At 55.4% G+C, this 140501-nt stretch overlaps 5 protein-coding genes across 5 annotated transcripts; 2 read left to right on the top strand and 3 right to left on the bottom strand.

Moving 5' to 3' along the window:
- The first annotated feature begins 3466 nt into the window (after positions 1-3466).
- On the top strand, positions 3467-31089 carry LOC116880852 (granulocyte-macrophage colony-stimulating factor receptor subunit alpha-like). Its single transcript, XM_032880273.1, is given in 15 exon segments — positions 3467-3509; positions 3734-3895; positions 7933-8025; positions 8678-8775; positions 11745-11930; positions 20090-20216; positions 20342-20471; positions 20968-21152; positions 23021-23154; positions 25231-25254; positions 27294-27429; positions 28771-28864; positions 29232-29298; positions 30630-31037; positions 31039-31089. Coding segments are annotated over 15 exon segments (1938 nt in total).
- Positions 31090-37762: 6673 nt separating this feature from the next.
- On the top strand, positions 37763-58337 carry IL3RA (interleukin 3 receptor subunit alpha). The gene is made up of 12 exons (XM_032880254.1): positions 37763-37891; positions 40585-40678; positions 44704-44822; positions 47752-47872; positions 48259-48391; positions 48477-48652; positions 52201-52316; positions 54139-54165; positions 55213-55324; positions 56790-56895; positions 57829-57910; positions 58221-58337. Exons 2-12 carry the CDS (start codon positions 40615-40617, stop codon positions 58293-58295), a joined length of 1131 nt encoding a protein of 376 aa, XP_032736145.1. The 5' UTR covers positions 37763-37891; positions 40585-40614; the 3' UTR covers positions 58296-58337.
- Positions 58338-59945: 1608 nt separating this feature from the next.
- SLC25A6 (solute carrier family 25 member 6) lies at positions 59946-63209 on the bottom strand. The gene is made up of 4 exons (XM_032880253.1): positions 62991-63209; positions 62022-62508; positions 61071-61211; positions 59946-60523 (listed from the first exon to the last, which is right to left on the bottom strand). The coding sequence occupies exons 1-4, from the start codon at positions 63099-63101 to the stop codon at positions 60366-60368; spliced, it is 897 nt and encodes a 298-aa protein (XP_032736144.1). The 5' UTR covers positions 63102-63209; the 3' UTR covers positions 59946-60365.
- Positions 63210-69456: 6247 nt separating this feature from the next.
- On the bottom strand, positions 69457-89720 carry ASMTL (acetylserotonin O-methyltransferase like). Its single transcript, XM_032880251.1, has 13 exons — positions 89574-89720; positions 87674-87805; positions 86187-86234; positions 85994-86058; positions 85169-85230; positions 84078-84186; positions 82714-83110; positions 80322-80484; positions 78222-78397; positions 76312-76429; positions 75319-75462; positions 74103-74225; positions 69457-69720 (listed from the first exon to the last, which is right to left on the bottom strand). The coding sequence occupies exons 1-13, from the start codon at positions 89664-89666 to the stop codon at positions 69500-69502; spliced, it is 1851 nt and encodes a 616-aa protein (XP_032736142.1). The 5' UTR covers positions 89667-89720; the 3' UTR covers positions 69457-69499.
- Positions 89721-97453: 7733 nt separating this feature from the next.
- On the bottom strand, positions 97454-98757 carry P2RY8 (P2Y receptor family member 8). Its single transcript, XM_032880252.1, has one exon. The coding sequence runs from the start codon at positions 98618-98620 to the stop codon at positions 97544-97546; it is 1077 nt and encodes a 358-aa protein (XP_032736143.1). The 5' UTR covers positions 98621-98757; the 3' UTR covers positions 97454-97543.
- Between the last annotated feature and the right edge of the window lie 41744 nt (positions 98758-140501).

Below are 140501 nucleotides of genomic sequence, written 5' to 3'. Positions count from 1 at the left end.
TGTAGGGCAGGTGGGTGACCTGGAGATGCAGGCGGCAGGTGATAGATAGTACACACCTGAGGCAGAATTACTTCTCTGAGAAACCGTGCTGTTTGCTTTTAAAACCATCACCTGATTGGACGAGGCCCACCACCCTTGAAGTAGACTCTGTTCAATTTAGTGGCTTGTGGATTTTTTTCTTTTTTTTTCTCTTTTTCTTCTTTTATTTCCTTTTTTCTTTTTTTGCTAGTGGATTTTTTTCTTGTCCCACCTGCAAAACAGCTCTAGGCAAGTGTCTGATTGCATAACAGGGGGCTTGTCCCCTGTGTGAACACACGAACGGATCATCCTGGAACCCTTTAAAATGGGAATGCTTGTGATGGGACTTGCAGTGGGTGCCCTGGGCATGTCCCAGGTGAAACCTGCCATGGGGATGGACCCCTGCTCCCAGTGCCAGCTGTGCCTTCCCACGGACTCCTGTGGGATCAGGCAGGTCTGCCCAGGGTGGGGGCTCCTAGCCTGGGAGCTTTGCTGTGTGATTTGCTCCTGACAAAGTTTCAGGTAACAAAATCATATGCTTGGGGCCTGAAGGGATCCCCCAGCTGTTAAACCTGACTTCAGAGGTGTTGGGGCTCCTCTCACTCAGCTCCCCAGGAAATGAAAAGCAAAACAAAACAAAACCAAAAAAAAAAAAAAAAGTTGATTTATACCGTTTGCTGTTTTTGCGGTAGATCGTCTGGCCCAGCCTCCTTGGAGTTACCAGAGGCTTGACATCAACACTAACGACTCTCAGATAGTCAACGTGGCCCCCCAGGGTGTGTACGAGGTGGCCCCCACTTGTCCCTGCCTCGCGGATTCCAACAAGCACTTCATGTGAGTCCTGTCCATCTGTCCGTCCGTAAGATGATGCCCAGGATGCCGGAAACCTGCCTCCCTCCCTTCATCTCTAAGAAACACCATCACCCTCCAATGACGACTCCTGGCGCCTGACGTCCTGCCATAGGTGGGGGCGTCCCTTCAGACCAAGACTTATCCTTGGAAAGTAAATGCTGCTCAGAGTCCCGAGGGGCCAAACTGGCCTCCAGGATGACAGATGCTCGCTCAGTGGAGGCCGTCAGCCGAGGACAGGGCCTCTGTGTTCCAGGAGTGTGACTGGTAGCCCCAGACGCCCACGCAAGAGTGTCAGGAATAAGAGCATGGCCGGCACCAAAGGCATGCCCCTTGCACTTTGAAATTTTGCTCTGCACTAGCCCAGACGGGACCAAAATAGTCTATGCACAGAAAAGAACAACAACAAAAAGAGCAGGTCTCTGTGAACAACTACCTTTGGCAAAATATGGATATAGGAAAATCTAAATCATGTTGTAAAAGAGATATTTTACATTTAGGCTTTCCACTTGCTGTTCCTGCTTGCCCTCTCCATTCGGCCTCCCATGACGCCCTCCCCACTCACCTGTCACTTCTGTAAAAGGCTGAGTTCCTGCACATGTAGGCGGAGGTGATATCAGTCATTATCACTTTAGTATGAATTTGCAATCCCCCTCCCAGGCTGGTTCCATTTCATTTTCAGGTGTAAGCGTTGATGGTTTGGTGAGGTTTAACGGAATTTAAACTCAGGGGGAAGGGGTGCTGCAGACACTTCTTTTGTTCAGTAGACATTTTCAGTGGCCCTGGAAGAACCCCGTAGGAAAGATGCCCTGGGGAAGCCGTCCACTACAAGACAAGGACAGTGTTGGGACAGGTTGAAGCACCAGGAGAAGCAATTCCAGGTGCAGAGGGACCCCAGGACCTCACGCCACGCTGGGTCCTGGAAATGCCTCTCCATCTGGATGCTGAGGGAGTCTCACCCCAGCTCAGGGACTGACCCCAGAGGGCGCCCAAGAGGACTGGGGTCAGCACACCCCCTGGGTAGGAGTTCTGTCTCCAGGGTTAGGGTTAGGGTTAGGTCATGCCCCACACCTGGCAGGGGCAGCTGGTTGTGAGGACCGGTGGCAACCTGGGGGTCAGATGGAACAGAATGGGGGCAGCGACCAGGACCCAGACATTGGGGTTCATCCTTGGAGCCCTTTCTTCTCACAAGGAGGCCAGCTTCTGGGGAAAAAGCCTCCCTGAAGCATGTGTTACTGAGATGAATAGTCTGGGGTCACACTTGGCTTCCCCGTACTCACGCTGTCAAGAACATTAGGGGAAGGGACACAACAGGGTGGAGAGCTCACAGTTCGGGGGAATGGAGTCGGGCTGGGCCCCGTATTCTTGCAGACATATGAGAAAATGCCCCCACGGTGGGAGGAGCTCTCCTCCAGGAAACCAGACAACTGGGCAGGCCCTGGGGTTCTCAGGAGGCCGGGAGGCGAGTACGGCTGCTTCCACTGCACAGGCATGGGGCGCGGGGTCCAGGAGAGCTGGGGCAGTGCTGGCCATGTGTAGGGGACACGGGGACCCTATGGAAGATAATCTCAGTCTAGATACGCAGGCAGGGCAGCCGGGGGTCGGGCAGGAGTGTTTGGACGAGTTTCCAGGGTGCTCACAACAAAGCAACACCATCCAGGGGGTGGCAGGACTCCACCGTTGCCACATAAACCCTCCCCAACGCTGGAGGCCAGATCCGTGTGGATACGTCTTCCGTATTTCTGGGATTCATAAAACAGCAGGTTGGCCGAGGCATCCAGAGCCCCATGCTTCCCACCCCATGTAGTTCCCGACGGCCCATTCAGGTTTGTGGCTGCGGGCGTGGGGTCTTGCTTCCCAACCAGCAGGAACCGCGCCAAAAACGGTGCCATATTGAATCCAGCCCTGAGGCGCGTCCCCTTCCAAGTCAAAGCAAAGAGACGCCCTTCCTGCCAGCACTGCCGAGGCTCTTCTAGAAACTTCCCACTGGCTTCTGGGTTTGAGAGGGAGAGATTCCCCGGCTCCTGAAATAAACAGCAGGAGCCTAAGTACTGCCTCATGCCTGGGAAACGTGTCCCCCATCAAACGGTAACCCATTCTCTACCCAGGGCATAGTTTGGGGTTTGGAGACCCAACGGGGGCAAGGAGTTCTCCAGAGGATACGCATCCCGAGAGCTGTATTTCCACGCGTGCACCCCCTTCACGGGGCGCCTGGGATTCGTCTTGTCTACACTGCAGGGTAGAATAGTCTTTGAGAAGAGCAAACAAGGGGATACGGTCCATCTCATGAGAAAAGCCTTCGAAGGACACCATTTCTGTGGGAGGAGACAGGCCGGCAATGGTCGTCCCCACTCTGGAGAGTGCTGGGCACGTAATTACCCCGCTGGGACGCGGGAGCGAGTCCTTTCTGAGCTCCCCCACCGGATCCGTCCATCCAGGCATCATGGAGTGGGGTCGTTGTGGAAGAGGGAAGACACAGGCTCCCACAGCGACGAGGATCCGTCCCATCGTGGGGAAGCGCTGGGGAGATGGAGAAGCCTCGAGGACCTAAGCCAGGACGGGAATCCTGCCCATCTCGGAGAGCTGAGCTCGAGGAAGCATGACACAGAGCACCGAAACCCCGAGCACCCCAGAGGGACCAGGTGGGTGATGGGCCAGAGGGATTCTGCTGCACAAAAAAAGAGGAACTCGGAGATGCTGATAAAAGCAAGGGGCCAGCTTCAAGCTTGCATCAGACGCTGGCTGGGCTGGAAAGCTTCCTGTCCCGTGGGGAGATAACGGGGACCCCGCCGCCCACCGAGAAGGAGGACCCCGCGGAGGGCAGACAGGACATTCCTCCAGACGCTGACCTGAGCGTGAATCGCAGGCGGGCGTCTGCACAGAAGGCTGTTGACCCGCGTTCTGCTCGTGCCCTCGGGCACCGCCGGTCTCCATCGCCCCGTGGACCACGGCCTCACGGGCGGCCCATCAAACGGGCAGGACAGCGCTTTCCAAACGGGCGAGAACATTCCGGAAAGCTCGCGGACGAGTAAGTCTGAGGCTTCTCGCATCTGTAGGGCCCAGTGGCTTTGGCGTGATTCTACGGCCGGGCAGGCTGGGAATGGTAGAGAAACCCGGTGCGAGCTCCGGGCGCCCTCTCGGGTCGGCTGGGGAGTGGACCGGCGGGCTGAGCACCCCCGCGGCTCGGAGACCAGAGCCACTGTCTCGGGGAAGCCGCCGCGGGAGCGTGGTTTTCCCAGACGGGGTGCGCGAACGGGTCGCGGCATCGGCCCGTGTGCACAAGGCCTCGATGTCCCTCTTTGGGGCGTTTTTAAGGTTATTAAAGTCACCGAGGGTCGGGCTTCGCATGTTGATAGCTCAGGTCTCTCCACTTGGAAGCAGAAACCACTGAACCCAAGAGCAAAGTTGAGACTCAGGCAAAGTTGTGGGGTGGTGGGTGGGGGTGTCTACAGCCTGAGGCAAAGCAGCGTCTCCGGGAAGAGGCTGGGTACCCCGATAAGGCCCGGCCGGAGGTCGGGCGATCTCGCCGGAATGCCAGAAAGAAAGCAGACCAGTGCCCAATTCAGGACTAAACGCATCGAACCCCTTTGAATTACGTTTGCGTGTTTTCGGTGTGATAAGGACCCCCGGGTTAATTTTGGAAACGCCCCACTGGTAGGAACACACGGCGAGATATTTTTCATTGAGACGGGAGCTGAGATTTTGGCCTCAAGAATGCCACGGGAGGGAGGAAAGCGGGCAGGAAAGCCCAGAGGACAAATGAGGGGCACATTGACAAGTGTCAGAGAGAATAGAGGGTCCCGCCTGCCCTTGCACCGCCCCCCCCCCCCCAACGAAAGGTCAGGGAAGCCAGCGGGGACATGTCTTCCAGCTCCCGCGGTTGGCACAAGGTTCAGGGAGAAGAGTCGTCTTATCAAGGACGGTCGTGGGCGTGCACACCCGAGGAAGAAGGAATCCTGTTTGTTCATAAAAGGTGCCGAAGAAACGGGGCGTCCAGAAGGCTTAACGGGCAGTCGTTGGGTCGACGCCAAGAGAAGGGCAAAGGGAGACTCTGTGAAAAATGCAGAAGTCCCAGGCCTGGCGCTCAGCCCCTCATCGCTCCTGCGTGGGCGCCTTCACATCCCCCGGCCTAGACACCGCCATGTCCCTCCGCGGGATGCCAAGCCCCGTGCGAAATGCAGAAACACCCACGTTTTCTTTCCGCGCCTCGGTGACACAGCCTGTACGTCGTGGCTCCTGTCGGTCTCTTGTGAGAAGAGGTTTGAAGAGGATAAATGCAGCAGTTTCAGGACAAATTGGGAGTTTGTGGAGGGGACAGCTCATTCCCAGGAGGTGCCTGGGGTCCTGGATTCTGATTCTGTCCACACTGCTGGATGCTCCGAGATGACAGGACTGCATGTCCGCAGGCTGACCTGTTCCGAGGAGGGTTGGTTCCGAGAGACACACACCTGCCCCCAGCTCCCACCTCCGGAGTCATCAGGAATCCGTGCCTGTCTGGACCCCACTCTTGAGCCCTGAATGCAACACACACAGACCCCTATCCTCTGTCCCTAAGACTCATAATGCAGACACCGTGGATGGTGGGGACAGCCTTAAACACTCAGCATCACCACGCCTTGTTTTCCTGGAGATTCTGCCGTGGGATCTTTTCCCTCTAACCTCTTAGATTCTGTCCCTGACCCGGCAAATTAAGCAGATAAAGGATTAACAGGGAAACCTGCCTTAACTACATATATAGGCACTGGGGTTCACACAGAAAAATGCGGCTCAGGGAAACAGCCAGATGACCAGGGTGGCTGTTACAAATAGCCCAGATATGCCGATTTCAACAACAGATGTTTATTGATCCCAGACCTGGAGGCTGAGAGTCCAAGATCCAGGCAGGGCTGAGTCTGGTTCCTCCTAAGGCCTCTCTCTTTGGTGTGTTGACCCCGTGCCCTCCCTGTGTCCTCCCATGGTCATCTCTGTGCATGTCTGTGTCCTCATCCCCTCTTCCTATAAGAACCCCCGTTCTATGGAATCAGGGTCCATTCAATGGCCTCATTTTACCTTAATCTCTTTAAAGACTCCATCTCCAAATATAGCCTCATCCTGAGGTCCTGGGAGCAAGGGCTTCTACATGTGAATTTTAGGGGGACACAAGTCAGCCCCCAGGACTCCCCTTTCTTGGAGAAGGGACACGTCCACCTCACTGCTCACAAGCCCCCTTAGGCCAGCACCACAGCTCCTGATGCTGAAGATGACTCTTTTCCCTCAAAGCATTTTCTCCTCTATGGGCTTCACACATTCCTCTGGAACTTTATCGCTGGGGCCTTTCTCTGTCCCCTCTGAGTTTCTCCGCAGCCGACCCTGAGGTTCTGCTGGCCCTTCTGTGGTCTGTGTTCACACGGCTCCTGACCCAGCACAGGCCCTTCCCCAAAGGGTTCACTTCCCCTGGCCCAGCCACGTCGGTCCTTCCTGTCCTGAATGTGCACCTCCAAACAGACCTCGAACTTCCCTTTGTGGCCCGCGTATGTCACTGTGTTTCCTTCCTTGTGGGGAACATTTCAGCAATGATCCCGGAGTGGCCGATGGACATCAGTGGCGTGGCGGGGCCGCCCCACCCCCACCCCCCTGCCTCAGGGGAAGGTGGGAAGCTGTGAGCCAGGAGGTGCCTGAGCCCTGCCACCAGCAGGCACAGGCAGGTCAGCCCCTGCTTTAGGGCTGACCCACAGCAGGTGCACAGAGAACGCCTTCCAGGAGGGCTGGTCTTTGCTGGACTGGTCCAGAGCACCTACCTCCCACCCATTGCTCTGGTATATGGAGCCCTGCACCCCAAGCTGAGGGGCCAAGGTCAGTCTTGAAAGGCACCACGCCACACTGCCCTACAATGTACCTCTTGGGCATATGGAAGATTTTGTGCAACAGGCCACGGAGAACCAGCAGAAGCAGGAAAAGCTCTATATGACTCCCTAATGACCAGAAGACAGAGGACATAAAGTTCCCCATCATGAAGGAAAATTTCATTTGTAAATAAAGTTTCTAATGCTTTAAAGGTTTCTATACCAGGAAGATGACTACACCCACAGATTTCTTATCATCTGAGAGATTCTTATGAACAAGAGCCTGTATTTATCACTCATTTCCTGCTTTCCCTTTCCCCATAATTGCCTTTCCCCATTCAAAACACAGAAACCCCCTTTCCAATGTTGAATTGATGACGGTTTATAAGCCCGATCATCTGACTGTCTCCCTGAGCCGCATTTTCCTTCGAGAACCCCCCATGCTTATATATTGTAGTTCAGGCTGGTTTTCCTGTTAATCTTTTATCTGCTTAATTTGCGGGTGTCGTGAACCGAAACTAAGAGGTTAGAGGGAATCGATTTTTTCCTCCCCTACAACCTCTACTCTCTGACTCTCTCATTTCCTCGCCTCCGTCCTAGGTCTGTCCTATGTAGGAAGACTTCTCACTCACTAATGAGACACAGAGCAGAAAGGAGTAGACCTGCTTCCTCCAGGTAGGGAGATAAACATCTCTCATCCCTGGAGGTTGGAAAGAGGCTAAAAACACTGTGACAGCCTGAGGGGTTTGTGCACTCCGAGTCTCTGGTGGCCTCCAGGCTCATATTGGCTCTTTCTACAAAGACATTTCATCCTTGGAGCCCTTGGGCAGCTCAGTTGATTAAACGTCCTACTCCTGATTTCAGCTCAGGTCGTGATCTGAGGGTCATGAGACGAGCCCTTCACTGGGCTCTGTGCTCAGCAGAGAGTCTGCTTGGAATTCTTTCTCTCTCTCTGCTTCTCCCCCTGCCCTTCTCTCTAAATAGTAACAATGATAATGACGATTTTTTAAAAAAAGGTTTTCCATCCCGGTCAGGTGACCTGTGGCCTCACTCCGGGTGGTGTCCATTCAGCTACTGAGGCCATCCCCTGTCTGTCTTTGTGTCCAGCCCTTGTTGATCTGCACTGATGCAGAACTATTAGAAAAGAAAATCACTCAAAGATACAAAACCCTGCCCCGGCAATCACCAGACACAGAAAGACCTTCCATCAGAAAATTCCATTTTTTTGGCCTCTGCAACACAGACAGCTCCCAGGTCCCTGCCCACGTCCAAACGGCTTTTAAAGCCAGTACTCATCACATGGACTCCAAGGCAGGTGACCTCCCTGTGGACCATGGTCTGTCCCTAACGATGATGCCAGGAGTGTTCCTGCCTGCTGGGACCTTTGTTGTATAGGAAAATGGTAGCCCCAGGGGCTTGGCTCAGGATGAGACAGAGTTGCCTCACACCCCAAAGTGGCTGCTGGGGACCAGTATCCTCACCATATTCCTTCTTCTTTACTGCAGGCCTCACTTCTGCCCTCAGCCACCCTGCACAAGAGAAGCAGCCTAAAATAATCCCGATAGTAGCTCTGGGGTTTGGAATGGTTCCCCACACAAGCATCTCAGCAGCACGAATGTGGGTGGGACCAGCAATGGCCAGTGACAGTGGGGTGGGGAAAATCACGCCTGGTGGGGAAAGTTGGTTCACTACCAGCTTGCAGAAAGTGGTCATCAAGGAAGCATGTTGAACGTACTGGTGCTCTGGGGGGAGTTCCAGCAGAGTTTCAGAGGTACTGTGATTTTGCAGGGAACCAGGGGTGTGGGAATAGGATGGTGGCCCCACACAGTACTGGGATGGGGCACTGCTGGCCAAATAAGGTGACGGGATGCACCCCAAGAGCTCCTGCATATTCTGTAAAGGCTCATTACTGCTGACTCTCCTAAGGACGATAAGGGAGGGTCCACTTTGGGAATCTGACCTCTGACCTGGGTTCTCCTCCTGTGTAGGTGCAGCACTGGGGCTGGTGCATGGCGACCATGCTGGGTCTTGTGAGCTTTCTGGTGCTCCTGAATTCGGCGTGCTGCGGACGAGCACAGCTGGGTAGGTACAGGCAGGGGCTCCAACGCCAGGGTCTGGGTGGGGTGAAACTGCCATACCCCCACGCCAGAAGGGGACAAACATCCCTCCCCCAGACCCGAGGTATCTCCCCCCACAACCCCCCACCCTGGTAGAGGAAGGGGTCCTTTTGCAAATCAACCTATAAGTGGATGTTTAACCTCTGGCAGAATCAGGGACTGAAAGGTCAGTCAAACCTAGCTCAGGTGTCAGACTTTCTGCCTATCCTGGGAAAAAAAACTTATTAAAATGCAAAAATTTTGGATGCCTGGGTGGCTCAGTCAGTGAAGCATCCAACTTTTGATTTTGGCTCAGGTCATGATCCCAGGGTCGTGGGATGGAGTCCCACATGGGTCTCCTTGCTCAGCGGGGAGCCGGCTTCTCCCTCTGCCTCTGCCTCTGCCTCTGCCTGTGCTGGTCCCCCTGCTTGTGCTCTCTCGCTCTCTTTCTCTATGACAAATAAATAAAATACTAAAAAGAAAAGAAAGAAAGAAAGAAAATCTTTAAAAGTATATATTTTGAAAACAAAAAAATCTGCCAATCCACAAAACCTGTCCACAAAGGTGCAAGAAAATGTAGAAATCGTAGGCAGGTGGCCCAGTAAAGATGGCTCAGAGACAGGGAGAAAAACATCCCCTGGTTTGGAGCTAGGGTCCTGGGGACGTTGGGGCATCTCTCTTCCCCCGAGGCTGAGGACGGGCATTCACCTCTCTGACGACCACATTTCACAGAAGCTCCAGATCTGGGCCCAGACATTCTGGAATTTTGATGCTTGCAAAGCCCCTCTGGGAATGGCCATGTTCTACTTTGTACTTTTGTTGCCTTTGCTTTTGGGGTCAAGTCAAAAAAAAAAAAAAATCATTGCTTAGACCGACGTCAAGGAAGTTACCAACTTGGCTTTATGTTTTTATGTTTTTCTTGCCTAGGAGTTTTGTGGTTTCAGGTTACACGTTCAAGTCTTTAATCCAGTTTGAGTTAATTTTTTTTGTGAATCTGGTTAGTGGTGTGGTTTCACTCTTTGGCAAGTGACTGACTGCTTTTCCCAGCAGTCAGACTGCTTTTCCCACCATTTTTTGGAGAGACTCTGCATCCCCCCATTCTATATTCTTGGCTCTGATGTTGCAAATTGGTTCTTTGTGCTTCCCCCCCCCCCCAACAGGGAGAATTAAAGTCCTCATGGTTAGTTTCTACTTGTCCTCCCCTGTGGCAGGTTCCTTCCTGGTCCAGGTGATGCATCAGGTCCCCCACTCCCTGCCCCACCCCAAGAGTCAAAGCCCACCCAGAAGGCACAGGACAGAAGCTCCTCAATTAGATTGACACAGGAAGGCCCACTTTCCATTCCCTCCCAGAAGGTTTAGAGGGTCCTAATGTCTCCACAACCTGCCCTTTGACTTTAAATAGTTTCTGTAACTTTTTTCTGTATTAAATTTTTTTTTTCCTGTATTTAAACATTTTTCTGTATTTAAGATTTTTTTATTTTTATTACTCTATATTTTAAGAATCAGTTTCTGTATTTTTCAAATATTATTACTATAGCTAATGTGTCTGTATTTTTCAAATTATTTTCTGTACTTTTCAAATTATTGCTACTGTAGCTAAGTTGTCTGTATTTTTTCTTTTTTCTTTTTTTTTAAGATTTTATTTATTTATTGGACACAGAGAGAAAGATCACCAGTAGGCAGAGAGGCAGGCAGAGAGAGGGGGAAGCAGGCTCCCCGCTGAGCAGAGAGCCCGAAGTGGGGCTCGATCCCAGGATGCTGAGATCATGACCTGAGCTGAAGGCAGAGGCTTAACCCACTGAGCCACCCAGATGCCCCATGTCTGTATTTTTTCAAAATTATTATTGCGATACCTAAGTTGTCTGTGTTGTTCAAGTTATTTTCTATATTTTTCAAGTTATTTTCTGTATTTTTCAGATTTTACTACTATAGCTAAGTTGTCTGTATTTTTCAAATTATTATTGCTATAGCTAACCTGTCTGTATTTTTCAAATTATTTTCTGTATTTTTCAAATTATTATTGCTATAGCTAACCTGTCTGTATTTTTCAAATTATTTTCTGTATTTTTCAAGCTATTTTCTTTTTCACATTGTTACTTAGCTAACTTGTACTTTTTGAACTATTTTCTGTATTTTTCAAATTACTGTTGCTATAGCTAACTTGTCCATATTTTTCAAATTATTTTCTGTATCATCTGTGTTTTTCAAAATATTACTATAGTTAACTTTTGTGTATTTTTCAAATTATTTTTGTTTTTCAAATTATTGTTGCTATAGCTAAGTTTTCCATGCTTTTCAAATTATTTTCTGTACTTTTCACATTATTATTATAGCTAACTTGTACTTTTCAAATTATTTTGCATATTTTTCTAATCATCACTATACTTAACTTGTGTATTTTTCAAATTGTTTTCTTTATTTTTCAAATCATAACAATAGCTGGCTTGTATTTTCCTTTATTTTTTAGAAATATTTTATTCATTTATTTTAGAGAGGGAGCGAGAGAGAGAGAGAGAGAGCGAGCACAGGCCAGTGGGGAGAGGCAGAGGGAAAGGAAGATTCCCCACTGAGCAGGGAGCCCAATGTGGGACTCGATATCTGGACCCTGGGATCATGACCTGAGCCGAAGGCAGACGCTTAACCACTGAGCCACCCAGGCAAACTAACTCGTATTTTTCAAATTATTTTCTGTATTTTTCAAATTATTATTACAAAAGCTAAGTTTACGGGAATGAAGTGACTTCTCATTACGGTTTTGTTACCCATTCCCCTGATAACTAATGGTTCTTTTCATGGGCTCATAAATGTCCCTGAATTGTTCACTTAGAAATGGTTTATTTTGGGCATGAATTCGGCCTCAGTAAACAAATGTAACAATCCATGCCTGATGTTTGCAGATTATCTCCCCTGACTTGTAACTGTAACATCACCTGGGGAGGGGGTTCTAATTCCTACTAAGTTTGTTTATTTGTTTCTAATTACAGCAGGCGAGAATAGATCTCCTATTACAAACATGCAGCTAGATTCAAGGAAAAGAATGTTAACCTGGAATTACATAAGAAATGTGAGTGAGCAAGAGTGCATGATATCTACCCCTCCCAACTCTCCCACCGTGCCCAGCTTTCCCACCATACAAGCCCCAGAGGTGAGTGCTCTTGGCTCATGCCTTACGGCTTTGCTCCTTGTACATCTTGAATTTTCCTGTGAAACGACTCTTGAGTCCCCTGCCTTGATTTCCACTCCTATTGCTCTTGTCAGCAAAGAAAAACATTTCCTCTATCCTCTTATATTCTGGGATAGGGACATGCAAATTAAAGTGACCAATGCCAGATTTTTCAGGGGGAAAAGACGTACAGATTTGTTCTTAGTGCAACTTTTTACATACATGAAGAGTCACAGAAGCAAAGTAAACACCCCAAGAAGGGGTCAGACTAGGAAGATTTCCTGCTGTTTTTTTAAAGGAGTGAAAAATTGAGGAGATATCATGATGAAGGAATAGGGATTTTTGGCTTCTACGGCCACTACATTGTTTGGAAGTGATTAGGGAATCAGTGGGTGAACTAGTGGCTGGTACATGTTATTTTAGTAACGTCTGTCTGTGCAGTGTCTTCTCAGCGCTGGTGGTCCTTGTCCAGTAATAAGGATCACTCTTCACCTTCCTGTCACAGGAGAAGGTGGGAAAACCCTTTGTGAAAGGGTCTTTTGTGTCCTGCTTTTATGTAGATAAGGAGGCAGAGAAGCCCTCTTTTATCTGTCCATTTGTCAGGTACCCCCTGCTCAAAATGATTTGTATGCCCAAGTGGTCTATTTGGGACTGGGGCAAATCCCATACATAGGATGACCGCTTTCACTCTGCTTCTATACGGTGGGAATAAAACTTACACACTACATCTCACATATGAGGGAGAATATAATCGCTGTGTTTTTGGTGCATGCCTTCATTTGATTTCTCCCCTTAATGAGGGAGGAGGGGGAGAGATGTGGATTTGCCCATTAAATGGGTTCCATTCCCTTCATGTTAAAACAGCCCCCCTGGATTCAGTTTGTGTTTTGGGGCTGTTCATTTATTCATCACCTAGTTCACACACTCCCTTAGTTTGATTCTAAGGATGTCAGGAAGGAAAAAACCTTGTCATCCACCCTCTTAGGTTCTGTCCCCAGAGGCCTGTGAATTAACATGTTGAAAGATAGATAAAGAAGAGGGAGAAAAATATATTCCCATGCATATGGAGCTTATAAAAAACAGAGCTCAATAAATAGCTAAAGTGGAGGATTTATGTACCTAACCAGTACGATAAAGGAAGGAGACAATAAAGCTCTCTACGGTTAGAACAAGGAGTTTTCCAGAAAACAAAAAAACAAAAAACAAAAAAACAAAAAAACCAGGAGATAAAGTTTGGAATCATGCTTGTTCATGTAAGTTTGAGAAGTTTTTCTGACTTTTTAGTGGCCCTAAAGCTTTGCCCAAAGAGGGCATTCATGGTAGGTTTACCCTTGATGTCCTTCCTGGAAGTTAAATTCACTCCAAAGAGGGAATTTATGGTAGCCTCATTTTCCAGAACTTTCTACTTTTAGTCAGATAAAAAAAAAACTCTCCGCAAAAATATTTCTTTTGGCATCTTTTGAATCCAAACGTCTTCAGCTTAAAATGATCTTCATAATAATTTGGGGCTTCCTCGGGATGGAGTGGGGGTTCCCCACAATGGGTGGGGATGTGCCCCAGACAGGAGGCTAAAAGGGATCCATGTCCTCTGCCCCAAACCCTGCCCCTGGGATGCTTCCAGCCCTGACATTCCATCCCTCCATGGGACGACCGTACCTTGAGACAACCCCTGGGATCACCCCATAAACCGATTCTAGAATGAAATGAGAATCCAGGCTGCCCAGGGAAAAGCCGAAACCCAGAATGAGCAGGTGGGCTGTGCTCCCGTACCCCTTTCCATGCAGACTGTGGCAAGGAGGACCCCTGTATCGTTATGGCTGTTTTTAGCAGGAAATTTTTTTTTTTTTTTAAGATTTATGTATTTATTTGGGGGATGGGAAGATGCAGAGAGAGAGGGAGAGAATTCCAAGCAGATTTGGTGCTGACCGTGGGGCCCAACGCAGGGCTGTATCTCCTGACCCTGAGATCAGGACCTGAGCTGAGAGCAAGACCCAGGGTCAGCCCACTGTCCACCGGCTCCCCATTAGGATTTTTTATATGGGTTCCTCTGGCACCATCTGCAGGCTGAGGAGGGTCTTGCATTGTCTCCGGAAATTAAAGTCCCGGGGAGCAAAGGACACCTTCCCAGGTATGTCCTGCTTTCAGGCAAGTGATCTGCATGGGGGTGTCTTCTGTCTGGTCTTTGCAATTGCCTTCAGCTCAAAATAATCCTTGTGCTGAGATGGTTTATTGGGAGGTGATATAGTCTGCTACGGTCACCCCTTAGGAGCAGGGATTTATGGCCCCCCGGGGTGGGGGCAGGAGGATGGAGCAAGGAGGGTTTCCCCGTAGGGGGTCGCAGAGACCCAGCTGTGGGCATCATTATGTACCTGTGCTTTTAAAAGGTAATGAAATTAAATTTTAACATAATGAAACAGATGGAAATGGGTCGCTGACCTTCCTTTATGAGTGGGTCATTTCTAAGCATTGTATCTCTTTCTGTGGCTTGATTGAATTTTTTTTTTTCCCCGATTTTAAGTGTTGGCTGTTGGTGCACGGAAGGCATTAATTTAATGGCTTTCCTGTCCAGGGTTATTTGTTTTGTTTTATTATTATTACTGTTATTTTTTTTTTTTTTTTACAAATTCAATATGTTTGGCGGAAGCATCTGGTTTTCTGAATGTCGTCCAGTAATTTAGGAACAATGTGAGTGTCCCCCTCCCCTCTGTAATGGTCTTGGCTTTCTGTTTCATCTCATTTTTCCTTGCAAATTCAAGAAAACTACATTTAGTGTTTCCATATGAATTACAACACGGCCTGTTGGTGAAAAACAACGGATATCAACAACAACAAAACCCCAAAGCAAAAAAACCATCTTTGTCCTCTCATTTAAGTGCCTGCTGTGCTAAGTGTTGTTTTTCTCTAGCACAGATCTGGCAAATTCTTGAAAATGTGTTTTTGGACCTCTGTCGAGATTATCCCTTTGCTTCCCCTCCTGTATGGACCTCATGAAAACAGATCGTGCACAATCTTGATGGGATTTTTTTAAAAAAATAATGTTGAATTTAGTGCATGAGCATGACATTTTGGGATTTTTTTTATAGCTTTACATTTCTTTAAAAAAAAAGGATTTTATTTTATTAAGTAAGTAATTAAGTAAGATTTATTAAGTAAGTCTGCACCCAGTGTGGGGCTCGGACTCACGACCCCATGATCAAGAGTGGCACTGTCCACCGACTGAGCCAGCCTGGTACACCCTTTTTTTTTTAATTTTAATTTTTAAATGAAACTGGTTCTTATTTTTATTTATTTATTTTTTAATATCCTGTGAGGGACACCTGGGGGGCTCACTCAGTAAAGCAACTGCCTTTGGCTCAGGTCATGGTTTCAGGGTCCTGGAATCGAGTCCCGCATCAGGCTCTCTGCTCAGCGGGGATCTGCATCACCCTCTGCCTCTCCCCCTGCTTGTGTGCATTCACACACACTCTCTCTCTCTCTCAAATAAATAAATAAAATCTTCTAAAAATATAAAATAAAATATCCTCCAGATGGTCTTAGATTCCAGCTCTGCCACGAACATAAAACCGAGTCCCTCTACATGTTCTTCAAGGCCGTCTGTTTTTTGCCTATGTGTGTTTTCTGTGTTACTAATCTCTGGTTCATTTCCTTCCGCCTGCTCTGAGCAGATTTGTTTTGAGGGTTTTTGCAGGAAAGGGGAAAAAAAAGAATGCTAGCTCTTTTGCAGAGAAGGGTTCTAATGTCTTAGATTAACTGAGTGGCAGGCCAACTCCTTCCTGCTGGTTGGAAAGTGAAGGTGCTGGAACCGGGGCCCTCGAGGGCTACCTTCTGGGGTCACTTTTGTTTTAAACGGCCTGCGTGGTGCTTCTAATTCCCTGCTGTCTCAAGACTTCCTTTGGGAAAACATAATTTTGTTTTTTAAATAGTCAGAGCCCCCCCCCCCCCCGCCCCTTCTTCTTCTTTAGTTGGGAGTTGACTGGGTTATGGTGTTTTGTTTTGTTTTGTTTTGTTTTGTTTGCAGACTCAGAAAACGTGACTGCACTGTCACTGGGATTTTGAGTTTTCTGTGAGGCTGCCCAAAGATGCTTGCAGGGAAGACGGGATAGATGCGGGTTCAGTCAACCCTTGAAGGCATCTCTGGACTGTGGGTTTTATCCCCTCTTTAGCAGGCCCCGCTGAGGGAGACCCAGCTCCGGGTCAGGACGGGGGTCTCTCTGCAGCGGGAGGACCTCCCAGGAACCCCCGGGGGTCTGCCTCTGGCTTTCAGCACGAGATCGGGCACAGACAAACAGATGTCAGTGATGCTCTCAGTCTGTTTTCCTACGTTCTGAACTTGAGGAAATCGGAGTGTATGTAAGACATACTCCTGGTCGGACCCCACCCAACCAGCCCCGTGACCAGTGAATGCCCAGGATTCCTTGTCGGCCAGGCCACCCTGCACCCACGGAATCCGGGATTTCACAAACAGGATGCTGCTGTACTCACTTTTTTTTCTCTTTTTTTCCACGTGCTCTGTTTTTCCTTTCAAGTTCTTTTTAAATCTCGTGACCTCATGGGTCACCATGCTTAGGCTCCATATTTAGCACGAGACGCCATGTGGGGCTGTTTGCCATCACAGCCCCGGCGAACGCTGCTTTGCCCATTTTTTCCAGTTCCTCATTTTGCCCCCATAGGAGTGTTCAGCGGTGATGCCACGGTAAGGGGAAAAGGATTAAAAATACATATGCCCATGCAGTTGTGAAAGGGAACCAGCTCGACCCTTGCTACAATGTATACGACCCTTGCTACAACATATACAAACCTTGATACAATGTATATGACCCGTGCTACAATGTGTACAGACCTTGCTACAATGTATACAAACCTTGCAACTGTGTCTGGGAATGCAGACCCAAAAGGCTCCATCAGCCCAGCTCTGTGAAGCTGCACAAATAGACAAATCCTGGTAAAAGAAAGTACATTAGTGTTTGCCAGGGGCTGGGGAAAGGGGGTGAATGAGGCCCAGTTAGGGGGGCATGGGGGGGTGATGATATTCTGGAACTAGACGTAATGTTTCCACCACATAGCAAAGGTGCCCCACGCCACTGACGTGCACGCCTAAGAGGGAAGGACACGGTCCATTTTGTGGTTATGCCTACTTGTCCACGATAAAAAATTAAAATTTAAAAAAATGGTCAAAAGCTAAAGTGCAGAGCAAAACAGAAATACATGTATGAATATGTAAATGGGTCAGACAAAATCCCCTGCCCGGCTAGAAGGCCAGCACGGGTTGAGGAGCGAAAACACCGCCTATGGTTGAAATCAGCAGGAAACCGGGATGCAAGGGGTTCCCGGGCATCCTGCTCGGTCATGGCAGAGACGGGAGGGACCTCGCCTTTTCTGCCAGACACAACCCGTGAGGCACCTGTTCTCTGTCCTGATCCAAAGGAAGCATCCAAATCCCACATTCTATTTCTGTTTTTTTATTATTGTTATGATTTTCATTGTATTAAAAGTCCCATCTTTTCAACAAGTGGGAAATTGTATGTTGGAGCAAATTTCTTGCCGAGACAGGAGGCAGGAGCCCCTTACGGACACTCCAGATGCAGAGGCTTCCGGGCCCCTGACAGACACCGCTGGGACCCAGAACCCCAGAACCCGGCTGCATCCCCTTCAGCTGTAAAAGAGATTCACACACGTGTCCAGGAGACCCCGTGCTGTTGCCCGTTTTCTAATGGATGCTAACAAAGAGGCAGGAGGTGTATTTTATCCTTTTTGGAACTAGAAAAAAAAATATATATATATATATTTTAAGATTTGCATTCGGCCTCAGGATGGGTGATGACTGGGACAGTTTTGTGAGCCCTTGATGATTGAAGAAGGTGCTTTTCTCCTCATCTTGCTCACAAACAGGCCCCGATGTATTAAAACTTCTTTTCAAACATTTTCCCCCCCAAAAAACCTCTGAATGGGTCCCCTGCTGGTGGCCTCCTGGTTGGCGTTTTAAGGCCGTCAATCACCCGATTTTTATGTAAATCTGAGATTTTCCTGCCTGGATGTTTTAAAGGGGCTCTTTGTTCTTTGTATAATTCCTAGGCTGTTCCCCTTACGAAGAGCTTGGGGGGAACCCTCCCCCTCTCCCCAGCCCCAGGTCGTCCTCGCTGATCATCCTTTTTCAAAATGCGTATTTGTTTTAGGGTTCCCGAGCAACCGTTTCTGTTTGTTTGTTTGTTTCGTGCAGGAAAATCTTTTCGCGATAAAGGGTTTCTGTAGACTCGGAAATGGCACGTGTCCTAATGTCATTTCTAGGAAAAAAAATAAATCATCCTTTTATTTCCTATGGCAGAATCATTTCGCGATTTGAGTCCTCATTGATTTTCTTTACACAAGAGCAACCCCCTCCCTGCCCCAGGCCTGGTGGGCCTGGTAAGTGCCAGGTCACCCAAGTGTCTCCAGGACCCCTGACCCCTCCCCCATTGTCACCTGGCCTTGCTTCCAGAATCGTGGATGCTTCCTGAATCCCCTTCCAGAAGCTGTGCTGGAGGGCAGACCTGGCTGGATTCTCAGGGATATCCACGCATCTGATCTCCCCCCACCATCCCTCCCTGACCCCCAGGGCACTGTGGCCACTCACCCCCCTGCATCCCCAGTAACACTTCTTGGGGAACTTAATCAAACACAGATTAAGTGTTAAGAAAGCCTCCCGCACAAAGACAAAACAGCCGTATTACTACAGGAGCATTAATAAAATGCGTTCACAATTGATCACATCAACCAAGACCCCCCAAATGAGGACAAAGGAGGCTCCGGCCAGGATGTTGGCCACCAGCTCTGACCTTGGGCAGAGCCTCAGAGTCACGCAGAGGACTGGGAAAACTGTATCGTGGTGCAGGCACGCAACACCACTTTTGTCCACCCTCTTAAGTTCTGTCCGCGAGGCTCTGCAAATTAAAATGACAAAAGACAGACAAACTGAGAAAAGGCATGCACATTCTGTGTGCTGTTAAACATTTTAGGTGGCATGATGTGGATGTCTTGATAGAAAGAAGAAAATGCCCCCAAAGGAGTGGTTAGACCTGAGAGTTTGTATATGGTTTTTCACGAAGAGCAGATATATCGCACAGATGTGACAAGCGGCAGGAAGAGTGTTGGAGGCTGCTAAGGGCAGCAAATTGCGGGGGAAGATAGATATTTGAAGGACACTCTTGGAAGACATGGTTCATGTCAGTAGGGTGGTTTGTATGGCTCCGTCTTGGTGCTGACTTTCTGCCTTCTTCATGGTCCTAAAACTTCCCCCAGAGAGAGAGAGCGGGAATCCGTGTCATGTGTGTTTCTACAGGTTTCTGCTGTTAGTCTGATCAGGGAAGCTCCAGGAAGGTTTCTTTCTGTATCTGCTGGTTCTCGGTTGCTTCTGGGTCAGAATAATCCTTACGCAGCACTGGAAGCAAGGGCAGAATCAGGGACACTGTTGGTATCCCTCAGATCCTGGCCATTCTGGGCCAGGTGTGAGCTCATTGCATTAGTGCAGGGCGAGTGGTTTCCCAGGCCTCTCACTCAGCAGGACCTGTGGGCTGGTTATTATAGGCAAGGGTAGGTTTTCTGCAGGTCTTGGGGCAGGTGATCATTTGGGGGAACCAGGGGAAGCATTGGGTGAAGTTTGTCTTGCAGATTGGGGTCGATTTCCAGGTTGCTGGGTGTCTGCAATTGTCTCTGCCAGCGGGATTCACTCTGCCTTTCTTGGTCAGACCCACGGGGTGGGGACGCCTTCTGAAAAGGAAACGTGTGCCTGGGTTTTAGGCACAAAGGAGGGCAGTGAGTTTGTGTGTGTGTGTGTGTGTGTGTGTGTGTGTGTGTGTGCACCTTGCTTTCAGCTCAAAACAATCGTTGCACCCAAGTGGCCTCTTTGGGGTGACCTGTTCCCAGCATCAGAGGATCAGAGTCGGGGGAGGGATTCTCAATAATCATTTGAGTGGGATTCTTTGCCAAAACCGGGCTCAGTAGGTCAGGCATGAGACCTAGCGTGCAACAGGCTTGGAAAGGGGTCCGAGGGGTACTCGATCCAGGACGGGGACGCCCAGCCGTGGACCTCTCCCGGGGCGGAGTCAGGTTCAGGGGAGCCCAGAGTGCATGTGTGATGTGTGGGTTCTCCATGGCTCCCTTTCCAGGTCAGAGAGGACAGCACGTACTTCTGCATCTTCCGAAACCGCGTGCTGCATAGGGGAGCCAACCTGACCGTGAGGGTCACCTGTGACGGGGCCAAATTCCAGGAAGTCTTGCCTTTTGCGAACCCAGGTGAGGTCCCCTGAGCAGCTGGGCGCCCGGCTTCCGCCCGGCGCCGTGGGCACCCACTCGCGTCACCACTCGGGGGCTGCTTGTGGCGATGCCGCCTCTGAGAGCGTCGCTGGGTGTCTTCCCAGGCAGGGAAGGTTCCGGCGCCATGAACTTCTCCTGCTTCATCTACAACGTCTGTCTCATGAACTGCAGCTGGGCGCCCGGCCCCCGAGCCCCCGCCGACGTCTGCTACCGGCTCTTCTGGTGGGCCTCCCTGTAAGCCGGACGCCGTCCCTGCACCACCGGGGATCTATGTGGGGATCATAGCGGGAGAAGCCCAGCAAGTCGGGGGACCCCAGGGGGCTCCTCCCGAAAATGTCACAAAATCACAGAACCCTGGGAGGGGAGATGTGGCGTCTTTGCGGCCGCCTAGCTCTGAGTTGCAAACCGTCCTCCCGTCCTAAAGAGAGGACGAAAGCCACAATTTTGTGATGTTTATTGTGCACGGAATGGTTGTGATGGCTTTGCCCTGCAAAGGGCGGGATCCGCCCCTGTCTGTGCCACGTCTTGGCCGATTCCCTACGACGCATATCCCGTTCTGGTTTTGTGCTTATTTGCGGACGGATTTGTATCAGTTTGCGGTTTTTTGTTTTTTGTTTTTTGGGTTTTTTGGGAGGCTTTTCTGGGTTGGGGAGGAGGTCTCCTTGCTGATAATGTCTGCCCAGAAGGATACACAGTCAGGCTTTTCCCGCATCCCTTTTGCAAACGACAGGCACGAGGACGAGGCGGAGTGCGTGCATTACATCACAGACCCCACGGGGACACGCGTGGGCTGCCATTTCGATGAACTTGGTGAACCCCAGGGTATGGATAATTACTTCTTCCTACTGAATGGGACCAGCAGTGAGACCGCAATCCCGTTTTTGGACTTTGTTCCATTTGAAGCCCGTAAGATTGGTAAGACGCTCCCGAGACCTGTGTCCTCCCCCACCTGCCCCCTAGCCAGGAGAGCGGGCTTCACGCATCTGGGCTCACATCCTTGCCCTGTGGGACGTAGTCCTGGGTTCAGGACCAGCCTGAGCAAGGTCCAACGTCGGCACTCGAGGTCTGGGGAACAGAGAGAGAGAGACGGGCATGGCGGCCCTGACTGTCCCCTTGCGGTGGGATGCAGGAAAGGCATGTGTTCATGTCACGTACCCATTTTTGTTAATTTCTGCAAATTCCCTGCAAATCCTGAATTTGCAAAACCCAACTTATCATGGCTGCCGGGGTGGAAATACAGGGTCTGTCGTGTTATAACCGTGTTTCTGTTTAAAGACTTCTTACATAATGTACATTGCTGATGAATTAATGGCTCACCTAACGCCCACAGCCTATACCTCAAGACTGAACAATGCTTATCGCATGTGTGTATTTTCTCCAACAGTCACATCATGACCTTCGTGTGTGTAGGGATGCAAAAGAAGAAAAAAGTTTTCCTCTACGCTCTTAGGTTCTGTAGGCAGGGCTTGCAAATTAAACTGACAGACGCTCTATTAACAGGAGAAAAGCATGCAAATGTCATTTTAATTTTTAAGTTTGATATGCATGGGGGAGGGCTTCACAGAAAATAAAGGAAAATGTCCCAAGGAAGTGGTTAGATTCAGGGACTTATAAACAACTTTTTAAAATTTTTTACTTAGATACCATTTTAATAAAAATCAATTAACTGTGGAGTTAAATGAAAATGGATTTGTGCTTTTAGAAGTGGTAAATATATACGGAAAATAATAGGAGAGAGGGTTGTATTAGTGAGGGGTTTTTTGGTGCAGATACGATTTCGTGCTGACTTTCACGGACAGAAAACTTCCCCAGAGACGGGATTTGTGGCAATCTTAATTTCTCAGAAGTTTCTGGTTTTAGTCCGATAAGGAAAGCTCCAGAAAGTCTTCTTTCTGTATCCACGACTCTCGGTTGCCGGCGGTTCCAAATAACCCTTGTGCCAAAGTGTCCTGTTTTGGAGACGACGTGCCAGTCCCCTTCGTGCAAATCAGACAACACCCCAACTGCACGCTTGGGGGCCGTTTCACACGGTGATGTCGCCAACCCAAAGCGCAAAAGCGGGAATGACAGCGCACTCCACAGGCCACAGAACAGGCGCTGGTTTGCAATCCGGGAGCAGAAACCAGAAAACAGAGCTTTGCTGTGCACCGCATCATACGGGTGTATGCCCGTGGGGTGACCCCCATTTGTATTTTAATTTTTGCCCACTCTGCGGATTTCTGCAAATAACCTGGAGCATCATCTGTATCTTGCGTCGAAGGAAGGGGTCCTCAAGCCATGTCCTTACGGCGTCTGGCTCTAGACAAACCGTCTGGTGGATTGGTTGGCATTTTTGACTCAGCCGAGCGCTTGGAGGCTTTTAAGACGACAAACGGTCAACCTGCTTTGGTGTGTGCACACAGATCCTGGGTGACTTAGGTCCCCAGAGTTGTAGGGTGTCCCGGAGATGAGGCACAGAGAAGGAGGACATGCGTGTCTGCTGGCGTCCTTACCTGGGGTCCCGGCAATCTGCAGCAGGGACACGGAGGGTGGGTACTCGACCAGAAGGGGTGGCCAGCACCACGGAGGGGACAGTCCTCTTCATGCACCGTCAGCTGGCTTGAGCCCTCCCGTTCCAAGCCCAGTTTGCCTTCTGTGTTTTGTTTTGTTTTGTTTTTTTCCTGCAGAAGAAGAAATATAGGACAATTTCCTACAGAGGTGCAAACCGCCAGGAGCCCCCTCCATAACTGACCCCTGGGCGTTTGGGAGGGTTTTTGCTGTTGTTTCTGTGTTATTTCCCATAGAAAAGTACGACCCCCCAACAAACATCACGATCGCCCGCAACACATCACATCACATTATCCGGTGGGAGAACCCCGAGATGAGATACGAGATTTCGACTCAAGTCTTGTATTATGAGCTGGACATCCAAAGACCGGTAAGAGCCCCCGACCTCGGCGAGGGAACTACAAGCCGTGCTCGGTCCCGTCTGCTCATGCAGAGCTCAATCCTGGCTCACAGACCAGAGACTCTGCTCCCGAAATTTGTTCTCTGGGAACTCCTGTGCCCTATACCCCACACCCGTGGTTCATTCCTTTTTTTTCCCTCCATGAAATCTGCTTCTTTATTTTTAGTTTTTAAAACTAATCTCTATGCAAAACGTGGGATCCCAAGACCGAGGGTTGCACGGACCTCTGCCTGAGGCAGCCCGGGAGCCCTGAAATAGTTTATTTATTTATTTTTTTGAGTCACTTTAAGTTTGTAACAGAATTGAGGGGAAGGTCAAGGGGCATGCCCCACACTTCTCGTGGTCCACACATGCACACTCTGCCCATCACCGTTCCCATTAGCTGCCTTTTCTAGAACATCAGAGTTGAGACCCTAACAGGACGCAGCCCCTTTCTTAGCCTTTTTGGAAACAAAACGTGAAAATGGGCTGGGAATGGGCGGCTCACGACAGGTGCCCTGGGAGCAACCCTGAATCTTCAGCTCGCCCACCTGCTCCCCGTCTCCTCAGCACACCCGTGCCGAGAGAGCTTCTGCAACCTGAGATCTGGTTGCGTCCCCGAGTCCTGGAAATTGGGGACTTCCCACAGGACACTCAGCATCTCTGTTTCCCCATGGCCTGGGGCCTCACCATGCACCCCAAACCCAGAGCCAGGGACGGAAGGTGACTCCGGGATTCAGCCCCGAGCACCCCAGACCTCAGGGCCTTTGCACATACCTCACAGACGCAGCTTCCTGAGCACAAGGATGCTTTCGTTATGCGTATGGCAATGGCAGAGCTGGATGCTCTGGGCACACAGTAGGTGCTCAGTAAATGTTGCCGGCCCCGTCCCACACCCGCATGGTCCTTGACATCACAGTTTCCACATACTTCAGGGCTCTGCAGGTGACCCCCAGGCCCCGCCCAGGTGTGAACTACTCATGGCGGGTGTCTTTCAAACCAGAAATGAGGTCGTGTCCCTTCTGTCCTTACAACCCTTGCGAGGTTGGGTGTGGGTCTTGGGTTAGAGTCAGAGCCCTGGAGACGACCCCCGGGAGTCTGTGGCATCCAGCCCTGCCTGCCCACATCCTCCTCCCCGGGGCTCCTGTGACTGACATCACATGAGGGACCTCCCATAAGTGACCTGTCACAGATGACCGTACACAGGGAACTATGCCCAGCTGACCTCACACGGGTTCCAGGCAAGTGATCTCAGGCAGGTGGTAACACAGGTGACCTCACACCGCTGTGCAGGCCTGAGCGTCCCGTGCGTGTGAAGCCCTAGGTGGGCCGCGAGCTCCGCTCCGGCTTTCTGCCCAGAGCCTGGCGGGCGCACTCAGAAGGTCTCTGAAGGTCTCTGAGAGGGTCAGTCCTCACTAGACATTTGAACATCTAGTGATGCAGGAAAAAGCTACTCTGGGCGTTGCCTTCTCCTTCCTTGCTAATATCCCCGGAGCAAACTCAGCAGCCAGAGACAAATTCACAATAAGGAAACTTTGTGATGAGGAGGAAAAGCTGTTCCTCCACCCTCTTAGGTCCGGAACCTGAGGGCAGTAAATTAAATAAAGGAGGGAGGGCAAAGACATTCATATGCATATAAGAGCTTACAAAAGATGTGGCTCTTGAATAGCTCAAGTAAGGAGCTTACTACCTACCTAACCAGGGGACAGGGAGAGGGAAAGAAAAAACTTCCAGAAGAGGGACAAATGGGTTTCTAGAAGAAACAGGGGATAAGAACAATAGTGTTGATGCTTGTTGAGGCAGGTACCAGTAGTCTTGTTTGTCTTCTTCTGGGCGTGAAAGTCCCCTGGAGATGGAATTTATGACACATTCCCCGTCCATCCTGGAAGGGACGTCTCCCCAAAGGGGGAACTGATGGCATGCCTCATTCCCGGTTGTCTGCTCTTTGGCAGATAAGGGAAGCTCTGAGAAGGGTTCTTCATACCAGTTCTGGGGGTCCAGGCGGGTTCCCACATTTGCATGTAATGCTGAAACCCCAGATGCTAACAATCCTCCCTTTTGTTACAGGATAGCGCTTCCAAGACAAACCCCGTAAGTATCTCTTCTTTCTCTATGCCTCCTTTGCGTGGACCCGGAGTCACATCAAGCATCAGTGTTCACAGATCACCTCGCGGTGGGGCCCCCATTAGCCCCTTCGTGGCCATCAGGCTGTTAGTTTCAGATTGAGAAGCTGTGTTTTCTGGAAAGCCTCTGACTCAGCTCAAGTCACGGGTCACTGTCTACCCCGTGGACAGAGCAACGGTGTTCTTCCAGACGCGACGCCTTGGACCTTTCCAGTTCAAAGTTCATCGTGCGTTAAACACCGTCCTGCAAAAACTCATGTTGCCCAGATGCTCAGAACAGAGTCTGGTTTAGAAACAGCGTCTTTGCAAATAAAAGGGAAGGATCTTAGATGAGGGCGGCCCTAAATCCAAGACAAGTGTCCTTGTAAGAGACAGAAGAGGAGACACAGACACAGAGGAGAAGCCACGGGAAGATGGAGGCAGGGATGGGAGGGACGCGGCCACCAGCCCAGGGACGCCTGGAGCCCCAGAAGCTGGAAGCGACAGGAAAGACCCTCCCCTGGAGCCTCAGGAGGGAGCACAGCTCTGTCCTGCTTGCATCTCAATGGCCCTGCTCTGCCTGGATCTCAGTGGGGCTTCTGGACTCCAGAGCTGGGGGAGGATAGTTTTCCGTGGTTTTGAGCTGTGGTGTATGTGGTCATTGTCCCTGTCACCCCAGGGCACTCACACAGAGACGAGTATCCCCGTGTACCCTCTCAAGGGCAGCAGGAACCCCCCACCTCTCAGAATCTGTCTCATCCTTCACCTGGGTTCCTGCAGGCATCACCTGCTCCTACGCGATGCCGGTGCCACCGGCAGGATGCTGCCCGTGGGCCACACTGGCAGCGGCCGGGACAAGTGCAAAGAGGGTTGGTGGCAGTCTGAAGGTGTCCCTGGAGGCTGGCCTTGGGGAGACAGGTGTCCTGTCTGGGCCCCATCGGCGACTCGGACGACATATGAGACCTGGTGCACCACGGACATTGGACAAGCAACATGTACAGCTTCTCGCTGCCTCGGGGGCTCTCCTTGGGGAACTGGGGGAATCCCTGTTGTTGCCCTCAGCTTTTCTCTGCATGGGCTGGCCTGGAAGCTCCCTCGATCCATGCTGGGGCCCGTCCAGTACCTGCCCCAGGGCTGTTGTGGCTGAGGGGCGAGTAGCATGGGATCCTCAGGGTCCAAAAGGAGCCGCACAGCTGATAAAGGCAAGATACTTCATCACGGGCGGGTGAGAAGAAACTAGGTTCTTCCAGGCAGGAGGAACAGCGAACAACATGTCCTGGGGCTTCTGGGTTGTGCAAACTTGGGTCACTGTCCATTCTCCTATCTACGCTGCAAAGAAACACCAGGGCCCCTGGAGCAAGCAGGGGGGTAGGGGGCTCTGTGCCTCCCACTCCGCCCCCAGGACGCGGTTGGATGAGACGGGGATTTGCTGGGGGTCATGGCGCGTGAGGAAATGCATCCCTGCCCCCGTGGACCTGCAGGCTGGGCCTCCTTCTCCTCGCTGACCGCTTAGTGTTCCCGTCAGTCTTACTCCGCTGGTCTCTGGAGACCGGCACATGCTCTGTGCCGTGGACGCAGAGGTGGTCCTCATCCAGAGGGACACGTGAGGCCTGTCTCAGAACTGGCCTCATTTTGGCCCCAGGAGGGGATGGCAGACCCCTGGAGCCCGGCCAGCTCTGTCGCATTCAGAGTCCAGCTGTGCCCCCAGAAACCGCGAGGCCAGGTGGGGCTCCTGTCCACGCACCCACCCTCGGCTGTCAGTGTATAGATTTGCAATAACCGCAGGTCGGGCCCTGAGGGCGTGGGGACTCTGCGCTAGCGGTCGGCGCAGCTCGGGAAGCCGTGCGCCAGGGCGTGGAGTCCACCTTCCCACGGGAGAGCCCCTTAGGGTCCCTGCTTGGGGCCAGAGAGATGCGCGGATGTCCTGGGCCTCAGGTGTCGTCCCTGCACGGACCCCAGTCCTCAGACTCCAGGGGACCCTCCCGCGTCACCAACGCTGGTCCCAGACGGTGCCCTCTTCTCTTCAAGGTTTTCCAGAGGGGACAAGACGCGAATGTGTACGTGGTGCCGCGTTCTGCTGTCAGGCCGGACACCACGCTCCGGGTGAGGGTGCGCTATCTGTATAACGAGCTCTGGAGCGAGTGGAGCCCGACACTGCGTCTTGGTGAGCGCCCGACTCCCCGTGCGCCGCGGATGGATATTGGACGGGGTCCCCCTGCGCGGCTCCTCTTCCGGGTCTTACCAGGACAGCTGCCGTTGCGTCCAGGGCGAACTCATCTGGAACCCCTCACTTCATCACACCTGAGATGGTCCTGTTCCCATAAGGGCCCGTTGCCAGGTTTTGGGGTTAGGGCGCACGTATCTTTTGGGGGATCCTTTGAGCGCACAAGCACCCCACCCAGCGGAGGTGGCTCGGGACAGGCCTTAAGGCTCTCTGCCGAAACACACCACCTTTAGTGTGTCCTGCTGCTGTGCGCCCCCTCCCGCGCTCCTGGGATCACCGTAGGAGGACGACCCCAAGAAGGAGCCACAGGGCACAAGCCCCCGTGGGCTACTGTTTCCTTAGCCCTGCTCAGGTGGTCTGGAAAGCCCCAGATGATGGCCACACCCCAACCGAGCGGTGTCCCTTTCCCCAGAAGGGTCAGCCAGGGCCCAGGGGAGCTCCACCCGTCCCCTTGGATGCCCAAACACCCCCTCTCCTTTATGGGGTCAGCGAGGGATATCCCAGAGCTTGTGGTTTGCAACGTGACAGCTCTCACCATGCGGTAGCGCTGGCGGCAGGAAACGGAAATGGAGGGTTTTATGGCGCTCTGGGGGCCTGAGGGCGGGGGGTGTCCCTCACCGGGCCTCTCAGCGTACTTCCTTGCAGGGGTGGCAGAAACCCCATAAGACAGGAGTCCCACACATCCGTTCTGGGGAGCAACAGGGCAGGAGCTCCGAGTATGCCCCAGCTGGATGCCCTCTCCCAGAGGACCCCCGAATGCAAGTGTGGGGCTCCTTCTTTCCAGAGAACAGGTTCACGGCTCTCCAGAAGTTGCACAGACCGCCCAGGTCACATCAGGGTTCCCCAAGGAAAGTCTCCAGGGCAATATAGAATACACCCCTGTCCCACCCTGGAGTTTCACAGTTACGCATTCATTCCTTTGGCTACGTAGCACCGTGTTGAAAGTGAACGTCCATGAGAAGGAATGCGTTGCGTGGTACTAGTTGTGTCCTTGCGCAAATGTCTATGGTGGATGGTCTCTCGGGCGTAGGGCATGGAGGAGACGGGCTGGGGACCTCCGGGGGGGCGGCGTGGGCACAGGACCCGAGGGAGGGTCCATACTCCCCCGCCGGCCTTCCGCCTCCTCTGGAAGGCTGGTCTTCCTCCGCTGTAGCCCTGCTTCTGCCAGCATGCCCCTAATCCTCCAGTAACGGGGTCGAGGGTGGGGGGGCGCATGTGCGCAAAGCTGACGCCCCACTCCCGCGCTCGCGCTCCTGACCCTCTGCCTCTGTCCCCGACCAGGCCTCCCGGAGCAGGATTTCCACGGCGCCCTGGTCGGGGTGCTGGTGGTGGCCACGGCGGTGCCCACGCTGGTCCTCGTGTGCTTCTGCAAATGGTGAGCCCCCAGCCCTGGACCCAGGACCGCCTGCCCCCGCCCTTCCCACCGCAGTGCAGGACCCCAGAGCGCGCAGGATGGCCAGGGGAGGGCGAATGCAGAGTCCAGGCTCGGATTGCAGGTTGCTGAGGGCTGGCGAGGAAGGCGGAGTGACTGTCCAAGCGGTGCGGGTCGGGGCGTCTCCCGCTGCGCCAGCCGCGTCTGTCCGGGGCCACATGGCCACAGCGGCGAGGTCGGTCTGGACGGTGCGAACCGGGTCTGGCCGCTGCAGTGCGCGCGGGGTTTCTGTAGGAGGGGTAGGGGGCCGGGGCTCCAGGGTGCGCCCCCCGGCTTGCTGGGCCCTAAATGGTATCCCCCTCCACGGCAGGTACAGTCTGTTCCCCCGCATCCCGCAGGTGAAGAAAGAACTCACCGGGACCCTCTTCTCCCCGGAGGTGGGTGCGCCTGTTCCCGGTTCCCAGTCCGGAGGCCGGGGCTGCTCCGAGGGTTACGGCGTGGTTGGGCAGGGGTGTCCTGAGCTCGCCAATGCTGGCGTGCAATTCCGAGGGAGGGGAGAGGCATGGGGGTCCAGCTGCCTTCAGCACAAAAGTCCATCCTCCTGGGAAGGGGACCTCACCACAAAACTCACAACTTGGGGCTTAAGACAGAAGCAGCCCCTGGAGCAGGGGAAGGGGGGTGACCCTATTTCCCTGCCAGAAATGCCAGTCCAGTCCTCAGGCACCGGGAGTGCTGGTCTCCCTCTCCCCAGTCAGACAGCCCTCATCAGGAGACCCCGAACCTATTACATGGGTACAGACCCTGTTTCCACACAGAGCTATCTCTCGTGGTTCTGGCTGGACGTGGAGTCTGCGGACCACCACTCAACCCCTGACCATGGTTCCCTGGGGTTGCCGCTGGCTCTCGGGTGAGGGCCCCTCCCCAGGATGGCACCACTGCTCCTTCTGACCCTCCTCGTGCATCAGCCCCACATTCTGCCCGATGATGAGCAGAGGGACGCCCCCAGCACAGGGGCTCTAGTTCAGGCTGGAGGCTGTTTCCTTGGGAAGCCCACCCCCTTGGGCTCCCCCTGGGGCTTCCACGAGGCCCGGGTGTCCTCCCAGCGGGGTTGAGGGTTCATGGAAAAAATTGGGGTGAGGTTGGGGCTTTTGCAAGGGGCTTTGCCGTGGGTCTCAATGTTCCAGTGGGAAGGCCTTGTTGAGTTAGGGGACCAGCCCGACTTCTCGGGGTTCCGTCCACAGCCCACACTGTGGCTGGCACAGGTGGTCCCCAGACCCCTTGCAGGACCCCCTCCTGTAACACAGTCCAGGAAATGCTGCTCGTCTGAGAGCCCAGAGCAGCCGGCAGGTGGCTGTCAGGACCCCTACTTCACAGTCGGCACAAAGGGACCCCCCCCATAAGGTCCGGGATAGAAACAAGATTTTCAGGCTCAGGCTGGCTGGGGTCACCCCCTCTTATACAGGGGGGCCTCCCTGAGTCCTGAAGCAGTCATCCCCTGGGTCCCCCATGGCCGCCACCGTCCAGGCTGGAAGGATCTGTGTCCTCCAAGAGGGACTCTGACACCCCCTCTGTCTGGTCCCCGGAGCCTTTGCACCCCCCAGAGGAGAAGCCGTCCCCGTGATGGGTCCGTTCCATCCCCTCCCCAGCTCCCGACGACACGCGTCCACATTCTGTGTGTGGATTTGCCTGTCCCGGACATTTTGGATCTGGGGGTCCCATGCTACGAGGTCTTACCTGTCTGTTCTCCCCCAGAGCATCGTGCTTTCAGGGTCCGTCCACGGGGCAGCAGGTGGCAGAGCTCTGCTCCGTTCGTGGCTTAGTGACTTTCCCCCGCGTGCACTAGAGGGAGGGCGTGTCCACCCTTTGGCCACGGGGAACCACGCAGATCCGCACAGGCACTTTCTCGGTGGCACAACGAGGAGCTCGCGTGTGGGTGCCCTCAACGCTGCCCGTCTTCTGTCTCCCAGGTCTCCTGGGACGAGGGCCGCCCTCCGCCAGGCTCCCAGGAGCCCGAGGACGTCCTCATCGTGGAGGACCTGTCGTGACGGGCGTGGCTTCGGCCTCTCCCCGTGCCCCCCGCCTCCCCGGAAAATGTCGCGCAGGAGCATCGCACGCTCACGTCTGGGGACGATGTCTCCCCCGACCCCCACCACCGCCACCCAGACCCCGGCCGCACGGCTTTCTGGCTTCGTGCTGGCGTCCACGCCGGGGGCGCTGTATGCGTCTGACGGGCGTTTCCTTCCTGATTTCTGTATTTTTGACTCCGGGAGAAATAAAATAGTTCTACGGTGGGACACGAGTGGGCACATTTGGGGGGACAAAGTCGCGTGTCGGGAGCGGGTTTTGAGGGGAGAAGTCCGTGTCCTGGCCGGGCTGCTCTGATTCTGCAAATGGCCGGGAAGGAGCCGGTGTTGCCCCCTACGCTGTGGGGTTTGGTATGAATCCCGTCGCCGGTGAATAAAGGTTCTTCCCAAGACTCCCCGTCCTTAAACAGACTCTGCACAGCCCGGCCGTCTACACAGGACGCTGGGGTCGAGAGCACGAGGTCGTCTGGGGAAGCGGGAAGCGAAACCGAAAGTGGGGCAGGTGGGCGTCCTCGGAATATAGGACTCCTGCCGGGTGGGCCCCGGGGCACGGACAGGCTGTGGTTCTCCGTGGGACAGACGCCCACGGCACCACGTTGCAGGTGGGGGAGGTCCGTCTCCAGAGACGTGGGCAGACCCGACCCAGCCCCCCCAGAGAAGCAGGTGTCTCTGTCCTCGAGTCATGGACGGACGCCTGAGGTTCTGCCCTGTCGAGGGCTTTGCTCAGATCTTGCGAGGGGCACGTGGCCGGGCCGGGGAGGAGAGTGGCTTATGCCGGACATGCCCCCTCGGGCCCATCTCTGTTCGGGGTCGGGCTCAGGAGGGGCTGCACTCGCAGAGGAGGGTTCAGCGTCCTGTGGACACTCAGCTCTCCCAGCAGGTGCCTGGAAGCCTCCCATCGAGCTCCCCCAGCCCCCCGCTCCTTCCTCGCATCCCTCCTGGTGTCTACACTGGCCGCCTGCACGGTCGAGCCCCGCTGCCCCGAGGGATCCAGCCTCCGACCCCCAGGCCGCCTCTGACCCAGGGGGGCATTTGGAGAGGACCTGACTCCCTGGACAGGGTCCTCTGGACCCCGACCGCCACACAGCCTCCGAGCGGCACTGATGACACGACATTTGGTGACAACCCCAGGAACACTGACTCAGCTGCTAAAAAATTAAAATAAAATAAAAAACCAAGCAGGCTGGGGGGCCAGTGGGTGGGTGATGGCGGCAGCCTGGGATTCCAGCAGTGGCTGTGGACAGACCCTGGACCTCCCAGGATGGGTTCCTGGGACGGCGGCTGCCTCGGGACGGCCCCGCAGCGTCTCAGCCGTTAACAGAAAGTCTCCGAGGATCCCACCAGCGATGCCTTCCGGACGCTGGGCAGACGCGTTGCCCATTTGGAAACTCTGCGGAGTGGGGACATGGAAACGCGTGTCCACAGTTATGGGAACGCAGTCGGGGGGGAAGGGATGGGGAAAGACGGCCACCGGATGTCCCCCCCGAGGGGCAGACACCAGGCAGCCAGGACTGGGATGAGGGACCTGGGGGTGGCTCTTCCTGTCACCTTTGAGCTCGGGGCTCACGGGCGCAGAGGAGGGGGAAGGCGCTTGGTGAGCTTGGCCCAGCGCCCCTCTGTCACCGTTCTGCATGACCATATACCAAACATCGGGCTTTGGCTGTGACCATTTAAGGAGGAAAATGCTGTTCTGGGCTGTGTGTGCTCATTCGAGGACGAGGGAAGCCCATGGACACCCGGGTCGGGAGATGCTCGCTGTGATTACACGGGACAGCCCGATCCACTCACGGTCTACACTGTGGGGCGTCTGCGGGGCTCCGTCGGGGAAGCGTCTGCCTTCGGCTCAGGTCACGATCGCCGGGTCCTGGGATCGAGTCCTGCATCGGGCTCTCTGCTCAGCGGGGAGCCTGCTTCCCCTCTGCCTCTCCCCCTTCCCCTGCTCATGCTCTCTCTGTGTCTCTCCTGCAATAAATAAAAACCTTAAAAAAAGAAAAAAAAAAAAAACTGCACCGTGAAGAAACGTGTTTCACAAGAGGCACTGATGGCTGATAACGAAGGTTTGGTTGAAAAACATCCATGGTTTGTGTCGGGGCTTAAATACGCAGAAGAGGAGTCAGCGTCTTTCGAAACACGTCCACGCACCAAGAAAGAAAACCGAGTCCTCCCAGCAGAGGAAGCGGCCGCTTGCTATCGGCCGTCACGCCGGCCGAGATACCCGTGGGGCCACGTCAAGGAGCCGCTCCGTCAAGGTGTCGAGCGCGATAAGCAGACGGCGCCCCGAGATTACAGGAAGGACCCTGCAACCAGGGGGGCGCGGGCATGCGAGCCAAGGAGAGAAGTTTCCGTCGTAAACACCTGCTCTGCTTCCGCCGATGACCGCGACCCTCGAGCCGGGAGCCTCCAGTTTCGTGCACGGATTTGAGTTAAAACCGGAACCTGAGAATCCAGCCCTCACCGGGCCGGGCACCTGCAGGTTCTGGAATGGATGGGTCCTCTGTGCAACCTCTGTGGGTTTGGGACCCCATGGGGTGGCCAGGCAAGGCTTCCTGGGACTCAGGGCCAGAGTGAGGAGCCAGGGGTGACTGTTTAGGGTCGAGAGAAGAATAAGGAAGAACATTATTATGATGGGACCTTCAAGCCACGGGGTTCATCCTCCCCCCACTCCGGAGACCAGAGTCTGAGATCCAGGCGGGGCAGGGCTGTGCTCCCTCCTGAGGCTCTAGGGAAGGGTCCTTCCTCCTCTTCTAGCTTCTGGGGCTCCAGGTGTCCCTGGGCTGGTGGCTACACCCCTCCCATCTCTGCCTCCGTCCTCACATGGCTTCTCCTCTGTGTCTGTGTCTCCTCTTCTGTGTCTTAACAAGGACACATGCCATTGGATTCAGGGCCACCGTGGTCCAAGACAAGCTCACATCAGGTCCTTTATCATATCCGCAAAGACCCTATTTCCAAACAAGGGCCCCTTCGTAGCCTCCAACGGTCATACCTTTGGGGAGGCACCATTTGACCCAGCACGGTGACTGCAACTGCTTATTGTCAGGGGTGCCTGGGTGGTCAGTCAGTTAATCTTCCGCCTCTTGATTCTGGCTCAGGTCATGATCTAAGGTCGTGAGATCGAGCCTCATATCTCACACCGGGGGCGTGGAGCCTGCTTGAGATTCTCTCCCTCCCTCTCCTTCTGCCCCACAATGTGTAAGACAAAAATACAGGTAAATGAAAAGAAAATAGACAGAGTTTCTTTTGCTTGGTGAGCCAATTGCAGAAGACATTTGCGTCTCCTCGGGACAGCGTGCTGGTGGAGGGTACGCCCACGGCCTCTGGAGGAGAACTAGCCTCTGCACGGAGCAGAGGGCAAGCCTCAAGGACGTGGGCAAGGTTGTCCCAGAGCAGCTGCCCAGACACCTCAGAGCAAGGAGCACCTTCCCCTTCGGGGTGAGGGGGCAGAGCGTCTGGCGGTTCTGTTTTCAGCCGGAAAAGTGCACCAGCGGAGCCTCTTATCTTGGGGGAACCCCCTGGATGAGGACTTGGATCCTGCAGCCAGGCCCACCGGGTCCCAGGGCAAGGCCAACCTTAAAGCAGAAAGTGGCCCTGAAGCTCCCCACAGACGCTTAGGGGTCCTCGCGACTGGGTGTCTGCGTGACTCAGAGCTGACAAGGTGTCTCGGGTGAACATTTAGCCTCTGCTCGCGCCCTGGGCTCTTGGAGAAGCAGGACTGGGGGTCTTCCCCAGACCCCAGCACCGGGCGTGGAAAGGACGCCTCCATGCTGGGTCCCGGGTCCTGCTGCAGCTCCGAGGCACCCGGACCACCTGCTTCGCTCCGAGCTGCACACCGTGACCCACGGGGGCACATTGAAGGGTGCATCGCAGGGGTGGGGCAGCCAGGAGTCCGAGACAACCCCCCAGGCCGAGTCCTCCCTCCTTAAGAAGCCCTCACGGTGCCCCCTTACATCCCGAATCGGGCTTCACAACGGTTCTGCCCAGACCAGATGGCCGACCCCCCACATAATGGGACTTTTTAATTCGGAGGTAGGCGGTGCAGACGCAGGAGGCATTGTCCTCCCCTAATCTGCAGGGAAGACGGGGTAGAATTCTCCTGCTCCCTCCAAGGATGAGGCTCCGGAAACGCTCCTGAACACCGGGGGCGGGTGCTGTTTCTGTAACAGAGTCCGTGCGAACAGGGTCTGGGGTTGCCTGAGAAGGGTTCAACTCCCGCCCCCCGGACGGAGCAAATGAACTCAGAGGCGTCCACGCAGCTGGGCTACGGAGACGCTCCGACTATCCTACTCCTGCCGGTTCCCCCGGCCCCCCGGGAGCACGTGCCTGGCCCCAGCACCGCCGGGCGGGAAGACAAAGCCTTTCCGCCTAAATGAACGCGTCGACCGTATTCACGGGCGTACATACACCCGGTCCATGCGTGTGAATGAATAACATTAAAGAAACATATTAAAATACAGTGCTAGCGTTTATAGATGTCATCTCAACGTTAATGTGTCTACATCATGTACTACATGTAATACATGGTGGACGTTATCTAGAATACAGTTTAACATAATGCAATCATATATAATGTAACAATACGGTCTAATAATATACAAGGTAATACAATAATATATAACATGGTAATGTAGAATAATATAGTATAATGCAATGTAATGTAATGTCATACTGGCGCGCCTGCCGCCTGTATGGGCCCCTCAGAGGCCCCCATCTGCCCATCGATAAGGACCTGTGCGTCGTGCTGGGTGGAGGGACTATTCTGGACTCCTGGGTGCATCTTGCTGGGTGGAGAAGGTCTATTCTGGGTCTGCCCCAGCAGGCATCGGTACCTCCTGCCTCACCACTTTCCCTTCCCGCTTCCCGTCTTCTGTTCCTCTCTTTCCCCAGGTGCAGACCCTGCCCTTGGAGGGGTGCCGTCTGTGCTCACGATGGAAGCGCTCCCTAACCCCACCCCGCACCCCCATTGCTTGCTTTTGTCCTGCTTTTGCACTTCCTGAAATCGGGAATTTTTTGTTGTCTGGCCGTACGCCCGCCTGGGATGGGGGACAGGAGAGGTGTCTGGGAAGCGTAGAGCAGGCAGGTGGCGCAGAAGCCGGTTCCCGAGAGCCACGCTAACGACGGTCTAGAATCCGGAGGAAAGAGGTCTTGCGTTCACGTGGACAGATGCCTTCCCGGCTGGTTTCTGGAAGGGACCACCGTCCTCAGCCCTGCCAGGATCCCCGGTCCAGGGAGCCTAAACGTGCAGTTTGTTCCAGGTTAGGGCTGACACTAGCCTGGCCGCCGGCCGTGGGGAGGGCAGGAGGGAAGGAGAAGCAAACCGAGAAATGGACCCAAAGCCCTGCTCCGATTGTGGGAGGTGACGTCTGGCCCCTGTGGAGGGATCGGAGTCCGTCCCTGGTTCCTGCAGCATGCCGATCAGAGTCCTGATCCGCAAGGAGTCAGTGCGTTGTGACCCAGGGTGCAAACTCCTGATGTCGCCTTTGCCTCTTTAATAACCCTGGGCTGCGTCCCACTTCTGCCCACGGAGAACGCTTCTTCCCACAACACTCTCAGGTCCCCACTGACGTGGACGTCCCCCATCCCAGCCCTGTCTTTCTCTGGCCGCTCTCTGCCACTGGCCCTGGGCCTCTCTGCTCCTCTTCTCCATGCCCTAGACAGCTGCCCAGCACATGCTGTGTGGGGCATCCTTGGGAGCAGGCTTGAAATGCCCCCGCCCAGACCTCTGCATCTTTTTAAATATATATATATATATTTTTTTTTTTTTTATTTCACAGAGAGAGAGCACAAGCAGGAGCAGCAGGCAGAGGGAAAAGCAGGCTCCTCGCCGAACAACGAGCCTGATGGGGGACTCGATCCCAGGACTCTGGAATCATGACCCGAGCCGAAGGCAGAGGCTTAGTGGACCAAGCCTCCCAGGTGCCCGTCCAGACCGGTGCATCTTAGCTCCGTGCCCAGGACATCTGCCCTGAAAGGGGTCCACCCTGGGGCTCAGCGGGGTGAAGGCGGCTGCCCTGTCTTCTGCGTCTGTGTGTCTCTTCTGTCTCCTGTAAGCACACCAGTCGTTGCATTTAGGTCCCCACCCCCGGATCCAGGATGAGCTCATCTCACATCCTTCATTTCCTGAGACCTACAAAGACCCTTTTCCGATGTCAAGTCCACGTCAGGGATCAGAGTGGGGTCGCGCCAGCCACAGCTCCCTTATCTCGGACTCCTGCGCCGTGAGGGAGCTGGCGTGCTGTCACAGCTGTGAGTGGGGTGACGCCAACGGGTCAGTCCCTGTCCCTGAGCGGGGTCCTTCCAGCTGGGGCTGAGCCCAGGTCCACTGCAGCGGGAGACGAAGGCGGACGCCACGTGCTCCGCTGGAGGGCTGTGTTTGACCCTGGGCGGAGTCCTCCGTGGGGACGCAGGGTCCTCACCAGGGTCTGTGCCCCGGGGGCACGGAGGAGACCGTGTCCCTGGGACCCGGCGGGGAGACGGTTCCGAGAGCCACATGATACGCTGCGCGCGGCGTATCATCAACGGTGCCAGGAAGTTGCCCAAGCCCGCCCTGGATGGCGAGCCGCAATCAGGGTTCTAACAAAGAGGAACACGCGAGGAGAAATGACAACAGGAAAAGAGCAATTTTGAAAGAAAGGGGACTCATTCCAGGGAAAGTACGGGGTGGCTGACCCCGGCTTCGAGGGAAGACACCAGGCAGACACGGGGATGGGGTTCTCGCCTGGGTCGCTGACCTCTCCCTCCCGGCCCCCGAGCCTCATTGGGTCTGGGTTTTAGGGGCGGGGCCCCTGGCCGTGGCCATAAAAATCCTGAGAGGGGAGCCGCAGCTTTGGTTTCTCTTTGGGGACACTTCCTGGAGCACAGCTGGGAACAGGACTCGGAGAGAGGAGTCTGGGGTCCTGATCCCTCCGAGGGCCGGGTGCCTCTCCCAGGTGGGACCTTCATCGACACCCAGGTAAGACCTCTGACCCCCGGGAGGGACGAGGGGCATGGGAGTGGGGCTCGTTCCAGGCGTGGTGCTTCTGCCTTGGGCATGGCACTGGGATCCGGAGGGTTTAGGGCTTGTGAAAGATGCTGGGGACGGCACCGAGAGCCGGCAGGGACCGTGAGACCAGGCTTGCACACTGACGGGCTGGACAGGCTGAGCGGCACGGGACAGAAGATGTGAGTGGCCTTCTACCACGCTGACCCCATTATTTTGGAAAAGCGTGAGCACACGCATGAGGCTGCCGTGCCGGGTCTTGCCGAGAAGCTCGGGTCCGAGGTGGGCACGGCGGTTGGTTCCCGACGTCCAGCGCGGCCTGGCGGGGAGCTGCCGGGGGCTCGGACGGACCATGAAGCACTAACCCCTTGGAGGTGCCTGATGCACATGGGCCTGGATGTGCACAAAACGTGGTCCGTCCACGCAGGGGGTCGGACTCAGCCCCGTAAATGAGCTCGAGGACACGATGCGCGGGGACACAAGCAGACACACGAGGACTCATGGTGCGTGATTGCATTTCTGGAAAAACGGGCACAACGGGGAAATGCATGGACAGAACGTGGGTTAGGGGCTGCCCGGTGGCGGGGAGGGGACGGGGAGTAAGAGCTCATGCGGATGGGGTTTCCTTTCGCTGGATGGAATGTTCTGGAGCCAGAGAGCGGCAGAGAATGTCTCAGATGGTCCCTGAGTTACGTTTTATTTTATTTTAAGATTCTATTTATTTATCTGAGAGAGAGACAGAGCGAGTACGACCAGGGCCGGGGGGAGAGGGGGAAGCAGGCTCCCGGCGGAGCAGGGAGCCCGACGCGGGGCTTGATCCCAGGACCCCGGCATCGTGACCTGAATCAAAAGCAGACGCCCGACCGACTGAGCCACCCAGGCACCCCTCAGTTACGTTTTTAAAAAGTAATTTTTTTAAAAAAGATTTTGTTACTTTAATTCTCAGAGAGAGACAGAGCATGAGGGAGGACAAGGGCAGAGGGAGAAGGAGGTTCCCCGCTGAGCACGGAGCGAGAAGCGCGACTTTGATGGAACGTGCATTTCGTCTCCACACAGAATTAATGAACCGATACGTTATATGTTTATAAAACATAAAATTAAAAAATGCAGATGCCTGAGAGCTTCCCCAGGACCCCCTCTGGGCAGGTCCTGTGGGGACCAAGGTCTTATAGGGGATGACGCCAGGCAGGACCCACGCCTCGCCCCCTCCTCTGGGCTAGCTGTGGGCTTCAGCCGAATGGGGGCTCCAGACCCCTAGACATTCACGTCCACGTTGGCGCCCACCGCGTCTGACCGCCTGCAGTCCCATACCAGCTGTCCTCAGTGACTAGCGGCAAGTCCCACTCCGCTCTGTTTAACACGCGGATGCTTTCCGCACCGTGGATTTCCCGCTCTGACCTCTGGGGCGCACGGAGTGTGGTGAATACGGGTTGGGGGGACCCCCAGCAAAGCTTGAGCCTCCCGCCTCCCTGTCCTCCCCAGCGTCCCTGCATTACGACGACGAGAACCCTGTCCCGGGCGCCTCCCACCCAAAGGCGATCCTGGATCTTTCCATCCCCCTGTCCTGGGGAAGGGCTCTCTCGGGCGTGTTCCCCGATGTTGGCAAGAGCCACTTTCACTGTCCGATTGTGTCCAAGTGCACACTTGCTGGAAATCGCCCTCAGCCCTGTTGTGGAGACGGCAAATCTGTTCGGAGCCCCACGGCTTAACCAGGGGAGCAGGTGAGACCCCTGGTGGAGTCCTCATTGGGTCCTGTGCTGGGGGCTGTGAATGCCCAGGACAAGACGGGGGAAATCTGAGGTCCCACTCCTCAATCCCGGCTGAGATTTTCCAGACGGGATGGTGCGAAGGGGGCACGTTTTCTGGACAGTTCTGAGGGGCACAGAGTGCTGGCCCCAGACCGCGAATGCTGTTTGCCAACAGTGACACGGTGGGGAGGATGGGGGCTCGTCAGGAGACCGAGTTGCTGACGGTCCCGGTGGGGGAAGGAGGCTGGCCACCGAGGCGAGGGTCCTGGAGAACCAGCCTGAAGACGGGGCTTCCTGGAGACCCTGAGAAGGTCCTGGCTGGGGCGCTGGGACCACGCAGGGCTCAGTTACCGTAACTCTGCCCGTTCAGGAAATTTGATGTCTGTCGGCTTCATAGTTTTAATTACACTTCCTTCCCACGCTTTGTCATGGCTGCCTTTCCCGGCACCGTGTGTGGCGTGTGCTTTCCCGACTTCTGCCTCCGGCTGGAGCCAAGAGCACGCTCTGACCCGAGGGTGCGAGTGTCTCAAGCCGACTGGCGTACACACGGGGACGCCCACACAAGCACACACACATGGGACATGCATAGGACACGCATGGACACGCAGTTGTGCACACGCACACTCACATGAGTGTGCAGCCATGTGCACACACGGCAGTGCGTGCACCGTATGCACACGTGTGCGCCGCGGGAGCCTGTGCTCACATGCACACGCGTGCACATGCACACACACGTGCACGAACGCACACACGTACACATACAGATGCAAATGTGTGCACACGCACCGGGCATACGCAAATGCACACACTTGCACATACCCAGACCCTTTCCTCCTGCAAAAGGCCCCGTGCTCATGAGCAGGAGCTTCCCCAAGTCACCTCCTCCGTCCCACACGCTAAGCGTCCCTTCTTTCCCAGCGCACAGCCTGACGTGGGAGCTGCCTCGCTATGGCCTTGCTGTGGCTCGCCGTGCTTCTGACGTCTGCGTCCAGCCTGCCGCAATCACAGGAAGGTAGGACCGAACCCCAGGTGCGTTCTGAGGGTGTGTCCGGCGTTCTGCTGTTTCCGTTCAGCTCGACGTCCAGATCGTTACGGATCCAGCGGCAGCGGTGAGCGGGGATACGGAGACGGCCCGTGTGCCCCCCATCCCGATGCCGCCCGTGGGATCGTCTGGCAGCCCTGTCACGGCGCAACCTCACGGCCAGGACACGGGGTGCGGGAGGGCCGAGGTGCTGAGCATTTCGATGGCGCTGGAATGCAAGGACCCATCACGTACTTGGGTTCTGAGTCATTTTTCCAGGGAAAAACTGTGTGGACCTGTATGTCCCTTTCCTGGGTAGGGTCGTGGGCAAGGCGATGGTTATGGGCTGACTTGTGTCCCCACTAAAGTTCTCCCTGGAAACCCTCGCACCCAGACCCTATAAATGTGACTGTGTTTGCAGACAGAGTTTGGTGAGATGAGCCCATCTGGGTTGGCTCCTAACACAACAGGACTGGCGTTCTTATAGGGAGGGGACGCGTGGCCACGGATGTGAGCCCGCGGGGAAGGCCACGTGCGGCGAGTGCGGTCTCCGTGCCCTCCGCGTGGCTCGTACGATCTTGCGTCACGACGCTGGGGAATGAGATCCCATAGGAACCAGAATCGATGAGAGAGGAGGCTGATGACGATCCCCGAGCCTTCTGTGCCAACTTCTGTCACCAGCCGGTCCGCCTCAGGGGTCAGGGGCGGCCAATGGGCGTGCAGCAGGGAACGTCCGGAGGAACCCGTCGGCTGCTGGAGAGGGCGTGACCGCCAGAGACGCCCACGCCTCCGGCTCTGCTACAGGGCACCGTGCATTAACAGCCCGGGTGCGGCCCCAAGTGCCCCAGGAAGAGGGGGCTGGTAATGTCTCTGCAGGCGCGTCTGCACAAAGCCACTCGCTGTCAGGAAGTTTCTGAGTAATCAGCGGACCCCCAAGAGGGCCATCTGCATGTTTCCACGTCGGGTTCCCTTGGTACAGGGTCGTGGGGCGAAGGCCAGGCATGGCAGGTCCTGCGGGAGCGCCAGAGCCTACGCACCTGGGGCGGCATCAGTCCGATGTCAGCTGCGGTGACGCCCACAAGATTTCACAAACCACTAGATGTTGATTCCTTCCTCAAATAGGGGCAGAATTCAGATGTTTTTGTGGGGGAGAGAGAGGAAGGTTTTGGTCTTCTGAAGGGTGTTGCTTGAGTCTGCGTGGGCAGACAGAACAAAATACTGTCGCCTGGGGGCTCAGTCTATCTCTCCCAGCTCTGGGGATCCGGGGGGGCAAGGATGCTGTTCCACGTAGGGCAGGGATGCTGAGACCCAGGTGGGGCAGGGATGCTGAGATCCAGGCAGGGCTGGACCTCTGAGATCCAGGAGGGTCATGGCCGTGCTCCCTCCTGAGGCTCCAGGAGAACGTCCTTCCTGGTTCTTCCAGCTTCTGCGGCTCCAGACATCCCTGGGCTTGTGGCTACGTCCTCCCATCCCTGCCTCTGGCCTCACCTATAGCCTTTTCTGTGTCTCTTCGTGTCCAAATGTCCTCTCCTAATAAGGACACCAGCCACATCGTGTTTGGGTCCGCACTATTCAAGGATGACCCCGTCTCAATTAACATCTGCCATGACCCCAATATCAGGTCCCATTGCGAGGTCCTGGGAGTTGGGACTCCAGCATGAATTTTCATGGGACAGTGTGGGGCTCATGACAGGTGGTTCTGCCCCAAATATTTATCCCGAGATCCAGGGTCCTTCGGCTCCCCCAGGAGCGTTTATGGGTGAGAACTGGAAGTACCGCCACGTGTCGTGTTGAATTTCATGGACTAGAACCCAGTCATGTGGCCACACCCCTCCCATCCAGGGGACTGGGAGATGGCGGGATGTCAGGAAAGGGAAGGTGCCTCGTCTACGTCAGCCTGCCTGAGCACGATCTGGGTTCTTCTCCCAGTTCCCGCCCTTGGTTTGTCCGTCTCAGCCGGGGACAAAGGCCAGTGCTGCCTTTGTGGTCACTTCAGGCCTGAGGATGCTCTAGGATGGCTGACCACAGGTTGGAAGTGAGCTGCGTTCTAGGAGCAGAAGTCTCCTAGAAGGGGGCAGCTGACGCAATCCGAAATGTTCACATCTTCCCTCGTAAGCGGGACGCCCCCTAAGACTCCAGCGTTGGCCAGACTGCGTTAAGAGGGGCCATTGGTACAGCACTCGGTGGAATAGAAGTGTTGAAACCAGACGCCTTGCCTTGTTCTGGTATTAAGAAGGAGTGGTTAGTCTTTCACCATTGAGTCTGAATTAGCGCAAAGATTTTCATAGATTTATCGGGGTAAGGAAGATCTCTTCCTTTCCTCGTTTATTAAGATTTTTTTTTTTACTTACAAATGGGTGTAAGTTGGTCAGTTTCTTTTTTCCTCCTTCTAGAGAGATCATTAGTTTCTTGTTAATGGGGGTGAATTACATCGACAGTTAAAGAAAACTTGCATTCCCAGAGTAAATTTCTTGGGTCATGAGATATTACCAGGTTTATGTGTATTCCTGGATTTTGTTGACTAATATTTTCTGAAGGGATTTTGCATCTATGTTTATAAGGGATGTTGGCCTCGAGTTTACTTTTAATATCTTTGATTTTGATATTGGGATAATGCTGGCCTCCTAAAGGGAAACAGGAAATATTTCCCATCGGCCCCTCACCCCACATTCTTTTTTTGAACGTTTGTGCCCATGATACTATTTCCTCCTTAAATATCTGATAATTTATATATATTATTAGTTATAAAAATAAAATATGATAAATAACATTAGTATTTCCTACTTCATCTTTCATATCTGCTTTAATGATATTTAATGTTGTGTTCGCAGAACTGAGTGTAGGTTTTCAGGCATAAGAATTTGTTAAGAGAGGGACATCTGGGTGGCTCAGTCAGTTAAGCCTCTGCCTTCAGCTCAGGTGCTGGGATCGAGTCCCGCATCGGGCTCCGTGCTCAGTGCGGAGCCTGCTTCTCCTTCTCTCTCTGCTACTCTCCCTGCTTGAGCTCTCTCTCTCTCTCTCCGGCAAATAAATGAATATAATCTTAAAAAAAAGAATTTATTAAGAGAATGTCCGTAAACTATTGAACAGTACATCTGAAACTAACGATGTACTACATGTTAGCTAATTAAATTTAAATTTAAAAAACTCTTAAGAATTACATGTTCAATGTATAAGAAATTTGCCTCAATGAATTTTTTGTTGTTGTTGTTGTTACCATAAAGGAATACATTGTCCTTATAAGGTAGAAGAAAATAATGGCAGAAACCGAGGTGTTGATACGGTTTGGTCTTGGTTATGAAACTAAGGCTGTTGATCTTGATATGTAATCACGATACTGACAGCTTATCAACTCGGTGAACGTTTATTAAAGTCACATCCTGTAAGTCCTTGAAAGGGGTCACAGATGAAATCTCACCGGGTGTCTGTTGTAGCTTTACAGACGGGTGTTATTGGAAAACGTGACTCGGTAGCACCTTGTACCTGGGCAAGCAAGTCTTGGATGAGATATGCTGAACCCTGTGGTCTGCCGCTGGAGACCCCCTTTCCCAGCAACTTGTAGCAGGAATGTGTGAGCTTTGATTCCATCTCAAAACAGAACCTGATGTACTTGGGGAGGTTCTCCAGTAATGTCAGACCTGCTCCAACAGCCTATGAGCCATGAAAGGCCATGCATATTATTCTAATGACCATGCCTTGTATTTTCAAAATAAAGCAAAAAAAAAAAAAAAGCAAGTTTGATGGCCATTGACAACCAGTCCCAGAAACGCAGACCTTGAGAGACGTATGCAAGCCAGATCTGTTCTCGGTTTCTCCATCACGGGGATGGCAGGCTAAGGAGAGGAACAGGGCGTTGTTGACGGAAGCTTTCTTCCAGCTCTCAACAATTCCTCACCCGTGTACAATTCTGCTTCCCGAGGTCGTCGGTGAACTCGGTGGGAAGAGGAAGTCCCCTCGGTGATAAGGGTTCAAGCTTCTGCAGTACTTCTCCTAACTGTGACCTCTACCCATTTCAGATCACTATTCACCGATTAAAAACCTAAGGATAGAGCCGGTGGAAAGGAGATTGACCTGGGACCTCCATGGAAATGTTTCTGAAATTATGTGTTTCATAAATTCAAAATTTATCACTAAGGTAAACCATCTTCCCTGTATTTGGCATAGTCGAGGTTTTCCTGACATTCGGGGACTTAAGAGCCAGCAGAGCCCAAAGGCCAAGACGGGTTCTGGCATCACAGAAGCGGGAATTCTACTCTGGGGTTGGCTATGGAAGGGGTTGAAGACTATTGCAGACACCACAGTTCAGGGTTCACCTTCTGTACGATGTCCAAGATGGTGCCCCTGGAGAACCTTGGTGAGAACATGTTCTCAGGGATCTGGGTGGAGAGCCAAGCCCAGCTGAAAATGAGCGCTTGCTTTCCCACCATCGCCCGCCTCTCACCCAAATCCTATACTGTGTCATCTTCCGAGCTTGAGAGGTCTTGAGAACTGTGACAGACCCCATGGGTGGGCCTTGATGAGAATATAACATATTCACAGCTCATAGTGTCTCATGAGGAACAGGCACCTATCAACTTCCTTGACGATAAATTTGGTGTTTTAAGATTATTCTTGATTTAATACAATACAGGTCACAACCTGGGCCCCCATTACAAATATTCCTCCCAGTGCTGGAGGCTGGGAGTCTGAGATCCAGGCGGGGCTGAGGGTGGGACTGTGAGATCCAGGTGGGGCTGTGGCTGGTTCTCCTAAGCCCTCTCTCTTGGGCGTGAAGACACTCTATTCTTCCTCTGTCCTCATGTGGTCATCCCTTGATGTGTGTCTGTGTCCTGATGTCCTCTTTTTCTAAGGACCCCAGTCCTATGGGATCAGGCCCCACCCTACTGACCTCATTTTACCTTAATCCCCTCTTTAAAGACCCAATGTCCAAATACAACCACTTTCTGAGGTTCTGGGGCTGAGGGTTTCACCATACGAATTTGGGGGGGACACAGTCCAGTTCATGATAAGCCTAGGTGGGATTTCACTGGGACCTGTCCAGTTGACTCTAAACTCTATCTGGAACATGGCAGGCTACAAAAACAACCAAGAAATGTTGATAAAGAACACTAGTGATCAGGAATTTGCCTTTCCATGATGTCTCCAAATGTACCAAGAAGCTATGATTATCCAGGGTTAGGTTGATGGAATGCGTGGATAGATTAAAGAAATGGAACAATCCAGAAACAGAAGCATGCCTTGGTGGCACGTTGGGTAGGGTGGGTTTCCGATACCATTAAGGTGCTATTTCAGATTGGTGAAGAAGGATGGTTGTATGCATGGAGTCAGCACCATTTCCAAAATGCACTAAAGTTAAGTTGGATTCCTACTTCCCAATGTCCATGCACATAAATCGCAATTAGGAGCAATCTAGAGATTTTTCTGGATCCTGAAGATGTAGAAGGAATTGCTAAAAGGTCTATTTCAAGATATTGGACCCTGATGTCATTCCCTCATCCGCTGTTGGTTTTCCCTAAATTGAATTCATTTCCATTTTGTTCATGGTCTTTGCGTGTATGTCCCGTTTTCCCATGTATCTACGCTACTTCAACATTATGCTCTTGGCCAAATGGGTAAATATGGGGTTGAACCATCCGGTTTGGTGTGTTTGTCCTCAGCGGAGACGGGTTCTCCTTCTCAGTGGGTGAGTCTCTCCCTCTCCTTGTTTCCCTGGTCTGCCTACATGAGGACCCCCAACCTTGGGCTGCCTGTGGTGTTCAGAGGCAGCGCTCAGCACAGCGATGGCTGGTTTGGGAAAACACCCACCAACCCCGCATTCTGTTGTTCTTTTAGAACTTCCTTTTAGAGGCATTTATGGAACTCAAGTTCCTCGAACAAGAGACAGTGACCAAGTTTACGAGACTCACCTGAATCACTCAAGGAAGCTTTAGATGAGTGCCCAAAAAATGCCCAAAGATGCACATTTTCCCAGATCCTCGAGATTTGTTGTGTTAACATGTATTTAACAACTAGTCTGCTTGAATCTGTTATAGATATGATTAATTAGGTAGAGGTCTTCTTCCTTTATTAATTACAATTTCCACCAACTGGGGGTGCTGGCTGGTTCAGCTGGTACAGAGCGAGAAAATTTTGACATTAGGGTGTCATGACTTTGAGCTCCATGTTGGGCATGGAGAGGACTTAAAACCTTAAAAAAAAAAATAACCTTCTCCTTATTAAACCATTGGGGGCTCCACATTGTTAACTTATTATATAATGCAGGTAAAAAGCCAAAATTCATCATGAGCTGGATAAATATCTTCCTTTCGTGTGTGACTTTGCATTTTTATTTCCCCATTTTCCTAACTTTTCTGTCCCAATTTCTTTTATCTCTCGATCCTCAGAAAAGGATTGATTTATTCATAATGGAATTTATAAATGGAATATTTGTTTATTTATAAGCTGGTTATTTATTTATTCATACATGGAATTATTTTACATAAATTCTTGTATGGTTTTTAAAAAATGAATAAATTTCACTTTTTTCCTGGAGCAGTGTGGGGTTCACAGCAAAATTGAGAGGAAGGTATAGGGATTTCCTGTATGGCCCGCAGTCCCCTGCCCATGCACACGCACGGCCTTTCTGCTAGGAGCCTCCCGACCAGAGGGCACAGGCCGTACCACGGATGAATGTGTTTGAACACGTCATCCTCACCCAGAGTGCACGGATGACCAGACGGGTCACTCTCGGTGTGTGTATTTGGGGACTTTCGACAAACAGAGAATGGTAAATGTAGTACACAGGACAAAGTCACTGCCCTAAAAAAAAAAAAAAAAAAAATGCTGTGTTTCATCTGTTCCCCTCTCCCTCCCTCTCCACCAACCAGTAATTTATACACCATCTCCAGTCTGTCGATTGCCACAAAATAAGGTGTTGGGGTTTTGTTGAAGATTGAACGGACTCTATAGAGACTTACGTTTTTTTTGCCGTTATTATGGTTATCGTTGTTATTCAATCTGGGTATCATCACCATGACACTACGTGTGTTCTCTCAACAATGACTAAATGGTTCTTTCCCTCTCAGGCCATCAACAACAACCGTTACTGCCAGTTCCACATCCTTCCCTCATGTGAAGTGAAAAACTTCAGCGTCTCCTTGACCAAAGGCCCGCCGTTTTTGATGAGGATTCAGTATCCTCTGCAAGGTCAAGGGAACATGTTCCTCTTTGGGTTTTGTTTGCTCTCGGTCGCTGGCTGGTCGTAGGGATACAAAAACCATGACTTTTAGCTTGGGTGGGCCTGCAGGGAGTGGGGGGAAAAAAAGCGTAGGACCGTAGGACATGGCGGAGGATGTCATTGGTAAGACTTTCTTGGGTTGATGACGTGTGCAAATGCAGAACAGATTAGTGCTTGGCAGGGGTGAGGAGAGAAAAGGAGCATCGGGAGAGCTCTTGGGGGATGAGACCGCGCTGTACCCTGACATTATGGGCGTTGACATCTGCAACTATGTGTGAACCCACAAGGACCTGGAAATCCTAACGTCCCTCTTAAAGGTGACTTGTTTTTCTTCTCATCTCCTTTGCAAACACAGAAGGAAACCCTGAGGCGGCCGCACGAGGTCTGGACTGCCGGGTACACGACGTGGACTTCCTGACGTGCAGCTGGGAGGTGGGCAGGGAGGCCCCCCGGGACATCCAGTATCACCTGTACTGGCAGGAGCTGAGGTAGGTGTGGCTGCGGGCACAGCCGGGCTCTCCCCAGGCACATGGGGCCACTGGGTCATTGCTGGGTGCCCCCTCCTTGCCGCAGGACCCAGAGGGAGTACGAGTGCCCAAATTACGAAATGGATAATCGGGGAAAACTCGTCCGGTGTCATTTCAATGATGTCTCCAGATTGCCGAAACACCTCCAGATCCTGGTGAGGGGCACAAGCCAAGGTGCCAGGATCCCCTGCTCCGACCGTACTGTCGAATTATCAGAAATTGGTGAGTACAGGTCGAGGACACGGCTCTCAGGCTGCAGCCTGGGCTCTGGGATGCTGGTGTCTCAGGGCAGGGGACCATAAGAAAATAACCCCAAGCGGTCGGCTGAAATGACACACTGATTTCTCGTGGTTCTGGAGGCGGGAAGCCCAACCTCAAGGGGCCGGCAGATGGGGTTCCTGGTGAGCGTCCCTCTTCCTAGCTTGCACATGGCAGACTTCTCACTGTGACCTCACCCAGGGGGCGAGGGAGAGAAAGAGCGCTCCATTCTCTTCTCCTGGTGCCGTCCAAATCCCATCATGGGGCCCCACGTAATTACCTCCCACCTTCGAACGCCATCCCACTGGGGGTCAGGGTGTGTGCGTTTGGGGACGACGCGTTCAGCTCCAAGCAGCGGCTGTGAGTTCACGGCAGCTAAGGAAGTAACCCGCTTGCTTCTGGAGCATTCCGGCAACACACGGGGCACGGGGCTCCCTCACGAGTCTCGGGGAGGGGGTGAGAGTCGTGCCCGCAGCCCCTGTCAAGGCCCTGTGTTCTTATGCTAACGGGTTTCTGGAACACAGACCCCATTGTAGCAACGCTCTGTTGCCGTCCGTTTTCTTCGACCGGACCCCTCCCCAGACTGTGACAGCTTTCGGCCTCCGGAAGCCTGGGCCTGCCCCGGCGGGTCCTCGTGGGGTAAGGAAGCACGGGCCGGCGACATGAATTGACATGTGGTGCAGAGGGGAAGAATGCAAGGCCTCTTGCTTGAAAAGCGGGGGGCCTCTTCCTTCGTCTGCGGCTTCCCCCTCCTGAGCTGACATGCTGTGTTTTATGGGCACTGGTTTGCTGCTGCCTCAGACACGGGGCGCTCACCGGTACGTCCAGACCATGTCTCAGGCTGCTGCAACTCCGTGCACGATCCCCCTGGACCCCTATGTCCTCAGCCCCAGTCCCAGCAGGGGTGGAAGGACACAGTGGTCAGGACAGTGGGGTGGTGGGTGTTAGAAAGCCCGGTGGGGATGCATGGAGGGTTCAAATGGGAACCGGGGGCTCTGTGCCCCCAGTGCATGCTTCATTATCCTGTCAGGAACACAAATTCAAAAACGCCTGCTGTGCCCCAAAGATCTGTCCGCGTCTTGCATCTGTGAATGCCCCCTTGTGTGGAAACAGGATCTTTGCACTTGTTATAGGGAGGGCCTAATCCAATGTGGTGGTTCCCTTAGAAGAAACGGAGGAGATGCAGAGGCCAACCCAAAGACAGACGGGAAGGCCATGGTAGGGTGTACAGCCCAGGAACGCCAGGGATGGCCGGCAGCCACCCGGAGTGGGAAATGAATTCGATGGCGTTACTGGCCATTTCAGCGTGGCGCCGGGAGAGCAGGGACCCAAGCCTGGGGCCATGTGCAAGGACATCAGTCCCACACAGCTCTGCGCTGGGACGGGCCAGGTTGAGGCGTGCAGGGAGGCTGCTGGAGAGTGTCACGATGACATGCCCCATGACTCCAAGAGAGTCGGGGGGTTTATTATTAGTTCCCAATTGCTGTCTTAATAAATGATCCTGAGCTGTGAGGCGTTAAGCACAGGAATTAATCGTCCAGCCCTGGAGAGCAATCTGAGATCAGGCAGGGCAGGACCAGGGGCCCAGGTGGGGCAGGGATGCTGAGATCCAGGCGGGGCAGAGTCAAGGTCCTTCCTGAGCCTCCAGGGAGGGTCCTTCCTGCCTCTTCCAGCTTCTGGGGCTCCAAGCGTCCCTGGGCTTATGGCCGTGTCCCTCCTATCTCTGCCTGCATTTTTGCGTGGCTTGTCTTCTATCTCTTACAAGGACACCTGTCATTGGATTTAGGGCCCCCCTGCGGTCGGAGGACATCATCTCAGGATCCTTTACGTATTACACCTGCAAAAACCCTGTTTTTAGAAAAGAGATCTTATTTATTTATTTGGAAGAGAGAGACACAGCCGGGAGAGGGAACACAAGCAGGGGGAGCGGGAGAGGGAGAAGCAGGCTTCCCGCTGATGCGGGGCTCCATCCCAGGACCCTGGGATCATGGCCTGAGCCAAAGGCATACGCTTAAGGACTGAGCCACCCAGACTCCCGTAAAGACCCTATTTTTAAACGAGATTCCATTCCCCTGTTTTAGAGATTTGACAGGGAGGGATGATTTGGGGGTGACCATTCCCCTCACTGGAGCTCTTTAGAAAGTGGCTCACGTTTCACACTGGCCCTGGCCCTTCCTCCCAGGAGGAGCGTCTCCAAGGGAAGCCTGCCTGTGGGTGTTACACTGTAACGGGGCCTTTCCCACAGGCAGGCAGGACACAGGCTCTGCCCCAAGCTGGAGGGGCTGGTGGTAACCCTGTGTCCTCACCTAGGCAGGGTGGCTCCTAGCAGGTGGGTTCTGGGCTGTCTCCAGGGTTGTTGCCCAGCAGGACTGACCCACTTGCCCCTTGGGGTGCCCCTGCCTTCCTGGCCTCACTCTCCAGCCCTGCCAATGGACATATCCTCCCAAGCAGGCTTCTTGCCCTGTCTCCTGCCCCTGAGGGGAGAAGGCCATTTGTGGGGTGCGCGTCCCGTGGCAGCAGATGGGCAGGGTCTGTGTGGCTGCAGGGAGGAGGGAGCGGGGCTGGTTTTGAGCCTATTTCTCAGGATGGCATTGTAGGTGGAGGTAGAGGCAGGGACAGAGTGAGCCTGGGGGCGGGGTGACGTCACTGATGGGGGAGGGGGAGCAGGAGGGAGCAGGAGAAGAGGAGGGATAGGAGGGGAAGGACTGGGAGGAGGAGGGGACCCAGACAGAGCTGAGGACTGCCAGCCAGGGGTCCCGGTGGAACACAGGTGCAGACAGGTGAGGAGGACCCAGGGCTGGGCTCCCAGCGGAGGTCAGACCTGCGTGTCTGTTCAGATGTGCTCACATGCAAAGCTGGAGAAGCCACGGAGTCAGGGGAAGCTGCATGCCCAGAGCAAGGGCAGAGGGCAGAGCACAGCCAGGAGGGTCCCAGCACCCAGAAGGGAGGACAGGACGTCCGGGGAGGAGCTGGCTGCAGCAGGCGGGGTCTGGGGGAGGCGAGGAGGCAGGGGCAGATGTTTCCGGGAGTACGGCTGGCCTGCGGAGGGCACTGGCGTTGGGACGGACCCTGTGCGGGGCGGGGGAGCGGGCCCGGCTGCGAGGCACCGAGACGGGCCGGTGGGCAGGAGGCAGTCCACGGGCGCAGGACGCTGTCCTCCCTCTGCTGGAGGACGGTGGAACTAGGGCCAAGGGAAAACAGCAGGTGTCGTCCTGGGGACGTCGTTGGCACAGACCTTGCTCTCCAGGAGGATCTCGGGGTGGGCGGGGGTCTGTCACCGGCTGGTGTCTGCGTAGCTAGACCTATGGCTAATCCAAACCGACAGACATCGCAACACATCTTGTCATTCATCCGAATGGATGCTTTGCCCATTCTCTAACCTTGGAATGACGTGCTCCTCTGCTCTTTACCACCTTAAATCTCCATGAAGCCTGTTTTGAAGTATATTCTGGGGGGCGGGGGTGTGGATTGGTTTTACTCATAAAAGCTTTTTTTTTTTTTCCCTGTCGTAGAGATATTAAATCCACCCAATATCACTGCAACGTGTAATAAATCCTATTTGATGATGGAGTGGGAAACGTGCAGCCACTTTAATAACAGATTTGAGTATGAACTTCAGCTACAAAAGGTACATGCTTGTCCTTGCTGGCACTTCCAAATTCTGGAGAATCTGTACCCCCAAGGCTTTGGAGGCAGATAAAACACACACACACACACACACAAATATGAATCAAAAAAAATTTTTTTTTACTCTTTTAAAAATAAACATCAGGGGTGCCTGGGTGGCTCAGTGGGTTAAGCCTCTGCCTTCAGCTCAGGTCATGATCTCAGGGTCCTGGGATCGAGCCCCACATCGGGCTCTCTGCTCAGTGGGGAGTCTGCTTCTCCCCCTCTCTCTGCCTGCCTCTCTGCCTACTTGTGATCTCTCTCTGTCTGTGTCAAATAAATAAATAAAAATCTTTAAAAAAAAATAAAAATAAACATCAATACAGTAAAAAAAAAAACTAAAGTAAATTTTAAAATAAAAACATGAACTAAACTCTACCTAAAAATGAAGAATGTTAAGACACAAAAAAAGCTGAAAAAAATGAACGATCATTTAGCCTCTCGTGTGTGAAAACTGTCAAGAGAAAATATACAAACCCTAAAAAAAAAAATTTAACCTCAAGCAAAGTAACAGTGTTGGCTGTTCGAAAGCGAAGAGGTAAAATTGAAAAGGCAGGCCACCGAGGGAAGAAACCAGGTGCCTCTTTGTCCGTCAAAGGACTCGTATTTGGGCTGGATGAGAAAGGTTTGCAAGTCAATAACAAGAAGACCAATAACTGTATGAAAAAAAACAAAGGGCAAGAAGTTGAAACAGCCATTTCCCCAGGGAAGACGTACTCATGCCCCGTAAGCACATGGAAACGTGTCACCGACCTGCAAACCACAGGGAGAGGCCACTCCGCACCCCTGACACTGGCTAAGGTGACAGTCTGGGCAAACCGAGGGGAGGGCAGGCTGCCACCCAGCTGACTGCAACAGTTGCTTGCGACTCAACTGGTGGCCATTCAAAATGATACACGTGGCTCCTTCCTCTCTCAGATGTCCCTTGTGCATGAACCTTCTCCCGATGGTTAAGACCCAGGGTAAAAATCATATCTTTTTAAGGAAAAACATGGCACAGGCACTTTGGAACGGGCTTTGGTAGTATCTCGTGGAGGCAGCCACGCCCGTGCTGGTCTGGCTCCGAGAATGATGAAAACCTAAGTCCCACCAGCGTGGGGACCTGCGTGTTCATGGCAGCTGAGTTTGGGAACAGCCCAAGACAAGGCACCAACAAAACATATCCACGCTGTGGAATCGGGCCCCCGGGGAAGGTCAGCCACACTCAAGGTCTGCCTTGGACCCCACTTATGCACAGAAGCGTAGAACATGCAGCACGATCTCTAGTGGGTGACACGCGTGGGCCCTGGGTGTGTGCGGGAAGGGAAGCGTGGCGGAGGGGCACAAGGAGTGTGCTTTCGAGGTGTGGTTTGCTCAAGCAAATTACGCCTGAATCCAGTTACCTTAGAAAATGATCAAGTGGGGGGGTGCCTGGTGGGCTCGGTCAGAGCACGCGACTCTTAATCTCAGGGTTGGGAGTTCAAGGCCTACGCTGGGCACAGAGACTAAACAAATAGACTTAAAAAAAAAAAAAACTGTAAGTCTACAAATTAAAAGAAAATGACCAAATGTTTTGAGCTGAGATAACGGTTATTAATTCTATCCCCCCCCCAAAACAAGACCAGGTGTTTTTTAGTTAATACCTCCTTCATACGCAGGTTATTTATATATGATATGACTCATTTAGGCTCAACCCCTGATTATTTTGTACTCAGTTTCTGTTATAAACCTAAAAAGGGCTTCAATAAGGGCGTCTGTCGGGGGACAGCAGCAGATACCCACAGCTTTCCCCTCTTGTTTTGTAGGGCAGTGATCCCGCCTACACGGAGAAGGTGAGCGTCCCCCACCCTCCCTGAACTGGGCATCACAGACCCGTTTCCTTACTGTCCAGCCACTCTGTGGTGCCCGACGCTGCTCGTGGGCCCCGCTCACCCATCCGGCGATCTCCAGGAGTCCGTGCTGAGGGGAAACAGCTCGGAGATGATGCTCTGTCCTCCTGAGGCTTCTCCTCTGTGTGTGTGTCTCCTCTTCTGTCCCTTGTTAGGCCCCTGTCACTGGACGTAGGGCGACCCCAATCCAGGATGAATTCATCCTGACATCTTTCAAGTAAGCACATCGGCAAAGACCCTACTTTCAAAGAAGGTCCGGACCACAGACTCCAAGGGGGAGGGTGATGACATATCTTTCTTGGGGAAGCAGAGGTCACAGTCAAGAGTGTGTAGGGCCCCATGCCGTGCACAACACCCACACACGGCACCATGGGCTTGGCCTCTTTGGGGACGGCCGTGGCTTCTTTTCCTCCCAGTGCTTGGTGTCTTGGACACCAAGAACCTGGGCTGACAAGGGTAGGGGGCTCCAGGATTCGGGCCCCTCTGAACAGGCATCTTCCCCGCTGGAGGCTGGTTCGGTTCACATTCTTGGGGGGGCTTGTAGATAATGAGTGTCCCAGGTTGAGGGCTTTAAAACACAGCTCTATTCTCTTGGGGTCCTGGAGACCAGATGTCCAAGATACAGATGGGGGAGGATCTCATTCCCTTTGGAGGCTCCAGGGAACATCTGTCCCAGCTACTGGGGCTCCTTGGCGTGTGGCTGTCTCCCTCTGTCATGCACATGGTCTTCCCCATGTGTGTGTGTTCCCAAACTCCCCATTTTGTAAGCTCAGCAGTGGTAATGGATCACAGACCCCTAACCCAAGCTGCCCTCTGCTTCACTGACTGCATCTGCTCCAACCTCGTTTCCAGACGAGGTCCGCTTCCGAAGCGCCGCGGGGCGAGGACGCTCACACACGAGTTTGGGGGAGGGCCCACGCCCCACGACAGGGCCCCACTGTCTCCCCGCCAACTGGGAACAGCCTTTCCTTCTTTCCTTGTCAACCACAGCTCCAGGAAAAGTTCTTTGAGCTTCACAATCCCAGAAACTACGTGGCGAGACTAAGGGCCAAAGGTTTCTACCGCAAAAGCTGGAGCGAGTGGAGTGCCCCCCAACGCTTTGGTGAGTGAGGCGCCCTTTTACCTGTCCTCTGTGTGCGCTGGACGCTGCGGGCAGCACCCCTGCTCGGGGAAGCACGGACCCCTCGCGCTCGGACGGGCTCTCCACCCCTGCCCTTCGATGCTCTGCCACGCACAGGCTTCTGCGTCCCCAGAGAGGGCTCTGAGACAACATCTGACCCGGCACCTTGTGCTCACCCCAAGGGGGCGCAGAGAGGAAGAGGAACAAGACCCCCAGTTCGAGCCTCCATGGCTTGTCAGTTAGGCACACGGGTTCCTTTCACCCGACATGGTCCCTGGCATGGCTGCTGGGCCGGATTAGAAGCATTTGCCCAAAATAAGACCCACTGTTTCTCCCTGACCTGTTCGGAAACCGGACCCTCCTCCCAGGCTCTCCTAGAATGTCCCCTTTCAGCGGTGGCACGTAGGAAGCCTTGGTCACGAGGGTCCTGGGGCTGCTGCAATAAATGACCACACGTGGTGGGGGAGGGGGCCTACACCCACAGGAATCCAGCCTCTCCCAGCTCTGGAGACCAGAGTCTGAGATCCAGGCGGGGCAGGGCTCCCTCCTGGGGCTGCAGGGCAGGGTCCTTCTTGCCTCTTCAAGCTTCTGGGGCTCCAGGCGTCCCTGAGCTTCAGGCCATGTCTCTCTCATGTCTGCCTCCATCTCCATGTGGCTTCTCCTGTGGGTGTCTGTGTCCAAATTCCTTCTTTGTATACAGACACTAGTCATTGGGTTAGGGCCCATCCTATTGCACTGGGACCTCACGTTTACCTAATTAGTTCTGCAAAGACCCTCTGCTGTGGGCTCAAATGTGTCCCCCCAAATTCACATATTGAAGTCCTCACCCCCAGGACCTCAGAATGGGACTATATTTGGAGATGGGGTCGTTAAAGAGGGGATTCAGGTGAAATGAGGTCATTATGGCGGTCTTGATCCCATTAGAAGAGGGGCTGAGGACACGGACAGGCACAGAAGGACAAACATGTGGGGACAAGAGAACACAGCGTCAGCATGCGGAGGGGAGAGGCCTCCTGTGGAACCGGCCTCAGCCCCATGTGGATCCCGGACTTCCAGCCTCTAGGACCGTGAAGCCAGTATCTGCTGTTTCAGCCTCCCCGTCTGTGGGCCTTGGTTGTGGCAGCCCCAGCAGACTCACGCACTCCGCACAGGGCCCCGCTGTCCCGAGGGGAGGCGGAGGTCTTCGCAGAGCAGCGTGCCCGGTGCTCCCCCTACCGGCCAGCTGCAGGGGAATGCCCGCCGTCTAGGACCGCCCCCACATGGGCTCCAAGAGGTGTTGAGCGTGCAGTGGGGGCCTCCGTCTTCTGGCCGGGCGGCTGCCCACTGTCCCCTCCGGGACGTGCCCGAGTGCCCGCTGCCTCTCTGGGTCCCCTGGGGAAGCACTCGGGGCTGGGTGCCACCACCCCCCCGGGACCTGCTGATGTGCCCTGCCCGCCCTCTTCCGCAGCGTGCGATGTGGGGGAGGACTCGCAGCGGCCCGCCTGGCTGCTGTCCGCGCTGGCCTTGCTGGCCACCCTGCTGGTGCTGGGGCTCGTGATCGCGCTGTGTGGAAGGTAAGTGCCACCCCTGCCCCCGCTGGCCTCCTCCCTGCAGGGTGCTCCTCCTGTCCCCACCCTCCCGCCACCGCTTGCGGGACACCTCCAGGGATCCGCCGGTTGCCTCACGTGTCCCCAGGGTCCTTCTGAGACTTGACCTTGCTCTGCTGTCTGCCGCCCTGAAAATCCAGAAGGTCCCTCCCTCTTAGCTCGAGCCCGGGGTGCAGCCAGGCTCGCCTGCGTGTCCCCACGTGTCCCTGCTGCTCAGCCACTCACCCTCGTGCAGACTCCCCAAGTCTCCACATCCTTGGGCCGGGGTCACTGGGAGTTGCCCTCCCCCTCCTCCTTCCCCTCCCCCTTCCCCTCTCTGTCCTCCTCCCTCTCTCCAGTAGGCAACAGGACAGCGACAGGGTCATGCTGACCTTGCCCATCTGATAGCAAGTCCTGCCCTTGGGGTGTCTCCCAAATGCCTCAGTGCAGAGCCCAGCCAGGTCCTGCCCAGCCAGGTCCTGCCCAGTGGGCCTTGGGGTCTGTCCCTGCGGGCTCAGGCCTCTATCTGGCTGCACCCACGCCCCTCCCAGCGCCTTCAGGCTGAGCCACCCTGCCCAGGAGCTCGGCCTTGGGCATGCTTGGGCCTGTGGCTCAGGTAGGGGACCCTGGTCTGTAAGCCGTGGGGAGCGGCAGGGTCCGCGGTGGGTGCCAGGAGCCTGGGGGCCGCCTCCAGCCTGGCTGGGGCCTGTGGCAGGAGCCCGGGTGGGGTGCACGGGTCCCAGCAGCAGATGCCGGGCTCTGCCCCTGCCTGCCAGGATTGCTTGGGGCTGTAGGGCTGGGCGCCAGGGGCCAGCCGAGGAGACCGGCTCCCCACCCCCACCCGGGGAGTGAGCTGGAGCTGTAATTCCATTCCGGCGTCCCCAAGTTCTGGATCCAGAGCCTGTGTCTCTGTCCTCCGAGGTACTCAGTGTTGCAGAAGCTCTTTCCTCCCATCCCGCACATGAAAGACCCCATCACTGACAACCTTCAGAGCAGCAAGCTGGTACGTCCGGGCCCTTGCTGGGGGTGGGGCTGGGATGGGGCGGTCTGGGCTCTTGCTAGGGGGTGGGGCTGGGACGCCGAGGCCACAGCCCCGCCGGGGGAGCAGGATGCTTGTGTGTGGGTCCTGGCGGGAGGCAGGGGAAGCTGCGGGGTGACGTCATGTCAGGAGCTGCAGGGTCACCCCCAAGTGGTCCTCCAGGCGCGCAAGGCCTGGAGCCTCTGTGACCCAGGCGCCCAAGACTAGCCACGCCCTTGCACTCTCCCGCAAGTGTGCAGCTCTGCGCTCAGCCTGACCCCCTTGTCGCCTGCAGGTGGCCTGGGAGGGCAGCAGAGCAAGCCGGGAGGACTGCCCGGTGGCGGAGGTGCAGGTTTTGGGGGAGACATGACGAGGGACCTAAGACCTTCTCGGCCTGCCCAGATGCCCACACAGCCTGGCCGCAGTTGGGCCGAGGGCCGACCGGATGGGATGGGGGTAGGGACACCTCGGAGCGTGCTCCATGGAGAGGCCACCAGCAAGGAAGCAGGGCTGTGTCGGGCTCATTCAATAAATCAACGCTGTTTCCACCCAGTGCTTGTACACGGGTGGGGGGGGGATGCCTACGGCCCATCACACCGGACCCTGGGGCCCCGCTCTGGCCTCCCACAACGCCCCCGCCCCACGCCAGGATGCTGCTAACACGTTGGCCAGACAGGCTGGTCCCTGCGGCAGCCGTGCCCGGTTCTTGGAGTTGTCCATGCGTTCCTTCAGGCGGCATCTGGGAAACCCCGGGTCCCCCGCAGGGCGGCGTGAGGGGGGCTGCCCACGGCGTGGACTTCCGACACGGAGCCCCGGACAAGGACGCAGATCCGGACACAGCCTGCCCCCCAGGGGCCAGGGCCTCCCAGGGGTTAGGGCTCCCGGGAAACACCGGCTTGGCCCGCCCATTCACAAGGGGACCTCTAGCCATTTAGAACATTCCATGCACGGCAGCAAGCCAGCACCCCCATCGCCGAACGGGCCGTGCTGAAAACCAGCCCAGCGCCAGTGCAGAAACACTGTACTCACAATCCCTACGGGGCCACCAGCAATGCCAATACTCGGGGACCTGCCAGCTAACAAGGGCACAGCTGCGTAAGTGACCGCACCGTTCTGAACCAGCGAGGATGAACAGGGGACGGAAGGTCTCCAAACCCAGCCATCGACACGGCTGCAGGCGGGAGGCCGCGCCCACACGCTCATTCCCTCAGAACACCAGGGCTCCCATGGGCTGAAGTGGAGGTTCCCAGGGAGACTCCTCTGGAGTTGGGCAGGGTTAACACGGTGCAAGGACGCATGTTTCCCTCCCCTCCCCTCCTAACCTGCCTGGGAGCCCTGGGCAGAGTAGACGACTCCAAGCTCTGAGTCGACCCCGCATAGGGGCAGAAATGTGCGTTTACACCTGCCCATCCTTGAAGAGAAAACCTGCCGTCCATGTGCAGGATGTCCCAGCCCCATAAGGTTCTAGAACCCCCAGTTGGCCTTCCTAGCCCAGGTCACCCAGAACAGGTCAACGCAGAGCCAGGACCCAACATTCAGCCCAGAGTCTCTCCTGCACGGTGCTGCCGTTTGTGCAGAGGCAGCTGCAGAGGACGTGGACCTGTCCCGGGGCCTGCTCCTGTGGATTCTTGCGTAAGAGAGCAGGGCTGATGTTGGTCACAGGATGTGGCTGGGTGGTCTTTCTCCAACAGGAAAGCTAGCTGCGCTGTACTGCTCAGATGGAGGGATGGGGGCCTCAGAAGCTCACAGCAGTTTAAGGAAGGCCTCTTGAAAGACCCACCCCCCCAGAGCAGGGACACTCAGACGCCCCAGGGCTCGCTGCAGTTGGGTTCTCTTTCCCACCCAAGGGTGGTCTCTCCAAGCAGCAAACGAGCCGCCAGTGGGCTGGTCTGAACTTGCCTCCCTACCCTGCAGGGCCTCTGGAGGACATGCCCTGTAGCCTCCCTGGCCGCTCGCGTCTCCCACCCCGCTGCCCACCAGCCCCACCCACAACGCCGCTCAGCTGAAAACAAACCAGCAGTCTGTGTCCCGTTTTTTTATGGTTTTGCAGCAGAATGCCCGACATGAAACATAATTGCAAATATTCGGCTGTGCAAAAGAGAATAGTGCTTAAGTACAAATGTAGACATGATTTTTTTTTCTTAAATAAATACTTAAACACACCTTGGGTCCCACAAGCACCTGCACTCTAAGGTCTGTGCCAGGGAGCTGCTGGCCTGTGGACCCACAAAACCTCGTGATTCCCCTCCCCCCCATAATCAGTACATGGAATCTGGTGCCAATGGTAGATCACAATGAGCCCCCTTTGGAACCTTCCCCAAGCCACTACGTGTGATCTGGCCGGGACAAGGACACTGGAATTTCTCGAAGATCAATGGTCCATAACAGTTAAAAGTATTCTACAAGATTCCCTTGGTCCCCGTGTCTGGAGGAGGAACGTCTAGATGACCTTCTTCAGCTCGTCATACAGGACCAGCACAAACGCGCCCCCCATACCCCTCAGGACGTTGGACCACGCGCCCTTGAAGAAGGCCTTGCCCCCTTCGTCTTTGAAGATCTTCCGCCAGCAATCGACAGTCCCCTTGTACATGATGTCCGCTGCAAGAGAGACAGGAGAGCTCACTGGGAGGTTTTTCTGGGAAGGGGCACAAAGGGAACCCCGAAAAACAGAGCACACGGACACTGCACCGTACTCTCCGGAGGAGCTGTGCTTCTGACCACAGGCACACCAAGAGTCCTGGCTCATGGCCCTTGCCCAGCCCACTGATGTGGGTAGGGGGCGGACAGGGACCATACATGCAGAAACTCACACCCCCCCCTCAGTCACCAAAGAGCACCATCTCCACCCCTGGGATCAAGGCAAGGCCCCTGGCCGTGCTAGAAGACAAGAGCCAAGAAAGGGCAAGACCAAGGGCTTGGGCAGGTACCTGGCCAAGCTGTGGGGGTCTAGAGCAGCCTTGAGAATGTGAACACACTCGTTGACCTGGACGTCCCCCACCCTGTGAAGCCAGCCCACAAAGCCTTGCGCCTAAGCTCGCTAAGTATGTCATCTGCTGGCTCACAGCTCCCGAAGCTGAGGCCAGAGAACCACCCCACTCAGGGAGATCTAGAGCGAGCCACTGTCACCAGGACTGAGACACGATACCTCCTTTGCGCCCCGACTGCATCATCATGCGCCGTCGCACTGTGTCAAAGGGGTAGGAGACCACGCCCGCCACAGCCGTCACGGTCTGCGCGATCATCCAACTCACCACGATGTGGGTGTTCTTGGGGTCCGGGAGCATACCTGCGGGGCCACCGGCCAGTGTTAGGACCTAGCGCTGCACACAGCAGTACAGGAACAGCCCTGCCCACCCCGACTCCACGTGGAGCTCCCCACGCCCAGTACCAGTGGGCCGGCAGACAGACCACCTGCTGGCCAGAGGCCCCGGCTCAGGGCCTGGGAATGGTCTCTCCGTACAGCAGGGGTCAGACCAGCCCTGACAAGTGGGCACACCATACACGAGCACATTCTGCTGCAGACAACCCAACCCCGACGCTAGCAGGCATAGAGCTGCTTCCAGGGTGTGAACAGTGCAAACTAAAGTTCCCGTGAGAGCCCCACCTCCGGCATCTAACCAGAAGACTCTTTTAAAAGAGAACAAGTTAAAATGAGCTCACCTGGCTGCCACCTAAGCCAACACCAACAATACCCTTTAAAAAATAAAGACCCAGGGCGCCTGGGTGGCTCAGTGGGTTAAAGGCTCTGCCTTGACTGGAGTCATGATCCCAGGGTCCTGGGATGGAGCTGCGCAGGCTCTCTGCCCGGTGGGGACCCTGCTCCCCCCCCCCCCCCCCCCATTTTGTGATCTGTCAAATGAATAAATTAAAAAAAAAAAGAATCTTGGAAAAAAAGGACCCAGGCACACAGAAGACAGCCACATGAAAACGGCTGCCCACGGCCCAAGGACACCTCAAGAACGGCAGCAACCCTGTGCACAGCTGGATCTCGCACTCGCGAGCGCCGGGAACCGTGGAACCCCCCGAGGTCCGTGACTGAACCCGCAGCCGTGCGCAGCCCCCCCGCTCGGCAGCCCCAGCGCAAGAACACACTCACCCTTGGCAGTGTCGTACACGCCGAAGTAGGCCGCGCGGTAGATGATGATGCCCTGCACGGACACGTTGAAGCCCTGGTACAGACCCCGGATGCCGTCGGACTTGGTGATCTTCACCAGACAGTCTCCCAGGCCCTTGAACTCCCGCTCGGTGCCGGACTTGCCCACATCGGCAGCCAGACGGGTTCTGGCGAAATCCAGCGGGTAGACGAAGCAGAGCGAGGTGGCTCCAGCAGCGCCGCCCGAGGCCAGGTTCCCGGCGAAGTACCTCCAGAACTGCGTGTGCTTGTCCACGCCGCCCAGGAAGATCTGCTTGTACTTATCCTTGAAGGCGAAGTTGAGAGCTTGCGTGGGGAAGTAGCGGATGACGTTGGCCAAGTTGCCCCTCCAGAAGGACAGCACGCCCTGCTCCTTGGGGATCCGCACGATGCAGTCCACGATGCCCTTGTACTGCTTGTCCGCGGCGATCTGCTTGCTGGCGTGCTGCACCTGCAGGACGGACGGACGGACAGGCTCGCAAGACGGGCTGGGAAAGCGGTTGCAACAATGTTGCTACTGGAAGTTGCAACAATGTTGCCGACGCCGCAAGGGGCCTGCAAGCACGTCCTGGGGGAGCGCGGCGCCGTCTGGTCTGCAGCCGCACGGAACAGAGACAAGACCGGCCGCGGCCACCGGGGAACCCGCGGTCCGTTCGCCGCCCCCACCCCGGGAGGGAGTTTGGGGGCTTCCGACCCGGGCGCACGCGCCCAGGCTCCCTGCTAGCACGAACGGCGCATGCGCACCCGCGGCCCCACCCACGTGATGCGCGGCCGGCCCCGGATCCCGGCGGCGCGCGGACAAAGCGGCGCGGTCCCGCGCTTCCGGTGCACGCGGCCGGCCCGGCCCGCTCAGCCCCCAGCGCCCCTGCAGCTCCCCTCGGCGACCCCGGGCGCCCCCTCCCCGCCCCCGAGCACGCGCGGCCCGCCCCGCACCTGCAGCAGCAGCTTGACACGCTCGATCGGGGCCACGGCCGTCTTGGAGATGGCGGCGGCGATGCCCCCGGCTAGGAAGTCCTTGGCGAAGGAGATGGCCTGCTCCGTCATGGTGGCGGCGCGGCGGGCGGACGGCGCGGTGCGGGCGCGGGGAGCCGGAGGGTGGGCGCCGAGGGCTCAGCGCTGCCGCCGCCGGGACCGAAAAGACGGGGCGGCCAGCGCGCAGCCGCTAAGGGCCCCACGCCCCGCCCCGCGCCCCCGCCCGCCGCGCCCATTGGCTGCGCCGCGCCCCCGCGGGCTGCCGGGAGCCGCGCCGCGCCCCGCCCCGCGTCCGCCAGCGCCGCGCCCATTGGCCGCGTCCCCGCTGTGGCCCCGCCCCTTCCCGCGCGCCGCACCCCAGGGCATGGCGGGAGCGAAGCCCCGCCCCTGCGCCGTGCAGGCCGCAGGGGGTGGGGGGGGTCTCGGCGGCTGCCGTGACCTTGTCAAGGTCACCGTGGGGCCCGGGCGCTCGCTGCGGACCGGCAAGGGCGCGCGTCGTCGGGTCCCTGCGCCCGGGCTCCTTCCAGACTGCGGGAAGGGCTCACCCTCTGCCTTCCTAGGCCTGGCTGTCACGGCTGGGCCCGCCCCGCAGACCCCCGACCCCAGCCCCGGGCCCTTCTGTCTGACCGACGCCCGATCGCGACCCCTGAGCTCGTCCCGGAGACCCCCGACCCCAGCCCCTGGCCCTTCTGCCTGACCGACGCCCGATCGCGATCCCTGGGTTCGACCCGGAGATCGCCGACCCCCGACGCCCGACCCCTGAACTTTCTGCCTGACCGACGCCCGATCGCGGCTCCCGGGCCCGCCCCGGAGACCCCTGACCCCAGCCCCTGGCCCTTCTGCCTGACCGACGCCCGACCGCGACCCCCGGGCCCGCCCCGATGACCCCCGACCCCTGACCCCTGGCCCGTCTGTCCACCGACACCTGACTACGACCCCCAGGCCCCTGGCCCGTCTGCCTGACTGACTCCTGACTACGACCCCCAGGCTCGCCCCAATGACCCCCAGCCCCCAGCCCTTGGCCCTTGTGGCTGACCGACGCCCGACCGCGACCTCTGGACTTGCCCCGAACTCCACCCTCCACCTTCTCCCCGATTACCGACTACGACCACTTAACTCTCCCTGCTGACCCCCTGGCTCGCCCCGAAGACCCCTACCCCTGTCCCGTGACCCCTCGGCTGCCCCTACTGAACCCTGAGTTCACGTCGGCCTCGCCCCGAAGACCCCCAAACCCCAGTCCCTGGCGCATCGCGGTGACTAGCGCCCGACCGTGACTCCCTAGCTCGCCCCGATCACCCTCACCCCCTGCCGTCCCCAGCCGAGACCCTTTGGCTTTCCCTGCTGACTTTCGAGGTCAGGTCGCAACTTTCAGGCTCGCCCTGAAGACGCCCGAGGTTAGGTCACCACTCACCCCCGCGCTCACCCAAAGACCCCCCCGGACCAGTCCTTCACCCGGACCTCCAGAGTGATGAGAGCCCGCCCCCGCCCCCCCCCCAAACTGGCACATCTCGAGACACGCCCCCTGCCCCAGAGACTCATTCCATCCCAGGTCTGGTCGCGCTGGGCCCCGGTGGAGGACTCCACCCCGACATGGGGTCCCAGAATCCATATGGGTTGGTGATCCATGGTGGCCCTCAGCGCACAGGGCCTGTGTTCACCCAGCTGCTCACGTGTGCACATTTACATACGTGCACTTGCACGCACAGGTGAAAACCCACTTCTTACACGTGTGCACTTGCACACACGTGCATACCCACTCCTTCCATGCATGCATTTGCACATACCTGCATACCCACTCCTTATACACAAGCACTTGCACACATGTGCATACCCACTTCTTCCATGCATGCCTTTGTACACACGTGCATACCCACTCCTTACCCGCATGTGTTTGTACACACGTGCACACACACTCCTTACACGCAAGTACTTGCACACACACGTGCATACCCACTCCATGCACCCCCAGAACTCATGAAACTCACCAAGCCTGGAGGTTTGCATCCTGAACCTTTTACTGAGTTGTAACCAAATTGCAGGAGTAGTAAGTGTATCATTAGCTGCATTTTACAGCGGTGTAAACACCGAGCTCAGAGCACCATCTTTAAGAGCAATCCTCAGCCAAGGCTTCTTGGGGTTTCTCCCTCCCTGTCTCTTCTCCTCTTCCTTCCTTTTTTCCTCTGCGCTTGCCGCACTTCTGTGTGGTTTCCTGCGTCCACAGTAGCAGGTAGAAAACCCTTGTGCTGGATGGATGCCGGCAAAGCATCCAGGAGAGCCCCGAGCACCCCGAATCTATGATTTTGCCAGTCCCGGGTGTCCTTGCAAATGCCTGCCTCCATCCTGTCCTGACCTCCAGGAGAGGCAGGTAAGGCTCCTGGCGCGTGAGGCCGGCAGGGCACAGAGGCTGATCAAGCTGGGGGGGGCGGGCATTCAGAAGTCACTTAAATGCTTAGAGGGTCTGGGCTTACGAGGAGGGCTGTGGGGCGGGCAGTGGAGGTTCTGGCACATTCCTGAGGCTTCACTGGGACGGGAAGTGGAGAAGGTCCCTGGAGGGTCCAGTCGCACTCTGGCCGGAGCAGCCATGGGCTCTGCAGGAGAGGACAGAGGGCCGCTCTGGGTGCTGGGTGGGGATGAGGAGCTCGCTCAGACGCCCACGTCTGGGCACTCCCAGGTGAGAACTGGATCAGCCTGTCTGGGCTGGAAGGGGCCCTCGAAATGATGATCACCGCCCTGGGGTGGGGTGGGGGGACCCTCAGGGCCCAACCAGCTGCTCACCCAGGATGAAGCTGGTTGGGGTGTGCTCAGACTGGGACTCCAGGCCTAGGACTTGGAATGAGGGGCTTCCGCAGAGTGACCGCTTCTGTAGGTGGGGACGGTTAACCTGGGAGTGGTCTGCTCCCCTTCCTATGCTCCGAATTCCCAGTGGCCACCCCAGCAGCGGTCAGCATGACACCCCAGGGGCCCTGGAGAACGATTCTGAAAGGAAGGAAGAAAGGGAGGGAGGAAGGAAGTAACCCGTGTTAAGAACACATTTTTCCATGGATGTTAGACTGAGGCACCCACCTGTTCGTCCTTGGTGTGTGTGTGTGTGTGTGTGTGTGTGTGTGTGTGTTGAGGGGGGTGGGGGACATGGCCCCTGTGCTCCGTAGGGGCTTACCAAGAGGGCAGCGGGGTCTCTCCAACCCAGAAACCGAGAACCTCATGTACCTAGGAAAGGATGGCCCAGGCAGAGGGCCCCCACCCGGAGACAGGAAAGGAGGAGAGGATGTCTGAAGGGGGATGGCGGGGGTGGGGTGGTAGGAGAGAAGGTGGATGGGATCCTCCAAAGGGTCAAGTTTCCAGCGCCCACGGGGACCATGAGAAGGATCCCACGTTCCTAAGACCTAAGACAGCAACTTGGGTGCCGCTAGAGGTCAGCTGCTACCTGGCCAGCAGGTGCTTAAATACGCATCCCCCGAATTTCTGAGAAATGGGGGTGTGAACTAAAAAAGAGGTTGTTGTAAGAATCCGTTTTAAAACCCTGTGCATTTTAGCTAATAGCTGAGAACAGGGCCGTGCAGTGAGGGGGCTGGGCCACGGGGTGGGGTTGCATGTTGTGAGCCGGCGGGTGGGTGACTCCGTCCCTGGGGTGGGGGTGGCGGCCTTCACGGAGGCCCTGCCTTTGAGCAACCCCGTCTGATGAGTGCTGAGGAGGCTGGCCAGGAATGGCGCCAGATACTCCCACACGCGACCTTGGGAGGGAACCAGAGGAGGGAGCCTGGGATGTCTTCTTGGGTGTTCTCTTGACGACTTCCTGTCCAACCCCCACCCTCGAATGTCTGGAGGACAGATTTCATCTAGCAATGCGGTCAGACAGGGCAGACACCTGCAGAAGGAGAGCATGTGTGCATTGGGGAATGACTAACCTTATATATATATATTTAAATATTTTACATATTTATTTGACAGAGAGCACAAGCAGGGGAGAAGCAGAGAGAGAAGCAGGCTGCCCAGCGAGCAGGGAGCCCAGTGTGGGGCTCGAACCCAATCATGACCAGCAACAGGTAACGACTGAGCCACCCAGGCGCCCTGAGTAAAAACCCTTTATAGACATATACCTGCGTGTGCACGCACACCCTCTCCGTTCTTTCTCAGACTCCCCTAAAGACAGCTTGAGCAGCGTTCCTAATAAATGAAAAGTCAGGTCTTAATAGTATAGAAATCGCATTTTCTCATTTTTCTTAGGTTTGGCTATGAAAAGTTCCTGTGGACAGAAATGGGCCAGCGAGGGGTATAAGGAACCCGCAGAACCTTTGTGGGATTCTCCAGTGGTATCTGGCTGCTGCTCTCCACCCCGGGTCTCCCTCAGGTGGGTCTGGGGTTTCAGGGCACAGTTGTGGGTGTGCAAACTCAGGGTCAGCCCCTCCTGGGGTCCTGGGGCCAGGTCCCTGTGTGCAGCCGGGATCCACAGGGGTTTGGGTGTTCCAAGTCACGCCAGCAGGCACCAGCAGTGGTGAGACGCACGGTGGGTTCTAACAAAACCCATGTCCTTGAGACAGCTCACGGGCCAGCCCAGAGGGCCGGACAACAGGTGTACGGGGAACACCCACTGCTGAGGCCACAGCTTTCCACCTATACAAAAGGTCCTGCAGGAAACGCCCTGTTCTCCCAGGTGAGGAAGGACGTGACCAATGTGGCCCAAGGTGACCGTGTCAGTGTCACCCAGCTCCCCCCAACTGGGGCTAGTTCACGGCGGATGTGAGCACTGGCCAGTGGGTGTGAGCACTGGCCAGTGGGTGTGGGCACTGGATGGGGTGGAGGACGGGACCCAGGGTGGGAGGAGCATCTCTCCCTGGCGCCTGCCTGGGGCCAGGGGACGGAGGAGCCTGAGCCCTTAACCTTTGTTCTTAGCACAGGGCAGTCATGGGCACCCCGGAGGACAGCATAGCCCCTTAGATCAGCGTCTAATTTCCTTCTCCCACTCCAGCTTCCTATGGAGACACACCTTGTGATTCAAAAAAAAAAATTCGGACTTCAACCAAAAGTATGCATTTATGTCTGCGTGGAACAGATACATATAATTATAATACACAAATATAGAACTTGCATTCTAAGTATATACCTGTAGAATTGCATATAAGACACATACTGCATTGTTATATAAAATAGCTTCATACACTGGGAGCGTTAATCTGCATATATTTGTCAATGTTAGGGGGACATACAGGTCTTATTTTTACCCTTATTGTTTTTCAATATTAATTTTTTTAAAAAGACTTTATTCACTTATTTGACACAGAGAGAGGCGGAGAGCGCCTGTACAGGACTGAGGGAGGCAGAGGGAGAAGCAGACGGTCTTCTGGGCAGGGAGCCCGACGCGGGACCCGATCCCAGGACCCCAGGATCATGACCGGAGCTGAAGGCAGACGCTTCACCGACAGGGCCCCCCCACCCCGGGCGCTCCTGTTATTATTACTTTTTTTAAAAAGATTTATTTGGGAGAGACAGAGAGAGAGAGAGAGTGAGCAGGTGCATGTAGTGGGGGAGGGGCAGACGGGGAGGGATAGGATCCTAACAGACTCCCCTCTGAGGACAGAGGCAGACACGAGGCTCGATCCCACGACCCTGAGATCCTGAGCTGAGTCGAAACCAAGAGCGGAGGGCTCGGCCGACGGAGCCCGCCAGGCGCCCCGGAAGGTGGCCGTTAGCTGGCAAGCACGGGCAGAGAACGCCGCCAGGCTGGCCCCGCTGAACGTGGCCCCGTCTGACCAACTGGGCCGTTTCTGGAATCATCCCGGGACGTCAACGACAGACGGCTCGCAGGTCGTACGCATTTGCTGTTGCGCCCCACACGAGAGAACAGAGACGCACCTGCCCTCTTTCAGACAATGAGGTAAGTCAGGGAACATACACAAGAGACGTGAGCGAGAAATTGGTCGGCTGGGCATGCGGGTTGGACGCCGTCCTCTTGCCCCAATCGACGGCGGCCCGCGGGAGCTAACCAGCTTCTTAAAGACGTGAGCTGCACAAGGTCGCAGTGGGAGGCCGCGGCCCTGCTCCCAGCATCCGGGCGGACAGGGTAGGAGACGGGGCGCCCCAGGACCCCGGCACACAGCAGGTGTCCCGCGGTGCCGCGCGGCCGGGAGTCACACGGACACACATGTTTAGAACAGGCATGAAGGAGGAGGCGGCCACAGGCTGACACCTGCTGGAGAGCCAGCCATGCGGGTGGGTCCTGGGGCGGACGGGTCCTCGGGCAGGCGGGTCCTCGGGCGAGCACCTGGCTGGCGCTGCCCACCTCCGGGCACGGCCTGCCCCATCTTGGGACCCACAAACGAGCTTGCAGCAGGTGCATTTTGCTGTTTTAATCTGTGTGGTTCCACGGTTGCCGAGATGCTGTCGGTCCTGGTGGTACCTGGGGATGACGGCTGACACTGGGGATGGGGACGCCCGACGGCCTCCTGGGAAAGCAGCATGTCATGCCGGGGGCCTCAGGGTGGCGAGGCTCTGGTGCCCAGCATCACGTCCAGCCTGTCCCCCGCGTGTGCGAGCCGCACGTCCCGGAAGCCGTGGCGCTCCAGCAGCCCCCGGTACTCGGGAAGGCTGCGCTCCCTCCCTTGGGTGCGCACCAGCAGGTTCAAAGACGATGGCAGGCTGCCCCGCGCCGCTGGCTTGTCCTCCAGCACCTTCTCAGCCACCAAGATGCCACCGCCTGTGAAGAACACAGTTAGCTAGAGTCACGCACAAGATTTCGGCGGAGAGCCCCACGGGGGTGGCCGGTTTCAAGCAGGACGGGAGCTCGGGTCGACTTGCGGGGAGCCTGAGGACACTGCCTGCCAGCCTGGGGAACCAGAAGCAGGGGGACGGACAGAGACAGAGAGACATGGAGGGGAGAACACAGAGATAGCGAGGGGTCTCACGGGCCAGCCTGGACGGGGGCTCAGTGCACACAGACGCAGCCCAGGGCTCCCCTGAGGGTTCACCGTGTGGGGAAACATGCCACACACGCTGGGTGCAGGGTCCGGTGGTCCCAGCAGGGAGCACGCATTCACCCTGGAAACCCCATGAGCACCCGGGACGGCACCTGCTTCGGGACAGGGCCAGGACCAGCCACGCCAGACCCAGGAACCCTTGCATTACTGGTGCACAAAGCGTGAGAACTTCAAGAACAAAGTGTGTGCGTGTGTGCTTGTGTGTGCATGTGTGTGTGTACGCGCCCTATACTCGTCTGTCTGTGTCTCTCTGTGCAAAGTCGTTCACAAAGGACGGAGAAACCAAGCGGCGGGAACTCAGCTCCCTTGGAACGCAAAGGAGCCCGGCAGGAAGTAGTTCATGTTTGCGTTTTGTGGTCGTTGTCGTTCCAGCTGAGATTCACAGGCAAGGGGCAGAGGAGAGAGGACGGGCCCAGCGGTGGCCGCCGCTGGGACGATACTGCGGCTCTTCTCGGGCTGGTTCCAGGCATGCAAGCGAACCAGGGCTAACAGAACCGGGATCAGAGCATTTCTCTAGCATATCATCAATCTTGTTTTTTTTTTAATTTATTTATTTGACAGAGATCACAAGTAGGCAGAGAGGCAGGCAAAGAGAGAGAGGAAGGGAAGCAGGCTTCCAGCTGAGCAGAGAGCCTGATGTGGGGCTCGATCCCAGGACCCTGGGATCGTGACCTGAGCTGAAGGCAGGCAGAGGCTTTAATCCCCTGAGCCACCCAGGCGCCCCGATCTTGGTGTTTTTCAAAGAAATGCACACGTGGGGCCAACACCACTGGCTCCAGAAGACTCAGGTTAAACCGGGCACTTTCAGCTCTGTCCTGTGGCCCCCAGGACCCCCCACTCTGCCCCAGGTGCTGCTAACCACAAACTCCCAGCTCTGGGGGTGGATGGGAAGCCCCGGTTCCTAGCGGCTACGAGGGCCTGTGTGTTCAGGTCGTCTCTCTCGAGGCCAAGTTCAAGCTAACAACTCGGCACGCATGGGCAGGATGGCAGCCTTCCAGCAGGTGGGGGAGAAGCCTCGGTGCACCCAGGCATGCCCCCCGCCCCCCCAGCCAACCCGGCACAGTATAAGCTCTCCGTCTAGCCTAACTGTCTCCCCGGGCAGGTGAAGATTCATTCGCCCAGCGGTCAGTCAGCACACTTTTACGATTGTCTCACTCGCAGCTTTGTGGACACCCGCTCTGGGCTGGGCTCCGTTCCAGGGCTTGGGAACACTGCAGGGAGGAAACAGGCAGAAACCCGTCCTCCCAGGGCCACATTCTCCGCGCGGAGCAGCCCGAGTGCCCATGGGACATGGGGATGGCCGCGTGAACGCCTGCCTCTCCCCGACAGCGTGCGTGTCCTGGGGCTGCGGCATCAAATGACCACAGACTGGTTATTTATTCTCTTCCAGTTCTGGAGGCCAGAGTCTAAGACCCAGACGGGGCAGAGAGGCTGAGATCCAGGCGGGGCAGGGCCGAGCTCCCTCCTGAGGCTCCAAGGGAGGGTCCTTCCCACCTCCTCCAGCTTCTGGGGCTCCAGGTGTCCCTGGGCTGGTGGCCACGTCCTTCCCATCTCTGCCTCCATCTTCATGTGGCTTGTCCTCTGCGTCTGTGTGTCCTCTTTCGTCTCCTACGAGGACCCCTGTCCTTGGATTCACGACCACCCTGACCCAGGATGAGCTCATCTCACATCCTTCCCCCTCACCACCTCTGCAAAGACCCTATTTCCAAACAAGGTCTGATTCACATGTTCCAAGTGGACACGACTCTGGAGTGGCGGTGGGGGGGTGGTTGACGGGCAGGTTGCACAAGTCATCCAGCTGCACAAACCAACAAGGATGCCCGAATGCCACCGCCTTTCTTGGCACGGAACTTGGCTCATTTAAAAGCAGTTGCTCAATTTTCTCTGCGGCGCTTGTTAACATGTCCCCAGACGCTCACGTCCCAGAGGCTCCGGGAGATTGGTCAACACGTAGCAATACTGTTTCCAAATCCTGCGACGTGTGACATCCCTCACCTGTGTCCGTGTCTCTGTGAGTCCGGCCCACGGGACTCTCCCCTCCCACCGTCCCCACCTGGATCGTCACCTGGGGCCCCTCCGTGTTGTCCCGTGGTGGGAGCACCATCGTGTCTGGTTCCTGGACGTCTGTGTGTACGTCACTCCAGAATGTCTCCAGGAGCCTCCTCGGAACGGCGGGGGGGAGGGGGCTCAGCGCTTTGAGTCCACAAACGATGTGGGACTTTTTGTCTATAGCTGTGAAGTGGTAATTCGCTGTCCCTGTTGCATTTTTTTTTTTTTTTACAGATTTTATTTATGTATTTGACAGAGAGAGATCACAAGTAGGCAGAGAGGCAGGCAGATTGAGAGAGAGAGAGAGAGAGAGAGAAGCAGGCTCCCTGCTGACCAGAGACCCCGACACAGGGCTCGATCCCACGGCCCTGAGATCGTGACCTGAGCCGAAATCAAGGGTCGGTCGCTCAGCGCCCCCCAGACGCCTCTCCCCGCTGAAGATACACCATGGCCTTGCTGTCCTCACTCTCCTCTAGAGGGACCCCGTGTGTTTCTGATGCCCATTCCTGGTGCGTGACTCCGTCTCCATGCAGGCTCACATCTGGGTCTCCAGGATCCTGAAACGTCCGCTTTGTGCCCAACGAGGGATGCTTCCCAGATTCCAGGTCTCAGGGTCTGGGGGCCCTTGCAGGTCTGGCATGAGGGCTCCCAGCTAGAACCCTAAATCGTCTCGTTTTCCTGCCACGGCTGTCATTCCGATCTGTCTCTGCCTTATTCCTTGTTTTACGTGTTAGAACTTTCCGGCTGTTTGCTCCTGCGGCTACGCTCTGCACGGAGCGGGGGACAGACTCTGCCCTCTGCCTTCTGCGAGCCTGTTTGTCCCACGGTCCCCAAGCGTGTCTTTCAGTCCTGGATGCCTGTTCACCTGTGTGGAGCGGGGCCACCGCGTGGAGCTAGGAGACACTCCACGTTTCTCCCAGACTCTGCTCTGGAGGGTGGGCATGGGGGGTACCCAGAGGGGCCAGCACGCATCGAGAATGTTAGCTGAAACTCATGCAGAATAAAATGTCCCCGTGTGCCCTCCACGGGGCCCTGTGCCTGAGCTGGGGGCCGCAGATAACCTGGCCCTGCCAGGGGGCCACCGGGGGTGATGTTTAATCGTACGGGTCATCTCAGCCGGGCCGTGGTGCCCAGATTTGTGGCCAAAAATCATTCCGGGGGTTTCTGTGAAGGTTCCTTGGGTATCAGATTCACGGTTCGGACGGTAGAAGCAGGTGGCACGCCACAGTGTGGGTGGGCCTCATCTAATCAGTTGAAGGTCTCGAGAGCAAAGAGATTGGCCTCCTGCAGGAAGAGGGAATTCTGCCTCCTGCCTGTGTGCGGACTTGAGCCTCAGCAGGAGCCTGTCCCCGGGCCTCCAGCTGCCCGGTCCACCGTGCAGACTTTGGACATCCCAGGCCACAGGATCACATGAACTGTTTCCTCAGAACAGACAGGTCTCTCTCTCTTTCTCTATCTCTATCCACACACACCCTGTTGCACTTCACCTTTGCGTTCTTTGTGTGCGAAGGAGGAGCTCAAACACGCGGGGCGTTTCCCGGCCACCGTGGAGCGGAAGGACCCGTGAATTGCTATATTGTTTTTCTTCCCTAAGTGGACCAGGCCCGGACATGGGAGTGAGGGCTGTGCTTTGTGGGACTGGGGACCTCGAGGGCCTGGGAAGGGAACCCGGGAGCTGGGCGTGCCCCTCTTTGTGGCCTGATGGGCCACGATGGCCCTGAGTGGTTGGACATGGTGGGGGGGACAAGGAGAGCCCAGGACAGCAATCGGAGAAGCCACGGCCTGCAACCACAGAGGGGCACGGCTGGGGAGCATCCAGGAGACTTTGGGGCTTGAGAGCTCAGATGCCGTCACTGGCTTTATGGGGCCCAGACAAGAGGATCCAGGGAGACGTCCCCAAACCTCCCTCCACCCCTTGTGGATGGAGCATGTTGCCAGGGGGACGCGGTAAACGGTGCCGGGGGGCACGGCTTTCTGAACACATCTTTGTTTCTTTGTAAGTGGAAACGGCCTTTACGTTTGCAAGAAGGACCCCGTCGCGGCCCGGACTCACCCGGCTTGCAGCGGCTCGAGACGCGGCTCAGCAACTTGCAGACTTTGTCGTCCGGCCACTCGTGCAGAACTCTGGAAAGGATGTACAGGTCTGCCTCTGGGAGGTCGTCCTTGAAAAAGTTACCTGGTGTGACAACAAGATGTCAGGAGCCCGTCAGGGACGCCGGACCGGGTCCTGCCCCTGCTGGACACAGTGGGTGTGCTGCCCTCCAGAGCTGCTGGAGCAGAAGGGAGACTGCCTGTGGGGGGAGAACGGTGTCTGAACCCCACAACCTGCAGGGGGGAGCCCCGGGCCCGCCAGCTCGTCTGCCCTGGGGCTGGGTGTTCCCAAGATTCGGGGCGGGCACGGTTTCATTTCCGGCTGCCCCCACATGGATGGCCGCCCCTCCTGAAGTTCTCCCTCGCGTCGAACTCAAGGCCTTCCCGCTCGAGCTTTTGTGGAACTTGCTTTTGGGGTTTTGGTGGGTTGTAGACACCTGGAGGTGCTCACATCTGCCATTCCAGGTCCCACCTGCCCTCCCTCCGCGACGGCTTCCAATCCCACTACCACTCGCACTCCCATTCGCAGGATTTGGAGATGCGTACGGGTGCGCACACACACACACAAGCCCATATGCACGCACACAGACAATACACAGATCCGCGCAGAGACACACACACATCTGCACGAACACACAGACAACATGTGCATGTACGCACAGGCACACACATATATGCAGACATGAATACAAAGACCACACACCCATGTGTGTACGTGCACAGAGAACAAACGCGCCACGCACACACATGCAGAAACACACGTGCACACACCAGCGCACAGGCAGAAACAGATGTGCACACACAACACTCGTGCACATATACCCACATGCAGAAATACACGTGCACACACACGCAGCACTCGTGTACACATATGCACACATGCACGCCCAGGCACACAAACACAGGGACATATACACAGGCACACATTTGCATGCATACAGACAATAGGCATGTACATGCACACACACACGTGCACACACATGCAGAGACGACACACATGCAGACCACACACACATTTGCACTCACACACACAGACACAGACAGCACACACCAATATGCACATATGCAAACACACACATGCACACACAGACACAGTCACACACACAGACGCGCACACTCCTCTGTACAAATGAGACCCGCCGAACACTGGCTCACGGCAAAGACCGAGACGCGTCTACCTGGCATGAAGCTGATCCTGTCCGTCCGCCGTCCTTCGGGCTGAAAACACGTGACGTGCTCGATGACCTCCGGGAGGTCAAACACAGTCACCTTCAGACGCGGGTACTCCTGGGTGAGCGCTCGGGCCAGGGCACCTGTGCAGCCTGCGAAAATGCAAACACACACTTTGTGACCTGACCCACCGGCGCTGATGAAACCCTCGCCCGTCTCCCAAATTCAACTTTGGTAAAACCGAAATGATGCCTGAGCACACAGACCAAGGTCAGCACCAGGAAAGCAAGCCAGCCCGTGGCAGAGATCGGTGCCGTCTCATGCAGGCCTCACGGCCTCTCCAGGTCAGGACCTCACTCGCTGGTGCGAGAGCCAGTGCTGGCCCATCACTGAGCAGGGGTGGGCACAGACTCATGGAAGGAGAACAGAGCCCAGCTGTGTGGTGGTGGGGGGGGGCTGCACCTTATCTCTTTTCTGGTGCAAGACAGTAGGTGTGATGGCTGGTGCCCAAGCAGCCACTCTGGGCCACCCGCAAGAAAGGTATGTAGCAGACTGGGAAATGAAACCTGGTCCTCTGGGCTCCCCCTGGAACCCCAATCCCACTGGACCCCTTAGGCAAGCATGTGCTCGCCTCGTGTGCTATCCCTGGGCTAGGGAGTGGGTTGGGATGGGGAGGAAAGTGTACGAGGCACAATTAGAGCTGATGGGATGATGGCAGATGGGGGTCGTGATACTCTCCCCACCACTCAGCATCCACCAGAAAGGACCCTATAACCTCTGTGGGGGTCCTTGCCCATCGCTAGAACCTCCTAGAACTTGGGGATTTCTGCCCAAGCCCCGGCTCCCGCCACGGCCAAATTCAGGCCTCAGATGCTTCCTCAAGAGGTAGATGCATCCTGGACATCTTAAGAGCAAATGAGGTGGGCATGACTCCACACAAGAAATGCACAGAGCCCTTTGCTCCCGATTCCTGGCGGGAGCAGGCGGGGGGGACTACACACCTCCCAGGTCACAGACAGAGGTGAACCGGGACAGGTCGAAGGCGATGGCCACCTGGCGTGCCGTCAGCATGGCGAGGCCGTGCATGGCCCTCATGAACTGCAGCTTCTTGCGCTTGCTCTGAAAGAGAATGGGGCTTGAGGAGAGCCCCCACCGAGGCCCGGGGAGCTCCTGCACTCTGGCTGGGGGCCACCAGGCGTTTCTGCAGGTGGGAGCTCGGAGGGGCTCATGGGGAGGGGAACGTTAGGGCAGAGCTGCGCCGGGGAAGGGGTCTGGTGGGGGAGCGGGCCGGGAAGGGGGACCGGTGGGGCAGAGCTGGTTCGGGAGGGGGTTAGGGGGACACAGTGAGGCCTGGGTGGGGGTTTCCTTCAGGGCAGAGCTGGGCAAGGAGGGGGCTGGGTACAGCAGAGGGTGTAGGGAGGGGGTGGGTGGTGCAGAGCCAGCAGGGGAGGGGCAGATCAGGGTTGGGGGCAGGAGGGTCCCGGGAGGCACAGCTGTGGGGGAGGACTGGTGGGGCAGGTGGGGGTTGGGTTGGGCAGGAAGCAGACTTGGGGGGGGTCCGGTAGGGACACTGGAATCCCCCCTTTCCCATCCTAACAGATGGCCACGTCTAAGAATCTGAAGTCAGTCATCGGGGATGGTCACCCTGGAGGCTCCAGACCCCCATGAAGGGTCTCCGTGGACAAGCAGGTGGGGTACAGGGTGGGGTCCCCCAGTGGCCCCTGCAGCCGGCACCGTGCTCCTGACTGTCTGAGCAGTAGTCAGACCACAGCCCCTGGCCCAGCTCCCCTGCGGGTTCCCCGTGTGGTCGGGGCCTCTCCAGGGCGGGAGGGAGGATGGGGTTCCCCCGTTGGGGATGGTGGCCTGTGGGGGGCAGGGTGCCTCCTGGAGCCCCCAGCGCTGCCAGACGGGCCACAGTGGGGAGGTGCAGGACGTGTCCCTGAATCCTACAGGGACAGACGGGGCCACAGGCAGCCCACCTGAGCCAGCCCACCTCACAGGGGTCCCTCCTTTCCTCCCGGCCCCACCCCCGGCCCACTCTGTTCCCAAGGAGCCCCGTCTGTGGCTTCTCTGTCTCCACCTGACTGTGGGTCTCTCTGCCGCGTCCAACCCCGACCCTTCCACTTCCCACGTCAAAACCTAAGCCCCACGGGGATGGCATTCGGAGGTGGGCATCTGGCAGGGGGGATGGGGTCATGAGGGTGCAGAGACCCCTGACCCCATCCCCCCCCGAGGACCAGAGAGAAGATAGTCGAGTATGAGCCAAGAGAGCCTGAGTCTGCAGGCGTCTTGACCTTGGACGCTACCTCCAGAACCCTGAGAACGAAATGTCTGTTGTCCGTAAGCCCCCTGGCCTGTGCCCTCCTGAGACCGTCTGTCTCTGTCCCTGTTGCCCAGGCTGGGCACAAGCCCCAGGTTCTCGCGGTCAGTTCTGCATCCCGCAGACAGCCTGGGTCAGTTGCCACAGGTCTCTGCCCTTGGCCAATGCTGCACCGCAAATCCCCAAAGCATTCTGGAAGGGGAAAGGGGAACGAGGGAGAGACACACTAGGAAGGGCTCTGCAGCGCGTGAGCTCGAATGACAGGGTCCCTCTGGTTTAACCACAAGAAGGAAACGTGGTGCGTTAACTCTGTGCAGGCCCAAGTCCGGTCCTACAAGCATTGTCTCTTCTTGGGCACCACCTGGCCCTGGCGGTCACAGGACCACCAGGCCCCCATCTCCCTGCCCTGCCCCCTCCCCCCACGCCAGCCAGCCGCGGCCTCCCTTTCGGCTCCTGAGGTCACGCGAGCCAACTTTTGTGGTTTTCTAACAGGTCCCTGTTAACCCACTGGCAGGGCAAGGGTTCTGCACCCGTCGGTCCTTTTGGAAGATACGTCCACGATGTGACAACATACGTTCCCAGTCACGGTACCTGAACGGGCTCTTCTGCCTTCCTCCCAAAAGCCGCACTGGCTCCCTCCCGCACGGCGAGCTCCAGGTCCGTGAAGAGGTTCCAAAAGTGGTCGTTGCTGTGCATGGCCAAGCCGTGCAGGGAATACTCGCCGTCCGATGCCAGGTGCACGTCCGCCAGCTCCGTGTTGCGGTAACCTGACGTGACAAGGCATCGTGGGGGCTCCTAGCAGGGACGCCGCGGCAGACCCCACAGCGGGGGTCTTGACATGGGGGCACAAACCTCACCTGCCTGACTGGGGCACAGGGCACCCGCTCGGGGCGGCTCCATGGAGATACAGCCCAGACCCAGCATGCAGGTGGACTCCTGTGTTAACCAAGCAGGTGGACATTCCCAGGGGTGATGACCCCAAACCCTCTAGGACGGTCACTTGGCTGGGCCATGGTCCCCGGTCCTTAGGTGCAATGCCAGGAGGGACGTTGCTGTGGAGTGTTTTGACATCTATAACTACAGGCGACCTTGGGCAATGTGGGTGGGTCACATCTAATCAGGTGAAGGTGCCAAAAGCAGGGATGATGTTTTGTTGAGCAAGAAGACATTGTGTCTCAAGACTTCAGGGTCAGTGTGTACTGATTTTCAACCACCCCAGTAGCACAGCTGGATGAGCGATTTCCTTGCTATACACCTGCGGGTCTACAGACCGCGGGTTCTGTTTCTCTGGAGAGCCTGGACTGGTGGTGAGTCTCTTCCTGTCTCCATCCTCTTCACGCCCAGCTGAGCTGTCTGTAAGACCTGGCCCATGGGAGCCCCTCCGGGACACCTGCATCTGGAGAATGGGAGACTGGGGGTACAGGTAATGGTGGGGGAGACCCTATCTCTCCATGGAAGGTTGCACCGACTGAGAAATAAAGAACAGCACCAAATCCCTTTTAACACCTCAGTGTCATTCTTCTGAGGCCTTTGGAAGTGCAGCAGTGGCCCCTGTGCACGTGTGGGAACGGTTCACGGGGTTTGCCTGAAGAACCCTGCAAGGCATCACTGAAAACGTGCGGGAAGAAGGTCCCACATGATCAGAAGTCTGGACACCTGAAACTTTCTCGAGGTTCAATCATTATTTTGCACAGAGGAGAAGATCATTACAATGATCTGGGTGAGGAGAAAGTTCTGCTTTCTATGCTCCAAATCGTAATCACACGTCTGTATGATTTTCTACAAAGGGCAGGTTCTGGGGCCTTTGCCAGTATCCCGCTTTCCTCCTTATCTCAGAAGGGAAGCTGCCTCTCCTGCCCCGGTCCCTCGATCCCGCCTCCCCCCACCATCACTCCCAAGGTTTCCACAGAGACCATCTGGAGGATCGTCTGCTCTGAGGCCATGCTCAACAGTCTGGTTCATTTCAGCAAACACTATCACCCACACGTTCATCTGTCCACCCATCCATCCTCTTACCTACCCAGCTATCCCTCCTTCCACTCATCCATCTACCTACTTACCTACTATCCATCCACCCATCCATGCACCTGTCTACCCATCCGTCTGTCCTTCCTTCCTTCCTTCCTTCCTTCCTTCCTTCTTTCCTTTCTTCCTTCCTTCCATGCCGCCTTCTCTCCTTCTCTCCTGCCCTCTGTCCATCCAACCATCCTTCCTTCTTGCCATCTGTCCATCCATCCTTCCATCCATCCATCCATCCATCAGTCTATCCATCAAAATCTCCTGTTATTTACCTAGATATTTTTCATTTCTATCACCAAGCTATTATCTGTCTAGGTGTACCCACCCATTCATCTCATTTGTCTAAATAAGTAAAAACAAACACGTATCTATGTTTTGCACACACAAAAATTCACTGGTTTTGTTTCTCTGGTGAACGCGGATTGACACTGTTCGCTTGAGAGCAGAGCCCATAGAGAAGTCACTCTCCTAACACACACACACACACACACACACACACACCCCCAATGCACACCTATGTCTCCTTTCTTCCATCCTCTACTTCTCACCCTTGGGGAAAAGCCACGCTCCGACGGTCTTGTCCTCCCTGCCTTGGCTCAGAAACCACCTTCACTCGGTGACTTACTTCCACCTGCAAGGATTCTCAGCAAGACACCTCGGATGTCCTCTTACCTCTGTCTGTCTTCTCCAGCAATCCCAGGGCCACACAGACATCCAGGAGCCGTTCAGTTCCACACACAGAGGCATCGATTTTGCCGGCGATATCCACGGCCTTCAGCGGGGCGCCATCTTTCAGTACATCAAACACATTCAGCTTGCAAGCCACGAACAGGGCCTATCCAGTAGAAACAACTACAGTTAGACTCACTCCATGACTTGTCAAGGACTTTTGACTCCTGTGGACCCAAAACTTGGAGGTCAAAGCTGTGGAATGTATTTAACTTGTCAACGGAAACTCCTCCTCCAGAGACAGTGGATTTAGGCGCCAGCTGATACCAGGTTTGCACAAGGCAAAAGCACATCAGTGAATACCAAGCAGAAAAACGGTGCCATGGGAAAAAAACCCAGCGTGCTGCGGCTTCAGGCTGAATGGTGTTTCCACCCAAGATCTGTATGCTGAAGCCCTAACTCCCAGGGCCTCAGGACGTGACTGTATTTGGAGGCAAAGGGCTGTCCTCAGGGGCAGAGTCTCAACAAAGCTCAGAACAGATGCCCTCCAGTGACAGCGATAACCTTCACTCACACTGCCCTCACCTCGTGATGCCAAAACCATCTGTGACAACTGATGCACGTTCCCAAGGGCACGACACGGAGCTGCTTCTAGAACTAACCGTGATGGACCTGGTGAGGTGACACACTCCCAGGCTCCCTCCTGCCCCTCGGCTTGCTCAGGTCACCTGACCACTGGGAGATCTTGGTTAAAGACAGCGATGTAGTAGCGGGCAGACAGATACAGTTAGCTAGGCAGATAGATAATAGATCGGATAGATAGACGATAGATAGGCAGATAATGGATCTCTGATCACAGGTACATAGATAGATAGATAATAGATGATAGTTTGATGATAGGTAGATAGGTAGGTAGACTGACAGGAAGACAGGGAGATGCTAGGACGACGTATACGTCCATCAGGTGATGGTCCAATGCACTATCATTTAACTATCATTTACCAGAGAAACTTGATATTTTGAGATATAACCCAGGACCACCACCTCTCCTAATCAGCAGAGCTTCTGCCCCAGATGAGGCCAGGGAAGTGGCCAAGGCTGGAGTGTGGGAAGGGGCAATCTCCAGTCCCCCACCCAGCACCCCAGAGCCACTGACGTGGTCACTGCGGAGGCCAGGCACGGGGAGGGCCGCGTTCCAGCTCTCTCTCTGAAGCCCAGAGCTGCTCAGATGGCTGGAAGGTCAGCCTAGTGGGGCAGCAGAAGGTTGGAGAGATGTAACAGCCACGTGGGCATGGATGGGTGGAGGGCAGGGATGGCTGCATCAGCCCTGTCCCTGACGGACGTGGCAGGAGACGACCAGGCGGGTTTCTGCCTCAGATGCCGTCCAGTGTGGCGTGGGTACCCGTGGGTACTCGCAGAAAGGACTGGGGAGGCCACAGCCACAGGCACCAGCTGGCTCCAGCGAGCACCCAGTGGCCTGCAGGTTCCCTCACTGCCTGGGACACCCTCTGGCCGGGACAGCTGTCTGGAATCCCAAAGCCACAGTATGATGAGGTCATAGATCCCTCCAGGCAGCTGGTGACCTAGTGCTAGAGTCCACCTGGCCAGGGGCATGCTGGGCTCCCCGAGGCTGGTACACGGTGAGCATTCTGGCCTCGTCGTCCTGGGCTGGGCAGAGGCCGGTCAGCGATGCCCTGTGTGCCCTGTGCTGGGGTCATGAGATTGCTGCTCACCTTCAAATACCCACAGACAGCTCGCCCCAGCTGGGCATCAGACTCGGCCACCACAGCCCCGAGCACGAGTCTCACACGCCAGGATGTGAGCCCCAGCAAATCAGGTCACAGCCTCTGTGACCCCCAAAGTCACTCTCTCCCTCCCAAGCCATTTCATGAAGGCAGGAAATCAGCTGGGGACACCTGTATGGGCTGAACACCGGCCCCCAAAAGATATGCCGAAGTCTTGACCCCTAGAACTTGAAAAGGGAGATCTTATTTGGAAACAGGGTCTTTGCAGATGTGATGAAGGGAAGGATCTGGGATGAGCTCACCCTGGATCAGGGTGGTCCCGAGTCCAAGGACAGGTGTCCTTGTAAGACACAGAGGAGGAGACACAGATGCAGAGGAGAAGCCACGTGAGGACAGAGGCAGAGATGGGAGGGACGCGGCCACCAGCCCGGGGACGCCTGGAGCCTCAGAAGCTGGAAGAGGCAGGAAGGACCCTCTCCAGGAGGTTCCGGAAGGAGCACAGCCCTGCCCCGCCTGGATCTCAGTGGTCCTGCCCCGTCTGGATCTCAGACTTCTGGTCTCCAGAGCTGAGAAAGGATCAAAGTGTGGTGTTTTAAGCCCACAGTCTGCGGTCATTTGTTACGGCTGCCCCAGGACACTCAGACAGGTACCTTTGATGCTTTAAAGCCATCTATGAGTTCTAGAAGGCCCGCTGGGAAGGGGGGCGGGCTCTCCCCTGTCCCGTTAGAGTCTGTCCCCTGCGTGCCAGCAGGATCCTGTCTCTTGCCACCGCCGGCCTCTGCCCTTCCGTGGCCGCCACCGTCCTCGCCCTGAGCGGGGTCTGAGCCGCTCCCTTCCACGTCGCTCAGGTTCTCGAAGGTGTCGACGGGGGGGATGGAGTCGTGCTTGACCCGCTGCAGGTCCTCGCGACGGGGCGGGTAGTACAGCTCCACCAGCTTCTTGCAGAAGTGGTTCAGGGGGAAGCCCACGACGTTGAGGAAGTCTCCGCGCACGTGCTCCACCAGCATGCCGCCCAGCGCCTGGATCCCGTAGCCACCGGCCTTGTCCCTGCGCGGGGAGGAAGGAAGCAGAACCGGCGGGGAGGAGGGGGGGGACGGTTATAGAAGAAATCAAAGTCTGAAGGGTCAAAAGATGGGTGGCTGCTGGATGGCTTGACTCCACGTGATCAGACGGGACAGTGGACAGGAGCCCAGCGATCACCCCGGGCTGCTTCAGAGACAAGTCTAGTCCCATCCTGGGTGATGATGGGGTGTCCCAGATGGTCCCTCGGGGACACTGCCTCCCGCACGAGGCCTGGGGCAACAATCTCAGGGGCAGTGCAGTGAGGATGCCCGACCCAGGCCATGCTCTAGGGCCCGTCTGCATCTGTGGTCCGGCAGCTTCTGCCGAGACCTCCTTCGAGACAGAAGAGGGCACTTCGAAGGCCCTTTCCTGGACTCTGACTTTAGCGCCTAGCACGTTCTACCTGACCCTCTGTCGTCTGCTTCCCCCCCAACCCCGGTCCTTAAAATGGCAGGAGGAGTCAGTTCGGGGCGTCGTCAGCACTGGGACCGTCCCCTGGCATCTGCACCCATGCACCTGTTCCCCACCTGGCCCCATTCCATGCGGGCAATGGAACCGGGAGCAGGTGAGCTCGGCCGTGTACTCACCTGCTCCCCGGACCGCAGCCCAAGACTGCTTCTCACTCTTGGGGTGATTCGCACTCACTGTCCCAGCCCAGGACAGCTCAGGTCCTGACACGGGCCCTGCCAGCAGCCCCTGACCCCCCTGTTCCTCCAGCAAGCCCACCACCCGGGTCCCTGCACTGCCCGCCTGAGCCCGGCCCCCGCTGTAATCAGGACAGTAACATGATGACCATGCACCAGATGTCTGTGTCCCCCACGCCCCCAAATTCATATATTGAGATCCAACCTCCAAGGTGATGGTGTTAGGAGGTGGGGCGTTTGGAGGGGGTCCTGTCACGAGGGTGGCCTGCCCACGCACGGGAATGAGTGTCCTCGTCTGAGGGACTCACATGGGCTCCCCGCTGTTGATGTATTCCCACAGGAGCTCCTCCGACAGCTCAGAGAACTTCACCGTGGTCTCCTCGTGGAACTCGGACACCTCCAAGTCGAGTTGGGCGTCTGCAACACAGGGCTGCCGGTCAGGGTGCACAGCCTCAGGGCCCCACCATTGGGCCCTGTGCCCCTGGGGGACATCTGTCCGGGTTCTCAGTTCTTAATTAGGGGCAGGAGGAGGCTTCAGGCAGGAAAAACTAAATTGCAAACTCAAGCAAGCAAAACCAAGGAGGAATAAAAAGTTGCAACCTGCAGGGGGTGGGGTTGGGAGGGATAAAAAGTTGCAATCCGAGACCCAGAGCAGTGCGGGGGAGGGTGGATAACAAGTTTGGGGGATAAAAAAGTTGCAACCTGCAGACCCAGACCTGGGGTCTGGGGAGTGAAGAATGTTGCAAGCCCAACACGCAGACAAGCATGGGCCCTGGGGTTTTCCTGCAGAAACAGAACCTCAGGGTGGGGGTGGGGGTGGTCCCGGGCTGGCTCAGTCAGTAACAGTCAGACTTCAGCTCAGCTGATCCCGGCATCCTGGGATCCAGCCCCGTTTCCGGCTCCCTGTCCAGAAGAAGCCTGCTTCTCCCACTCCCACTCCCCCTGCTTGTGTTCCCTCCCTCAATGCATCTCTCTGTCCAATAAATACAATCTTAAAAAAAAAAAAAAAAAGAAAGAAAAGAAACAGCACTTCGGGGCTGGCCCAGAGGCCTTGGCTGTGGGGCTGGAAAGCCCCCGCACGGCTCACGGGGCACATTATGCAAAGCAGCTTTTGCAGACAATGCTCGGGGTTTTGGTCCTTTTTAAAAAAAACCTTCTTTGTCCTGTTGCGATTTCCGGCTGGCCGCTGTGAGCCAGCCCTCTCTGTCTTCCGGACCGGAAGGTCTGGAGGGAAGCACCTGCGTGGGTCACACTGGGCGGGCGAACCCATCTCTGTCAGGTGCTCCGAGACCTCTGTGCAGCCCCGACTCCGAGGCAGGAGGGAGGGCGCAGGTCTGCAGGGACACCGGTTCCGCCCGCGGTGGCCCAGGGCCTGGGGAGGAGGCCGGAGGTGCTGTACCTGTGGTGCAACAGTGCACGATGGCGACACCCGTGAACACGCTGTGCTCTTTCCCGTTCAACCTGCAAGACGTAATCGGCACGACCGTGTCCCCCTCGCCAGAGCCGTGCTCTGAGGCACATTCCCGCCACCCTGCTCTCAGCCGTCCATCTGCTGGCCTGCAGCAGACGGAAACATGGGTGCACGGCGCACGGCACGGCCCCGGGGCTGAGACGCCTGAGGTAGAGGCTGAGCATGTCCGGCCCGGAGGGAGACTGCCCATCCGCCTGTTGCCCGAGCAGAGCTCGTGGGGAGAGCCGAGCACACGGAGGTGGGCATGGGGAGACCACCACTCAGCAGTAGGACAGGAGACCAGGAATAAGAGCTCATGGACACACGGACAGCCGGGAGGGTGGCCAGGTAGGCCGTGCACAGACCCCTCCCCAGGCACAGACCCCGCTGGCCTGAACTCTGCCCCAGATGCAGACCCTGCCCAGGGCCCTAACCTGGGGACATGACCCCACCCCAGACATTATCTCCATCCCAGTTGCAGAGTCTGCCCGGGACCCTAACCTGAGGACCTGACCCCACCCTGGACATTATCCCCACCCCAGGCACAGAGCCTACCCAGGACCCTAACCTGGGGACCTGACCCCACTGTACATTGTCCCCACCCCAGGTGCTCTCCCTGCCTGGGACCCTAACCTGAGGACCTGACCCCACCCAGACATTATCCTCTCCACCCTAAGCCCCAACCCCGTCCCAGGCCCTGACCCACCCCATGTATGGGCCCTGCTCCAGACCTGTCCCAGTGCTGTTCCCAGGGGGACGACCGTCTACACCGACCTGGAGAGCATCCTGTATGCGTCCTGCTTGTCCACCGGCTTCTCCAGAATCAACCCCCCGATGGTCTGCAAGAGAACCAGGGAGGAATTCACTCTCACTCAGCTGGATCTCACCGTCCGCACCTTGACTTTAGTCACCAAGCACGCACAAACCAAACTGGAGGCCAGAATGGGGGCCCCGAGGGGGGACTCACCACAATGGTATCTGCTCCGATGACAACGTCGGGGGCCCGGAGGTCCTTCTGCAAGAAATCCGAACCCAGCTTTAGAAACGATGTCCCTGTGGGTCTTCCGCAATACCCTGATGGGATGACGGGTGGGCTCGAAGCCACTCTCACTTCAGAAACTAAGATGTGGGTGTCCTCAATGTCCCAAACAAGGACACGAACGTGACTCCAAATCCTCCCCAAGCTATCCTGAATTAAGGATAAAGCCGGTATTTTCTGGCCCGCTCAACAGAAGTTGAAACTTGGTCAATACACTGGACAATAAAATAAATCCAAGTAGAAAATTCAAGCTTGGGGCTGAACACGGTCATCGGGGATCTGTATGGAACCTTGAACTTAGCTTGTATGTAAATATTAACTTTTCCACTGTCGAAAATCAATTGATCAACACTTGCTTATTTATATCAATACTTCTTATAGCATTCAGTACCGTGCATTTGTTATGTTACATTAAACGCAACAGGATATTATTGTAACACTTAGCAATAACAATGTACATTAATTCTGTATCATAAATGATGCTGTTATTGTCACTAATAGCATATCATACAGTAACATATAGTAATAGTTAAGGTACGTCCACTCTATGTCATAAGTGATACTGCTGTCATCATTCTAACAGTATATTATATAGTAACAGTAATAGTCCAGATCTGTTAATTTTGTATCCTAAATAATGACATAACAGTCACTGCAATAACGTATCATACAGTTTTATATGGTAATATTTTAGGTCCGTTAATTCTGTACCGTGAGTGATGCTTATACTAATCGCAACAGTGTATTACATAGTAACGTGTAAGAATAGTTCAGGTCTCTTCATTTATTTTGAGGGATGCTGTTATGTTATCCACAAGATTACTTGTATAGTAACACACAGTAGTACATAATCTATATTCATTCTTTATTATAAATGATACTATTAGGTTAATTGTAATAGTATTTTACATAGTAGCCTATAGTAATAGATGAACTACATTAATTTTTTTTTTATAGATTTTATTTATTTGACAGAAAGAGAGAGAGAGATCACAAGTAGGCAGAGAGGCAGGCAGAGAGAGAGGAGGAAGCAGGCTCCCTGCAGAGCAGAGAGCCCGAAGTGGGGCTCGATCCCAGGACCCTGGAACCATGACCTGAGCCAAAGGCAGTGGCTTAACCCACTGAACCACCCAGGCACCACAAGCTATGTTAATTTTTTTATGGTAAATGATACCACCCTGTTAATCCCAATAGCATGTTACAGAGTAACAGACGGATATGAACCGTGTTATATCAAAGATACTGTTATATTAATTATAAGAGCACGTTACATTGTCACACTCCTTGGTAGATGAGCTACCATAATTGCATACGATACAGTAAATGGCGTTTATCGACAGCATGTGCACGGAAACCCCGAGACCGCCCTTCCAGCGAGAGAATTCTGTGAAGATGCAGGAGCAGAGCTCCCTTGCCTGGTGCATCCTTCTGGCGACCTCCAGGGCCTTCTGCTTGGCTGTTTCGATGGCGTAGGCATAAGGCGTGGGGAAGGACGCTTTATCAAGCTTCTCTTTGAACCTGGAAGGAACCACCTCGAACCGGAGACCCTGGAAAAGGGGAGATCGGGGTCTTGAGGGTTGGCAGGAAGAACCCAAGGAAGCTGAGCAGCAGGGCGCCCGACTTATAGAAAGGTGGCCTTTGCCACGTGCCGGGAAGATGCCAAACGCTGACCAGTGCCAACTCCCAGCTGGCTGGGGAGGCGCGGGGGCTGGCTGGGGGCCAGTGGACCTGCCGGGAAGACATCAGTACACAGAAGCCAGCAAGAAAGATTGGTTAGGGCACTGGGTTGTGAGGCTCTGTGGGGTCAAAGTGCTCCCAGGGTGTCCCTGAGGCCGGCATGTCATCCCACGGTGGACAAACAGCTGAAAACATCCACCTGCACAAAATGCCACAGAGGACTGACCGCAGTCCCCAAACATGTGTGGACAGGCAAGGCAGTCCCCTGTGGGGAGCTGGTCGAGCAGTGACACCCCGGAGTTTGTGGGGACAGGAATGTGGGCCTTGAACGCAAAGGGTCAAACTCCCCTCACCATCGGGCAGTGCCCCCCCGACAGAGCTCCCCTGAGTGAGGCTCTAACCATCCCTCCCCACACCTCTCTGAGGGGCCCCCCTTGGTCCTTGGCCTCCTATACCCCGTTTTCCCTGGATCGCCTTGTGAGCCATCTTCTGGTCTGTACCCACCCCAACCCCTCCTCCTATCTCCAGTACCCCTGCCCCCCAGACAGGGCGTCCCCATGGAGACCACGTCCCCTCCACTCTGGCTCTGTCCGTCCCCCACTACCACCTCCAGGATGGACACAGGTCAGGCACGGACATGGCCTTGGCCCAGGAACTCCCCGCCCCCCCACGCCCCGGCCCATAGGTTCTCGGCCACTTGGCCTGGCTTGAAGACTCCGTTCCCAGACCATGCAGACTGCTACTACCGTCAGTCCCTGGGACCCTCAATCACTATGCCACAGCTCTGACAAAGACCCCCGTCTGCAGAGCCCTGTTCCCCCATCACACAGAGCCCCACTTTCCCCAGCCTGTAGCCCCCAGCTCCCCGCCTGAGCCACAGGTTGCTAGACCCCAGTCAATGGGTCCCAGGGTCACCAGGACCCCTGGCACTAGCCCAGGTGGTCTGGTCAGTAAGCCCCCAGCACCGGGCCCTCCTGGGTGACCAGGGCCCTTGGCTCCAGGGACCAGTCACCAGACCACCTGCGTGGGTCACCAGGTCTCTGGTCACCATGAACCTGGACACCAGACCACCTGGCACCAGTCCCTTCCTTTCACTAGACTCCTGATCCCCAACCCCTGGGAACAGGCCCCCAGGCACCAGGCTCCCAATCACTAGATCCCCCAGTGACCAAGACCTCCCCCTTCCACACCTCCCCCCACAGTTGCCCCCCTGACCTCCCCACCTCCCCCCCCCCCCCCCCCCCCCCCCCCCCCCCGGGATCACCAGATCCCCAGCTCCAGGCCCCCGGGAACACCAGGTCCCGGGATCACCAGACCGCCAGCTTCAGACCCCCAGGTCACCAGGTCCCGGGATCACTAGATCCCCAGCTCCAGACGCCCGGGAACACCAGGTCGTCAGCGAGCAGAGCCCCAGGTCACCAGACCTCCCGTCGCAGGCCCCAGGTGCCCCAGATGGCCAGGCCCTCAGGCTCCAGGCCCCGCAGGTGCCCAGGTCAGTAGGCGCCTGGCCCCAGGCCCCCCCACCCTCCTCCGCACGGCTCCAGTCCCCCAGGTCCGCAGACCCGGACGCACCAGACTCCCGGCGCCCGGCCCCGCCGCAGACCCCAGCCCCAGGCCCTGCGCAGGCCGCTCGCTCACCGCGTGGCTGAGGATCTCCCGGCGGCGCGGGGAGGCGCTGGCCAGCACCACGCGCTTGTGCAGCAGCTTCCCGATGACCGGGCTCAGCACCATGGCGCCCCGAACCCCGCGCCGCGCACCCCGCCCGCAGCCGGACCCGCAGCCGGATCCCCACGCCCGCGCCGCGCGCTCCGGACCCAGTGTGGCCCCGCCCCCAACGAGGCCCCGGCCCGTGCGACGCCCCGCCCCGTCCCCCGCCGCGCCCGCCGGAGCCCCGCCCTGCGCCGCGCACATCAGCCGAGTGAGGCTCCGCCCCCAACGCGGCCGCGGCCCGCTCGACGCCCCGCCCAGGCCCCGCCCCGCCCGCCAGAGCCCCGCCCCTGCCTTCCAGGTCAGGACCCCAGGCTGCGCGTCCCGTCCACCCCGCGCCCCAAAACCAGCTGCGCCCGCCGAGGGTCTGGGGGGGAGGTCGTTGCGGACGATCTCCGAGAACCCGATGTCCCGGCACCCCTTGGGGGCAGTGGGTGGGGGCGCAGAGATGGGGGCGTCTCCGGGAGGCGGTGGAGGGGGTGCGGAGATGGGGTTCCCGAGAGCACAGTGGGGCGTGGAGGTGAGGGTGTCTCTGGGAGGAGGTACGGAAATGGGGGGTGCGGAGATGGGGGCCCCGGGGCACGGCGGAGGGTGCGGAGATGGGGGTCCCTGACAGCGCGGCACGGGGTGCGGACATGGGGGTGCTGAGATGGGGTCCCAGGGGCACGGTGGAGGGGGGGAGATGGGGTCCCCGAGAGCACAGTGGGGCGTGGAGGTGAGGGTCCCTGAGAGACAGGTGTTCCCCGAGAGGCAGTGGGCAGAGATGGGGGTTCCCGGGGCGGGGGCGTTGCAGACTGGCCCTCGGTTGACAGCCCCGCTGCATACAGGTGGATACACAGGTAAACAGGTAGTAGATAGGGAGAGAGAGAGGGACACTCTGTCCTGCGAACTGTGGGGGGCTTCTCAGCCTCCGGACTGCTGACATTTGGGGGCAGGTCGGGGCGACCTGCGCACACCACGGCGTCCAGCGGCAAGCCCAGTTTGCGCCGCTAGATGGCAGTGGCTTCCTTTCGAGTTGTGACCATCCCAGGTCTCTCGAGACATTGCCGCGGGGTCCCCTGCGGACAGAATAGCCCTTAGTTGACAACCCTGACCATAGACATGATAGGTAGGTAGGTAGGAAATAGATGATAGGTAGATAGATAGATAGATAGATAGGATGGATAGATACGGATGGATGGATGGTCAGACGGACGGACAGGTAGATAGATGATAGGTGGGTATGGATAGATAGATAAGATGGATTGATGGATTGATAGATGGTTGGATGTGTGGTTAGATAGATGGATGGACGGATAGATAGATGATACATGGTTGTGTAGATGGATAGAAGAATGGATGGATGGATCGATAGATGAGGGATGGATACATGGATGATAGATGGTTGGATGGATGGATGGATGGATAGATGGGTGATGGATGGATAGATACATATGATGGATGGATGGATGGATGGATGGATGGATGGATGGATAGATGGTTGGATGGATGGGTAGGTGGATGGATAGATAGTCTCTCATGCCTGGTCCAGGATTCTCAGCCTGGGCACTGTTGACATCTTGGGCTGCATGACTCTGATATGCGGCTTCCTGGGCACTGCAGGTGCTATGCTGTAGGTGTCTCTGTCTCTATCTCCCACATACCAGTCGCACACCGCCCCCCCGTTGTGACCACCATAAGTGTCCCCGGAAGAGTATGTACACATGCATATAAACCCATATTGCACACGTATACATGTATGTATGTGCTGTGTCTGTATACATGTGGCACACACATACTTCAACGTGACAGCCTATGATGTATTTTGATGGCATTGTTCCTTGTCGTGTTTCCCCTTCATGTTCTGTGCTGGCTGATCTCCCGCGAGGCATGGGATAGGGGCTCAAAGGAGGTTTAGGTGTCCATAGCCCGTGTCGTGATACAGACACAAGGACCCAGAATCCTCAGTGCAGCTGGGGGCCGGGGTGGTGGGCATGGACCCAGACCCTTCTTTGTTGGGACTGTTGACGATGAGTAGGGGGAACAGGCTGGCTGCTGTTTTGACGGTTTTTCACTTGCACTGAGGGTGATCTACACAGCAGAGGCGTGGACACAAGGAAGAGCTGCTGGGTGGGCCTTGGGTTAGGGAGTTAGCCACAGACTCTCGGCGGGAGTTACAAACCCAGCCTGGGCTCCCACAGACGTGGGATGAGCCTCTGGGGACAGGTGCCAGCTTCAAACCTGGGGTGTCCCCCTTGCCAGCTCTGGGACCCCGGAAAAGTCCTTCTACCTCTCTTTGCCTCAGTTTGCTCCTCTGCAAAATGGACCTAACACCTACCCCACTGCAGTGAGATGAATGAGGGAGCTCACGCATGTGATAGACTAGGGGACACCCTGGTGTGGGGTTTATCCTCTGATGGCTGCCCATTGTGTGTGGGGGTTTATGCATGAGTCCCAGAAACTAGCGTACCCATTACACGGCTTATCCTCGTCTGGAGACCCTCTCCCTGGGCCCTCACTTGGATTGAATCCTACCCTAGAAGTATTTTCATGACAATTGAAAAAAAAAAAAACCAACTTCATGGACGTTTGCAGAATCGCATAGATTTCCAAAGAGATCAGACTTAAAAAAAGAGAGAGAGAGAGAGCAGGCCAAGGTCAAACACTGAGGTTTTCTTAACCAAGTCATTCTTAATCTGAATAATTTCTATGTTGACCAAATAACGATGACATTCTCAAGTCTTGGTTAACTGTGGGATGTGTTTTCTTGGTGGTCTTTTCCAGAAAGAGCAAAAAGGGCGGGGTAGAGGTAGGTTCCCAGCACCTCGTGACAAAGGCAGAGTTCTCGATGTCCTGGCTACTTCAGCCCCGTTGTTTTGGGTATTTCGATTGGACCCTTTGCTGGAGATTGAGGTCAAAATCTGCCTAAGGGGGGGGCTCTTTGGATTCTGTCTGGCATGATGGACGCGAGGTGCTTTCCCAGCCCACGGAGGAAGGAGAGAAGAATAGGGTTAATATTACCACACGGGATGAACCCCGACATGCCCTGTTGAGAAATAGACAGTATGGCAACACCCCACGTGCCCTTTGATCCCACTGATGTCACAGGGACAGGAAGGACAAGTCCAGAGAAGCAGAAACAGTAGTGGGCACTGGTTTGGGGCTGGCCGTAGGGATGGGGAGAAAACGGGCATCGGGCATCTTTTGGGGGCGATGGAAATGTCCCATAGCTGCACTGTGGTGTCTTGGGGAGGCCTCTACAAACGTACTACCAACCGGCTGAACCGTGTGGGGGGCAAATGGTATCTTGATTTGGCGGTGACGTGGGCAAAGCTGGAGGACGTGATGGTCAGTGACATAAGCCAGACACAAAAGGACAAATACTTTGTGATCCCACGTGTATAAGAGGCCCCTGGTGGCATCGCCTTTATAGGGACGGGTGCAGATGGTGGGGGATAGGAAGGGGCTTCCTTGTTTAGTGGGGTCAGAGTTCCCCTTGTACTCAATGAAGGATTGTGGACACAGACATTGGGGACGGTGGCACAGCTCCGTGAATGTGTGTGACACCACTGACCTGCACACTTAAACGTGGATAACATGGGGAGTTTTGTGTGTATGTGTTTTACCGCAATATAACTGGGAGGAAAAGAAAAAAAAAAAACAAAACAAAAAAACAAAACAGAACAGCTGGGTTGGGAATGTTTGTTCCTTCCCCGTTCAGCAGTTTGGAGAAGTGCCACTGGGCAGAAGTCGATGTCTCTGTGTGACATTTCCCGAGATGCCTCGTGTTATTAAAGTACAGATATCGTCAAATATGCTTAAAGGACAGAGCGTTATAGAATGGAAGCCCCGGCCCCTTCCCCCAGCTTCAGACATTACCAGGCATCAGCCTTCTCCCGTTTTCTCCCCCTGTAGGCACACCCATGTGCGTACATGTGTATATACGCACGTGTGTGTGTGTGTGTACATGCATGGGCGCCCTCACGTATTCATGTGTGCTCATCGTGTGCATGGCCGGGTGTGTGCCTGTGTGTGCACGGACGGACAGACGCCTGCTTGCCTGCACACGGGTACGTTGTGTGCACTTTTGCATGCACGTGTGCACACATGGCTGGATGCCCACATACCGGTGTGAATATGGGTACCTGTGGTGCGTGTGAACGTGTGTGTGTGCATCTCTTTGTTCCAGTATTTTAAGCAAAGCATCAGACTCCAGACCATCGGACACATGAGTATGTACACGCGTACGTCTTACAAAAAAGGATTTCTTTTCAAAAGCTCCATCATCTGAGGCAACAAATCCTTGATTGCACCACACGCCCCGTCCGTGTTGTGCTGCCCCGATGCGTGCCGTGTTCTTCTCAGGAACCCGAATCCACACTCCGTGCAGAGTCTTGTCATTGCAGACCCCGGCGTCTGGCTGGAGGGCACGTGTGGTTCCAAGCGAGATGGTACGTGTCTTTGGAAAGCTGGGGTCTCAGAGGCCAGAAGGAGAAGGGCAGTCCCCTTCTGCGTGGGGAGAACTCAGGGTTGGCTTCAAGGGTCCTATGTCTCAGGGTGCCTCTGGCTCCCCACATGCAGCCAGCCGCTGAATCCCGGTACCACAGCTTTTTAAAAAGTTCACACCTGGATGTACCCATGCACGTGTCTACGTGTATCGGCTGCTTAACAGGTGGACAGGTCGGGTTTCTGGGGAACCCACACACACACACACGCACACACACGCCCAGAGCACACAACATTATTTGCGTGTGGAACTAGAACCAAGGCCAGCCCTGGGATTTCAGGCGGTAGGACACACACGGTGGCATGAAGCGGGGACCTGTGCACTGGGATTCCCAGCAACGGGAAGGACCCGGTGTGATCGCAGCCCCCATCCTCCCGCTAACACCCCACGCTGAGATCGGCCCGCTTGCTGGGCAGTGACCCCGCTGACAGTCCCTTCTGTCCCCCGAGGGCTCCAGGGGCCTGACATCCTGTGGAGGAGGATATTACATAGACAGGCTTCCTCCAGAATCGGGGTCTGCGGCTTCTCACGGGCCGCCGCCATGTTTTGTGCGTCTGGTTTGAGGTTTTCACAGCTTTTGTGCACCAGACGCACCGAGGCCCACGCCCAGAGCCTGGCTGGGGGCGTCTTGCTGGCTCAGGATTTCCGACTGGATGCGGCTGCTGCCTCGACGTTGCTTTCTATGGTTTGGCTTTGGGAGAGTCAGGTAGAGCGGCGGGTCGGGGCTCTTTCCCTGCAGAGTTCGGGTCCCTCGTGCCAGCCTTCTTGGAGCCACCTGTGTGCCCTCAGGTAAATCCTTCTCCAGGTGAGTCTCAAGGGGTCTCTCGGAAGGGTTCCTATGGCGACTTTGAGTTCCAGGCACACACCTGGGCATTCAGGACTCATATGCTCAGGTGCTGTCCCCTGTGGGGACGTTCCAGCTGCAAGGCAGTGGGCAATGACTATGTGGAACCCCGGCGTGGCGTGCAGGGTTTCGAGGGGGCCCCGGAGGCTGACCCTCCATTCCCAAGGGCGAGCGTAGCATGCACTCACCTGCTTTCCCCCTGCACGTGCCTCTGCACACCCCAGACAAGCACGGGCACGAGGCAAACCTACGAAACTGGGTTTGATTCTAAGACCACGCACAGGGAGGGGGACTGAAGCCTCCAGAGGCTGGTGTTGGAGTCCCCAATTTATACACTAACCTCTGGAGTCCACAGCACATAACGGGCAGCTGGAACTGGGGAGTTACTCCCAGAGCAGGTGTCTCTGTGAAGGGTGGCCTCCCACGTCATTTTCAGATTCCACGCGTGGACGTCACTGTGTACACGGAAGAGGGGAGAAGTCACCTCTTGGCCACGTGAGGACTGAGGAGCCGGTGGGTGGGGAGTGCCCTCTGGGACTCAGGCCTTCTCTCTGCAAGCCGCCTTGGGGAGCCTCTGGGTTTGGGGCCCCAGAGATGGCAGCACCAGCCCTGTCCGCCTGGCAGGCCCGTTCCAGAACTAAAAATCTGGAGACGGGGTGCAAAAAGGCATTGGTGCCATTGGAAATCTCTGGGGCCATGTGTTGGGGACTCTCAGGGCGGCTCTGTGGCATCACAAGGGCGGACCCTGCAGGGGTCCCGAGAGCCCTGCGTGCCAAGAGATTGGGTCCCATGACCCAATTTGCAATTTCACAGTGGCCCAGATGGTGCGTCCTGGGGAGGCCCTCACAAACCGGAGACTTAAAACCACAGGGATCAATCCCCTCCCAGCTTTGGAGACCAGTCTGAGATCCAGGCGGGGCAGGGCTGGGCTCCCTCCTGAGGCTCCAGCGCAGGGTCCTTCTTGCTTCTTGCAGCTTCTGGGGCTCCCGGCATCCCTGGGCTGGTGGGCACGTCCCTCCCATCTCTGCCTCCGTCCTCATGTGCCTTCTCCTCTGCATCTGTCTCTCTTCTGTCTCTTACAAGGACACCTGCCATTGGATTTAGGGTCACCCCGATCCAGCAGGTCACATTCTGAGGTCCTGGGTGGACACGGGAATGGGGTCACTGTTCGCTCTAGGACAGCTGTGTCTGTTTTTCTTCCAAAGCAGTGACACCAGAAGCAGGCTCCCCCCACCCCAGGGGCCCCCGGATGGCAGCTATCACGCTCCATCTGTACATGGAACCTGCCGTGGGGAGGCTGCCTGTCACGTAGCCGCTCCTCCCCAGAGGTCCCGGAGTCCGAGGCCGTGCATGCCATTTTTGCTGAATAAAGTATCAAACTTTGCTGTTTCTGGCAAATCCCGGGCTCCTGGAAACCCACTGTTTGTCACCCCAGACCCCCCAGGGATGGGGTTCCTTGTCTTCCCGAAGCAGCACACGAGTCCGGGCTGGTCCAGATGTGCCCTGGGCTCAGGAAGAGACAAGGATGCCCCCGCCCATATGCTGAGGCGGCCAGCAGGCACAAAGGGGCCTCGGGCGCTGATCCTTCCCCAGGCTTTTGTGGTCCATGGTCTTGAGGGGTGTCTGGGTCCCAGAGGGTGCCATGGGTCAGGATAGGTGCGCAAGGCCACCTCACACCCTGGGAGGCCTTGTTTGTGACTCAGGGGCTCTCGGCTGGGAGCAGGAGGCCGAGAACTAGCCAGAGGGCACCTGGGGGCCAGCTGGACCCAGAAGCATGTCCGGGAGCCCGGCAGAAGGTGCGGACGCCCATCGTCCTTCACAGTGCTCAGCCTCAGCAGCATCTCATGTGCCTGGAGAACCCCCACCTGCGTGGGGGTCCTGACCCACATCTTCAGGATGGATGTCCTTCCTGTGTGGACCTTGTAAGTTGTGACATTTTTGTAGATTGTGCGGCTGGAGGAACCAGAGTAACCAAACGCTTTGAAAGCCTTGCAATGGTTGCTCCTGGGGGGATCGGGTGACACGGGGTGCAGGGGACCCTGTGAGCTCTGGAAGAACAGAGGCCAGAGGGGCCCGTCCGCCCTCGTGGGGGTGCATCCCAGCACGCACAGTGACCGAGGTGGGTACAAACAGCAAGTCCAGGCGCCACCAGGCTGGGGAGCAGCACGTGTCCCTGGCGTCCCCGAGCAGGAGGCATAGAGAACAAGGCAAGCAGAGGTTGGGGGTCCATGGGGTCTCAGCTGGGCTGGCTAGATGATCTGTCAGGTTGGGTCGTCATCCTCAGGGAGCAGGGCCAGTCGGCCAGGCCCGCTGTGTCCTGTCCTGTTACACCGCGTGGTGTTCTGTCCTGTTGCTCTGCCGCCGTGTTGGGACACCAGACTCGAGCCCACCGGGGGACCCTCTCTGTGCGCACCGGGCGGATGCGTCATAGGAGCAGCAGGCCCATCTGGGGACCCTCTCCGTGTGCACCGTGATGGATGTGGCCGTAGGAGCCGCAGGCAGGCCGGCGGGGAAGCGCCGTCCCCTCCGTCTCCAGCCGTTACCCCCGCCCCCACTCTGGCAGTGCGGGGCTCAGAACACGCTCTCCTGCCTCTGGAGGCACGGCCGGCTGGGGCCGTCGAGCCCCTCGCAGTGGCCGCTGGACATGGAGCGCGCCGACAGCGTCCGGGCGGAGAACAGGGGGTCCCTGCGCGCGTCCCGGCCGCAGGCCTGCAGCCGCCCGCAGCCCAGGTAGCGCCGCAGCCGCAGCTGGAACTCGCGGGACGCGAAGTAGTACACGAAGGGGTCCAGACAGTTGTTTACGCAGCTGAGGCAGAGCGTGAGCTTGTACACGTGGTAGTAGCTGCCGCCCAGGAACAGGCGGCTGACCATGTGCACCAGCAGCACGAAGTTGTTGGGCGCGAAGCAGGTGACGAAGGCCAGCAGCACCACGATGGCCAGGCTCACGGCGCGGCGCCGCTGGCCGCGGCCGTGCGGGTCCGAGGTGCGCAGCAGCGTCAGGATGGTGGCCGTGTAGCAGGCCACGGTGACCACGAAGGGGATCAAGAACAGCACGATGAACAGCGTGAAGAGGAAGATGGCCCACATGGCCACGCTGGGCAGCATGGTGGACTTGAGCACGTCGAAGCAGGTGACGATGCCCAGCGCCTCCACGGTGTAGGTGAGGTCGGTGCGCGCCAGCGGGGACAGCGCGCCCAGCAGCAGCAGCCAGACGCAGGCGCAGGCGGCCACGGCGTAGCGGCGCCGGCGCCAGCGCGCGGAGGCCAGCGGGTACACGACGCCGAGAAAGCGCTCCACGCTGATGCACGTCATGGTGAGGATGGACGAGTACATGTTGGCGTAGAAGGCCACGGTGACCACGTTGCACAGCAGCTCCCCGAACACCCAGTGGTTCCCGTTGCAGTGGTAGTAGATCTGGAAAGGGAGGACGCTGGCCAGCATCAGGTCCGTGACGCTCAGGTTGATCATGAAGATGACCGACGGGGACTTGGGCCCGATGTGGCAGCAGAGGACCCACAGGGAGAAGAGGTTGCCCGGGATGCTGACCAGCGCCACCAGCGAGTACACGACGGGCAGGACCACCGCGATGGTCGGGTCGCGCAGCATCAGGATGGTGGCGTTGTCCGGACGTGTCAAGTTCATATCCATCCTGGCGTTGCTGCTCCCCGGCTCGCGCGGGTCTGGAAGGCAAGGGGCGCTCGGGTGAGGAGGGGAGCAGGGCGGGACTCCCTGCGGGCCCCCCTCTCTGGCCTCCCCAGCAGTCCCGCACCCTTGTGTGCACCGGCTGTGGTCCCCCTGGGTCACAGAACTGAGCCAATGCGCGCTACATCCTGCAGAGGTGCAGGACTTGGACAATCCCTCCCGTCCTGCTACTGGGACGCGCAGGGAGTGTGCTGCAAGCTACGGCGCAGCGGCTTCATCATCGGGGCCAGGAGGACGCGAGGAGAGGCACGCCACACGGTTGGGGGGGTTACAGACTTACGGAGGTGCAAACCGGGCTTCCAGCTGTGGAAGTTTCTCGGGGACCCCTGGAAGGTGGAGGAGGCGACCCCAGGCCCTCCTGACTCTCGCTGGTGCTCCATCTCGCCTCACGAGGGCGCTGTGTCGTCACCCCTAACGTCCCAGCATCTCCACCCAGGTCACCTGTTCCTGGCCTCCTGCTTCCTTCTGTTTCGAGCTTGGACACCCCGGGTCCGCTCACCTGCATCTGAGGCCCTAATCTTGGGGTGTCCACTGCAGGGGGGGAACTTTGGAGGCTCTGACGAGGGCTCTGGGAGGGCTCCACACAGACCAGGCAGGAAGTCCCCTGCTCCCTCACCAAAGGCCCCACAGCCCCCGCTCCCCATCCATTTAAGGGCATGGCCACGGGTGCAGGGAATAGTGTGCCCACTTGTCACACAGCTGTTTCACATCTCCGCTAAAAGGTAACAACACCCACACGCTTGTCTCAAGATACAGCACGTATGCACCTGTCCCCGCGACCAGACACGCGCCTCCGGCGTGGTTTCAAAACCGCAGCGCCCTCCCAGCCTCCCAGGTCCAGGAAGCCAGATGCCCAGGAGGGCAGCCCTGTCCGGCTGGGGCAGACAGAGCGCCTGACTGGTGTCCACATGACCATCTGGGTCTTACCTCTGCTTTGTTCTCTTGATTTCTCAACTCAGGTCCTGTGCCTTTCCCCGGGCTATGGGCTGGGGGTGGGTGTGGGTTCCATAACAGTCAGAATATACACCAAGAGGGGAGGACATGGCAAACCCCGAGCATTTTGCTTATCCAAGTTTTCCAAAAACAGGGATTTCCTTTCTTTATTGTGGTCCAGGGCCAGGGGACCCCGGTCAGGCCCCGTCTATGCCCTGTCTGTGACCCAGGCCTGACCAGGCAGGGCTGATGGGGGTGGAGGTCTGGCTGCGGGAGGTACAGGTTGTTTGTGCCATGGGTCCCCACTCATCCAGCTGGGCGTGCATGCGAGGGTGTCTGTGAAGGGGTTTCCTAGGTGCGGCTCTGGAGCCAAGCAGCTGCCTTGAAGTAAAGACATGATGCTCTGTCCTGCGGTGGGCCTTGTCTAATCAGGAGAAGGCCTGAAATAGGAAACACTGAGGTTTCTGCGGGGTCAGGTCTCTCCTGAGTCTCCAGCCAGCCCCCCTGCCTTGCAGATTTCAGGCTCACCAGCCCTGCCATCCTGGGAGCCCAGTTCCTTGGTGTAAATTTTTTTTTGTATCTCTATCTATACAAGCCTGTGTGTTTATACGCATACATACACATCCATGTTCTATTACATAGATTTACGCACATGTATGTGTATGCAACCATATCCAATCGTGCATGCAATGCATGGCGTGTATTGTATATGTACCTGTAAACGGACCCGTCCTATTACATGTTTATCCTGCTGCGTGTGTATATGGTCCTTCTATAGCACATGAACCCTACTTCATAAAAATACACGCATGTATTCACACATGTACGCTATCCTATATGCATTCTATCGCATGTGCACACGCATGTGTTTTCTATTACATATATGTTTGCACACACAATAGCTAGAGTACTTGCCCTGCTGCACATACGTGTATGCGTATAGACACACACACACCATCGCGTGCGCTCTGTGGCATACACGTTTATACATACATGCGCACATGCAGGATGTCCATTGTGTACAGGTCTCCCTGCGTATATACACACACTTAAATGGATTCACGCACACGCATCCTCTCACGTGTGTATATATACGCACACACGTGTATATCCTGTGTATGCGTCCCACATGTACAGATGCTGACACCACACACACACGTGTTCTGTGACATGACGTCCCCTTGCGCATGTGCACATGAATGAAGGTGCTAAGTACAGATGTGTGCACATGCGCGTGTACGTGCACACGTGCACGGATGTACCTGTATGCGTACGTGATCGTATACATGCACGCAGCTCGTGTACACGTGCACACATGTGCACGCACACATCTGTGTTGTTTATATGTGCACGCGCATGTTCTGCGGCACACACCCTACTGTGTTCATACACACACATCTCGGTGATGTGCAGCCACAGATGGACGTAGGTCTCCATCCTTTTCTGCCTGTTTCTCTGCAGAATGCTCGCTCACACAGGGGTGACGGACGGACCGCCGAGGGGCCTCGTGGCGGCTGGGAGGTGACTATTAGCTGTTCCTTACATTTGTGCTGATTCTCATCTTAAGAGATGGTAGGTCCCTCACACGTGCTTCCACAGGCAGTGTCGTGGTGGGGCACCAGCTCCGGCCTCTGACCTCCGTCCCCAGGTATGTGCAGAGGCCCAGCCCGTGCCCTGCTCCTTGTCAGGACACGGGTGCTGCTCCTGGGGGATGGGGTCTCCTCTGATGATGCATTTGGCCCCAGGCGCCGTGCACAGCCCACAGGGACCTCGGCAATCAGGGTGCCTGCCCCACGCGGCCCGATCTCTGTCCCTCATTTGCATGAGGCTCAGACATCTGCTGCTTTCCACGACGGCCTCTTTGTTTGTCCTGGTGCAGACATTTTCTCTGATGAAAATCCCTGCATGCTGCGCCCTGGTCACCCCTGCCCCTGGGAGCGTCCGGAGAGACACAGATGGAGACAGACCCGGGGGGATTCTCTGCAGATGGCGCTCTCGGCCCTGGAGGAACATTATGATGTGTGAGTGGAAGTGGGAACCCCTTCCCACATCTTAGTTATCTGTGTCCATGTGTGCAAGCGGGACCTGGCACGGCGGGACCTGGTACAGAGACACGTGGCCTGGCGTTGCGGACACCCACGAACATGAACTGGAATCCCGGCGGGGGACCCTGGAAACCCGCTCCCCTGCCCCCTTTGCAGCTGGTTTGCCTTTTAGGTTTCACAGACTGATGAAGCGTGCTGGGAGGACCGAGGGCGAGCGGCTCTCCAGGAATCAGCCTGGAATATGGAAACCACATTGGACGCAGCAGGTGAGAACCGTCTCCCGCTGCTGCTGGAACCGAACTCGCGTTTCTTCTGCGGACCTCCCAGCCCGGGCTCTTCCGCTCCCATGGAGAAGTGTGCAAAGCTGTACACCCCGCTGCTGGCTGCCCATCCCTCGCACCCCTCCCTGAAAGTCGAGGTGTTTTCTTTGGTTTAAACAGTATGGGGGGATTGCCTTGGCGGTTTCCTTCTCCGCTCCGTCCACCTGGACCGTATCTGGCTTCTCCACTTTCGAGTGCTGGAAAAAAGCCGTCAAACGTTGAAAGTCAGGGGGAAAGAGAGCGCTGTGTGTGCCTTTTCTGGGTTTTGGAGACAGTGCCTGCATGGGGCAGGCCGCCTTAGGGTCAGCTGAGGATGTTTAGTGGGGGCTCGAGGACACATCTTTATGGTGCCTTCAGGGAGGGTGACATGTGACATTGAGTTGACGGTGCAGCCGGCACACCACGGCTCCTTGGGGACATGGGGCTGTCTGCAGGCCGGAGGAGAGGGCCTCCTAGAACCCGTCCATCTACGAGAAATGAGTGTCGGTGAAGCCGTCCTGTCCGTCACTGTGATTCTGTGATCGTGGCTTGAGCTGACCCATTCACTATACTGATGGCCTCAGACCATAGCTGCTGGCCGTGCCCCAGCTACACTGATGGCCTTAGTCCATTGCTGCTGGCCCCTCCAGTCATTATACTGATGGCCCCAGGCCTTTGTGGCTGGCTCCTCCAGCCATTATACTGATGGCCCCAGGCCATTGCGCTGGCCCCTCCAGATGTAATGCTGATGGCCCCAGGCCATTGCTGCCGACCCCTCCAGCCATTATACTGATGGCCTCAGACCATTGCTGCTGGCTCCACCACCCATTATACTGGTAACTTCAGACCATTTCTGCTGGCCCCTCCAGTCACTGTACTGATGGCCTCAGTCCATTGCTGCTGGCCCCACCACCCATTATACTGATGGCCTCTGGCTGTTGCTGCTGGCCTCTCCAGCCATTATACTGATGGCCTCAGGCCGTTGCTGCTGGCCCCGCTCACACTGTGATTGCACAGGAGCTCCTGTGACCCCATGGGTCACACCAACTCCTCTGCATGGCCGGCACCCATGGCACAGTGCCCCTCACCCATTCCGTGGTCCTGCCACCATGCCCGGAGGTGGTGAGGTGGGCAACAGGGTCACATCTTATAGACCCGGGCTCAGAGGTTGCAAGAGGGACTCGTTAGAGCAGGGGTTGGATGGGCCCAGTGCATGAGCCTCTCCACCAGGATACTGACCGATGGCCTCAGGCCTGGACGCCCAGCAAACTGTTCCGGTTCTGACCGGTTCTGTCCTCAGGAGCCTGGGCCTGTTGCTACTGTGCAGATCGTCTCAAGTAAAAATCAGTGGGTCTTTTCCTGGAAGCTGGACAGTGCCCCGCAGGCGGAGGGCTTGGGACTTGGGCTGCTGGGGCTGAGGCCAGTTTCCCTGACCTTCGTGGCTTGTGGTCCAGATGTGGATTCCTGTTTGCTGTTCTGCAGCGGGCTGAGGCTGTGGACTGCCCTTTTGCACGATGTGGGGGCTCCTGAAAGCAGGGTGTGGGGCTCAGGGTGGCCTCTCGGTAGCTCAGGCCTCCCTCCCATGGACAGGATCCCCAAAGACGCTCTCGGCCCCTGGGTTGGGCCCTGCAACAAGGACACCAGCTAGTCTGGGTGTCGGCCGTTTTGTCCTAGGGGATGCCGTTCTGGGAGTGTCCACCAGCAGGATGTGCAGGTCCATGTCTCGGAGAGGCCGGCACGCCGCCTTCAAAGCCTTTGCAGATCTCAACCCTCGGGCCTGAGCAGACGTTCTTCCTGCCTCGAGGTCTTGCCATCTACCACCGGCATCCGGGAGATTCCTTGAACCGGTTTAAAAATGGCCCCGGGTTCCACGTTGAGCTCAGTGCTTTCTGCCCCTCTCAGGTACGCTCAGGTGTGCATTGCACAGTCACCCTGGGGCTGCCTGGGTCCACGCAGGGTGTCAGGAGACAGAGGGATCCGTGGTCCTTGGGAACTCCAGGGGTGCCACGGAGGGACACACGTGGGGGAGGGCAGACACCCAGAACATGCCGGGTGCAGAGCGTGAGTGAGGATGTTGCTGTGTGCTCGGGGGACGTGTGCATCCTGGAGACGTGTCCACTGCCCGTGAGCGGACGTCCTGGTGCCCACGAGGACAGGCAGGAAAGCACATGTTCCATGCAGGACGGTGCCGTGGTCTTCCCAGCACGGGGCGGCACTGGGGGAAACTGTTTCCTGTTCCGCTTACAGACTAAGGGACGTGGGCGTCCATTGTCCCCCGTCCAGGTGGCCGCTTGTTACTGTGCGTATTTGCATGGTGTGCATCAGGGTGGAAAGCAGACGAGTGTGATGGGGGATGGCAGGAGCAGATGCTCCACGGTGCAGCCCCCTGTGCCCATCGGCCCCCGCGTCCCCCATGAGTCACCCCAGGAGGGCACTCAGCCCCGTCTGCGCTCCTCGAGCCCCGGCGGCGGCCCCCCTGGAGGCGTCTGGGCCGTGTGGCCGCCTGCTGAGCGCCACGGGTGATTAATAAAGAAATCAGCTCTGGCAGACCGGGCTGCTCTGAAACGCGCGCTTGTGGTTTGAACGGAGGTGTCATGAGAGGGACGCGGCCCGGGTGGCCCGTCACCCTCCGCCTCCCAGGAAGCACGGGCTGGTCCGAGGGCACGGCGGGCCACTGCTCTCCTCCCCGGGACGGCTCCTCACAGCTCTTCTGACACGTGATTTACATATTGTCAAGTTCAGCCGTTTAAAGTGGACAGTTCTGTGGTTTCTGAAGACACTCAGATGTGCAAACGTCGGCGTAAAGCCGTCCCACGACGTTCTGAGCGGCCCTAGGGGAAATCCTGCGCACCACAGGACCGTCGCCCCCGTTCCCGCCGGCCCCTGGCCCTTTGCCTCCCCGATCTGAGACCCCAGGTGACCGTGCACCCAGTTCCTATCTCTGCGGACGAGCCTGTCGGGAACATTTCAGGGACGTGGGATCGCACTATCCGTGGCTTTCAGCGTCTGCTTGACCATCGTGACTTCAAGTTCCATTCATGGGTCAGCAGGTGTTAGGACTTTGGTCCTTTTCATGGCTGAGTCCTGTTCCCCCCTGGGATGGACCCCCCATGTGGTTCCTCTGTCCCTCCTCGGACAGACACTTGGGTTGTTTCTGCTTTTTGGCGATTGTGAACAATGCTATGGATTTTGCACCTAGCATCGGACCCCCCACTTGAAGGCTGAGCACGGGGGTCCTTCTGGGTCCCCGGTGTCTTCTCTCAGGGTCACAACTCCTGTTTCCTGCATGCTGGGGGCTGTCCCAGGTGCTGAGCTCACTGTGGGGACAGGAGGCCACGAGCCAGCCCCCGGCACTGTGGGCTGGTCTCCCTTCTGGGTGTCTTGTGCTTTTGTGGTGCTTTGTTATGGTGGCCCCGGGAGACTCCCGACAGCCCCCACAAAATGCCACGGCTTTGGAGACACGGTGCTGTTGGAGAATGCAGATGGGAAGTGCCTTTTGTCACGTAGGAGAACGGTTAGTCATCAGGTACACATGGGCTGAGCTCCTGGCAGCCCTGCCTGGATGAGCATGGCATGGGCAAGGTTCTGCTTCTCTTGGGGTCTTAGTCACCAGACTCTGATCCTGGGCCGAGCTGAGCTTGGTGCAGCTGCCACCAGACGTGGGAAGCACTGGTGCCTCGCAGCACGGAGAGTGCCCAGGGTGGTGTCCCCTCCTGGACCTCCAGTCTCCTCCTCAACTGTTCTACTCAGAGGCTTGCTGTGGTGTGGTGTGACCCAAGGAAGAGAAAACACATTGTAAGGTGTGTTGTGCTCTGTCAACGTTGTTAGCTAGGTCCGTTACTGCATGCGTGTCCTGGAGCAGTCCTAATAAGTGACCATGAGCAGGGGAATTAAAGTCCCAAGGATGCATCCCCCCCCAGCTCTGGAGACCAGTAGTGTGACATCCAGGCGGGGCAGGGCTGCTGAGATCCAGGCGGGGCAGGATCACTGCAGGTGGGGCAGAGTCGAGCTCCCTCCAGAGGCGCCAGGAGAGGGTCCTTCCTGCCTCTTCTAGCTTTGGGGGCTCCAGGCATCCCTGGGCTGGTGGCCGCGTCCCTCCCAATCCTGCGTCCGTCCTCATGTGGCTTCTCCTCTGTGTCTGTGTCTCCTCTTCTGCATCTTATAAGGATCCCTGTCATTAGATTTAGGGCCACCCTGATCAAGAATGAATGCATCTCAGATCCTTCATGAATCCCATCTGCAAAGACCCTATTTCCAGGCAAATCACATTCCTAGGTTTTGGGGGACATGTGTTTTGGGGACTCCCATTCAGCCCGCTGCAGGAGGTGTCCAGGAGGAGAACATTCGTAAGAGCTGTTTGTAACATTTCCTGGGTCCCCCGTCTTCAATTAACAAACAGAACCCATTAAGTATCCATCAGGACCCCCCTGAGACCCTCCCTCTAGCCAGCTGCTGCTGACCCTTACTCATCCCAGGGCAATGCTCCTGAGTACAGGGATATCCCTGCTAGTGCCGAGAGACCTCCTTGGGGAGAGGACTCCACAGGATGCCCAGCCTGCAGACGTAGAGGATGCAAGACTATGGTTTGTAATCTGACCATGACACCCAGAAGTTCTGGCCATTGACACATAAGCTCCAGGGAGCTGTGTACCCCATCACCGGCCTGGTCTGAGGGACCGCCTTCTTGCCCACAGCCCCAGGACGTGAGCAATGTTTGTGAAGCGACCCAGACAGGAAGCTGCATTGGGTTTTCTGGTCAACTGTGGGCAGCTCACCAAAGACACAAGAAAGTGAGTGGTTGCCATGGGCTGAGATGTGCCTCCCTCAAATTTGTATGTCGTCCCAATTCCCCATACCTCAGAATGTGACCTCAGTTAGAAATAGAGCCTGTGCAAAGTTGTTAAATTAAGAAGAGGTATTTCTGGAGCAGGATGGGACCTGACTCCAGTACGCCTGGCGTCCTTACAGAAAGGAGACATTTGGACACAGGCAGGCACACGGGGAGGAGGCCACATGGAGATGGAGGCAGAGACAGAGACAGAGGTGATGTTCCTATAAGTCAAGGAACACCCAGGATTGCCAGCAACCACTTGAAGACAGAAGAGGTATGGAACAGACTCTCCCCGAGATGCTCTGGAGGGAACCAGTCCTGCTGGCACCTTGGTCTCAGACTCTGGTCCCCAGAGATAAGGGAGAATACATTTATCTTGTCTCAGCCCCCAGTTTGGGGTAATTTGATACAGAAAATTTCTGGGAAGCTAATATGCAAAAAAGGAGGGAAGGGGTTTCGTTGACACACTCCATCAAGCTAAAGAAATGATAAGAACCATGATCATTCTACATTAAAGAAAGAGGAGAGCCTCCAAGAAAAGATAAGGCATGGAAAGGGTCAGAGTCAAGGGAAACAGAGAGACATGAGGAGCCACCAGCAGTTTCAGGAACTGCATGGAATAGGACAGAAACATTTTGGTTATTGATTCAGAAAAAGGACAGGTCATCTAGATGGTACTGGGGGGGGGACAATATACATAACCTGGGGGTAAGTGTTCTCACCTGGGATACTTTGCTAGACCAGATATTTGATGACATCTGGAGACAGTTTTGGTTGTCACCACTGGGTGGGGATGGGAATGATACTGCTGTCTGGTATATGGAGACCAAGGGTGCTGCTCAACATCCTGCAGTTCATAGGACGTCCCACCCCAGGGTCATCTATCTATCTATCTATCCATCCATCTGACAATCCCAGTCTCCCTTCTTCTCTCCATCCATCCATCCATCCATCCATCCATCCATATCATCCATCCATGCATGCATTCATACATATCTATCATCTCTCTATGTATCTATGTATCAATCTATCTGTCCATCCACCCATTTATCTGTCCGTCTGCCCATCTGTATCAGTTTATCTATCTGTTCATCTGTTATCTACCATCTATCTATCATCCATCCATCCACCCATCAATCCATCATATCTATCTATATATATCCATCCATCCATCTACTTATCCATCCATTTGCCCATCTGTCCGTCTGTCCATCCATCCATCCATCCATCCTTGCCTTCCTTCCTCTCTCCCTCCATCCCTCCATCCATCTACTTATCCATCCATTTGCCCATCTGTCCGTCTGTCCATCCATCCATCCATCCATCCATCCATCCATCCTTGCCTTCCTTCCTCTCTCCCTCCATCCCTCCATCTATATCTTCTATATCTTCTATCATTCATCTATCCATCCACCTACTCATCCATCCATCCACCCACCCAACTTTAAATTTTGTTGGTGGTGTTTCATGTTGCATTAACGTTTTATATCTTTATGCCACAAGATCTTTCCCATGATGTGTTCTGTATTTTTACACCTGACTCAGGTATAAACAACCTTCTATCTTTTCCATGCTGTAACTATAAAACATTCTCTCCCCTCTTTTTGGAGCACTTTCACAGTTTTTTAGTTTCCAGTTGTCATCCTCAGGCTGTTGCCCAAGCTGTCTCATACTTGTCATGACAATCATGTCATCATGCCTGCTCTTAACCCAGGCCTGCTGTCTGCTGAGTGAATGTATGAGTGATGGGATCTAAGAAAATGCAATGTAAAATCAGAAAGTAATGGTACCCGAGAAATCCCTGACCTCACTCACCCATCGGACCTTGACTGTTCCCCCAACTGGGGTTCCAAGCCATCGCCTTAATATGCCATGACCTTTGTGGGCTAGGGGAGAGATACCTCCAATCCTAACACTTACTGATGAGATGAGGATGTTGACCAACTGCTCTGAGAGTTGATCTAGAGGGACAAAAGATGAGAATAATCAACATAGTAGAGGTTGGAGGGCTGACTAACATGAGCGGGATTCATGACTTCCTAAAAGCTACAGCAATGAAGACAGCATGGTATTAGCCGAACAGTGGAGAAATGGACCCATGGGATGGCACAAGAGCCCAGGAACAACCCCGTAAGTATAGTCAACTGAACTTTGGCAAAAAAGGCAAGGGCAATAACCTGAAGCAAAGATAATTTCTTCAACAGATGCTACTAGAACAACTGGACATCCATATACAAAACCCCAAAAAACAAACGAACCAACAACCCCCCCAAACCTCAAAAACTAAGAATCTAGACACAGACTCAAAAGAACTCAAAGTGGGTCATAGACCTTTGTGTAAAATGTGAAAACTATAAAACATCTCCAAATTAACATAGAACAAAATCTAGATAACCTTGGACACGGGGATCACTTCTTAGATTGCCAAAGGCACGATGCATGAAAAAATAATGGACACGTCGGCATTCATCAGACTTAAAAACTTCTGCTCTGGAAAAGACAATGTCGAGAGCACATGAATACAAGCCATAGAGTGAGAGAAGGTATCTGCCAGAGACATAGCTAAAAAAATATGTATATTTGTATAAACACACACACACATACATATCTATATATCTGAAATTTACAAAGAATTGTTAAAACTCAACTACACGAGAACAGCCAGCCCCATGTGAATCATGGGCTGAAGGTTGGAACCCATAGCTCACCAAAGAAGACATAGGGATGTCCTGGAAGCCTACTGAAAGGTCCCACCCATGGTGTGTCATCAGGGAAATGCACGTTAGCCCCACAGTGAGATGCCACGAGACAGGTATCGAAATGACTGGGGTCTAAAAACACTGCCAACAGTAAAGTCTGGTAAGGCTGGGGAACGGTTCTCCGTCCACAAGGGGCCTTTCTAAGTGGGCGTTTGCATCACCAGGGGCCTCCCGGCCACCTTGCACCTGTCACTGCGTCTTCAAGGGCAACAGGGTACCGCCAATACCTCCACGCTTCAAGGTCCCGGATCTCTGCAGACCCGAGTCTCAGGTTACTGCTGCATCGCCTCTGAGCGAACAGTGTGTTCTCAGACTTCAGAGAGGGGGCTGAGCTGCAGTCATGGGGACAGCTGGTGGGCGAGGCTGGCGGTGGAAGACGGGGGGCCATCCGTCTGCTCAGATCACAGTGCAAGAACCCTTCCCGCTAAGCTCGCATGGGCACGTGATGGTCTTATCGCGCTCCGTTCTATTTCCCTCTGAATTGCACAACCCAGGTGCGCTGTAAATTATGGGTGATTTGCATGCCATTGTCTGTCTAAACGCCGGTGGGGTGTGTGCAGATTTTAATCGCCACCTCCTGCGAGACGGCAGCCGTGTTCGCGGTTCCCTGCCTCCTCTGTCTTTTTCCCAGAGTGGGACACACGCAAAGGGCTCCCTCGCCAACCAGAGACCAGAATCTCTAAAATGCAACAAGACCCTTGCTTTCTGTTTGCATTACATGGTTGGTGGTTGTTGTTTTTCTTTTCTTTTCTTTTTTTTTTCCGTTTTTCAAGCCGCACCCCCTACGCACATGTTCCTGAGCCCTTCCGTCTGAGGGGCGCCTGCCAAAGCAGGCTCCGTCTGTGAGGCAGGAAGTGACCACAGGCACTCATTAATTAACGTGAACAGCCATTCTGTGAAAGAAAACCCAGCCGGCCTGGGGGTTGGAGACCTGCTGGGAAGTAGCAGTTTGCAGGTGGCGCATAACAGGAATTTCAGGCCCCTCCACCACGAGGGAACCAGAATGGCGTGAATACGTTGGAGAGATTTGCATAAGTAGTGGAAGCAGAGAGGGGTGAGTGGGTCCACAGGCAACGAACCAAAGCTCTCCTCCGCTCAAAGACCGCGATTCAGATCTCTTCTCTAGGTGAATAGATTGAGAGTTGAATCACCACGGGGTTTGTGGTGCCCATCCAGTTTCTACCAATGTGTCCTGCAAAGCTGCCAAAGCGAAAATGGTCCAAGGAACGTCTGAGGAGAAGCCAAGGCATCGTGATGGTCTCACAACTGCTTGAACTTGATGGGCACTTTCCCTCGTCCTCTTGATTGAAACCCCCGGACACGGGAGCCCTTTCAGTGGGACATGCCCCGGGTATGCACATTTCCCTGCTTTCCAGATGGTGTTTAAGCCTCTTTCTTGTTGATGGGAAGAACTCCCCTAACATGCTGATGAAGACAGACAGAGGTTATGCATCTCCAGGTCATGCCAGGAAGGGCTTGGGTCCAGAGAAGGGTCTTTTAAAAAAGGAGCTATGTATGTGTGCAGATCAATACATAGATAATAGAGACACGGAGATGGCTGATGGAGTATAAGGTTAGACGGATTGGCAAATGGATGATAGATACAGTTCGATGGATGGATGCTTAGACAGAAGATTGATGGGTGGTAGACAGATAGATGGTAGATACATATATGGGTAGGTAGATACATGATAGATGATAGATAGATGATACATCATGGATACACAGATAAGGAGATACAGGTGAGCAGATGGATAGATAAATGGATGGATGGATAGACAGACTGATAGATGATAGATAGATTGATAAATAGAAAATAGATAGATGTAGGATGGATGGATGGATGGATTGATGAGTGATGGATGGATAGATAAATAACAGATAGATACATATATATGGACAGATGCATAGATGGATGGATGGACGGATGGATGGACGGATGGATGGATGGATGGATGATCGATGGATGGGTGATGGATGGATGGATGATGGGTGGAAGGATAGATAACAGATAGATATATATGGATGGATGGATGGATGGATGGATGATCGATGGATGGGTGATGGATGGATGGATGATGGGTAGATGGACAGGTACATGGATAGATGATAGGTGGATGGATGAATGAATGATGGATGGATAGACAGATAACAGATAGATATATATGGACAGATGGATGGATGATGGGGACAGGTAGATGTGTAGATGATAGATACAGATGGATAGGTGGAGGGATGCTTTAGATACATGGATGAGAAGGGGAAGCACATTTGCCACAAATATTTCCCTTTGTTTGCCTTGTTTCAATGCACAATTCATGATCTTGCTCAAGAAAGACCTTGCTTATTAACTGAAACTTATCTACTCCAAGGCCCCATCCACAGTTAAAATTGATATGAAGTTAGATGTTTACTTTATTGTTTCATCAAAGGGACAGTGTCTTGAAATGAATGAAAGGAAAACTGGTGACTTGGGGGAGGGGGAAATCCCCTAAATGGACCCATTTACATTTTTTTCCATGTGAAATTGATGTCATGCCCTACAGTGTGTCCATGGAGGCATGATGGCCTGGTGATGATCAGCCTAGCCTTGGTGGGGGTGGCGGTTGGTTAGCAAGATCTGAGTTCAAGTCCCAGCTCCTTTAGTGGGAGATGGATGGATCCATCCAGGGACTTCCCTCTGTGAGCCCAGTTTCCACCATGGGAGATGGCACAGTATTGCTTTCCTATGACTATGAGAACACATGACCACAAATTGGGGACTTAAAACAATGGAAACTTTCTCTGTCCCAGCTCTGGAGGCCAAAAGTCCTGAATGAAGGCTGGTTCCTTCTGAAGGAGGCTACAATGAACACGTGAGTTCTTCCTCAAGTAGGATGGTGAACCGTGCATTGAAACGAGGCAATAGAGGGGGGAATATGCCTTGTGATGTTCCCACTCACTATCTAGACTGTCCATGCACCTATCCATTTATATCTGTTCTCTATCTATCCATCCATCTATCTATCATCTATCTATCTCTATCCATCCATCCATCACCCATCCATCCAACCACCAATCCATTCATCCATCCATCCACCCACCCAGTTATGTGTCTGTGTATCTATGCATCCATCTCCACCCACCCATCATTCATCATTCTATCTATCCATCTATCGATCTATATATCTACCATCTATCATCTTATTATCTATCATATCCATCCATCCATCCATCCTTCCATCCATCCATCCATCCATCCATCCATCCACACATCCAATCTATGTGTCTGTGTATCCTTGTATCCATCTCCATCCACCCATCATTCATCATTCTATCTATCCATCCATCTATCTATCATCTTATTATCTATCATATCCATCCATCCATCCATCCATCCATCCATCCATCCATCCATCCATCCATTTATCTGTTCATCTATATGTATCTGTTCATCTCTCTGTCTCTCACTTAGCAGTTCTGTCCCGGGTAAACCCCAAGAGAAACGAAGATACACGTCCACACACAACCATGTACACGCATGTGCATAACAGCACTATTCAAAGCAGCCAAATGGTAGAGACAACCCAAATTTCTATCGACAGGTGGATGCAGAAGCAGAAGACGGTCCATGCATACAACGGAATATTACTCAACCATGAAAAAGGAGTGACGTTCCAACACCTGCCATCACGTAATCGGACCTTGAAACACGATGCTCCCGGAGAGACGCAGACACCAAAGGCCACATTCTGTGTGACTCCATTTACATGAAACGTCCAGAACGGGAAACCCACAGAGAGAAAGCCGATTGCTGGTCCCTTGGGGCTGCACAGAAAGCACGGGAAGGGACTGCACTGTGGGGTTGGGGTCTCCTTGTGGGGCAACGAGAGTCTTCTGGAACCAGGTAGAGGCAGTGGTCACATGAGATTGTGAATGGACCAAATGCCCCCTGAATTATTTACTTGCTTGTGTGCTATGTGAATTATATGTCCATAATATGTCCATAAAAACGAAGGCCTCAGGGACCCCGGCGGGAGAAAGCCTGAAGATGTTTCTGCTGAACTTCCCCATGTCCTACTGGGCTCTCACGCCCTCCTGTCCTCCTGGCTGCCTGCTCACCCCACCTTCTGAGACTTCCTTCCTTTTTCTCCATCGTCCCCACCCTTCGGGTCAATGGTGGGATGTTGGAGCCGGCGACCCACGTCTACTGGCCTGTGGTTGCCGCGGCCCTTTGTACCCGCAGCGGGACCTGAGTCAAGAGGAAGGGGTGACAACAGCCACCTTCACTCATGACATAACACTTTCCCCGGGAAACCGGCGTTTGTGGGTTCAGGGTTCCCAGGGTCTCCTACTGTTTTCATTTCCTTCTGTCCCAAGGCCGCAGACAGTTTCTCTCTGGCTCTCATCCCGGGGGGGACGGGAAGGCTTGGGCCTAGCATCCCCAAGCCCTCGGACCATGTCTGTGGTGTTCCTGGGTGAGCCCTGCTCCTACCCTGGGTCCAGCTGTCCCATCTCAGCGTCTGCTGTCCCTGTGTCTGGGGCCACGCTGTGTGCTGAGGAGCAGAGGGGGCTGGCCCGAGACCATGGCCTGCACCATGTATGACCAGCCGTGGTTTTCCCTCGTGCAGGGAGCTGTCCTCACTGGAGACTGTTGGCCGTGATCCCCCAGGTGAGTTCACACCTGCTGTTTGGGGCTGTGAGTCTCGGGCGTGGGCACACGTCAGAACACGGGGACAGAAGAGAGAGAGGGTGTCGGCAGCGTCCCCTGTCTGGGGAGCCCCCCAGGAGCCTCTCGGTTCATGCGGAAGCAGAATGGCTTGGCCGAGCCCGCCTGCTCCCTGAGTGCCCCCTTCATGACCCGTCCGTGTGTCTGCCGATGTGGCCCCTCACCCCTTGGACTGGCAGAGACCTGGAGGATCGCGCCCACGTTGCTGGTCTTCGCCCGCTGACCAGCAAGCACCCAGGCCTCTCGGAGCGGCCGCGCGCGTCACAGGGCAGGGCACCGTGACCGCTGGCTGGGGTCGGTGAGGGCCGCAGTCCTCCAGGCCAGGCCCGGGCGACGCGCAGCTCTGTCCTGTGCTTAGACCCGGACACATGGGCGTCCTCCTGCGATGCAGACGGAGGGAGTGAACAGCACACGGAGGTCCCCGTCTGCGCACAGAGAGGGTCGCACGGGCGCATGGATGAGTGAGAGGAGGGATGGAGGACGGAGGACGCGGTCCATTAAGGGCAGCGTGAACGTGTGGACGCGTGAACGGAAGGAAGGAGGGGTCGGTGCACATGTTCGCCCAGAGCCCCTCGTGCCCCCTTGGGCTCCTGCCCCGGCTCCTCGGATGTGGCCTGCCACCCGCTGACAGAGCAGCCTGCAATGTCTGCTCCCCCGTGCTGTCCCCTGCAGTGTCCAGCCCTGCCCTGCCGTCCACTGCTGTCCCCTGCAGTGTCCAGCCCCCCCCCTGCTGTTCCCCTGCTGCAGCAGAGCCTGGTGTCCAGCCCCCTTTCCTCCCCTGCAGTCAGGCCCACTCTGAGCTTTGTGGTCCACAGGACTGTGCGTCCCACACGCGCGAGATGCGGCCCAAGCATGTCCCGTCCCCGAGTCCCATCACTGTGCTCCTGGGGACTTCCCCAAGACTTAGCCTCATCTGACCCTGGTATGAGCAACACAACCATCAAGACAGGCTGGTCCCTTTGAGTTCTGCTCTCCAAAGAGGGGGTTCAGCGTGCCAGGGAATCTCTTTCCTTGCACATAGGGCAAGCCGACTTCCTCAAGAGACCCTAAAGCCGCAGTCGAGGTGTGGGGGGAGCCAAAGAAGGCAGAGCTGAAATAGCGGACGGGAGAGAGAGAGCAAGAGAGAGCAGGAGCTGACAACATTTACACTCCTGGATCCAGCCGTGCCTGAAGCTGTCCTGAAATCCCTAACTACCCAGTTAGACAATTTCCACCTTGAGTCAAGTGTCTATTGTGTCTATTAGGTGTCTATTAGGAGCCGGTGTGCCACCCCGCCCCCCCGGTTGGGGGACAGAATGGCAGAGGAGGCGGATTTGAGCCGGGGACACCGCGGCTCCTGCCTCAGCCGACACACATCATTCCACGGTAGCCCCACACAACAGCGCCTGCCTTGTCGGAGGTCACAGAGTCCCTGCACAGAGCCCCGGTGACAGGGGCCCGCACGGCCGTCAGCCCTCCCTCCGTGCCAACGACAACACCTACAAACCGAGAACAACAGGCCTCCACCCCCCCCCGCCCCCCGTGAAACCGTAACCAAAAAAAGAAAAGAAAAAGAAAGCACTGAAGGCAGGTGTGCAGCTCCAACGTCTCATCCCAGGGACGTTGGGATGAGACGTCTCCGAGATGAGACATTGAAGACGGCGAGCTCGCGTGTCAGGAGGGACGGAGCGGCCTCGGCGACCCGGCTAGACCACAGCGGCCGGCGGAGGGGCACGGGGCGCCGGCGAGGGGAGGTGCGCTAAAACCCACGAGACGCTGAGCCATTGCCTGGTTTGCGTGTCCCGAGATGTGCAAGGACGAGGGGTTTCTGCGGAGCCCTGACACCTGCGGGCGCTCCACCCGAGGCCTGGGACCCTGCGGCAGGCTCTGCGTCCCGCCCCCCGTGCACCCCATAAATCGTGGGTAGGACACTGGGGCGGCCAAGGTTCTCACAGCACACGCCCCCAAGGGAGCGGACCACCGGCCCCGCGATCCAGCAGCATCTTTAGGTGGATGGCGGCATCCCCTCGCCTGGGGTCTGCCCTGCCACCCCCGGGTGCAGGGGGCCCTCGGCGCGACCCAGGCTTGCGTGCCCCCCTCCTCGGTCCCATGACTTACAGCGACGATCCTGGACGAGCTGTCCCCGCGGAGCTGGTCTGACCGGCGCGCGCTGGGGACCCTTAACGCTGGTGCAGGGGCGACTGTCCCTTCAGAGAAAGGATCCCGTGGCGGTTCATCCGCGCCAACCCCCCGCCCCAGCAAAGTCGACACGGTCCCCGGCCCCCCAGGGGACCCAGCCGCCTGCTCCTAACGGCAACCCGTCATCTGCAGATTTAATTAAACACAGAAAGGTTGTCAAAGGTTCCTCTTTTTCACAGCGGGCTCCGGGGCAGGGAGGGGGCAGGGCGCCGTCCGCCCGTGCTGGGGATTTCACAGATTTTTTCAAAGTTTACATTAAAAAAAAATGGTATTTATCAAAAAACAACAACAACAAAATCTTCGCCAGAACGTAGTGGGGGCTCGACTTGCGGAGGCTGAGTTGGTGGCGAGGACAGGGGACACGTTGCCCTGTGGTTTCCTCTGGATACATTTTATACCATTTTGTTTTACGTTGTAAACAGCTGTTCACGGTAATGATGCGAACCCCCACTCCGACGGCGTGTTAACGCCATGGAAGCCGCTGGACTATGGTCCATTTTCTGAGTTTTTTCCTATTATGACCTGAATTGTGTGCCTCCCCCCTGCCAACCTCAGACCCTCGAACCCTTACCCCCAGGAACTCATGATGTCACTGTATTTGCACTCGGGGTCTTTAAGGAAGTAAAGCCTGGGTCTCAGCCTCCCAGCCGCAGCCCTGCCTGGGTCTCAGCCTCCCAGCCTCAGCCCTGCCTGGGTCTCTTTGGGACTGGGGTTTTGAACAGAGGCAGGCATCCTAGGTATCGCAGAAGCATATGACGGACGCACGGACGGAAGGACACACGCTTGCAATCTGGCTGTCCACCCTCCAGAACCCTGAAAACCATTCCCGGGGCAGCGGGCCTTGCATTGTGGCTCCGTGGCTCGGTTGGAAGTTGACTTGTGATGCTGCAGGAGGGGCAGAGCCATGGGAAGGGATTCTGCAGCTTTGGTTAGGGGAGGCCCCAAGAGGGCCCTCCACCTGGGCTGCAGCCCCCTAGATGGATACATCACGATGGCTGGTGCTGCCCCCTCCTGAGACTTGTTTCCTCCCTCTTCCAGCCCTTCCCACGGCCCCAGAACCCTCCTCGTGGGGCCTTCGCCTGCTGCCGTTCTGCAGAGGAACAGGCTGGAAGGACGGCCCTTCAGCTCAGTATGTCCCGCGAGCGGCGGCCTGAGGCCTCGTGCATGAAGCCAGAGGACGCATGTCATGCAACACGACTGAACCCTTGATCACGGCTTCCCCAGAAGCTTTGCCCTATTAGTGTTTTAGGAACGAAGCCCCTGGAGACCCACGGGTGGACGGTGATTATTTACCAGGGATGGACGGTGATTATTTACCATTTCCTATTTTCAGAGTCTGACGTTCCCGTCACAAAACGCACGGGGAAATCCGGCTGGGAGAGACGTGCGTGCGGGGCGAGTTCCCCGCGGGGACGCCGTGGCCGGACTCAGCTCCTGGCGCCCTGTGTCCATTGCCTCGGGGTCTTTCCCCCCATCTGCAAAGCCTCGTGTCTCCTGCCCGACGTCCTCTATCCTGCTGCTGTCTTCCACGCCGAAGGACCCTTCCTGCCTTGGGCCCACCCCCACGGGACAGCCCCGGGTCACCCGCCCACCTCCATCCCACTCCGCCGATGACCAGCCTTCACACCGTCGGCAAACCCCAACCTCCTGTTTGCAAAGCCAACAACAGCACGTACGCCCAGGGTCTGAGGATTCGGACGTGGACCTGTTTGGGAGTGGGATCAGGGGTCTGCCTTCCTCGGGGCAGGGGGCTTGCAGAATTCATTTCTGGATCCGCACCGCTGGGTCGGATACGTGTCCGTGATGGTTGGTGGTGAGTGTGCATGGGGGGTGTGTAGCAGAGAGAGAGGGTGTGGGGCTGAGCTCAGGCATGTCTCCCAACGCTGGACACCTCCTGGGTCTGGTGAGGCTTTGAGAGGCCACCGTGGACGATGAGGGGAAAATAGGCAGGTAGGACCCAGGGGAGCAGCAGGAACTAAGCAGAGGTGTGGTAGGGGTGAGCGTCTTGGGGTCATAGTGAGAAGCAGGAAGGACTCAGAGCTTAGGAGCGTTTGAGGCTAGCAGGGGAGAACCAGCCACCGTTTCCCCACAGCCTGTGCTTTGGGGTCCAGCCTGCCTACATTCCCTCGAATTTGTAGGACCAGAGATGGGGCTTCCAGTCCTGTGCAAAGAGCCCAGGGATGGCCCAGCCCTTCACGGGCTCGTCCTCAGTAATCACTTGGCTCGTGTTCCCGTTTCGAGGACGGGTCCTAACGCTGCTGTGGTCGCAGGGGCGCCGACACGCCTTCGAAGTCCTGCCGTCAGTCCTTCTGGGGATCGCCGCATCGTACGGCAGCTCTGTGCAATCGCTTGGGCACGTGATGAGCAGAACGTGGTTCCCGCACACAGAGGCTTGAAGATGCAGGACGGAGGCACCCGCGTGGACATGGACAGACCTTGAGGATGCGGAGCTCGGTGACATCAGCCGGACACCGGAGGACAAATCCTATGTCACTCCACATACACCGGGACCCCAGAGCCATCAGACGCACAGGTGGTGGGTGCCCGGGGCTCGGGGGAGAGGACCCGGCGTGAGTGTCTCATGGGGACAGACTTCCAGCTTTGCAAGATGAAACCGTCCTTGAGGGATGCGTGGGTGGCTCCGTCGGTGAAACATCAACTTTGGGATCAGGTCCTGGGATCGAGTGCCGCGTCGGGCTCCCTGCTCAGAGGAGAGCCTGCTTCTCCCTCTCCAGCTCCCCCTGCTTGTGCTCTCTCTCTCTCCCCCAAACAAACAAATAATCTTTAAGCATTTTTAAAAAAAAGGACTTAGGGAGCAGCATCGAGCTTATACACAGCAGGATGCCGTGGTGCGCGTAGAGATCGGCTGAGAAGGCGGGTCTCCTACGAAGCCTTCTTACCACACGCACGCAAATGAAACAAAAAAATAAAATAAGTTAAGATAAAAGCACCATAAAATAGCAAAGCTATTTCCCCTGGGGGTAAGGGGATGGGGGACATTGCCGGGTCAACTTGGGGTTGCCGTGGGCGGTCTGAAAACAGGACTCTGCCGGCGGGGGTGTGGGTCTTCTGTGCTCAGCGATGTCCTACGGGAGGATGGGGATCCTGGGTTCGCCACTGGCCAATCCTTGCACGCAGGAGGGAAAAAACCCTAAATGCTATGGGTGCTTTTTTTTTTTTTTTTTTTTTTTTTTTTTTTTTTTTAGGGTTAGGAGCAGCTTGGAGTTCCCAGATCAAAGCAGGGTGCCGGGGGCAGCTGAGGCTACGGTGACGTGAGCAGGTGTCACCCAGCGCTGGCCTCCCAGAGAAGCGTCACCACTGACCTCCACACCCCGGAGTCTGGTCCTCCGAGGGGCCAGTGTGGGTTCCCGGCTGTGAGCAGCAACTGGCCCAGTTAGTGGGGTCCCCCGGGGCTTCCCGGGAAGAGAGATTTTTTGGGCGAAGCTGGGAGAGTCCCCAGCAGCACGCCGAGCTGGACACCCCCGTGAGAGGGATGTTGGAGACCCACACGCACACACACACATGCACCAGGAGGGAAGTGATCCCTGTGCAGAGCCTGGGCGCGGTTCCAGGCTTCCGGCCCCCTCGGCGCTGAGGCAAAAGTCTCGGTTCTGTCCTGTGGGAGGTGGGGATTTTCAACCCTGACCTTTTCACCGGCCCCGGGGCTGCGCAGGGCCCCGGCGTGGCTGAGGGTGTGTGTGCTGGGGCTGGCTGAGTTCCGGGAGCCTCCTCTGCTCGCACGCCTTGGCGGGGGGTTTGCACGGTGATTCCCGGGACGAGGTGGCAGGAGGCGGAGATGGGGGAGCCTGGAGGACAAGGGCAGCGTCCCTGGGAGGGACTCTCAGACCTTTGTCCATGTTTCTGTTTGGCTTTCCCGCCCGTGTTTGGGTGTCAAGCCCTGTCTAGGGTTGTCGTGGCTGGAACGGTGTCCCCAAGGGCAGACTGAAAGGGAGTGGGTTTATGCATCCCTGTTCTCACTGCTCTGAGCTCGGCTCCCCTCCCTCCCCCACGGTGACCTCTGCGTTGGGGTTTCTGACAATCGGCTGGGGACTGGCCCACCTGGGGCTGCTTCCTCTTTGCACTCACCTTCAGGGGCACAAGGTTTCCCCCTGACGTGCCCTGCTGAGGGCTCTGTGCCTGCTGTTCTGCCCACCTCTTATCCCTAACCGGCCCTTTTCCCCTCCCTGCCCCTGGCCGCACAGGAACGAGACCACGCTGACTGCCTCCACCAAGCCAGCAAACCCTGCTTTGTGGCCTGCCACGGTGTGGGGGGAGGCACACAGGAAACGTGACCCCAAAAGGATATGTGCGCATCCTGACCCCCGGAGCCCGGGAATGGGGCTTTCTTGGGGGGGAATTGGGTCTTTGCAGATGTGATTAAATGACGGATCTGACATGAGACCATCCTGGATGAGGCCGTCCTTCTACATCCAGTGACGGGGTCCTTGTAAGATTGACAGGACAAGAGACACAGACAGAGGAGAAGCCACGTGAGGACGGAGGCAGAGATGAGAGGGACACGGCCACTAGCCCAGAGACACCTGGAGCCCCAGAAGCTGGAAGAGGCAGGAAGGACCCTCCCCTGGAGCCTCAGGAGGGAGCCCAGCCCTTCTCGCCTGGATCTCAGCATCCCTGCTCCGCCTGCATCTCAGACTTCTGGCCTAGACGTGGGAGGTTAAGAATTTCTGTTGTTTTCGGTCACCCGTGTGTAGTCCTCGGTTATGGCTGCCCCAGGAAATGACCACCAGTGTGCTCGTCTGTGCAGCCTAAAACCATGTGGACGTTAGCAGCCAACGCCGTCAGTTTTAAAGAGATGCAAACCATTCCGGACCCACCGCGAACGTGGCTGTTTAAGAACACAGCGGCGAGGCAACCGTTCTGAAGGCGTCTCTGACGGTATCAGCGTTACATACCGTATCACGCCTGTCACCGACCCATGAAGGGACTCTTGGAAGATGGGGCAATGTCACACGATTCTCTCTCTCTCTCTCTCTCTCCTCCAACTGCCATTTTGTGATCACTGTTTTTGCAGATTCTGAGCGTCTCAGGGACATGCTCGAAACTCTTTGGTCTGCGATCCCGTCCAAGTCACGACAACAAAAATAGGTGTGCGCGTTGTAACGCACACGTGTGTTTCACTTCCCGTCCGTCGGGCCCTTGGTGCTGAAAGGCTTGTTTGGAGTCATTGTGGTCACATCGATGCAAGAAACATGACTCTATCACACACCTTGATCCACCTAACGGTGGAAAAAAAATGTACGGGACACGACTTCCTGGAAGAGGTGGACTGTGGTCGAGATTTTCCCACACGTTGAAGAAAACAGAACATCCGTGCACCGAAAGAAACATGTATCCTCTCATTTTCGCTTTCAACAGGCATTGAATTCACCACACATCTTGCAAGGTCCCCCAGGAAGAGGGCTCCGTGTCCCCGGAGCCCATAGGCTCTGATTCAGTTCCAACGAGGGCTCGGTAACTCACGGAGTAGCAGATTTGGAGGAAATGGTGAAATGGTTTCATCCGTGGGATTCCCGCCCATGAATCTTGAAACTAGTGGGAGGGGATCCCGCCATGTTGAAAAGGCTCCATGGGTCTGACGGGCAGCTCTAGCGTCCTTGGGGTGTGGAGGAGGGAAGGGTGGCAAACGGGACATGTGAGCATTGTCTCCACTCCAGGGAATTCAGACGTTCCTCTGCATGGGCCCCGTGCACCTGCTTTGTGAGTCAGTCACCTCCGCGGCCGCCGACACAGGTGCGACCAGGTGGGTGACACGGGACCCTTCAGGACTGTGATACCTGGGGTTGATTATTAAGAAGGTGAGCACCTCCGTTGGGGCCACTGGGGACATGCGTCATTGTAGGATCTATCCTGGAGGAGGGCTTGCTTTCTCTTGTTCACCCAGAATTCTAGAACTTTCTTGAACTTGCATTTGAGTTGAATGATGACTGGACAAGAAACAACCTTATTTCCGTGGTCACACGTTGATTCTTTTACAATTAAGTGTGTGCGGGGACACTCCTCTGTCCCTGGGTGGTCTCTGGTGCCTTGGGCATCTCAGTTTGAAGGAGCTCTACTGCTCTCAGTCTCCACGCATGGAGAGGGAAGGGTCACCTGGGACTTGGGGGGAGGGGGCAGTGTGCAAAATTCGTTCTTAGTGAAAGCTCTTTTGATTTGTAGATGATTGTAAAAGGGCATCGAAACGTCCAACAGCTTGGTGAGGGGACATGATCTCTCTGCTTTTCTGAGAAGGGGATCTGGGTCACAGGAGGAGACAAGGCTGTGCTCCCGGCTTTAGAGTCTCTGTGAGAACCCAACACTCACATCCATCCCTGAAAGAAACGGTGTCTGCTGGGAGAGGGGGAAGCATCTTACAGGGACTGTGCCCACCACCAACCTTCCGACTGTAGTCCCCACAGATGGTGGGAGCAGTTCCACCAACAATTGCCCCAAACTAGCTTTCCTACTTACAACAAAGTTGGGTGCCTTGAAGTCATTATCGTACTACGCACGGTGAAAACACAAATACATTAAGCAGTTAATTAATCAAGAAAATGAACTGTTGGGCTTGGATCTCACCGATGTTTCAAGAGTTGTTTGTGTTTTTTCTCTTCCTGGTTGAGTGGGGTATAGACAGGAGGCAGATATGTCACAGCAATGCCGTTAGTGACAAACGTACGTTACTTTCCGAGGGTGTTTCCGCAAAGCAAGGTGTCACTTGCTTGGGAGCATCTGGTTGCAAATTTTGGGTGTTTACTGGGCATTTCCAACCAACCATCATATTCAACCCTAAGAACAACCCTATGGTGGGACCTAAACTCTCGATCCCACAGTGATAAGGATAAGTTCTGCACATTTTCCTCCCACACCTCACCCCTGTACATCCCCCCTCCCTGTTCTACTGATCTCTTCATTTCATCGTTTCCTCCCTTCTACCTTACTTTGGTTTCAGCTAGCTCTTTCTAGATGCTTAAGATGGACTCTTGGGCCGTGGGCATGCAGTTTTTTTTCTTGTCTCATCCATGGATTCAAGGCAATGAATTTGCCTGTTTTCACTACTTTGGTCTCATCTTATGTACTTTGAGGCGTTGTGTCCTAATTATCATTTGCATGAGCGTCCTACTGTGACAAAGCACCACAAGCTTTAGACAACTGAGATCTACTTTCTTATTGCCCAGGTGGCCAGAGCCCCAAAATCTGTTTTCCCAGTTAAAAGTCAAAATAGTGGCAAAGCTGGCTCCTTGTGGCGACTCTAGGGGAAAATCTGTTTCCTTGTCTTTTCCGGATTCTGGAAGCACCTGCATTATCCTGCTTAGCCCATGGGGATTAGGGTGTGGGCATTTGGGAGAGAGGACATGGGCATCTCTGAGGCCGTGTGTGCCAGCACCATTATTCATTCAAAGTCTTTTCCGTTTTCGTTGCCATCTTGGCCTATGGGTTATTTGGAAGGGTCCAGCAGTGAATGAATCTCTGCTCAGCTGTTATTATTATTTCCAGCTCAATTACTTTGAGTTCAGAGAGCAGCATCAGGAATGCATCCAATCCTCTCAAACACATGAGGCTTGGTTCTATTTGGTGACTCTGCACAGATGATCTTTATGCCTGTGGGGTCCAGAGTTGAGACAGAGAAATCTGGAGTGGCCTGAAGCCAACGCCCGTCCATATATTCTTTCTCATGTCCTCTGACCCACAGGGCACCTGCTTAGATAGTTGATGGGAGAGAGACCCCCATGGGTCAGTGCATGTCCATCCATCTGTTCCAGACAAAGCTCCAGCTCAAGGTGGTCATGGATATAAAGAGTCTCTCCTGAAAGCCATCCACAGACCATGCTTGAGTACAGAGGCCAGCAAGGGTTGCAGTGGAGACAAGACACCCTTGACCAGGCAATGCTGTTGTTCTCTCCTCTGTGGGATTGTTCTCCATTTCTGAGAAATAGCAAGTTAGGGCAGGAAGCAGAGAAGAAAACCACAATGGTTGGAGTCTTAATGCTGTGTAAGAAATTGTCCCAACTGTTGATGGTATGGGTTTCCTATGGTTGCTATAACAGAGTACCTGAGTCTGCAAATTTATTTTCTCACAGAATAATAAATTATGTTTCCCAGTCCTGGAGGCTGGGAGCCTGAGATCCAGGTGGGGCTGAGGCTGTGGGGCTGACATCCAGGTGGGGCTGAGGCTGGTGCCCCTCCTTGGTGCGTAGACCCTGTCTTCTTCCTGTGTCCTGACATGGTTGTCCTTTTGTGAGTGTGTATGTGTCTGTGTCCAAATTTCTCCCTTTTATAAGGACCACAGTCATATTGGAGTAGGACCCACCCTACTCCAAGGTGACTTCATTTTGCCTAACTACGTCTGCAAAAATCCTATTTCCAGTTCAACTCATAATCTGAGGTCTTGGGGTGAGGACTCCAATAGGTGAGTTTTGCAGGGATGGAATTCAGCCCATAATAATGCAATCCTATATCTACATGGGAAACCTTTTTGCATTCACACATAGCCCTGGGACCTCTCTAATGAGGTCCCGTGTTGTTCTGTGGGCTCTCAACTTAACGAGTTACATACAACTTGCCCAAGCACATGCAACCTTTTGCTGTACTGTTGGCTGCTAACCAGGGAGGCATGTGGTCCTACAGATGAAGAACCCCATGCCCTGCCTCCCACCATGAACTGCACGGGCTTCTGGAGGCAGGAGAAGGGCTGGGTTTCCTGGGTGGTGGAGAGGCCATTGGGCTGAGGGTTGTGAAACTTAGAAGATCATGAGAAGCAGATTTTTATCTTTCTGTGAAGATCAGGCCAAGGATCCCACAGTGGGGCTCTCTTCATCTTTGGGGTCTCCATGACACACATGCTACCCACTTGCTGGATTTCCGTACGTTCACCCCATGGAAGAAAATTGAAAGTTTGAGCTACCCTGTCCTGAGGCATCTGATAAGTCTTTGCAGACGGAGTGAAAGATGTCACTTAGGTTTCTAGTGACAAAGCTCCGAGGGTTATCAGATCAAGAAAACGCAGGAGGACAAGTTTGCCAGTGAAGTGGTTGTAATTCTTTGGTTCACCATGTAAACCCTCTGGGGTGTTCTTCCTAATCCCCTCCTAAAACTTAATAACACACAACTGTGTTGATGGATTCAAACAAAGCTTCTTCATTTCCTTTTGAATGCTCCCATATACATATATCCCATGCTGTATTATGATGTTGTCCCACTGCAGCTCATGAAAAGCTATATGTCAGTTATATCTTGTAAAAATTGGGGGAAAAAGAAAGGAGAAGATATGTCCGTACAAACAGTGCAAAAAACAAAATACAGCAAACTGCCTTCCCTTGTGCCTTTCTTTGTGTAAAATGAGCCACGAGGTCGGTCTGTTGCACAAAGGAAAAAAGAAGTTCAGCAACTCGATTGGGAGCTATGGGGGTGCCCTGAAAAAGTCTCCTTTGCATTGTTGCCATGTGACAGTAAGCATTATGTTGTCCACTTGGCGGTACCACGGTATCCAGATCTGTGGTCACACACAAGTCAACATGTTGCTGTGTGTATTTCTTTCGGATTAACATTTCAGTCAGCGGACTTTAAGTAAATCAGGTGGCCGCCATAATGGGTTGGGTGGGCCTCATCTGATCAGTTGAAGGCTTTAAAAGGAAACAGAATGACCTCCTCTGAGGAAGCGGGAATTCTGTGTCTCCAGATAGTGTTCACACTCAAAATGCAGCATCACCGCTTCCCTGGGCCTCAGCCTGCAAGTCAACCCTGCAGATTTCAGACTTGCTGGCCTCCAATTATAAGATGCATTTCCTTAAAATAAATCTCTTTCTCACTTTCTCTGTTTCTGTCTCTCCTATAGGCAGACATAGATCTTTCCATGTATCATCTATATATCTATGTATTAATGTATGCATCCATCCATCCACCCATCTTCCCATCCATGCACCCATCCAACCATCTATCCACCTATATGTTCATCCATCCATCTACCCATGTATTCCTATATCCATCCATCCATCCATCCATCCATCCATCCTACCTATCTACCTACCCATTGATTCTATCTATCTTCCATCCATCCATCCATCCATCCATCCATCCCTACATCCATCCATCCTACCTACCTGCCCACTATCTATCTACCCACCTACTATCTATCTATCTATCTATCATCTATCATCTATCTATCTATCATCTTTCCATCTTTCTGGTTCTTGTATGAGTCAGGATTCTGCAGAGAAACAAAAGCAGTAGCATATTTACACATACACACATATATAAACAGAATTATTAAAGGAATTGGCTCACGTGATTGTGGAGGGTGAAACATGCCACGGTCTCCTGTCTGCAGGTTGGAAGCCCAGGGAAGCAGTCTGTGGTGCATTCCCATCAGAAGGCAGGAGAAGACATATATCCTGGCTTGGAGGCAGTGAGGCAGAGGGAGCTGATTCTCTTTTACCCACTGTCTGTTCTCCTTAGGCCAGGGAAGGATTGCCGGCTTGCCTGAGGACCACCCACACTGGGGAGGGCATCTGCTTTACTCAGTCCACTGATGCAATGCTCATCTCACACAGACACACCCAGAGGCCTATTGGCTGAAATATCTGGGCACCCCGAGGTCCAACCACATTCACACATAAAACTAACCACCACAGTCTGCTTCTGTTGAGAACCTTGATCAATACAAAAAGCCTCAGAGAAACAAGACCCTAGGTGACGATCCTAATTCTTCCCTGTGCAAAAGAAGGTGAATTCATTTTCTCTCTGAGCTCCGAGACCCCCGCTTTCCAAAGACATGACCTATTTTGCATTTGAACTGACTTGTTCCCCTCCAGCCAGACCCTAGGGTTTTCAATGACAAGACTCTCCATGGATGGCAGAATCAGGTAACTTGGAAACACCCACCATGAACCAGGACAGCTCAACACGGATGTGGCATGGGGAGAATGTGAGACCCAATTTTGCCAGAAGCATCAAAGACTTGGGGCCCAAGGGGGTTGGGCAAGGCTAAGGAGGTAGACAGCTTGGTTTTGGGAAAAGTTCAAGGGAGCGGGTCCATTAGTGTTCTAATCAGAAGCCAAGTGGGTCCCGCAACTCTGTTCCATCACCAAGAATGTCTGGGAGTCCTCTTTCCAGGCACACCTGTCACTGACCAGAGCCAGGAGGGTCCAGAAGGTGGGGAGAAGGAGGGGGCCCTTGGCATGTCCTGGAGGCCATGATGGATTTACCTTGACTCAGGTCCTGAGTCCTGCAGAGGATCAACCCTCACTGCTCATGGATTGGGTCGTTGTGTGAAAACACTGGGCCCCCACCCAGCTTGGATGGGAGAACACAACCATGGAGCTAATAATGCATGCTTTCTAACTGACCGTGTTTTCCTGTGACACAGCCGTGGATCTGAGTGAACTCACAAAACCCCACAGAGTGATGATATAGCATCATACAGATCGCTAAGCCGAGGCTGGGTAAACCCATGGCCCAAAACCGCCAAACCGAATCCCTTCTTGTTGGCATTCCTACCACTCAAGGGCATCTCATTTCTGGGGTCAGCTCCTTGTACCTGAGCAGGCTTACGTCCCCTGTGGCCTGAGTATTAGCCCAGCATCCTCAAGAGAACGGAATAGAAAATAGTGTTTTTTTCATGTCGCAGAGGAGGAAATAGAGGTTAAGCGTTAGGTCAGAGCATGGCCGCGGTCAGACTCACAGCTCGTGGCTTCTGAAGATGTGCACGGAAGACACAAACACACATCAGGCCCATCTTACATGCTCATGGTGAGACCACACAGTGTTTGGTGCATGTTGGGACCCTCCAGGAACTGCCACATCCCGGCCTTCACGTGGAATCAGAGACTGGGCCTGGTGGAGCCCCAGGCAGGCACCCTGTGATTTGCAGGAGGAAACCCCCGGGGCTGGCCTTGGTACTAATACACTGCATTCCATACAATGTATGTGGATTTTTCTGGTCAATATAATTAGGTGCTCCTTGACACCCAAGGAGAGCCTAGTGTCCCTCAACCCTGTAGGCGGTTGGCCCATGAGACGTAGGGAATGTTCCTGCCCAACAGGTTCAGTGTTGGTGAAGGAACGACTACCTGGGGGTGACTGGGCCCCCAGGGGATGTCCCACAATGCCCAGGGCTATTTCTGTTGGTCACACTAGAGTAGGGGGCTGTTCCTGGCACGAGGTGGGTGGAGACTAGAGATGCTGCTCCGCACCCTACAGGGCCCAGGATGCCCTGCCTCAGAGCCCTCCAGCCTGAGATGTCAGTAGTGCTGAGGCTGAGAAGTCCTGGTCTAACATGAGAGACTCTATCTATCTATCATCCATCCATCCATCCATCTATCTATCTATCTACCTATCTATCTATCATCATCTGCTTACCTACCTACCTATCCATCCATCCATCCATCCATGCATCTACCTACCATCTGCATGACCATCCAACCATGAATCCACCCATCCATTCATCTATCCCTATATCTATCTATCTATCTATCATCTATCATCTACCTACAAGACCATCCATCCATCCACCCATCCCTATATCTATCATCTATCTATCTGCAAGACCATCCATCCATCCATCCCTACATCCATCCATCTATCTATCTATCTAATCATCTATCTATCATCAACTGCTTACCTACTTACCTATCTATCCATCACTATATCTATCATCTATCAGTCATCTATCTCTATCATCTCCCTACCTACCTATCCATCCATCCATGCATCCATCTCTGTATGTATGTATGTATCTATCTATCATCTGCATAACCATCCATCATTCTGTCCATCCATCCCTCCATCCCTCCATCCCTATTTCTTTCTATCTAATCTACCTATCCATCCATCCATCTATATCTAGCTATTATCTCAGTATCTATCCAATCTTATCTTGTATCTACAGCTCCTACCTCTGCCTCCATCATCACGTGGCTTCTCCCCTGTGTCTTTGTTTCCTCTTCTGTCTCTTACAAGGACACTTGTCATTGGACTTAGGGCCACCCTGATCCAGGATGAGCTCATCTCAGATCCTTCCCTTCATTACATCTACAAAGACCCTATTTCCATATAAGCTCCACAGGTGGGGTGATTAAGATATGGGCATATATTTTAGAGGTCCACCATTCAACACACTATACCCGTTTTGCCTGGACTACTCCCATTTGGGTTCCTGAAGTCCTGCTTCTCAGGACCCCCGGCTTCCCAGGCAAATCTACATAGCAAATCACCCTACCCATAACATTTACACCATTCTGTTTAATCCCCAAGCCAAGTCAGGCCACCAAGTGGTGCTTTCTGTGGATACCTGAGTTCTCCACTCCCTCCCTCTGCAGGGGACCATGGAGGTCTCTGCTGACCAGGATGTGGGCTACCCCCAGACACAGAGTCGCCACTCCAATGGACTAAGACATCCCCGTCCTCATTACTGGCACCTCCCACTGGCACCAACAATCTGGTTTTTGTCACTGGATTTTTCAGGTTTGCTGTACACAGAAATGTTCTGCACATTTCCTATAAAGAGAATTGCGCACCGTGTGGCCGTGTGTGTCTACTTCTCTCCCGGAGCGTCACATCCTCAAGGTGCATGTGTCATGTGACCACTGTGTTTTACCGGGGACCTGTCGTGGAGTGTGCCATCGGGTGCAGGAGGTGTTACCCGGTGGGTCGTACCCCTGCGTGTTGTGGGCTACTGCACATGCTCATTATCGGAAGTGGTCATGGAGCCAGAGGATGACGTGGAGATCCTGCTGTGCTGCTAGGGGAGTGCAGAGAAGGTGGGATGGGGTGTTCGGTCCACACCTGGTGGACAGGTAGCCATGGCAGTGTGAAACCAGGACTGGGTCGTGCTTGGAGGGTGTGAAGCTGGACATTCAGGGCAGTGGGGAGCGTTCAAGGAGAAGCTCTGAGCATGACACGCAGATGTCACCCATCACATGGAGGGCAGCACTGGGCGGGGGCTCAGGAGCTACCCAGCCTGTGCCCCCCAAGTGCCCTATGGGAAGTCCCAGGCACCTGACCTGGGGTTGATGTTCTGCCTCTCAGAGTCCGAGGACAAGTATAAGGCACTACGGAAGTTGTCTGATGTGCTGAGCAAGATGGAAACTACTTTTAGTGGGAAAGAGGATCTAGGGGTAATTCTTGTGTTGGGCTGGGGTACAGGTCAAATGCTCTGAGTGTGGTCATTGTGCCTGAGCCCACGTGGCCCGTTAGCATGCTTGGGCAAAGTGGGCTCAGCTGGTCCCTGTGACCTCAGTGGGTTTCCTGAATGTGGATCACAGGGCCATGATCTTTGGCATGTATCTCCAATAAGCTCTGTTCCCCCAAAGTATGTGTCCCTAAAATTTTCTCTGGTACTTTAATGATCTCTCTGCTCTCCCGTTGTCTCTCCCCTACAATCTGTTTTCACCAACGACAGCATGCGTCCATACACAGCAACCAGCTTGGAACCCAGTGGCGAGGGAGGTCACCATAGTGCTGGTGTGAGCTGGAAATCAAAGCCACGGCCGGGAGGATGCTCTGCACACAGGGGGCTGCACACGCCAGGCTGTGCATGGCCCCGCAGGCGACAGCTCAGCTTGTCTGCTGTTTGCATGCCTGTTTACAAGTGGGGATGGCCGTGTTTCCTTAGGAGGGAGTCGTGCTCAAGGAAGGAAACCAACCAGCCCTTGCTTGGGACGGGCATCTTGTGGTGGGTTTTCAGGAACGCCCTTCAGTGGCTTCCTGTGACTGTGACTCAGAATCTGTGACACCCGGCTCACTGGCAATGTGTCCTGCAAACAGTGTTTATAGCCCGGGGTGAGGAAGTAAGAGCACGGGCATCGGACGGCCGTTTGTTTCTACTCTCTCTGCTTTACACTGACACACAATTCACCATTTTAAGGTGAACGCGGCAGTGGCCTTGGGCGCATTCACCATGGTGTGCAATCACCGCCTCGGTGTAGCTCCGTTGTATCTCCAACATCCTTGCCTCCAGTTGTGGTCACTGGTTATGGCTGCCCTAAGGAACAGATCTGGAGGGATGGATGTGCAACCTGCCTCTTTTCTTGTTTTATTGGTCCATGTGTACAGCACCTTCCATTTCCTCCAGGCATCCACGCATCCATCTATCTACTCATTCATCCATCCATCCACCAAGTCACCCATCCTTTCATCCATCCATCCATTCTATCTATCTATCTATCTATCTATCATCTATCTATCATCTATCTATCATCTATCTATCTATCTATCATCTATCTATCATCTATCTATCATCTATCTATCCATCCTTGCACCCACACACCCTTTCTCCTTTCTATCCATCCATCCATTATCCATCCATCATCTATCTGTCTACCTATCATCCATCTATCTATCTCTCATGTATCTATCTATCCAAACTTTCATCCTTCCAGTTATTTACTCACTCAACCATCAATGCACCTTTCCATCCATCCATCCACCCATGATGCATCCATCTACCTACTCACCCACCATGCAACCATGCATCCAACCATCCATCCATCCATTCATTCATCCATCAACCAACCATCCTCCTACCCATGTACCCATGCCTTTATCCTCTATCCATCCATCCGTGACTAACCCATCCATCAATTACCAAAGTCATGGCGATTTTTTCCTGGGGTCATCTACAAAGCCACAGCATATGCACTCACCCTATGCATTGATTGCCTATGGCCATGACTAGCTGGGTTCTCTCCCATCCCATCCCACATGTGTGCCTGCTGGTCTGTCCCTGTCCTGAGTGCAGGGGTGGCCTTGCTCCATTCCCTTCCCCCACCAACACATACATGGAGACTCCATGCCTCCAACTGCAGCGTACGTGGAGGAAACAGCACCTCCTGGTGGATGGGACACATCCAAGACAGTGAGTGACCAGGCTGGCCAGAATCCAGGCTCCCTAACCCACATACTTTCCCTGTTCTCTTTGTGGGGCAGAATATTACAAAAGTTTTCCTATTGTTACTGCTTTATTAGTAAAAATGCCACTAGTTCAAGCCAGGATTTTGTTCTTGGTCAGATCATCTTGTGCTATAGGATAGGGACCTTCCTGTGGGAACAGAGCAGAGTAAACCTTGGCTCATTTCTCCCGGGATGTGGCCTGCGTCTGCTTATTCTGTAATGAGCTCTGTGCCCTATCACCCCTATAATTTCATCACAGAAACAAAAACATGAGGCAGAACATTAAGAAATGGGAGAAAGGGTCCCCAAGCACCCTGGCCCTGCCCAGTCCTCTCCCTGAGACCCAGAGAATGTGACATGGTCTTGTTGTTCCTCCCGGGCCTCTGGCGGTGTTGTCCCTTGTTCTTTCTCATCCTCTCCCTTGGCAGTTCTGAATTGGGGTTGATTCTGCCCCAGAGAAGACACTTGATGATGTCTGGAGACAGTTTGGGGTGTCATAGCCTGTGGGGATGCTTCTGATATCGGGTGGGTGAAGATCAGAGACACTGACCACTCCGTAGTTCCTAGGATATCCCACATCAGAGGAGGGATCCAGCCACAGACGTCAGCAGTGCTGACGCAGAGACACCTTGGTCTACATGAGAGACTCTGTTTGTCTATGTATCTATCTATATCTCTTATCTATCCACCTATCATCTATCCATTCTTCCTTCCATCTATCCATCCATCCATCCATCTATATCTATCTATCTATCTATCTATCTATCTATCTATCTCTATCATCTGTCTATATCTATCCTCTATCTATCATCTGTCCATTCTTCCTTCTATCTATCCATCCATCCATCCATCCATCCATCATATCCATCTGTCTATCCATCCATCAACCATCCATCCATCCATCCATCCATCTATCCATCCATATCTATGTATCTATCTATCACCATCTATCTATTATCTCTCATTCACTTATCTGTCCATCTATATATCCATCTGTCCATCCATATCTACCTGTTGTCAGTCTGTCAATCTATCTTCCTATCTTTCTACCTATCCATCCATCCATCCATCCATCCATCATCTATGTATCACACTGCTTCACAAGCGGCCATGACTTTGCCCCTCCCCCCAGGGAACATTTCTGGACATTCCAACTTTTGGGGGAAGAAATGGAATTGGCATCTGGTGGCGGCAGACTGCAGGTTCCACCCAAGGCCCATGCCATAGTAAAGAGACCGTGCCCTCGCCCTGCATACCTGACACTTGGTTCTGTCCCAAGACACCCTTCCTTTGCCCCCGTCTTCCCTCAGCCCCTCTCTCTGTCAGGGGTCCCCCCATAAACATCATCGAGGTCACCCAGGGTCCCTGCCATCAGGCCCGCAACTCATTCATGAGGCTCCCTGGGGGTCCAGTCAGCAGCAGCATCTGCACAAAGGCACCACCTTCAACAGACACCACGGTCCTACGTCGGTCCATGCCTCGTTGCCTGCCAGCCTTAGGGCGTCACAGGGGACGGGCCGTCCTCTGGTCCAGCCGCCCTCTGCCCCAGCTAGCAAACCACACATTCCCTCTACGTGGGCACTGCCCTCTCGGCTCTCATCCCCGTGCTCAGACAAGGCCCCCCACCCAATCTCTTTGCAAAGCTCAGCTCCACAATTTCCAGCAGTGCCGGAAGCTTCCTTGGCTTTTCTGGGCTGGGTGCAAACATGTCACCTGCCTCCTGGGATTGTCCCCAGCCATCACCCAGAACACACACAGCCCGGGCACAACATCCTCGGTGCTCACACTGACCTGGTGAGCCCCGCCTCTGCCAGGAAGCCCTCCTGGATTTCTTCCCACTCCCAAATCTTTGCAACCTGCAGCCCTGGTCAGCATCTCAATTATTTTGAGTTCTCTCCCCCGCCCCTACCCGGAAGCACAGCCCTGAGCCCAGCATGTGACGACGTCGTCAGCGTCTGGATCGATGGGACGGCAGGCTAGTGGACGGGCAGCAGGTTAAGGAGAGGACCCTGGAGGCGGAAAGTCTGGGTCTTGTTTGCTTGGGTGACCTCCTTCGCCCCTTCTTGCCTCAGTTTCCCCATGTGGAGTAGGGGGATGTTGGGAACACAGCCGCCTCCCACCCCCGAGATCCCTGCTTGGCTCCAAGGAGTCCACAGAGTTGCGGGATCTACTCATTGCTCCGGAGAGACGGCGCCCCTCCCCGTGTCCGTCTATGTGGCCAACGAGGGTACAGACACACACGGCTGGGGGATCCTAGTGCTGCCCTGGGGATGTCCCCGCAGCTGCTCTCTGAGCTTGGTCACAGGCTCATGACTCCCTATGATGTTGCCGGCCCCAGAGAGAAGACGAGAGGAGCCCTGACTGGTGTGGGTCACCTCCCGGGGGCCCTGCCCTCAGTAGGGGCTGCAGAGCGAGCCGGCAGGTGCATGTCAGGCTCCCCATATCCTGCCCGCCCACCCCGCTGCCTCCAGGGACGTGAAGGGGGATGTGAAAGGGAGGGCCCAGCTGCAGTGGCTTGCCAGCCGGTGGTGACAGCAAGGAGGAGGTACAGATGGAGGGGCTGGATGGGAGGGCAGCACCCCAGTTGGGGGTCCACGGGGGGCTCATCTGCCCTAACCCTAACCCTTTGGCCATGTCCCCTTGTCCTAAACACGACCACCCAGGGTGTGGTTAGGTCTGGGGTCCCAGGACAGCCTTACATACTGTCCAGCTGCGGCAGGCACGTCCCTGGGCTGTGGCTGAGCAGGGGTCTTTCCAACGGCCAGCAGACCCTCATATGCTTCCCCAAGCACCATCCAGAGGCCACATCCATCCCCGGATTCCTCCTGAGACCTGGGTCCCATCGGCCTCCCCAGATGCAATCAGCAGGATTTGGGGGCCACCGTCCTGGAGACACACCCCCCTTCCCTGCACCAGGGCTGGCATCGGCCGTGCCCCGATGACCCGCCATTCCTCCAGCGTGCAGACACCCACGAACAAAAGAACAGACACTCGTGTCCAGCATCGTGGGCACAGTCCCCCGCACGGCCACGGGCTTCTTCCTTGGCCGATGCAGTTTCTTAGCACCCGGTGCCGGGGCCCTACCTCCGACCGTCCCCACGGCACAGACACAACGGGGACGCAGAGAAACCGTGTTGGCTTTGCACGCAGAAGCACGTGGCCCAGCGTTCCGTCTCCTTACTATCAGCGAGGCTGACCGCCCGCCCTGCCGACAACTGTATCCAGACGGATGCTCTAGCTGGGGCCACGCGCTCCCTTCCGCCCAGACGCCGCTGGAGGGCGGCTTGGCACACGCTCCAAGGCCCCGTGTTCGCACATGATCTGGCACCCGTGAGCATGTCTGTGGGGGCTCACGGCCCTCTGTCCCCGCGCCCCCCACCGTGGCCGTCAGGGTGTTGGCCCCATACGCCCGCCCAGTGCGGGGCTTGGCTCAGCCGGCATGGGTGCCTTTTACCGGATGAACGTTTGCAGGAGAGTTTCCCTGGTAGGCACCTCTGCAAGGTCTCCCTGGGGGTTTGGCCGGCTGTGTGGGCAGCCCCCCTCTCGCCCACATCTGCACCCGTGAAACCCTGTCCCCGTTAGACCTCCCTGATTCCCGACAAGGCACGGACGCGGCACCAGGCAGAGGGCTCACCAGGAGTCTCAGAGGGCAGCCGGCAGCTCTGTCTCAGAGCCTGGCGTCCGGAAGGCAGCGGTCCTCATTCTGGAAGCCGGCCGGCGGTCAGACGTGCCTCGGAACCGTCTGTGCCCACAGAGGGCCGGCCCGAGTCACGGCGGCTGTCCTGTGGCTGCTCCGGCAGGTCTCACGGGGGCATGGCCCAGCCGTTGCGAAATGCAAATTCTCCAGGGTCCACCTCCGAGCCTCGCAGCCACGGTTGGGAGGCAGGGTGGGGAGAGAGGAAACCCGTGTTGAAATTTCCTGTGTAACTAACCGTCTGCTCGCTCGCTCGCTCCGGCGACGGCGAAGCCCGTGGGGCCGCCTGACTCCTAGGACGCTTGCTGCAGCCCTGCGTGGGGTGGGGTGCCTGCGTCACAGCCTCCAACGGCAGCGCTGCTTTCAAGAGGCCTCGGGGAGACCCTGCCCACCTGCTCAGGGTCGCCTGCAGGAGGCAATCCTGTGCACGCAGGCGGGGAGCTAGGACCGTCCTCCTAACTCAGCAGGCAGAGAAGCAAGCGCCCCCTCCCACCCAGACAGGGCTAATTCCTGTGTTATTTTTTGTTGTTGTTGTTTCTTTTGTTTTGTTTGGTTTTGTTTTGTTTTTTAGTTAAAAAAAAGTGAAAAAATTGCTAGCAGAACATATTTCCTTTTGCATCCTAAAGCTGTGTGCATTGCGACATCTTTGGTCCAGTGGCCAGAACGGCCAGGCCACGGGGCAGGGACGGCCCACGCCTGCCCTCGGTGTGGGGTGGGGGCTCCTGGCTCACTCGCTGCACGTCCCATGGTGGCGGGGGTGGGGGCCGTGGGCATTCACAGCGGCGTCGGACTGGAGGGCAGAGGCAGACATTTTCACGAGGCAACAGGGGCGAAGAGAGATGTGGGAAAGATGCGGAAGCTGCTGGAGAGCCAAGGTCTGAGCTCCCGCACCTGTGTCCTGTGGATGGTGAGTCACTTCTGGGGACCCAGGGATGATGTCACCTGGCCACTGTCCCACAGGGAAAGGCGGGGTTAGCCATCTATCTGTGTTGTATAAACTTTCCATTTATCTGTATTGATCTGCCGTCGATAGATGATGTGTAGACTGTCTCTGTATTTTCCACCATCCCACGTATTTCTACGCATCCTTTATCTAAGAACCCTCCAACTATTTTCTATCAACTGCTTATCGATGTGTACCTGTCATCTTAATCGACGTATGAATTCTATCATCTGTGTATCCATACGCATTGATAATGGGTAACTATTCATATCCACCAATATCTAGCTATACCTATTAATATCTACCTGTACATCTACCGAGATCTGTCAATATTTATCCAGCCATCATCTATGTATCTATGAATTATCTACTTATCAATCATCTAATACCCATTATGTTTATCTATATTTATCTTCTCTATCATCTATCTATGCATCTACCCATCTTTCCATCCATCCATCATATCTGTTTATGTATCATCTTTCTATCTATCTATCCATCCATCCATCCACTTCTCCATCCATCCATCCATCCGTCCGTCATATCTGTTTATCTATCTATCATCTATCTATCATCTATCATCCATCCATCCATCCATCCATCCATCCATCCATCATATCTATCTATGTATCCATCCATCCAACTGCCATATCTATCTATGTATCTATCTATGTATCTCTGTATCTATCTCTCTATCCATTCATCATATCTATCTATCTATCTATCTATCTATCATTTTCTATTAACTACATCCACCCACTTCTCCATCCATCCACCCACCATCCATCCTTCTATCTACTTACGCATGTCATGCTTCTGTAGACTGTGGTGCTCCTATGTTCACACTCATGGTGGAGGGGTTGGCCCACACAGAGGATGTGGTTCTGAGATGCTGCAGAAGGTGTGGGCACATCTCTCCCACAACACCGTTGACGGTTGCCCGTTGACAGTCCAGGCTGCTGGGCCCCTGGGGGATGGTCATATTTATTAATAAGATTTTTATCAAGAGGATCTATTAAATCCCAGATCTATAGGGACTGTGGGGCCTACCCAAGACCCCTGAGCCCCAGCTGGGCACCTGCACCTGCTAAAGGGGCCGTCACATCAGTCACTGGTGGCTCCACTGACCTGTGGACAGCAGAGTCATTTCCTTACACATGTCCCCCTGTCCCCAGTATTCAAGCCCCTAGAAGCAGCCCCTGGGCCTTCCAGCCCCTAAAAGGTGCCATGGACAAGGATATGGAGGAGGGAAGTGTGGCCGAGGAGAGGTCAGAGAGAACCTGCCCTTGGAGGGGGACATGTTTACCTGTTCTCGTGCCTGGGATGGAGTCCCTGGGAGTGCCTGGTCCTTCTGGGTGACAGTTTCTCTCAGGGAGAAAAAAGTGGGGATGACAAAGCTCCTTCCACATCCTGTAGGGCACTCAAGTGTCTTGTACGAGACTGATGTTTCAATGCCTGGGACCTGGCAACAAAAGGGAAGGGAACTCGTGTCCTCATGCATCTCCAGGGAATCCCACACCCCACAGTGACTTCTGAAACCTGAGAGTGTCTCTAGACAGGTACTGTGTCTCAGATCCTAAGTGGTCGCAGGGGACCCCGTCTCCCCGGGCATTGGGAGGGGTCTTTGCACGTACATGTGACACCCAGTGAGGGCTGGAGGAGCATGTCCCTCCTCTCTGCACAAAGAATGACTCGTTAAAGACGCTTCCAGCAGCAAGTCCTGAAAACTGGTGGCTGAAAGCATGAGATTAGTAGTATTTTTTTCTTTACTTAATAAGAAATCTAGAGATGAGCCCTCCAGGGTGTGTTTGACAGCTTCAAAATGTCATCAAGAGCCCGTCTCTTTTTATCCTTCTCCACCACCCTTCTTAGTAAACTAGAATCCTTGCCTCATGGCACAAAGTGGCTGCCACGGCACTGGGCATCCCATCTGCATCCAGGGCAGCAGAAAGGAAAAGCGCTGTGCCAGTCCTCTCTCCTCTGAGTCTGGCCGCGTGGTAGGAAAGCGGCATCTTGGTCAGAATCTCTGCGGCTGACTTCGTCTTCCATCACCGTGGTCAGAAGCGGGTTTTGTGGCAACGTCCAGTGGCCAGGGACAAAAGCCAGGAGTGACCGTGAGGGCAGATTGGGGCTGTGTGCAGGAAGCTGTGATCAGGCCTGGCTTCTGTTGGAGCCTGGGGGCCATCGCTGAGGTCACGGGGACCCAGAGGGTCTGCAGAAGGATGGACATCAGCCAGAAGGACCGTCTGTCCGGCCAGAACTACTTCCTGTCGAGGATGCACTGCCTTCCTGCTTGCTTCAGCATGAAGCCTGCTTGTCCCCGTCACCGCACGCGACGGCCTCCCTGGGAGCCATCTCGGGGCGCGATGAGAGCGAGCAGGAAACATGGTGACAGCAGCTGTCATGGTCACACCTTTCTGGGGGCTTCCTACTCGTCCCCATCATCTGTCCGCAGCTGCCATGCTGCACCCTGTCATCCAGCATGATGACCCGTGGTTTATGGGTGGGAATGGAGTTTCACAAAGGAGGTCACACGGCTCTGAATGTGGGGGCGCGTGGCCAACGTTAGGTCCTAGCGCCTGTGGGTATGAAGCAGGCGGGATTAGTTGCAGATCTGAGATGAGCTCGTCCTGGATCGGGATGGCCCTGAATCCAAGGACAGGGGTCCCCGTAAGAGACAGAACAGGAGACACACACGCAGAGGAGAAGCCACCTGAAGACAGAGGCAGAGAGGGGACGGACGCGGCCACCAGCCCAGGGATGTCTGGAGCCCCAGAAGCTGGAAGACGCAGGAAGGACCCTCTCCTGGACCCTCTGGGTAGGAAGCAGTCCCTGCCCCACCTGGATCTCAGACTTCTGGTCTCCAGAGCTGGGACAGGATGGATCCCTTGGGAGGGCACATGGCACGGAGTGTCCGTCGCAGCCCAGGGAACAGAGCTGAGCCGTGTCGTGCAACCTTCACCTCTGTCTGCTTCGGGAACACGTACGTCCCCCATGAAGGAGACCCTGTCCCCATGAGCGGTCACTCCCCATCCCCTCTGCAGCCGCCGGCCACCAGGCCTCTGCTCTCTGTCTGTGCATTTGCTGATTCTGCACGTTTTCTGGAAATGGCATCGTGGGGGGTTGTCCTGTGCGTCCGGGTCTTGCACGAGACACCGGATTTTTAGATCCGTCCACGGGGCAGCGGGCATCAGAATTGCCTTCCTTTTCGTGGCCGAATCCTAATTCCCCATGTGGATGGACCCGGTTCTGTTGGTCCCTTCCCCGTGCCGGCGACAAGACCCTGGCGTGGGAATGGTCTGATGTCACCTCACGCTCAAAGGGCCTGCGGATACCAGTTTCCACCAAGAGATCACGAACCCGCTGTTCAGACTCTGCTGTGCCCCTGTCACCAGCCTGCCAAGACCCCCTCCGACCCCCACGGCCCCCTGCAGACTCGGTGCCAGGCTCGGGGCGGCTAAAATCCATCCTCACTGTTGGCGAATCCCAAATTTGCAAATCCGTGCCCTCGTGACCCTATATTTGTAACCCTGCCCCCTCAAATCAACACTC

The sequence above is a fragment of the Lontra canadensis genome, unplaced genomic scaffold, assembly GCF_010015895.1.
Source record: "Lontra canadensis isolate GAN:19392208 unplaced genomic scaffold, GSC_riverotter_1.0 scaffold68, whole genome shotgun sequence".
NCBI classification, from domain to species: Eukaryota; Metazoa; Chordata; class Mammalia; order Carnivora; family Mustelidae; genus Lontra; species Lontra canadensis.
This window is presented reverse-complemented; position numbering and strand designations above follow the sequence as displayed.

Bases quoted from the DNA above. Each gene is read 5' to 3' on its own strand.
- P2RY8 (XM_032880252.1), bottom strand. From the start codon at position 98,620: ATGGATATGAACTTGACACGTCCGGACAACGCCACCATCCTGATGCTG.
- IL3RA (XM_032880254.1), top strand. From the start codon at position 40,615: ATGGCCTTGCTGTGGCTCGCCGTGCTTCTGACGTCTGCGTCCAGCCTG. The intron at 52,317-54,138 runs GTACATGCTTGT...CTTGTTTTGTAG, and splicing joins ATGAACTTCAGCTACAAAAG to GGCAGTGATCCCGCCTACAC. The intron at 55,325-56,789 runs GTGAGTGAGGCG...CCTCTTCCGCAG, and splicing joins GAGTGCCCCCCAACGCTTTG to CGTGCGATGTGGGGGAGGAC.
- SLC25A6 (XM_032880253.1), bottom strand. From the start codon at position 63,101: ATGACGGAGCAGGCCATCTCCTTCGCCAAGGACTTCCTAGCCGGGGGC. The intron at 62,509-62,990 runs GTGCGGGGCGGG...TCCGTCCTGCAG, and splicing joins GTGTCAAGCTGCTGCTGCAG to GTGCAGCACGCCAGCAAGCA. The intron at 60,524-61,070 runs GTATCGTGTCTC...TCTCTCTTGCAG, and splicing joins GCAGTCGGGGCGCAAAGGAG to CGGACATCATGTACAAGGGG.
- ASMTL (XM_032880251.1), bottom strand. From the start codon at position 89,666: ATGGTGCTGAGCCCGGTCATCGGGAAGCTGCTGCACAAGCGCGTGGTG. The intron at 85,231-85,993 runs GTCGGTGTAGAC...TACGTCTTGCAG, and splicing joins GCATACAGGATGCTCTCCAG to GTTGAACGGGAAAGAGCACA. The intron at 69,721-74,102 runs GTGAGTCCGGGC...TGTTCTTCACAG, and splicing joins CTCGAGCCGCTGCAAGCCGG to GCGGTGGCATCTTGGTGGCT.